At 43.4% G+C, this 132,679-nt stretch overlaps 6 protein-coding genes across 6 annotated transcripts; 3 read left to right on the top strand and 3 right to left on the bottom strand.

The window, feature by feature from the left end:
• Window positions 1-641: 641 nt before the first annotated feature.
• On the bottom strand, window positions 642-9,210 carry GSTK1 (glutathione S-transferase kappa 1). Its single transcript, XM_033173541.1, has 8 exons — window positions 8,956-9,210; window positions 6,961-7,042; window positions 5,934-6,062; window positions 5,506-5,606; window positions 4,479-4,514; window positions 3,333-3,449; window positions 1,712-1,805; window positions 642-1,096 (listed from the first exon to the last, which is right to left on the bottom strand). The coding sequence occupies exons 1-8, from the start codon at window positions 9,124-9,126 to the stop codon at window positions 1,053-1,055; spliced, it is 774 nt and encodes a 257-aa protein (XP_033029432.1). The 5' UTR covers window positions 9,127-9,210; the 3' UTR covers window positions 642-1,052.
• Window positions 9,211-12,193: 2,983 nt separating this feature from the next.
• ATP5ME (ATP synthase membrane subunit e) lies at window positions 12,194-16,384 on the bottom strand. Its single transcript, XM_033173403.1, has 4 exons — window positions 16,258-16,384; window positions 14,347-14,401; window positions 12,964-13,062; window positions 12,194-12,330 (listed from the first exon to the last, which is right to left on the bottom strand). Exons 1-4 carry the CDS (start codon window positions 16,291-16,293, stop codon window positions 12,305-12,307), a joined length of 216 nt encoding a protein of 71 aa, XP_033029294.1. The 5' UTR covers window positions 16,294-16,384; the 3' UTR covers window positions 12,194-12,304.
• A 3,349-nt stretch (window positions 16,385-19,733) lies between these two features.
• Window positions 19,734-23,987, top strand: MYL5 (myosin light chain 5). The gene is made up of 7 exons (XM_033173402.1): window positions 19,734-19,852; window positions 20,456-20,563; window positions 21,304-21,379; window positions 21,800-21,904; window positions 22,455-22,533; window positions 23,528-23,576; window positions 23,806-23,987. Exons 1-7 carry the CDS (start codon window positions 19,850-19,852, stop codon window positions 23,902-23,904), a joined length of 519 nt encoding a protein of 172 aa, XP_033029293.1. The 5' UTR covers window positions 19,734-19,849; the 3' UTR covers window positions 23,905-23,987.
• Window positions 23,988-26,481: 2,494 nt separating this feature from the next.
• Window positions 26,482-38,835, bottom strand: TMEM175 (transmembrane protein 175). The gene is made up of 10 exons (XM_033173504.1): window positions 38,656-38,835; window positions 37,212-37,250; window positions 36,328-36,425; window positions 33,937-33,988; window positions 32,753-32,788; window positions 31,386-31,469; window positions 30,721-30,885; window positions 30,309-30,387; window positions 28,785-28,914; window positions 26,482-27,423 (listed from the first exon to the last, which is right to left on the bottom strand). The coding sequence occupies exons 1-10, from the start codon at window positions 38,809-38,811 to the stop codon at window positions 26,760-26,762; spliced, it is 1,503 nt and encodes a 500-aa protein (XP_033029395.1). The 5' UTR covers window positions 38,812-38,835; the 3' UTR covers window positions 26,482-26,759.
• Window positions 38,836-44,447: 5,612 nt separating this feature from the next.
• On the top strand, window positions 44,448-57,660 carry LOC117061121 (S-adenosylmethionine synthase-like). Its single transcript, XM_033173808.1, has 9 exons — window positions 44,448-44,609; window positions 46,300-46,377; window positions 48,729-48,851; window positions 50,109-50,221; window positions 50,652-50,795; window positions 52,454-52,672; window positions 53,638-53,820; window positions 55,187-55,320; window positions 57,515-57,660. Exons 1-9 carry the CDS (start codon window positions 44,537-44,539, stop codon window positions 57,615-57,617), a joined length of 1,170 nt encoding a protein of 389 aa, XP_033029699.1. The 5' UTR covers window positions 44,448-44,536; the 3' UTR covers window positions 57,618-57,660.
• Window positions 57,661-61,350: 3,690 nt separating this feature from the next.
• Window positions 61,351-130,858, top strand: GAK (cyclin G associated kinase). The gene is made up of 29 exons (XM_033174017.1): window positions 61,351-61,535; window positions 76,050-76,111; window positions 78,439-78,498; window positions 78,984-79,098; window positions 81,832-81,974; window positions 83,482-83,607; window positions 85,310-85,399; window positions 88,199-88,334; window positions 89,072-89,184; window positions 90,282-90,393; window positions 90,642-90,765; window positions 96,018-96,026; window positions 99,999-100,048; window positions 100,153-100,301; window positions 101,485-101,607; window positions 102,193-102,326; window positions 103,509-103,703; window positions 104,414-104,531; window positions 105,077-105,156; window positions 106,491-106,684; window positions 106,889-107,044; window positions 108,128-108,619; window positions 112,008-112,178; window positions 121,600-121,737; window positions 123,125-123,244; window positions 124,020-124,259; window positions 124,740-124,888; window positions 126,546-126,722; window positions 129,989-130,858. The coding sequence occupies exons 1-29, from the start codon at window positions 61,394-61,396 to the stop codon at window positions 130,088-130,090; spliced, it is 4,020 nt and encodes a 1,339-aa protein (XP_033029908.1). The 5' UTR covers window positions 61,351-61,393; the 3' UTR covers window positions 130,091-130,858.
• The last annotated feature ends 1,821 nt before the right edge of the window (window positions 130,859-132,679 follow it).

Here is a 132,679-nt window from a genome sequence, read left to right as displayed (position 1 = left end):
CAAAAACCTGTGTGACCTGAAATCAGGGTGATTTCTTGTTCTAGTTTGTTTGTGAAGCACAACACCACAATGATTCAGCTGCGGCACTTAAGCAGAGAATGTTCACCAAGCACAGGAGAAATCAGTTCCTGCAACTAGCTGCTCTACTTGTAATAAGGCTCACTGTAGACGCTTCTCCCGGGAGTAGAGCGCTCCAAAGCTGGAAATGCAACGGCACTTCTTTCCCCTCTGCACCCACGGTCTCTCATGTATCCTGATCTATGCATATTTATCTTGCCTTGTTTAATAAAAGTACCGAACAGTTGTTTCAAGTTGTGGCTGAATGAAATTAAGATTCACTGATGGTGCGCGCGCACAGCGTATGAAGAAGGTTCTCAACTCCTGGCATTTCTTGTTGAAAGTAGTTGGTAGTGGATGTCGTGACAGACCCTCTGATACCCCAAGAGTTGTTGGCGGTCAGAGTAGACACTACTGGACTACAGAGACCTAGTGCGTGTCAGTTTCCGATGTTTATAACACACCTGAATTTCAGAAAAGAATCAAATGTTGCTATTATGCAACACTTCTGAGAATGGTGCAGGGGAGCTGTGCTGTTGTCCACAGCACTTTTAAAGCCCTCTAATGACCAAGCTGGACAAAGATACACCTCCAGGCCCCTTTTATTATGCTATTACATATCCCCAACAAAGAGCAGTCTCTCATGAAGAGCAATACGCACCTCATTGACTCGCACCATCTGTATCAATTTCTGCAACTGACTAACTATATTGCCAGAAGCAGCAACGAAAAGTGAAGCTTGTCTGTTAATGCATATCTACATCTCTGGTATGCAAGCAACTCACACGGGTCAAATGTACATTAGACATACATACAGTGTGCATGAGGTGCATTGCATGTTGATATCATCGCTGTGTTGCCTTCTCTAGTATCACAAACCGTGTTTATAGGGTCGCCTTCTGCCCGTCAGCCCTCCTGTGTTCATCTTGTAGAAGCAGATGCTCCCAAACCTTTGTTGCTTAGAAGTTCCATTGTTCCTCCATAACTCTTAAGAGCTAAAGCTTAGAAGATGTGGGAACTGGTCCCAACCATTTCTCTCCTGTGAAACAAGTCAGAATCAGAGAGTAAATTCGATTCAGAATGCAGAAGGGGGTCTTAAAGAGGCCACAAGTTAAATCAACACACCAATTCAATAGCAGCAGCGGAAAAATAACGTTAATTCCCTACTTCATATGATAGGTTACTAGATTAAGGCAGCTTGTGTCACTACAACTGCCTCAGAAGTCTGGGCGCTTTGCAGGAAGTCAGACAAGGGGAAGGGATCAAACTCTTCATAGTGATGCCTAAGCTATGCCAATTCAACCTGAAGGCAGATGCTTACAAAACTGAATACTCCTCCATCAATAATTCCCAGCACCGTGAAAACTAGGCTAGGCAAGGACTCTTTTGTCAGCCAAAAAAGATTAACTGAAGGAGCATTCAATCATGCAAAAGGTACCACATTTGTGTCGGGGGGGCTCCTGAATAATCTGAGAATTTCTAGACAGAATGAACGGCATGGACTGGAAAATTCAGTATACAGCCTGAGGTATTTAAAGTTGTTGGGGTTTTTTTAAGTACCTGCAAGTGGCCAGGACTTTCCTTTTGGCATGTTAGTCCAAACTGGAACCTGAAAGGCCATTAAATGATAGGCAACAGCATTAAAAGCACTCACCCAAGAGATTTGCCAGCAGCTCTAAACGATCCGAACCGAAGAAAAGGTGAGGCTCTTCATTAATGTGAGCGACAAAACATGGCAGCCCAAATGCCTGAAGGAAGACATACGACACAAGAGTCACAAAGAGGGCGCTGCTTCATCTACACACTTTGATGCAATGTACACGAACCTGCAAAGCTCAAACGGGTTCAAGTTTGGTGGCTGCAGATTTAACTTACACTTGGGTTCTTAAGAAAGATGGAATATATATTGGAGCTTGAACACTGGGATGTGAATGTGGCCACTTCCGTTCTGTTAGGTTGTCTGAAAGTAGCTTAAAAGCCTGATGGCTCAGCAGGACACAGAGATCCAGGAATTTTATGCTGAATCAGTTTATTGGTACATCTCGCTGAGTACTTGCTGAGTACTGTCTTCACTGACTGCTAGCAGCTCTCCAAGATTTCAGACCAGCCCTACCTGGCTTCAGGGAATCCAATCCCTTCCATGGTGGGCAGCCAAGAATTAGATACGCAAGAGGAGTTCTTACCAAATCTTTTATTCAATATTCACAGCTTTGAAAAGTGCCTCTCCATTGCAGTATTGGCATTGCTCCAAGTAAAGCCCCACTGCCTCCGTCTCTCCTATTATTTGTTGTTGTTGTCATTCAGTCGTGCCCGACTCTTCGTGACCCCATGGACCAGAGCATGCCAGGCACCCCTATCCTCCACTGCCTCCCGCAGTTTGGCCAAACTCATGCCAGTCGCTTCGAGAACACTGTCCAACCATCTCATCCTCTGTCGTCCCCTTTTCCTTGTGCCCTCCATCTTTCCCAACATCAGGGTCTTTTCTAGGGAGTCTTCTCTTCTCATGAAGTGGCCAAAGTACTGGAGCCTCAACTTCAGGATCTGCCCTTCCAGTGAGCACTCAGGGCTGATTTCTTTAAGGATGGATAAGTTTGATCTTTTTGCAGTCCATGGGACTTTCAAGAGTCTCCTCCAGCACCATAATCCAAAAGCATCAGTTATTTGGTGATCAGTCTTCTTTATGGTCCTATTATATGTCATCCCTATGTTGGCAGATCTGTGCTTTCTGCCTCTGAGCTTTCTGTTCTCCTACTTTCCATGCCCACTGGGTTCTGGGAGAAGGGGGGTCTGGAATGCTTTCTAAAGACACCGAGTCTATCAGCTGTCTTCCCTGGTGCTGCTCCCCTCCCAATATTTCCCAGCTTCTCCCCTCTGCAGCCTCTGAACTATGACCTTCTGCAAACCAGTGTTGTAAATCTATACTCCCTCTTCTCTGGGAAGTGCAGGAGAAAGGGGGAGGGGGGACTCCACAGAGCATTGAACCTGTGGCTTTCTGCATCCAAAGCAGATGCCCTGTTCCCCTATTGTTTGGACATCCAGGCACTTGATGCCTCAGGGTACCCTTCAGGGAAAAGGGGCATGGGGTGAAAGCTGCTGATAAAAGTATTTGCAAGGGTGAGGAAGCTGCAGAACTCAAGACATCCGTTGGACTCGAACTCCCATCATTGCTGATCACTGACCCTACTGGCTGGCACTGATGGGAGTTGGGGAGTCCAGCAGCATCTGCAGGACCACAGCTTACCCCACCCTGGCCTGATGCGATTCCAATGTCTCACCCCATATTTTAGTGCTTCCTCTGTTGTAGCTTTCAGGCGATTCTTCACCTCTGGTGAGGAGCTCATTTCCAAAAGTTTCCGGGCTTGGTCCGAGGATAAGCCTGCTCTTTCCGCAGCCTGAAAAGAGACAGATGGAGAAAAGCAGGTGCTGCAGTAGCTATGGCCAAGGTTAATTGGATAACGCTTCAAAAGGTCTTTGGTACTGACACAGGAATTTAACCAGCATGGAGTATTTTAAAGGAGAGCACAGCAAAAACAAACAAACAAACAAAAAATTTGCTTTGCTGGAAAGCAGGTGCAACCAGCAGGCAGGGAAAGTACTGTTTGCAACCTTGCCAGGTTAGATGTGCACACATGAAATGATTTGTTCCCAGATTGTCAATATTAAGCTAGGCTAAATTCTGACCATATGGCCCACACAGCTGAGCATTGCCTCCCTGGACAGGAAATGGCTCTGCAGAGTGCTGGGCAGAGATCTTTGCCAGGCCTGCTTGGCTGAAGCTGCCAGAGACTCACCATGGGGCTTTCAGTACACAAAGCACACAGCCTACCACTTGACCACAGATCCTTCCTATACATACTAAAGAGCACAAAGCACTGCAAGAGAAATAGGATGCAGGTCACGTAGCAGGACATTCTGAATATGTGGGCGCAGAGAATCCTCACCAGGGAGTGCAGAAAGTAGTCTAAAGCTACACTGAATTGCTTTCATTGAAGTCTTAAAAAGGGGGGACAACACCAGGAAAGCCATGCTAGGAGGAAAATCACACAAATCCTCTTCTGCATATTTTCTGTCTGACTAGCTAGAACTACAAAGCTTATCCTTCTGCACTGCAAGGTTACCTGAAAAGCTCTTCCTGCAGGTGCACAATCATGAAGTCAGAGTATAAACTTCTGTCGCAACAGAGTTATGATCACTCAGCAGATCTCCGCAGGCCAGTCTACAGCACCTAGACCAATTCATCAACCTCAGGTCCCCAAATGCTGTTGGACTGAAACTTCCACCATTCCTGACTATTGCCCAAATGGACTATGGATGATAGGAAGCTGCGGTCTAACAGCATCAGGAGATGCAAGGATGAAAAGCGCTCATCTAGACCAGGGAGTACAGGCAGTGCTGCAGAACCGCAAGAGAAAGAAACTTACTGCCAAAATGCTCTCTGGCTGGGTTATGTCTTCATCCTGAAGAGACAAGGAGTAAGGCAACCGATTACAAAACTTTCATGGACAAGAGACTGACTGTGCAAGGGAGAGTGAAGATATCAAAATACCGGTAATTAACTTCCTTCTGCTAAAAGGAACAAAAGCACCAAGACGCACACACGGACAAGGGCGCCACATCACTCACTTCAATCAGGAGTGTAGAAGCTGTGGCACTTTCTGAACTACCAACTTCCTTCACCCCTTGGCCAACTGGAGGACTCCATGTTATGCATCCCTGACCCTAGTGCAGGTGGGTGCCAGGAACAGAAGTTCACTTTGCCGAAGCTATTGCTACAATGATCACACTGAAGTGAAGGGTGACCGGAATGGCGTATGGCTTGGAATTTTGAGGAGCAGTAGCTGTGTCAACTGCAAGCAATTAAAACTCTTCCTGCTTTGCTGCTGCTCCCCTCTGAAGGGAGAAGAGACATGCTGGACCACCCCTGGAGGACTCTGGAGGGAGGGTTTTTATTTGTTTGTTTGCTAATTAGCGGTCAGAGTATTGCTCTGTTTATTATTTGAGCATTGCTAATAATGTTTGCTATTATTCATATGGCTGGTTTTTCCATAAATCTTTTGTTATACGAAATATTAGTGTGCTGCTTGTGATTTGGGGGGTTGAAAACTGTGCAAAACCTGGGCATTTCAACTATCTTGTCTAAGCATCCTGGATAAAAAGTAATTACTTTTTTATATTTAACTTTTTTACTGCATTTTCAAACATGTTGATACAGTGAGAAGCAGCTTGACGTTCCTTACAGAGGAGAGGGTAGAGAAACAGCCGAAATGCACAGGAATATAGAAGTTATAGGGAGGGATTCTGGGCCCTATTATTTTCATCAAAACCGTATATTTTGATCAAGGGGGGGGGGGTTGTGCCCTGCTTTATTTGTGCAATTAATGAACGGAAGAAATCATCACGACAGGCACAGAAGCACCTGGAGAGATGCACGAGTAAAACCATACTCACGCGGGACCAAATGCGCATCCAAAGTTGTCTAGACACGGGCTCCAAAAACTGCGGCTCTGCCATATCCACAGCTGTGACAAAGCGCATGGCATTCAGACTGCCTGCATTTGGGCAGAGACACATGAAAAGCATCAGAGTCGGTGTAAATGTCAAGAGGGGAGGAATCCATTGCTACAAAATACCAAAAAATAAAAAATAAAAATAAAGAGCCCTGCCCATTGTCAAAGAAGTAGGTGCCAACCCCCACATTACAAACCCTAATTAGGAAGGCTTTAGCTTGCATTAAAATTGTGCACTTGCCGAGAGAGTTCCATTTTTGTGGGGCAGTTTCCTTTGGACTTGGAGCTGCCACAGACTCATTGTGCAACGCTTCACAGTTCTTCTCCATTATGCCCATGTATCCCCACCAAACATCTCCCTCTGCTTACCCTTCTCAAGAACAGTCCCCATGAAATCCTTTATGAGATGCACTGGCACCTCGTAGAATTTTGCCATTCGCAGGAGGTCCTTCTTCATGTACTCTCCTTTCTTGGGCACCAATGCTGGGGCTCTGTTACCTGTTGCAGAGGATAAGGAGATTTCAGAGACAGAGGCTACTATGTCCTACGACCTCTCATCCTTACATCATCATCATGGGATGTGGGTGGGGTTGTGGTCTAAACCACTGAGCCTCTTGGGCTTGCTGATCAGAAAGTTGGCGGTTCGAATCCCCATGAAGGAATGAGCTCCCGTTGCTCTGTTCCAGCTCCTACCAACCTAGCTCCCTTGGCCTGAAAGCGAGATGAGCACTGCACCCCATAGTCACTTAATTGGGTATATAAGGGGTGTGACCATTTTTCAGGTGTCCTGGGTCCACGCTGCATAAGACTCTCTACACCAAAAACCAGCACCATAAACGTAGCCCGGTACCTAACTGGCAACTAGTGCCCTTCTTTCAACAGTGGATACATTGCTCCTGCGAGCAGCCAAACAACGGCATTTTGCATCACCTTCCAGACCGACCTCAAGGGTAGTCCGACAAACAGTGCACTGCAGTAATCTAGCCTGGAGGTTACCAGTGCACGGACAACAGCAACCAGGCTCTCCCAGACCAGAAACAGTCATAGCTATATCAACAGCCCGAGGTCTTTTGTCTTCCTTAAATGAACATCATCAAAATTAGCCTTCACAGCCGCTCACTGCAGGATCTGCAATGCATGATGCAGCTACAGTTTCCCTGATGATATTGAAAGCAAGCAATAAAAACAAAACAAAGACAAAAAAACCTCTTGTTTGGGAAGAAACCGAATTTTACAGGCCTTGATGACTTGGGAAATGGTAATTTTATTTTCCCAGGGTAAGAATGCATCTAAGGGGGGTATGTAAGAAAGAGACCTATGGTATATGGAATGTAGTTCTCCTCTACATATTTTATATACATTTCAGCTAAACCCAGTTCTATTAATCAGCACTTACCAGTCGAGTGCATTATGCCTCCGAGGGAAACAGGTCGGAAACGCAGCTCCATGTTCCAGATGGAACGGTAGCGGCAGAGAGCCTACATCAGTGAGGAAAGTTGATCGATGATCAGCAACAGCTTAAAACTCGCATGCGAGGAGAGACAGAGAGAGACGAACAGAGGCAGAGAAATAAAGCTATCGAGAGCCAGCAGGCAGGAAATGGAAGGCAACTTTTGCAAGGCAGACTCAAAACAGCATCTGTGTTAGTCTGCAACAGGGTAAAAGAGGCAGGTCGCAGGTGCTACTTCAGAAACAGGCTCACCATGGCAAGAACTTTTGCAGGGAACAAACTACTTCATCAGATGCAAGATTAAGAATGTATCATGAACAGACAGCTGGGTTGGGGTACGCCCAAAGATAAAACCAAGATAATGCAGGAAAACAGGAGGAATGCAAGGACACCGGTTGGCTAGAGTTCGAAACATGAATCTGCAATCTGAACAGTAGCCTTGACTATTTGTGCAAGCTACAGGGGAAACTCAATTGGGCTAGGGCAAGAGTTGGAAAGGGTAAGAAGGCGGCCATCCAGCCTTGTCAAATAAATGGCAGGATCAAACCAACTCCTGCATTCCTCTGGTGATTAATCATCTAGACCATGTTGGGAGAGACAAACACCTGCCCATACTTCCTGCATCATTGGCACATGCCACTCTACAAGTTGCTAAAGCCAGCCCCCGCGTCACGCTAGCTATGAACGTCATTTCTAAACTTTAAAATTTCTATGCTTAAGGCAAAGGTTGACCCCCTTCTGCATTCAGGACGAATGCTCTATAGGCAGATTGGTTGGAAGCGACCTCTGTACAGCTTGGCAAACTATTTGGCTCAACTCCTAACACCCACAATCGGCACATGGAAGAGAAAAGTAACAGTTGGGAAGTTGCAACACTTTCAGCAGCAGCAGTAAACAAGGCAAAGTCCAGACAAAGGTATTTATATAAAGGTATTTGGAAAGCTGAGATCCCTCTGGGCATTTGCCAGAGTTGCTTCCACTTCAGAGACGTTTCTTTTATTTTATTTATAAAATGCCCTTAAAATTCTCATCCTTTGCTCACTCAATTTTATGCAGCATTCAGATGGCAGTATTATCCTCCCCTAAAAAAAAGCTCAACAACTCTGCTCGCCCCCCCAAAAAAACCTCAACAACTATGGGCAATGACAATGGGTAGATCACTGCCAGTTTTGTTATATTGGGGGAGTAGATCGCAGTCTCTAGAGTTGGACATGCCTTCTAGTCCAACCCCCTGCAATGCAGAAATATGCAGCTGCCCCATACAGGATCGAACTTGCAACCTTGGCATTATCAGGACCAGGCTGTAACCAGCTGAGCTACCTTTGCACCTGGTTCCTGTGCAAGGTGGCAGTACTGTACTTGGAATGGTGCTCCCGGGTGAAATCCCTGCGTGGAACTGCAGCCTTGGATTGCCAGTGTGTGCAGTTTTAGATTTAATTGGTTGTTCTTCCAGAATACAGTATTGTAATCCAAACACCTGTTGGCCTCACTCTGCATTTCGCAGCCCTCCCTCCCTGCTTCCCACACTCAGCCGCCAACGCAGGGACTAAAATGCGTTAACAGCACGGGAAATAGCACCGTCGGCGGGGCGCGTCACGAGCGACCGGGCGATCGCTTATATTTAACTACCGCGCTCGTCCGGAAGCACACCGGCGATCTACCTGCCGATCGCGGTCGACCGGTTAGACATCAGGGTAAGGACACTTCCGACTTTGCAATTCTACTTTTCGTAACCCTCCTAAGTGCGTAAGAAACCCACGGAGAGTGAACTTCTGAGCAAAACAAAGTTGCGCAGGAGTTACTGGAGAGGGGTGGGCCGCTCTTGGTAACTTCCTGGGGCTGCAAGGGCGGCTGTCCCAGCAGGGTGCTGCTGCTGTCTGGGGGGAGAGGGGGGCACTGTCCCGGTTCCCCCTCCATACACCCTTCTTCCACCGCTGTTACCTCGAATCCCAGCCAGGAATACGGAGACAGCACGTCGTAGAAACACTCCACCACTTTCTTGCTGCTGCTGCTACTGCCCAAACCTTGACGCGCTGCCGCCATAGAGATCCCTGGGCTGCCGGCTGAGCCGGAGAGGAGAGGACGGGGCGCTCGCGCGAGGAAGGCCAGCATGAGATGGGGAAACTGAGGCTGCACCCCGACAGAAAAGCACGTCCTCGCTCGGGGCAGTCGAAGGCCTCCGGGGCTCCGCCTTCCTTTGGGCTCAAGGGTCGAATTCACATGAGGCGGAGGGAGAGAGGCTGCTCGCTGCTGGCCCCCAGTGGCAACAACGCGCTCAAGTCCCGTTTCCATTTTTTTAAAATAAAAAATATGGCATTTTAAACATTGGTCCCATCGTTAATGAGAATCATAAATGATTGACCAGCTAATAATTCCTTCCTTCATTAGTTTTATTCGTATGCCACTTTTTGCACAAAAATCAACCACAAAGACGGACTTACTGAAGAATATTGTTGTTCCTGGCAACCAAGAATTCTGGATGAAATTAATATTTTTAAACTGCTTATAGAATGCTTTGAACGGTCGAGAAATGACAAGAAATTACTATCTTCACTTGCGCTACTCTCAGCTGAGCATCAGCTTTTTCAAAAGGAAGAAAGAAATCTTAAGATTTTGTTAACAAACAAACAAAAGGACCACAATGTTGATGCTTGATTTACTGTATGTCTACTTTAGGACATATTACACCTGTAACTTGTTTGCTGAGTAAAATTGAGTTAACAGCTAAACAGTAATAATTGACTTGAATAATAGACCCCAAATGTTTTTGTTTTGGACTAACTGCAGTTTCCAAAAGCTCTTTAAAGGCAGTACTGTATATAATCTGAAGATAACCAGTTTATAGCTCAATATTCCCTGCTCTCTTGGTCCAGAGAGGATCACAGACACTTCCAATGGCAAAGATGCATCCACAAGCAACTCTATAGACCAGGGGTAGGCAACCTAAGGCCTGTGGGCCAGATGCGGCCCAACTGCCTTCTCAATCCGGCCCGCGGATGGTTTGGGAATCAGCATGTTTTTAGATGAGTAGAATGTGTCCTTTTATTTAAAATGCATCTCTGGGTTATTTGTGGGGCATAGGAATTCATTCATTTTCGCCCCCAAAATATAGTCCGGCTCACCACATAGTCTGAGGGATGGTGGACCATCCCACGTCTGAAAAAGGTTGCTGACCCCTGCTATAGACTGCGATCATGTCCCTTCAGAGAAGTGGACCACCACGAACCCATGTAGATGAACCACCCACCAAAAGGACTATCATTGCCTCTGCATTCTATTTCAGTTTACTGGACCTCATCCATTTCACTAGCACGCCCAGGCACTGGTTTACCCAATCTGTCTCACCTGAATTGGATGAAAAGGAGTTGGGTGTCATTTGCATATCGATGACACTTCACTACAAACTCCCAGATGACCTCACTCAGCAGTTTTATATACAGCTCCGAGTGGCCCTCCAGGCATTGTGGGATTCCAACTCTCTTCAATCCCAGTCAGCATTGCCAAAAGTCAGGAATGTGGAGTTGGGGAGTGTTTGGAGGTTGGCAACACTTGGATAGCTAGAGATTTCTCAACCCATCGAGTTTCTCAATCCTATGGAGCTTAGCAATAGTCCCCTTCCACCATAGTGGTCTTGATAATGAGCTACACCAAGACATTGGTGGCATTGCATATTGGTGGAGCTACCATGCATCCCTGTCTTCTCTAGCCAGCTGTTCAGCAGATCTATTATCCCACTTGCCCCCCCAACTCCCTGTCACCTCCACTTCAAACGGTGTGCATATTGCTTCTATTCTTTTGGGTTTATTTCACTGACATTCTCTAGGAGTCTAGGATGAGCACATAAACACAAGCTGTTTTCCCCATTATCTTTTCTCCCAATTCTTGCCTCAGGGAGCTCAGGACGATTCACATGCTCCCTTTATCCTCACAACAGAACATGCCTGGCTCTGAATACAAGATACCCATTTATACCCCAACTAAAGACCAAAGGTAAAATGCAGGCAGTTTGACAGAAGCATCACCAGTTGCCGCGTAATACTTGCACAATGGATATGTTTTTATAAATTGCTTTGAGGGTTGTTTTTTCTTTTAACAATCAAGCAATGTAAAGGTTTTATGGAATAAAAATAAATAAATGAGTGCATGTCTACCCATACAGAGCCAGAAGTCACTGTCCAGTACAAGCTCGAGCAGTTATTAAAATGTGTTGGGGAGGGGGGATTATTGAGTTGCTCTTATTTTTTTATTGTATTTTGTAGTTCGATATTGTGATTTTATATTGTGAACTGCCCTGAGACCTGAGGGTATAGGGCAGTATACCGTACTTACTTACTCACTCACTCACTCACTCACTCAATAAATAAATAATTCGTCTCTGGCTTTCATGCACTTCATCCTACAATGGAGTCCAACTACTAGAATCAGAATCAGTTTCTGATTGCCATAAAATGCCATCGTGCAAACTCCACGAGGCAGCATCTCTACATCAGGCATCCACAAACCCGGCCCTCCAGATGTTTTGAAACTACAATTCCCATCATCCCTGACCAATGGTCCTGTTAGCTAGGGATGATGGGAGTTGTAGTCCCAAAGCATCTGGAGGGCTGAGTTTGGGGGTGCCTGCTTTACAGGAAGCATAACAAAACACTTCAAATAAATCAAGTCTGCTTTTTATTTAACATATCAGTGTGAGAAATTACTGAGTGTCACTTACATGTTTCCAAAGGTATTAGAACTGGCCACACAAAATGTGGTATGAAATATTTGTACATACAGACTTAGTTTGCAAGGCTGACACTGATGAAATTATTGGTGTTTTAACATACATTCCTATGCCACCCTGTCAGTTCATCTTTTGAAGTTGTATACTGAAATCTATTTAGTACACAAGCAAACAGGCCAATTGTATTGCCTAGAAGTACGACAACTGCATCCCCTACAAGTGGCTGACTTGTAGATTACTATCCTATTATCTGTAAAAGTCTACATCCCAGCAGCAGCACAAGGGAACCAAGTGTTCTTTCACACAGACAGCTGAGAATTAGATCCTGCTTTGATTTTCACAAATATTTCCGCATGAAAAGTAATATATGCAAACCTGCCTGCCTGCTAGATAAATATGAAGGAAATGATTTTATGCTATTTGAACTTTGCACATTAGTGAATCTGACAACAGCTCTTCCAGCAACTGTTTATTGATGTAAATAAGGTTGTGTTTGACACTTGAGATCAACTACTTCAAAATATCATACATTGGATATTAAAAGATGAAGATGAAGATCAAGCAGGTTTATTTCAGTATTGAATCTTCGTTAGCTGAAAAGGAAAGAATAAAATGATTAAGATAATTGGTTCAGCATTCAAATAACACCAGAGTATACAGAATAAATATACTTCAGCAAGCTATGTCAGATATACTGTTGGCAGCTGATTTCTGCAATCTTCATTAAATACAAATTTCAATAGCTTCTCTTAGCAAGGAAAGACTTGTGCCGAGATTCATACACAAGAAAGCTGGTACTATTCAGAAATACGTTCCAAATTGTTCTTAGCTTGGAGTTTCTTATAGGTTTACAGGGGGCGGGTGAGGGAATAAATTTCTTTTTAAGGCAGATCATCAAAAGAATGTACAGAAACAATTTTTTTTCTTGCAGAACAAGCTTCTCTTTGAAATAAGCCACGGATGGTACAGAATATCAACTGTGGAATTCTGCTCATAGAAATCCAATCAATCGAGCTGTTTCTGTTATTATGCTCCCCAAAGGTTAAATCCTCAATTCAATCCTTTTTTGTGACTAGAATTTTAAGTGTCACCTATGATCATTTCCATCACATGACCTGATAGACTTGAGACATTGTACTCTAAGATTATACAAACACACACACACACACACATACACACCAACTTGTTTTTAAACTTAAAAGCTGGACTATATTTAGGAAAAATACCTTCTGCCAGTGCTTTTGCAATTCGTTCCATTTCATCACGCTTCTTCTTCTCCTCTGCTTCTATTCTCCTTTCCTCCTCAGCAATAGGCTTCAAATAGTCTATCATCAAAATAATAATAATAATAATAATAATAAAGTATTTTCACCATCACTGTATATTTACAAATGCATTATAATCTTTCTGACCAACGGAAGACTTGCTCAGTAAATATTGAGTGTTCATCGTATACTACATATTGCTTCAACTCATTAGATACATGCAACACTTCAAAGTTTAAGTGAAATACATCTGAAATGCCTCAGGAGAACCATAGTGCTTTAGGTTGACTCAAATTTAAAAACATGCCCCTTTCTGCATTTCTGAACACTGGCAGAAGCAGTGGATTCCCAAGCTGGCCAGAAAGGAGAAAGGTGGCCAGTGGTGGTGTCAGCTGGGCTGGGGATCTGGATCCCAGAGCTGGCAGGCTGAAGAGCCATTGAGGCATGGTGGCTGCTGGGGGCTGATGAAGCCTGTTCTGGATGTCCCTCTGCAGCTCGTCTGAGCCACCTTTGCACTGCTTCTCTCCACACTGTAATTTACAGTGCCACCAGTGAGTGGCGAAGCAAACTGCAGGGTGATGACGCCCTTACATTTTTTTATATGTATAGATAGGTACCAACAGTGAACTTACTACTTGGAATTCTTTCCAGAAGATAGATTCTACAATATAATTTTCCCACTTTATGTAAATTATTTTTGGTTTTATTGTTACAAAGCTTTGTAAAGATAAACACAGATACACTACTAAAACTCATCAGGAATATTTTCTACAATAGCTTTTAAAATACTTTATAGAAAGTGTTTCAGTGAACATGTGTATGCTATTCATATAAAAAAAACAACAACCCACAAATAAACTCAAAAGCCTGGGGATTCTTGACATCTGATTCCAGCCAAAACACAATACTACATTGGACATATATATGTTTGCCACAAGATTCATGTGACCAGGACACTTTTTGCAATTGAGGATCTAGAACATCTTGCAAGGGGTTTATAAGAAAGAGGAACACTTGAATACAAGAAGCAACAGAGGAGAAAAGCAGAAGTATTTGCGTAATGTAAATCCATGGAGAATCGCAAATGTATTGAATGTGGAATCACTGCCTATCTTCATATTTACAATTTAGTTTTCAAGCGCAAATGCAAGAAACTGAATATGGTTAATTGATCAATTCGAAGCTTATATAAGCACAAGGGACCTGGTGCCCTTCAGATCTTGTTGGATTCTCAACTTCCATCAGCCCCATCATAGACAACAGCCAGGGATACTGAGAGTTGTAGAACAACATCTGGAGGACCACAGCCTCCCCAACTCTGGATTAGATAACAATTTTCCTTACCATATCTTTTCTTTCCATAGACTATCCCAATGAGCAGTGCTGAATACCTGCCGAACTGTAAAATAAATTGCATAAGGAAAGAAAGAACATGTCTTAAATACGCACACAAACATTTTACCTTGCAGTTCTCAGATTTTAAGGACGGCAGAATTTAGAGCAGGTGTGGGGAACCTTTGGCTCTCCTTATGTTGCAGAACTACAACTCCCATCAACTCAGCAGCATCTGGTGGTCCAAAGGTTCCCTACCCCTGCTTTAGGACAAGCCTTTTACACTATAGCTAAAATTGAAGGCCAAGCACCTTCAGCTAAAAGTCAAATAGGAGGACATTCCATTCTGGAAATGGTTTCACAAAACAAGGATGCTACTCGGTCAAGTTTTACTCAAAATACTGATTTTTGCTCAATTATGAATATTGAGTGAAGAGCCAAATGCTTGTGTATGTACCTTTACCCATTTTAACATTCTGCCCATGTTTAACAAATTTTACATACCACTTGATTACAACAGAACCTCTAAGCTGCTTACAAGAATAACAAAATTATCAACAGAAAACATTTAAAAGCAAGTAATTAAAAACAATTAAAATTAGCAGTAAACTAAACAGAGATTAAAACACATCAACATATCTGGATAGGCTTGCCCAAATAAAAACAAAAAAATTACGTAGGCACCAAAGAGAATATAATAAAGGCCTGATCTCTAAAGGCAGGGAGTTCCAATGCACAACTGATGCCATGCTAAAACTACAAGCAAAAACAGTTGGCTTCCCAATTAGCTTCCTCTCATTTCAGCTATTACAATTCATGTTCCTACTGTGCATTTGAAAATGCCTTTCAGTATATTTGCATAAGACACACAACATTTATACACACACACACTTTGCATTTTGAGTTGTTAGCCACCTTGCGGGCATTTACTCCAAAAAATCCAGGTTGAAGGTGTTTTCGTAAGTAAACACATTAACAGATTACAGGGTGAATGGCAAGGCTGGAATGGAAGGCTTTCAGGAGGATGGAAAACAACTGGAAAACGTTTATTGAATATATGGGAAATAACCTGAAAACGCTGGCAGCATTAAGGTAAATTCAACAGTGTAAATAAGTTTTGATAGATGTAATAATGGAATACTGAATGGCATAGTTTTTTATTTTTTAAAGAGTTTAATTTGTTCTTGGACAAGTCTTGCGTTCCTAGCCTAATTTTCATGAAGAAAATAATCCACTGTCTTTAGACATATTACTGATTGTAAAAACAGAAGGTACGCGTTTTAAACACTATAGTGATAACAATATTTTAACAAAAATGTGTTTATCTAACTAAAGAAAACATGAACATGCACACCCTGAACTACATAAAACAAGGCTTATTTTAGAATGTTAACATCTGCAAATATGCAGAGTCCAAAGAAGCACTCTTCTGTCACAGGTATGTACATACATAATTCTTAATTACGCTGGATATGAATGGCATAGTTTTTTGTACAATATGCAGGGATTTATGAGCCACGGAGAGAGAAGAAGGGAAGCCATTGATATCTTGAGGATGTAAAAATGAGTACTTTAAATTGGTGGTGGTGGTGGTGATGATGATGGGTCCTTGGCCTGACCCAGCAGGGCTCTAGCTATCTTCGCAGGCTCTTCAAAAGGGGCCTGGGAACCAAAGCCGACCCCGTCTCTCCGCCGCCTGAGGCTTCCAGCAACCGGCATTCGGAAGCCCAGCTGCCTCGGACGCGCAGGCGCTTAAGGCCAAGAGCTTCCCAGCCGCTCTCCTTGACCTCCTCCTCCACGGTCACCTTCCGGCATAGGAGGGGAAGCACCTGACTCGGGTTCCCGCACGAGGCGGGAGGGCGCGCGCGGATGGCTGGCCGCCCAGAGAGAGAGAGAGAGACGCCCGACACGGGGCTCCGTTACCTTGATCAGCGGCGAAACTTCCACCGGCGGGATCATCTTGCCTTCTCCTCGTCCAAACCGCTAAGGAGGAAGTGACGTCAAGGCGCCCAGGAACCGAAGGCCTAAAAGGAAAAGCGTCTCTGAGCAGGTGACGTGACGTCGGTGCGTCGCGCCTGCGCGGAGTTGAGAGGAAGACGATAGAGATAGGAAAAGGTTAGCGTCTTCTTCTAGACTTTAACGACACTACCGTAGAGGTGGCTTTCCCGTCTAAACTTCCGGAGAGACGCGAATACAGTTTTCGCTAAGAGACGCGGGCAAAGAGTCATGGATTATTTCGATTTTTAATGGCTTTGCACGCAAAATAGAAAATAGCTAAGGTTCCAATCTCACTTGTGAGGTCCAGTTACAGGTAGGTAGCCGTGTTGGTCTGCCATAGTCAAAACAAAATTAAAAAAAAAAATTCCTTCCAGTAGCACCTTAGAGACCAACTAAGTTTGTTCTTGGTATGAGCTTTCGTGCTACTTGTGAGGTCCGTTGAGCTTAGTAGCGCTTATTCTAAGTACAGTTGCCACTTCTACTGGGGTTTAGGTTTTTGAGTGCTCACTGGAAGGACAGATTCTGAAGTTGAGGCTCCAGTACTTTGGCCACCTCATGAGAAGAGAAGACTACCAAGAAAAGATCCTGATGTTGGGAAAGATGGAGGGCACAAGGAGAAGGGGAAGACAGAGGACGAGATGGTTGGACAGTGTTCTCGAAGCTACTAACATGAGTTTGGCCAAACTGCGGGAGGCAGTGAAGGATAGGCGTGCCTGGCGTGCTCTGGTCCATCGGGTCACGAAGAGTCGGACACGACTGAACAACAAAAAACGTTCTATATTTTCTTATCTGTAAGAAGGCGCCTGTGAGGGATGAAAGAAGGAACCAGCGCGCGCGCGCAGGATTTGCACGTTCTCCCAAGCGGATCAATTGGCTTGACAAAAAACAAGAACCGGCCCGACCCTCAGCATCTTTGTTTTGATGCTTCTAGCCCTCAGTGCTCTTTTTGCGAGGCTGAAAAACTCATAGTGATGTCGATCTTTTAGTATTAATAAATAATTTTATGTGATGGATTTTTTAATTATTATTTTTTTGGCTCTGCCCCCTACAACTCTGTTATTGTGGGAAACTGCAGCATCCAGTCCTTCTGACCAGGGTTCTTGCTAGGCTGCCATACCTTCTTTCAGATAGATGAGGATGATTATTTTATTAAATTTGTATACCGCCTGCATCTGTAGGTCTCAGGGCAGTTCACAACATTAAAAGTCAAGATAAGAACACAGAATGCGTAATAAAAGTCACACACAAAATACCCAAAACCAAAAAAAACCCCACCCATCCCCTAAACACATTTAAAAGGGTATAAAGGCTGCATGTCCATCCACCCCACTCCCCCAAAAAGGATTCCTGTAAACAAGTTTGTTCAGGGTGATGGGAATTGTAGCTCTCTGAGGGGTAAACTATAGTTCACAAGATCCTGTGTGTGGATGGAAATGCCCTGTTAATGTATGGTGTGTCTGCACCCCATAGCAGTTTAAAGGAGATGGAACAGAAGTCATCTGACACCTCCCCCTGCCTTCTTTAGCAGCTGGTTCCCGTCTGTGCACCCAATCAAAAAAATGAGTGCCATTTGCTCAGCTGGTTCATGCCAGAGTATTGGACCAAAAAAACCCAGGACATTCTGGGGTCCAAACAGAAGGCTTCTGTATTTCTGGGATGTCCTGCTTAAATCCTGGCAGTTGAGCTGTATACTACTGAAATCAATAGTAGGTCTGAAATCCTGCAGTACAATAAAATAGGTGCTATTAGTTGGTAGGGTGGGAATGGCACCTTCAAAACTTTTAGGTATACAGATTGTATGTGGGGGCAATTCATGTAACAGTCTGTGCAAGAAGTTTATTCTGACAACTCATTTAAGAAGAATGTATTGTCTTAATAATCTACCCCTATTGCCTGAAAGCTGTTTCAATAACTATATAATACAGACTTTAAAAGCTGTTTGAACATTGTTTCCTAAATTGGATCCCGAAGAGCAGGGAAATAGCAGGTGCTAAAGATACACACAGAGAGAGCCAACCAAAAGCCCAGAGAGAATATCATAACACAGTATAATTAGTGAATATTATTAGCATGAGCAGCTGCAAGCAAAAGATATGAATAGCAAGAAGCAACTGTGCAAGAGTGTTAAAAGGGTAGAGTTAATGAATATTTCTAACATGGCTCATCATTTTAATTATCAAATCTATGGTGCAGCCAAGTTCCTTTTGGTGTTAATGGTTCATGGAAACTAACATTACCAGATTAATTCCTGCAATGAGGATATTGCTGTCATTGACATCCCAACTGACACACTATTGTAATGTCTTCAGTGAAATCTAATGTAAATGCCATGCAATATTGGGTTCAGTGTTGGTAGCTTATGTAAATTATAAATAAATAAATAAATAAATGAGAGAGGAAAGCTCTACAGATCTTGATTGCCTGCATGCTATTTTTTTTAAAACAATCCTACTGTGTTAACACACACAAAACTATTTAAATATAATATCCCTAGAAGCCTTTTAAAAATCAGGGTGGTGTTTTATGAATCCTAATGCTTTTTGCTTTACTTTGTCCTAAGTAACTGGTGTGATCCACCCCACTACACTTCTCAGTCCCACTTATTTCTAAGGGAAAGCCACACAGCTACTGTTCTGAATTTTTGATCCCCGTTTACTTTTGTACATTGGCAAAGCCAGAGGGTTTGTCATGAAATCTTCCAGAACCCCTTCCCATTCCTAGTCCATTCATGCTTTTAAAATAAAAATGTGTATCAGAGGCAGCCCAAGAGTGAGCAGGTCCTCCCCTCCCTTGCTATAGAGGGAAATATTGTTAAACTCTGCAAAATTTAACATTTTGGATCTTCTTCTTTTTGTAAGTGCACTGAATTACAGTATAGTAGTAATGGTTGAGTAATGGAAGACCCCACATTATTGCCAGGGAGCACAATGAAACATCCCCTCCCTCTTCTCCCGCTTGCAGTCCCACTCTAGCCACTGATCTGTTGCTAAGGGTCCTGCAATCTGATGTTATTCAAGTGGGACTCTGTGCAAGTGGGACTCCACAACTGGATATTATCCTAAAATATATATGTTTTAATTGGTGTTGGATGGTGCATTTAATAGTCAAGGGTGGTGGAACTGCACTACCTAATTAAAAATAAAATAAAAAACACTTGTGTTTTGTCTGCACTATTAACGCTTCTGGCAAGCTGTCTAACAGATAACTGAAACCCAATACATCACAATGATCTGAGTTTTTCACTGTATGTACTCTTAGTTCTCTTGCAGTTAAAGCAAATGACTTACTAGGCAAGTGCATGTATAAGGAACAGTTGCCCGGTCACTGGGGAACAGAAGGTATCTTGCAGTTCTAGCCATGTATGGAATGACTCTTGCGAGCTCAGGGTTCTTAAGACGTTTGAGATCTCCTTTGGGAGATCTGGGCTGTAAAGACAAGATCCTCCCCTTCATATAAGAGGCAATTCATAAAGAAAAATTTGCCAGAGAAAGGCGGGCAGAGTAGCTTTCCACAAAAGATGGTGAGTTTGGCCTGCGTGGCGATACAATCTGTTTTGTTAAAACCTACAGCAGCAACAACATATTCTGATTTATGCTGTTTTAAGCGTACCTAAATTAAAGTGTGCCTTCTGTGACTCACTGCACATTTTGATGGCTGTTAATTGGGAAGAAGTCCAAATATGTATGGGATAGCTCAGTCCATAGAGGGCCTTCCTGGTAGTGGCACCCTCCCATCAGATCTCAGATAAACAACTGAGATATCTGAAGGCAGCCCTGTTTCAGGCAAGTTTTTAATGGCTGATGCTTTATTATGTTTTTAATATTTTGTTGGGGACCATCCAGAGTGGCTGGGGCAACACAGTCAGATGGAGAGCATATTATTATTATTATTATTATTATTATTATTATTATTATTATTATTATTATTATTATTATTACTGTGATTTTGAGTCCCGTGTAGGGTAAAAAGTCCCTGCATTGCAGGGGGTAGGACTAGATGACCCTTGAGGTCCCTTCCAACACTACAATTCTATGATAATGGTTCATGGTTTGCCATTGCTGCTGCTGAATTGTCACGCGGGGTCTACACTGCACCGGCTGAGTTCATTTCCTGCTCTTTTCAGGCCAGCAGAAAAACCAAGAAGAAGGAAGGGGGAGCTAAACGTGCTCAGAGAGCTTCTTCTAATGTTTTCTCCAACTTTGAACAGACACAGATTCAAGAATTTAAGGAAGTAAGAAAATTCCCTGTCTATGGCCTGGAGGCTTTAAATTACAAATAGGCTTGCTGTTCTGTATTTTTCTCTTAATGTTAATCAGGGATAATATTAAGATTCAGCAGCTACCCAAATCTTGAGATGTATGGAAATAGGAAGTGGAAAGGACAGTGCACCAAGTCAGATGGGTGGGGTATTATTATTCATGCAGACCACACCTGTAGAAAGAAAGCAGATATTCTCTCTGATGTCACAGACTTGGGATGCAGTTGGAGATAGAACTTTGTTAATATTTGTTTTGATTTTTTTTCATGTTAGAAAGGGGGGTTATCTAAGGAATGAAGCATGTTTATTCTACAGATGAACTGGTTAAATGCTCAGTCCCTCAGAACCTTTGGGATCTGTAGTTTTTATTGCAGGGTGAGGGAGATTCTCTTGACAACACCAAACTAAAATCCCAGGGAGCTTGTATGGGAAGCCACCACACTTAAACTGGTACAAGTTTTTTCTAATTAAGTGAAATAAATAAATAAATAAATAAATAAATAAATGTGTGCAGTCCTGAACTCTAGTAGTTTGAGGTTATCCCAATTCTCAGGACTTAAATGCAGGAAAAGTTCATTTGGAGACTAACATCCTGCATATTGAAATCACTGGGCTTAAACACAAAATGTTAAATCAGTAATTTCTTCTAATCACAAGAATGTTTTATATCCCAATTCTCTCTCTCACTCTAAATAAACAAGTGCTTTTTATAGGCTTTTACGCTAATTGATCAGAACAGAGATGGCTTCATTGATAAAGAAGACTTGAAAGATACCTATGCTTCTTTAGGCAAGTATTGTGAAATGGTCACATCCTCTTTTAATCTCCGTTTTGTAGTAGTTGTGTTTTTTTTCCATATAATGTAATTTAAATCTGTTCCTTAGAAAGCATATTTAAACTCGTTTCTAAATGCATCCTGTTAACTCAAAGGCAGGACTGGGATCTGAAATTCAGATTCAGATTTTGCTGTTGCTCCTAACTTGAGCTCTCTTGAGTTTTATACTGTATAGATTTTTTTTTAAGCCTGGGAGATTAAATGGGGAACTGTTGAATGTTAAAAAAAAACAATTTATTTATTTATTGCTTGCACTTACAACAACAAATGATGGTTTCAGTGTCTACCATCATCAAGCATATACTGTATAAGTAATTCTGGTACATACATGCTCTGTTGATGCAACAGATCATTTATTTTCCATTTGACTTTAGGTAAAACAAATGTCAAAGATGAAGAGTTAGAATCTATGCTTAAAGAAGCCACAGGACCGATTAATTTTACTATGTTTTTGAACCTGTTTGGGGAAAAGTTAAGTGGTAAGTTTAACACTCTCTTAATAAAACTACATCTTCCCAGAAATTTGCACGCGAGGCTAATCATGACGTTTCAGATGAGCAATTTTCTCTATTGAAGTATTTAGCACTGGACAAAAGTTAAAATTAAAATGAAAGGCTGAAAGTTTTAAAGTAGCTAAACTGATTGCATTTGAGGTTTTTGTCTTCTTCCTGGGGTTTTTGGTGACCTTATGGTAATCCAGAAAGTTACACAAGACAGCTCCCCATAAAACCAAAGCTTAAAGCACTCTTACCTTGGGCTGCACTTACTCTTCATTCCCTCTTTTTATAGGGTATCTGCACAATAACATCATCAAATCATTGTCATCCTGTTATTTTCCCTGTGGCTCTTTCATTTTTTCTGCAGGTTTTTTTTTCCATTTGAAAGGAAGAGTAGGGAAATCCGCACAGATAACAGATTCCCGTTAATACTCCTCTTTCTGGGGTATCCAATTTTAAATGGGCTTTTCTATCGCTCAGTAGCAATAGCATGACCAGCCTAGCTTCAGCTGTACTCCATTATTTTCTGCAGGTACGGACACTGAAGAGACCATAATGAACGCATTTAAAATGTTTGACCCAGAGGGAAAAGGAAACCTTAACAAGGATTAGTAAGTATTAGCTACCTAAGCAGAACCCCTGTTGGCCGGTGGACAGCTCATATTGCCTGCTAAGGACCAAGCTGCAGTGACAGCGGCAGACCCTTGGCTTTAAAACGGCTCTGCTTCAGTCACCTGTGGAGTGCACAAGCGTGCAAAAGGAGTTATGAGTAGGAGGCAACAAACCCTTTCCCCTGCACACCCCTTTCCCCTACCCCAGGCCATCCCCCAAAGGCATTTCGGCCCCCACCCAAGCTTTGAGTTGGAAATGAACCCAGCTGGGAGTAAATGGTTGCGGGGAAGGGCTGCGGGAATAAGTGGCGGGTGGGGTGAAGGTTCAGAATGCCTTGACCATTTTGCAGTTTGAAATGGCACCCTGCTCTCTCACACACACACGGGAGCAGAGCCACAATGAAATGCATGGGTCCATTGTTGTTGCATGTCGTTTAGCCCTACATGTCCACTCCTTAAGCCTGTCAACGCTACACCACATACAATGGCCTGGCTTACGTGTTATGGTTAAGGCAAAATTACCGCGACCATACAAATAGGCTGACGCCCAGAGAGGAGCCTGTGTATTGTCTAAATCAGCGTTGTCCAACTGTGGTCGATCGCGGGTTCCCTTCCGATCACTGGTTTAAATAAGTATTGTGTTAAAAGTCTCTGCCCCCGCCTTCCTCGCTCTGTCCGTATGTTATGTGCAATGGGCAGTCGTTAGTGGCAAGAAACATGCCTGTTTTGCTGTGACCTCCCCCTCCTAAAGAAAGCTCAACAACTTTGGCCTCCCCGCCCCCTCCAATGAAAATGGGTAGATCACTGCCAGTTGTTTTAGATGTGCCTGGTCTTAATCCACGATAGTAGTTAAGGTCTCTCCTCCTTAATCACAACTTGTAACCATAGGGAAAGCCTCGGCTGCAGTTTCTGGTTAAAGAAGTGAGATCTTAACAATGACTCTTATGCCAGCCTTTTCATAAACAAGGTAACTTTCTCTGTGTCTCTTCTACAGTATTAAACGCTTGATGATGTCCCAAGGTGACAGGTTCAATGCTGAAGAGGTTTGTATGTTCTATTTACCCAAAGTCAATAATACTTGGCTTTTTATGATGCCTGTTTTCCAAAATGCAACCAAACTTTTCAAGATGTGGCCAGGTTCACATTAGTTAGATTGGTGGGAGGTGTCTCTGTTGCCCCCAGTTCTAACTATATATATATATATATATATATATATATATATATATATATATATATATATATATATATATTTTTCTCCCTGTTGATGTGCAGATAGATCAGATGTTCCAGAGTTCTCCTATTGACGCAGCAGGAAACCTGGATTACAAAGCTCTCTGCTATACCATCACTCACGGAGATGAAAAAGAATAGCCTGCCTACTTTTGGAAACTGTGTCAACACCTATGCCCATGCAATAAGAATAAAACAAAATAAATGCATTACTTTCTCTATGACTGCAAGCACTGTGTATTTTATTTGAATATCAACCCTACAGGAAAATGTCGAGTTGGAATGTTTCATTCTTCAACAAGCTACTATATAAAATTTTGCTACTTGAAATAATTATTTTCAGAAAGGTATCAGTCTGGGGCATTTGCTGAAGAGCAAACTAGATGGGATCTGTGACTGGAATCTCCTGTGTGCTTTTGTTTCCTCCTAGTTTGCAGCTTCACATGGCTGCTGTAAGGATTGGTGAAATGGTATTCTGGTATTCCAATGTGGAAGAGAGATGTGGAAATGGAATAAAACTCCTGCCAATTTCAATTGCAAATGCAGCATTTTATTCAATAAAAAAATGTTCCAACACATTTTTAAATTAAGAAATGTATAAAATAAGGGACCAAAGAGAATCATTAAGGGGACATATCTTAGATTGTAAGTTGAATCTCAACGTACAATATAGTGCATTTCTCCAAAGCAAGTATTATGATCATCAATCAATCAATCAATCAATCAATCAAGTAAAGGTAATTGTGCATCATAAGCCACTCAAAATATAAATACTATTTTACGTTTATAATAAAGTGCAATTAAGGGAAAAGTACAGAAGCTATTAGCTACCTTGTTTCCCCGAAAATAAGACACTGTCTTATATTTATTTTTCCTCAAGAGGACACACTATGGCTTATTTTCAGGGGATTTCTTATTTTTATTACGCCAGTTGCTGCCTGTGAGGTTTCTGTAGTGGCTTCTCACGAGTAAAGAGTCCTGACTTCGAATCCTCTTATTTACAGGCTTTATTGTACAACTATACATTGCAGAGCTCCAAAGTCCATGACCGTCTTAGTCACTCTCAGATCCCAGAAGTGGCGCTTTTTGAGAGCGCCCCCAACAAAAGAACTTGGGCACCCCAAGTCGTCTCCTCTCATCCCTGCTTTCAACCCCTCTACGCAATTGGGGCAATGGAACTGCTGTTGCCCCCTCCTCCCCTGAGCCGCTTGGTTGGTGTTGGGAACCTGGAGCATCCCACAGTCTCTTCTCCACAGAGCTCTTTTCCTGCCTATTGCTCCCGCAGGATGTCTCCCTGCTGCTCAGGTGGTGTTGGGAGCCGTCTGCCTCGCAGAGCCCTTCCACCACCCCGCTGGGCTCTGACGGTTCCCTGACACTGCCAGTCTTCTTCACCGCTCTGCGTCGGTACGCTGCATAGCCACACCTATCACTATGTCTTATTTTCGGGGTATGGCTTATATCGCGCAAACACTTAGAAATCCTGCTACAGCTTATTTTATGTCTTATTTTCGGGGAAACATGGTAGCCTGCGTAGGTGCATTTCAAGAAAGGAGACTGTTTTTTTTCTGAGTGGCATAACGCCGAGCATTTCATTGAGAAGTTGCATCAAACATTAGGTACAGAAAGTTCTTTCTTCCAGCTAAAGGCAACATTCAAGATAAAAGTGGATTAGCCAAAGCTCAGATGACTTTATACCAGAAGTGTAACGGCTCAGCAGAACAACACTGAAGGAAAGAGACATTAAGCAAAAGATGGAAAAAGACTTAATATCCGTAGGTGCTAGCCTCAACTTTCTGCAGAAACCAGGATGAGCCCTGGTACAATTTTCACATTCCTAGACTCCAGATCCCTGAGAAATCGGAGGTCTTTAGATTTTCCAACCAGAGATGAACCATCTTGTCTATTGTCCATGAAAGCCATATGTTTGGGGGATTCACAGGCAGTTGCCTGACACTCTACATCATGGGTAGGCAAACTAAGGCTTGGGGGCCAGATCCGGCCCAATTGCCTTCTAAATCCGGCCCATGGACAGTCTGGGAATCAGCGTGTTTTTACATGAGTAGAATGTGTCCTTTTATTTAAAATGCATCTCTGGGTTATTTGTGGGGCATAGGAATTCGTTCATCCCCCCAAAAAATATAGTCCGGCCCCCCACAAGGTCTGAGGGACAGTGGACCGGCCCCCTGCTGAAAACGTTTGCTGACCTCTGCTCTACATAATAGTTTTCCAGGCCAAATACATCCTGTATGTATTTTAGGAAGCAGATGTTGATCTACTACAACAGGCGCTCCCTAGAATATGTAAAACTTAACATTCAAATAATGCCCCCTGCTAACATGAACATGACATGTATATGAATCTTACCACTTTTACTAATTACGACAACTGAAACTTGACTTTAGGAACTAGGGAAAGCTACCTTATTCCAAGACCATTGATTGATCTAACTCAGTACTGTATTATTAACACTGACTGAAAACAGCTCTTCAGTTTCAGATGGACTGTCCCAGCTCTACCTGGCAATCCTATGAATTGAACCTGGGACATTTTGCATGCAAAGCATGTGATTTAACACCAAGCCACAGTTCTGTCTCCTTATTCAACGCCTCAAAAACAGACCCAATTGTATAATTCTCCTTTAATCTTTCTGTGCTCCCTCTGTCACCACGCTGGGGAAACCAAGCCAGATGGGCGGCGTATAAATAACAAATTATTATTATTTTTATTATTATGCAACAAAACTGACTACATTGGTGGTTAGATGCCTCATCCTAGCCCTAATCACTGACAAAAACATCCAACCTGCAGCCAAAAATACGGCCAGTGGAATTTGCATGACTCCATTTCTTGGGTTTGCACCTGAAATCTCTCCACTCAAAGCGTTTTATGTTTCATGAAGCAAAGCATCTAAACTGGTAAAATGTTGACTATACCCAGTTGTGGCTTGGACCAGGCACGTTCAAGTCGAAGCAATTCCACAGGAATTCCAAGGAAAACTATGACAAGGTCTCGGCAGGAGACAAACATGCTTCCTCTTCTTCTAATACATCTTTCCGTGGCCTGAACAGACACACCAGGAACTTCAACGCCACCAAACCAACCCTGACAAAGATGCGCAAGACGAGGAAGGCAAACGGGACGACGATCTGCGTTAGGTGGAATATTTCTGTACTCAGCTTGCTTACAATGCAGGTCAGGATGAAGGCTGCGAGGCTCGCACAAGGGTAGAGAGCCAGCTTGGCAAACATAAAGGCATGCTCTTTGCCCCCGTATCGTGCAAAAGGATGCAACGTTTCCCTTTCGTGGAAGAGGGCCGCAGTCCAGATGCCAAACTGAAAGATGCTGGCGAAGAAAATGGTGACGCAGCTCACCTGGATGGCTTCTATTTCGTTGTGAGACTTCTCTGCAAACTCGCTGGTCAGCTGGTAGGCCAGAGGCAGACCTCCAACGAAAGCCAAGGAGAGGGTGTTGAGGAGGCCCATCAGGCGTGTCGCTTTTGTCACGTGAAGGAAGAGTGAATGGTGGACAAACCAGAGAAGGCCGATAGTAACAAAAGACCCAAAGTAGGCAAGGAAATCTGGACCATATTCACTCAAGGCATTGATGAGATTCCCACGGTATTTCTCTCGCACCTCTTTAGCGTCAGGAACGTTATTTTCACTGTTGGGGTGGGAAATGATCTTTCAGTTTGTGATATTCTATCATTTTCTGCATGTCACTTTAACACTTAGAAATATACCTGTATATATATATTTTAAATCCTTTTTACTGAATGATTTTCATAGTTAAACAATGGTACATATAACATCTCTTGTTTTCTGTAAAGGAGGATTATAATGAACTGGTGGTTTTTGGTCAGATAGTGGGATAACAGGAGATTGCAGATCTAGGTGACTTTTCTATTTTGCAGGCAACCGCTGTGGACAAGCGCTATGTGATATGCAGCACTCACGCTGCCATCTATGAACTACCAACATGAAGCAAAGGTGGAAATTTCATCGTTTCACTTCATTAAGCGTTGGTATTTCCCATTGGGATGTGCAAGTACTAATATGATTGCACAAGACACTGGTGGAGGGCCCATGCTCAAGGGAGATCAAAGGAAGGTCCACATTGTAACACACACACACACCCCATCTCTATGCGGGGGTTTCCTTGTGCTTGATGCAGATGGTACAGTTAGTGCAGAATGCTGCAGAGCAATTGCTGACAGGAGTGAGGCTTTGTCAGCATATAGCACTTGTGCTCAGAGATCTGCTCTGGTTGCCAATTTGCTACAGGGCCAAGTTCAAGGCGTTACTATTAGTATATAAAGCCCTTAACAACTTGGGACTACAAGATTGCCTTACCCCATGTGTGGCCACTCGACTGCTTCAATTGGCAGAAGTGGACACTATTACAGGTGCCACATAATACCCGTTTCACATTGGTAAGAATTCAGCCGTTTAGTGTGGCACTTGGGAACTCCCTGCCTATTGAGATCAAGCAGACCCCTTCACTGTACTTCTTTCAGCGCCTGCTAAAAACACTCTTGTTTAGACAAGCCTACCCAGAATCTTAGAAAGCTGAGGCCATTTTAATCTGTTTTAGTATTTTAACTTTTGTATGTTTTAAAGTAGGGCTGTAAATCTTTCCTGGTTTTCTTGTTTTAATCTTTTGTAAATGGCTTTGAGATTTATTTATTTTTACAGTCAAGCAGTGTATAAATTTTATGAAATAAAACTCTAATACAGTGGCACCTTGGTTCCCGAACTTAATCCGTTCTGGGAGTCTGAGTTCCTGCACTCAAGCGGAAGCTGCGTCGGACGTTCGGCTTCTGAAAAACGTTCGCAAACCAGAACACTCACTTCTAGGTTTGCGGCGTTCGGGAGCCGATTTGTTCGGGAGCCAAGCCGTTTGAGAACCAAGGTACCACTGTACACGTTTTTTCCTCCAAGTACTGTATTCTCATATTAAAAACAGTCAAGGGCAATACTGGATAGAACTTTATCCTAAAACATTTAAGATTTCTGAAGACCTACCATATATCCAGAATCAAAAGGGTTGCTACGATTGCATAAACTCCATCACTGAATGCTTCCACTCGTTCCTTACTAAGGGGTTCTGTAAGGTAAGAAGTAAAAGACTCCAGAGGGATTTCGTCTTCTTGACCTGGAAGGCACAATAAGCATGCTGAACGAAAGCGCTAAGCTTTTCTTTTATAAAGTCGACAAGCCTTTATTCATTTTGTCTCATCCTCTAGAAATAAATAAAAATACCTTCACCATGTTATTCCTGCCTACCTCCTCCCATAGTTATGTTGCTTATCCAAATCCTTAGACTCCCAACTGGCCAGCTGTCTATCCTATTCCAAATATAATATTAATTGATCGATAGTCCTCTCTTCTACCAGAAGTGCCCAGCGTGGCATACAACACCATCGTAAAACCGTATCATATAAGCAATAAACACGCGAATAGACACTTTCTAAAAGCAACAGAAACCAGAACATACCCAAAGCAAAACAAGGCACAAAGGTAGCAGCAGCAAGGGTAAAACATATTGTACATTAAAACTATAAACAATAACACTAGGTATTACTTTTTAAATTAAAGGTGTTTTCAGTTTCTGGTGACAGACAAATTAGGAGCCTGATGATTTACAGCTGGCATAGGAATTCCAGAGTTGTGGCACAGCCACCGAGAAGACTCTGTGCGCTCTGCTCATTTTAGAAGACTTGGGGACAGACTTTCTGTCACAATCACTGTCCAACACAAAGCAAGGAGAAAACAATTTCTTTGGCCTGAATTGTCCTTCTATTTTCATGCTGGACCATACTTTCAAAATCTGCCTCCTAGTCAGTCACCCGGGAAGGAGATAAAGCAATCCCATGCAGAAGAATTAAGTCAGCGGTCCTTTTGCCTAGCTGTGTCTGTGGGAGAGGACAGATAGCAAAGCCCTCTCCGTTGTGTTGGCTTCGACCAGCTGCCATTTTGCTGCCTCCTAGGCCATTACAGCTGGTCACTATGCTATCAATTACCATATTTTTCAGTGTATAAGACGCCCCCGTGTATAAGACAACTCCTATTTTTTGAGCCCCAAATTAAAAAATAAATAATTGCAACATTCTGTGTTTAAGACGACCCCCAATTTGAAACTTTAAAAATTGGGTGGGGGGATATAGTCTTACACACGGAAAAATACACTACAGTCATACCTCTGGATACGAACTCTGTGTGTTGCGTTCGTCACGGGTTAAGAATGCGCCGAACCCAGAAGTACCAGAAGGGGTTAGGCGTTTCACGCATGTGCAGAAGCACCAAATCACGCTTTGCACATATGCGCCGAATTGCGTTGCGCACATGCACAGACGCAGGGCTTCAGGATACAGCTGCTCATGTTGCGAACGGGGCTCTTTATATAACTTGGGCCAATGAACTTGCTTACTTTCGGTTCAGTTCCTTTCTCTTTTTGTATAGTGTCAATTAGATTGCCAATTTGGTGGCATGGGCATCTTGGTGTTTTTTTTTAAATCTTTAAATAAATAAACATAAAAGGATACTCACCCAGGACCTTGCTTTTAAACCATTTGGTTAGGTGGCTGACATGTGGGAAAAAAATAACGAGCCCAAGAAACACGTAAGCCTGGAAGGAAATAAGAGCTTGTTTACTGCATGGCAACATGCTCAGAGGAGTTCCAGGGTTTGCAGGAATACAAAAAGGGGGAATAAACCCCCAAACTTAAAAACCAACCCCTCCCCACAACAGCCTAATGAAGACTGAACATGCTCAGCAGACACAAAATACAGGCTGACAGTTGGGAGCGGCAGGGAGAATGAGGAAAAGGAGTGAAATACCCCAAGAAGGGCAAGGTTGGTTGGCACCCTGAAAAGCCCCCCTCCAGCCCCACTTGCAGAACACAATCCTGCTCTTGCACACAGTTTGGTAATCGCTGTTTGAATGTAAAGGACGACTTACCAATGGGATGAAGAAAAAGGAGACAATGGCAGCAAAAAAACTAAGCGTCGGCCCTCTTAGTATAATCTTCAGAATATGATTTTTGTAAAATGCCTGGTTTTCAGACTCCTGTATTTGATGGCTGAGTAAATACGGATGGTGGAAGCCATACACTACGATGATTGCCTGCAGAGTGAAGAAAACACTGCATGAGTACAGGAGACTAACGCCAATCCCAGACATAATGCCAAACCATGGTTTGGTGTTACAAGAACAAGCCTCAAGCTTCTGCTTATTTCTCCAGCTCCCTCTTACCCTTGCACACTGAAGAGTTAGCAATTTCCAATCCCAATTTGCATCAAACCTTTGTTTACTATATTGTCCACAAAATATGATTGTGAATGATTATTGTCCACTGTTGTTTGTGCTTGCCTGCAAATCTGAATAGCAAACCTGTGAGCACAAAGCAATGCAATAATAAACTGGTCCCGTAAGTGCTTGCAGCTTTTGCCGCCTCTACTAGCTGCTGCAAGAAGGGAATCTACTCCTTCCTTTGGGGAATAAACAATTATGTTCTCATATAAGGAGGATAATACGTGCATCATCACCATTTGCTGATTAAAACCTATGGAATCTTTCCTGCTAATAGTCCCTAATTTTAAATACTGAAATGAAAGCAACAAGACCTGGATAGTGCCGATTACAACACTGCAGCTACTAAACATGAAAATGCCAAATGGTACATCTGGAAATGAGGCCATCAAGGAGAACTGCAAGACAAAATGGGAGATCAGTGATGTGCTGCAAAATACACTCATGGAAAGTAAAACCCAATAAATATGTATATATATATTTGCTTGGATCAGCTTTAAAAAAAATATAAAGTTATATATTTGCAAGCTCTGCTTTTCATACCCTTGACACTCAGTTGAATCAATAAACAAACTTGTAAGATCTGCAAGTTATTCTGAGAGAGGTCAAGAGCATATCCAAGCATATTGTATTAACATGAAGAGGAAAGCAGAAAGAAAAGCTCAGTTTCTGAATTTCACTCTTTTAGTGAACAGGTGCTTCAGTACAGAATTCTAGGATGGCCTGAGAAGCTTGTAACTTGGGTTTATGAACCAGCATATTATGCCAAAAAGCTACTGGAAGGCATCGGTGCAAGCGCAGTGAAATTTCTATGCTAACTGGCAGAGCCCAGTTTCAAGTTTGGGTGAGAAAAGTCTTGGACTGTCTGAACAATTCAGACCATTTAGTTAAAATAATTTACCTTCGAATAGGATTAGGTTTAGAGTTGCAAGCCTCACCGCAGTCGCAGAGAAGAAAATGTACTGTGACAAATACATAGTAAGATCGCTCTGCATTTCCCCTTTGTGGTCTCCTTAATCCTTATTCTTAATAAATTCGCTTAAAATCAACTTCTGGGTTTCGACATGCATTTGTGACTGAACGGATTAGCAGCTGGAATCGCTTTGGTTTCATGCTAGCCATCTAGAGGCAAGGAGATCCCAAGGAAAGGAAACAGGTTCTGGTCTTGTGGTGGGAGGGTAGCTTTTACTGCTCACTTACTGTATACTCAAAGTCTGGGGATTTGCTCCTATCCAGCACCAGAGGCAAAAAGGAGCTGGGGACATTTTATGGAGCAATGGTCTGCAAAGGCACACTGACCACTTTGTTCAAATGGCTTTCTATACCTATACAAAGTGTTCCATAATAAGACATGCTTCAGAATAGATAAGAGTACATAAACATTGTTTGCCTTTCACTTTAGGTGTTATTTACTTGTAATAAGTGAAGTTTTGCGATAACTGGTTAAGTGATTAACCTTCAGCTGACCAACTGATATACCATATATAAATTAAAGTGAAAACACAAGAGTTTATTAAGGCTACGCTTAAGCTTTTTAAGCAAATTAGAGTTGTACCCATTTCAGGAAGATGTCAACTCTATTCCAACAGGTAGAGTCTCTTAAGTTTTAAAAGGAGTTTACTCCTCAATAATCAAACAGAGGGGAAACGTTAGGCAGGAAAGAAGCAGACTGCTTACTTACTGTGTATGGCAAAAAGGTAATGAGCATCATACATGCCTAGGAGAGAAAAGAATTCAACATGTGAGAAGAAATGGCTCCTCGGCATGTAAATGCAAGTCAGTGCCCCTTCTCACATTATCTTCATGGTATGGAAGATGCTGCAGTTTGGCTCCTTTCTGCTTAGCAATGAAATGTCAGAAGCCCAGGACTATACTCGGGGGCCTAAGCTGTAGCCTCTTCCCACTCTAACGTTGCCTCAGTTTTAGGGAGGAATGACACTAGCATGGAAAGGGAACCAGATCACGTCCAAGAACTTCATACACAGCAGCAGCTCACATTGAACAAAGATAATGCAGTAAGTGTTGCCTGTGGAACCTCTACGACCCTCAGGCTTTATCCAACCCAGGCATGGTAGTACAAAGAAATGCAGAAGAACTCATTGGAAGACATCAGTGGCTTCCCACAATCATCTGTTTGTAGCCTCAGGCCATTTTCCCAAGTTACGCTCAAATCTGTTTCTTGTGTTAGATCACAACAAATTTAGGGCACAATCAAGCAAGTTGTTCTCTCAGCACAAGACATGCTGAAATGAATGACAGCTTTATAGGGTTGCCATATTTCAAGAAGTAAAAATCCAGACACAAAAAGTTGTTGTCAAAAACCCAGACATTTTGCCAATTTCCCAAAATCCTCCCCAGACGCTAATTCCGTCATTGAAATCCCGGACCTGCCCAGGAAAATCTAGACTTATGGCAACCCGAGAAAGGCAGAAAGACTCCTGGGCAGCTCCCATACATTTGAAGAAGACTTGGACAGAATGTCCCTCAAGATCATACAATTCTGTATGTTATGCACTGGGACAAGTTAAAACCTTCAACTGCTTTGGGTAATTATTAAACTATTCAGATTTTGCACTTCACTGTCAACAAATGAAGCAAAAAGCAACACACATATATCCCGGGTGCAGTTATAATGTCCTGGGTGACTCAGACACTAATATCAAATAGTGGTGCAGTAAAATGGATAAAATGCACCATAGCCCATTGCTGTTCTAGATAATTTTGTTTTTGAAACATAAGGATACTGAAATTTGTAAGCAGGAGATTCAAAATTGTTTCATCTTGGTATTGATAATATTCAAGGCTGGGAATATTTTGATCTTTACACCAGCGTGTCTTTTTTAAACGGACCTTTATTTCACTCACCAAATTTAGAAGGGCAAGCACATCATCTATGAGTTCGATCACTTGAAAAAGTCTGAGAGGGACGGAGAGAGAACAAAAGCCATTAATAATTTGGCCCTGGTAAAATACTCAGAAAGCTTTGACTGACAAGACACGTTCAATGAACAAGTCTTAATTTTGATGAAAAGTTATGCAGTATCTCCACTCTATGATGAGTCTACTCATATTCAGCAGTAAGGGAGAAATGAATGTGAAACTCAGAAACTTCCCTTTCTGAAACACCACTAACACAAAGATCAGGTGACCAGGCCTGATGAACCAGGCAAATCTGCTCACCAGCTTGCTAGGCTCTTTGGTGAAAGTCAGCCAACAGGATACCATATATACTTGAGTATAAGCCTAGTTTTTCAGCACATTTTTTGTGCTGCAAAAGCTGCCCTCGGCTTATACTCGAGTGAGGCGGGTGGTGGGGGTGGCGAGAAAGAAGCCCTTTCTCTCCGCTCGTGCCGCCACCCGCTCTCCCCAGTCAACCATTCCTTAAGAAGCGTACAAGAACGGCGGTTCTTTACTCTCCCCAGGCAGCTTGTTCCATTCCTGAACTGCTCGCATAAATGCAAACTTGGCAAAGGAGTAAGAGGAAGGAGCAGCCCAAAGGGCTGCTTTCGGGCTGCTCGTTCCTCCTCCTCCTCCACAGCGGCAAAGGTGAACCGGCTTATACTCGAGTCAATAAGCTTTCCCAGGTTTTTGTAGGAAAATTAGGTGCCTCGGTTTATATTCGGGTTGGCTTATACTCGGGTATATACGGTAATTCCTTTCCCCATCCCTCAAGCTCTTACACCTACTGTGGCTTAAAGAAACTAAGAGATGGTATCTGAAGAAGTGTGCATGCACACGAAAGCTCATGCCAGGAAAAAACTTAGTTGGTCTCTAAGGTGCTACAGGAGGGATTTTTTTATTTTTATTTTATTAAGAGATGGAAGACTTTCCTGCCATTTCTTATCTTATCAAATAAGCTCCCACCTCTCCCTTGGCACATACAAAGGGCTCAGCTTATTATCTCACTTAGGCTGGTCATAACTCCAGTGTGTTGAGGATTGGATAAGACAGGAAATGAAAGGAGTTTCTCCCACTGTTTCTTATCTTCTTTATACACTAGCAGAAAGGAGAAAGAGCTCTGCCCTCCCTGCAAGCCTCTGTGAAAGTCACAGGACATTTTTTGGGGGGGGGGGGTAGGTAGGGGAAGAGGCTAATACGCCAAACTACTTATTTGTAGATCCCTCACAAACCACCAATCAAATGAGATTTTGAGAACAGCCATCAAATCCAAGCTTGTAAAGAATGAGCACTCCTGAGCCAGTAACAATTGTATCCAGGTAAAACAACAACAACAATTTTATTATTTGTATACCCGGCCCATCTGACTAGGTTGCCTCAGCCATTCTGAGTGGCTTCCAACACATATAAAATCATAATAAAACATTAAGCATTAAAATACTTAAGATGCAGCAGAAGCTTACAAAAGTTGTTTTTTCTCCTAAGGCCACAAATGGCAAACGAATGTATGTGCAGACTGGTCAAAAGAAAGTCTTGTACAGTGGTAACCTAATGAAATTGTCTGGCAGCAGATTCAGGACAAAAAAGAAAAAAGGACCTCTTTTAACCAAATGTAATTCATTTCCCCCTGAAGTAGAAAATAGGGGGCTGGACTTGATTGACTGTTGGTTTGATTAAATAGAGGTCTTCTTATGTCTCTTGAGGATTTATTTTTCTAAGGCTACTTTAATGTGTTCTTTGTTGTTGTTCAGTCGTTCAGTCGTGTCCGACTCTTCGTGACCCCATGGACCAGAGCACACCAGGCACGCCTATCCTCCACTGCCTCCTGCAGTTTGGCCAAACTCATGCTAGTCGCTTCGAGAACACTGTCCAACCATCTCATCCTCTGTTGTCCCCTTCTCCTTGTGCCCTCCATCTTTCCCAACATCAGGGTCTTTTCTAGGGAGTCTTCTCTTCTCATGAGGTGGCTAAAGTACTGGAGCCTCAACTTCGGGATCTGTCCTTCCAGTGAGCACTCAGGGCTGATTTCTTTAAGGATGGATAAGTTTGATCTTTTTGCAGTCCATGGGACTTTCAAGAGTCTCCTCCAGCACCATAATTCAAAAGCATCAATTCTTCGGCGATCAGTCTTCTTTATGGTCCAGCTCTCACTTCCATACATTACTACTGGGAAAACCATAGCTTTAACTATACGGACCTTTGTGTTCTTAGGAGCAGTTAATTTAACTGAAATGGCGGGCTCAGCACAACCTGCAAGCTATGTTACAGGATGCCTTCCCTCCTTGGACAAGCTACATACTGCAATTCGCAAGAAGGGCTGGTGTGTGTACCTTTTCCAACACATTCCTAAATGCATACCTGACATGAGCTGCCCAAGCAACCGTTACTATTAAAAAAGTCATCAGGTAAACGGCAATTTTGGTGGCTAGGAGCTGCTGAACACTTTCACCCAGTTTCTGAAATAAAGCACAACATTTGACAAATAAGTGCCTGTTATTCATTACAGAAGTTAGTGAAACATGACATGGTGTATTTGTTTTTCTCACAAGCAAAAGCAGAAAGAGAAAACACATTGCAAAACAAACCTTAAGGTGCCGACTGTGAATTAAAAACCAGAACAAAAACCAAAATCTAATACATTCTTCCCCCTGCTCTCTGAAGACACAAAACCTGAGAATTAAACTCTCTGAAGAAAGACAAATCTAGCTGGTGGACGCACTGAATTCTTTAAGGTGCCTGGTAGTTAATTAGGAAGCAGTACAGATGTCTTCTACTCTTTCTAACCTGGAAGTGCTGCCCTGTGAACTACTCAGGAAAGCAGTGCTGTTAGGTCAAAAGCAAAATATGGAGACTGTGCTGTTCCTATCCTGGTGGATGCATGCAAAATAACAGGAAACACAAGAGGCCAGTAAAAAGAGACTCACTTGCCACCTGGGTGAGGGAAAGTGGGGTAAGGGAAGCTGAAGACGAGGGGGCTGGATGTGGTCTGTGGGGCACCTATTGACAGAAACTTTAAAATGAACCTGAAACGGATGTTCTAATTTCTTTTAGTAGTCAGCGCTAAATGTCCTCTATACTGGAACAACCATACAGTACTGAAGATGCAAAGTGCAGTCTAAATTAGTAAACCAAAATACAATCAAAAGTACATTTAATATGAAATACATCGCCTTGAGTCCCATCAGGGAAAAAAGAGGGATATAAAATAGAATTATTATTATTATTATTATTATACACAATACCTGATCTGGGTGTATCTTTGTATGGGCCACGGGCAAAATCTGCAAAAGAAGAAGCATTTGTAACCAACAGTGAAGAAAAAACAAAACACCGAAGAGCATAAAAGGGACATTTGGGGAAGGGGGAAATTATCTCTAAGGAGCTTATGGATGCATAAACGAAATGGGTATTTCCCAACATGCTTTCTTTCAAAATGTTTAGGGGTAGTCTCATTTTGACTCAAGAAAACCACCATTTTATAGTTCAAATCAGGAAAAATAAATACAGTAAGTGGACAAAAGTACAAAGATTCACAAAATGTTTAGGGGTATGCGTACCCCTGCCTGCACACCCCCAGAAAAAAGGACTGGTTGTGAGAATAAAATGGGGAGACCCGCATGTTTGAACCTCTTGGAGACAGAGCTGGGTCTCTGCCCCCTGGAGCAGAAGGGGGAAACTGAAACCGAGGTCCTAATCTGATTTAAGGATTGTGAACATAGCATGAATGAAAGGTGACAAGTCCCGTTCCCCCCCAAAAACAGGCAGTTTCCCCAAGTGGTTAGAGCTGACCAAGGCCTAGGGAGCCCACAGTTCAGTCATTCTCTCTCTCGGGGCTCATCCACACTTCGGTTTTGTCCTGCTGCTTTCTCCTTACAGCTGAATCAGAGAAACCCCAACCCGGTTTTCTGCGGGTTGACATTTGCTCTGATTCAGGGGTGTGTGCGTTGTTGGGTTGTTGTTTTTATTTTGATTACATATTTTGTGCTTTTATACAGTACAGTATTCTGATTCTGTCCTGTGAACTATCCTGAGACCTCGGGATATAGGGCGGTATATAAATTCAATAAATAAATAAAATAAACAAACAGTGGATTGTCCTGAGGAAAGCAGCGGGGCAAACGGGGGGAAACTGCTCTCAAGACCCGTGGTTTCTAGGCACAGGTACGAGCGAAGTGCGGTCCAAGAGCCCTCGCAGGGTTGTTGTGTAGTCGAAACAGGAGAGGGGGAAGAATCTCAAGAGGCTTGGGCAACCCAGCCCGATGGAACAATGTTGTTAGTACTACTATTTTCCTTAGGGGAGGGTAGAAACATAACGAATAAAGCAAGATTATTGCCTGTGTATTACAGAGGTGGTTGTGTGATGCTGAAAGAGCTTGTGACCCAGGTTCTAATCCAGCCATGCTGCTTCATCTTCAAAAAGGAAGAGGCGCTGCTGCAGAAACCTCGCCCCTTCCTCGCGAAAGGCCAGCCCCGGGGTTGCGTCTATCTCCACCCGCCTCGTTCCTGCTCCCAGCCTGTCTAGCGCAGCAGGCGGGACTCCAACAGGTGCAGCAGCTCCACCCGCCCTCCGCGCGTGGCGGGGAAAGACCCCCCACTCCCACAGCAAGGGGCGCGCCTGTTTCCCCCTCGCCGCCCTCTGGACGCGCCTGACTCGTCGGCTGCCCTGCCGCCCTCCGAGAGACTCACCATGACGGTGGCGATGATGGAGAGCAGGGCGTCGCTATAGGCCAGCAGGCGCTGCGAGGCCTGGGTGCCGCCGCCCAGCTCCCCGCCGCGAGGCCTGCCCTGGCCCGGGGGCGTCGGCGGAGAGACCACGACGGCGTAGTCCCCGGCTTCGGCCATCCCGCTCCTCGCATGCCGGTCGGGCCTCAAAGCAGAGCCCGCCCTCCTCGTCGCGCAGGGCGGCCGCCAACACCGCCCGCCTCCTCCGGCCAGGCCCGCCCCGCTCTCGGCGGCCTCGGCTTCGGGAGGAGGCGCTGCCCGGTTCCCTCCAGGGGCGGGAAATTGGAAACAAAAAACCCGCTCCTTTGATTCACTTTGTACTGTATTGGGTTTCATAAACGAGGATCCATGGGGATGCAGCTTACTAGACCCGAGTCTTCTCAGGTCGTTTCTTTTAAAACTTTTTTTGGGGGGTACAGTATATAATTTTTATTGAATTTTCTGTTTTACAATTGAAAGCACTCGTTTTTACATCCTTAAGATATCTATGACTTCTTTTCTTTCCATGGTTCATTTTATATATCAGATATCCCTGCATATTTTACCAAAACTATACCATTCGGCATTCCATAAAACAACAGTATAAAAACTATGTAAGAGCAAATAAAAATGGAAGAGATTCAAGCACAGAAGAACTAGGTCCAATCTTAAGGGTCAGGGAAAGGGTACCAGCAACGAAGGGGGAAAAACGCACCTGCATGCACACGAAAGCTCATACCAAGAACAAACTTAGTTGGTCTCTAAGGTGCTACTGGAAAGAATTTTTTTATTTTATTTTGTTAGGCTTAAAAAAGTCTCTCAATGAGGGTTTTTTCTCTTGACGTCCGGTTCCAATTAACAGAACTTAGCGTCCTCCATATGCGGGGGCAGGAGAGCAGGAAGCACCTTTAACCTAGTGAATAAAAAATGGGGTCCTTTCAAACCATGTCTGTGAAATAGCTGCCCATCGTGTCGCGAGGCTTTTAAATGCACAGCAGGTCGGCCGGGTGGGGTGGGGTGGGGGTAATCCTTGGAAAAGCCTTAGGCTCGCTTTCCCCTACTCTCCGTTTACATGTGTGAGTGGAGATTCGTCATGACCCTCATGGTCCCTTCCAGCTCCACAATACTATGAATCCGGCACCACCAGCATAGTTTCGAAGCCTGAAAGGGAACTTCTCTTCATCTCTGCTCGTCCCTCACGAGCTTCTCCCGCTTTCCCCTCATCATGCAACGGTTCCCTGAGGCAAAAAGAAGACGGGGCTCCTGAGAATACGTGAGTACGTATGGATATCGATAACCCTTCCGCAAAGTGAGCTTGGCTTCTGACTTACCCTTCACAGAGTATGTGTCAGTTACAGGTGGGTAGCCGTGTTGGTCTGCCATAGTCAAAACAAAATAAAAAATTCTTTCCAGTAGCACCTTAGAGACCAACTAAGTTTGTTCTCTAAGGTGCTACTGGAAAGAATTTTTTATTTTGTTTAGAGTATGTGTCGACAGGCTGACACATATTATAAGAAAAGGACGTATATGGATGCGTAAAGTAGGATACTTCTTCAAGGTAACCCCTTTTCATCCTGGCGCACAGAAGCTGTTGCCCCTTGCATAATACTTGCCAGCAGATGGTGATCTAGCCAAATAAATTCAAGATCTTCCTCCTCCTGCTCTTGACTTTGGGAGCCCTGACACTCTCATCCATAGCTCAGCATGATCATTTTTCCGTTTATTATGACTACGCAAGAGTAAGCCTTTTCCTTGCACACACAAAGCCACTTTGCTCTATCTGTGAGGTGCAATTCCCACAGAACTTTAACATGACCTACACTCAGCAACACAAGAACAATCTTCGTTCTTTGTAATGTGTCAAAACAAAATTAAAAATTAAAAAATTCTTCCAGTAGCACCTTAGAGATCAACTAAGTTTGTTCTTGGTAATGTGTGTTATTTTTACTTAACACGTAAAATACGTGTACGACTTTTCTGTACAATGGCCATGTGTATTTGTTTATTTCAGTTATTAAATATTTGTCAACCACACTTTCATAGAAAAATAACAAGGTGGTCTGTTTTCGTGCACCCTGTCTTGATCATTGCCTGCAAAAGAAATACACAGTGCACAAGACCTTTAATGCAAATATTTATTACAAACATACTGTATAGGAATATGTTTTTTGTTTTGTTTAATTTATATAAATATATATAAAAATAGGGTTATATTGTAGCAACCAAGAAAAGCAAAAAGCAAATGCACCGCAACCTGGAATGACTGACATTTCTAAGTGCTTAAATTATTTGAAAAATATCCACGGCATTGGTCTTTTCAGGAAGTATAACCTTCCTAGTTCGTCTTAGAATGGGACATTTGGGCTTTTTATTGGAAGAACAATCTTATGATCTGAAGTGCAGCTGTGTGGAAGGATGTCACTCAAATCAGAGGTTTTTCTCTTTTTTTGTTCGTTTGACTCTACTCAACTACAGAGCTGCTCAAGGCAGCACACATACAGGTGAAATTTGAAAAATTAGAATATCGTGGAAAAGTCCATTTATGTAAGCAATTGTTTTCATTAGCTACTGGAGTTTAATATATGAGATAGACTCATGACATGCAAAGCGAGATATGTTAAGCCTTTATTTGTTATAATTGTGATGATTATGGCGTACAGCTGATGAAAACCCCAAAGTTGAAATTGTTAATTTGGGGTTCTCATCAGCTGTACGCCGTAATCATCACAATTATAACAAATAAAGGCTTGACATATCTCGCTTTGCATGTCATGAGTCTATCTCGTATATTAGTTTCATTTTTTAAGTTGAATTCCTGAAAGAAATTAACCTTTCCATGATATTCTAATTTTTCGAGTTTCACCTGTATGTGGTGATATTATCCCATTTGACCTCACAAGAACTCAGTGGACTAGGTTAGGCTAAAAGCATCTGGGCAGACAGAAGCTACTCACTGAGATCATGGCTGAACACAGATCTCCTTCTTTTAGCCTGTTTAGAATTGAATGTGATTTTGTTTTGACTAAGATACTGCAGCTTAGTTGGGTCATTGTGGATCTGATGTCTTTTTATAGAATGCTGGTTGTATGGTGTGTAGGTTAAAACATGTACACACGTACTAGAAACTTACTTTTAAAAGTAACAATTTCCCCCCATGCCTAGGAAAGGCAAGAACACATTCGGAAGGCTGTCCTGGAGGGCACAGAGAGAATGGAAGACCAGGTAAGAATGATGCAAGTGGCGAAACTCTGTGTACATTTCAATATTGACACTTTATGTCCCAACCATTTTTTAGTGGAAGGATTACAAATGTTCTTGCTCCTTTCCCATTCAACCACATCCATCTGTAGAAGCTGCTACTGCGGGTTCCTCTGGGTATCAGGAATATTTTCTATAAGAGAATGGTTTCCATGAAGATGGAATAGAAATGCTGGGCAAACTGAAAAATAAAATAAAATATGCCAACTCCATGCCATTGTGGAGTGAAGTAGAATTCTGAGTGGTATTTTATTTTCTTTGTACACAGGCCATCTAAATGAAGTGGCTTTTTTTTTTATTAAAGTGGTGGCTTCTTCAGTTTACTGTACTATCAACCTCCTGTCATAACAGAAGATCTTACTACATCATTAGTTTATCAGGCAAAAGAACTGGCATTGCATGTGTTTTGGGCTACAGCTGGCTGGGAGAGGGTTTATTATAGAGCAGGGTTGGGGAACATCAAGTCCAGAGACCAGATGTGGTCCTCCAGGCATCTTTGTCTAGCCCTTGGGACTTTCTCCAACCCCCCCCCCCCCGCTCACACTTCTCACTGGCTGTGCTTCACACCCACCTAAAATGTTTTTGCATGGAGGATAGAGGAGGATGTGTGAAATTGTACAGAAATGAGCTTGTCTAAAGGTAACATTTACTGTCACTGTTCCACCCACTTTTGCCTCTGGCCCTACCCACCACTGGGATATGGCCCCCATAAAGTTGCTCAGATGGGAATGTGGCCCACAGGCTGAAAAAGGTTCTCCATCCCTGCATCATTGCATCCATCAAAACTTATTTACCCTGATGAATTCATCTTAATGCTGCCAGCATTTTCAGCTGTACACAGTTATTTCCCATATATTCAATAAATGTTTCCCCATCTACTCTAAAAGTATGTTCAGAATTCTTTTTCTCCTATTCTGTATGTGGTCTGCAAGCTGCGCATATTCTGTCAACTTAAGTTGCCATTCTTCTTTGGTTGGGACCTCACTTGTTTCCCAATTTTGGGATAACAAAACATGGGCCACAGTAGTGGCATACATAAATAACGTTTTTAATTGGTTTTTAAACATATGCAAACAATATTCCTGTGTCATTTGCACACCACAGAAAACAGCATAATGAATCTGCAGTAATGGCTACAACCTAGGGGTAATGCCAAGGCTGCAGGTGCAATCCCCCTATGGGGCAGCTGCATACTCATCATCATTGTTATTGATTTTATATACCACCCTATACCTGGAGGTCTCAGGGCAGTTCACAGAACAAAAGCAAAATATAAAAACAAAAAATATATATAATCAAAATAAAAACAACGACCCAATAACCTCCACCTCCCCCCAAAAAACCCTTCCTGCATTGCCAGGGGTTGGACTAGATGATGCTCAGGGTCCCTTCTAACAATACAATTCTATGATTCTATATAATATACAGTTCCATATTTCGTGGTCAGTGTATTAAGTTCTTGGCTCGTGAATTGGTTTAAAGAAAAACAAAGAGGAAACAGGATAGAACAGGAAAAACCATCATTTTAACTCATTTTCCAATGGCTGCTTTGCCTCCCGTTCTGCTGCTTTGCCAGCATTACATGGCAATGCCTGGTTTGCAGGCAGAGCATTTGATTTCAGTTCCTTAGATATTGGCTGCATATGCACCAAACGTTTAAAGCACACCCCCCAGGAGCTGTAGTTTGTTAAGGGTGCTGGGAATTGTAGCTGTGTGAGGGGTAAACTTCAGTTTCCAGGACTTGCGGTGTGTGTGTGGGGGGGGGTACTGCTTCATATTCATGGTACGTGTGCAGCCATAGACAAACCTCAGAATGCTCAGGAGGGGAAAAATCATATAAATATAAAAGGAAAATCCCCTTTGGCTCAGCTCCACTTCCTAGGCTGACATTGTCTAAAATGCATTGGAACCTATTGACCACTTTTCTCCCATTCAGGACTAATTTGCAGGACTAGTAATAACAGCAGAACCTACACCCTTCAAAATGCAAATGCCCCCCAAAATGGAAAGGTCTTTACTTGCAAGTCATTGCCATTACAAAGGAGAATGTTCCTTTGGACAAGGCTCTGCTGTGAGTGGATATGTGCCTAATTTCAGGTATCCAGGGCAAGGCCTTAACTAGATACCTTAAAGATACAAGCAGCGACATAAGTATACATTGTCTAAAATGCATTGAAACCTATTGTCCACTTTTCTCCCATTCTCTAGAATTTCTGTGCTTAGGGGCAGTATGGTGCACCACATGTCAGTATGGTGTAGCAATTTAATGTAGAAGGTGCGTCAGTATCATTTACAAGGGCTGGAAACGTACAGCCAAGTGGGCATATCAAAACATGGCAGGCGATATTGACCACAGGCTATTAGCTATTGACTATTAATTGGCTTGGAGCCAGATGGGCAAAGATCACAGAGGACTGATTACAAAGAGCTTCTTAATAGCAGTTATAACCCTTTGGACTTTGAGTTATTATGATAAATGGTTAAGGCAGAAGTTCAGGTACAGAGTCACTCTTTATAGTTCCCTTCCATGCATGCGAAGTGAAAACCAGCCCTTGCCGATTTCTTCCTAAGTTATTCTCTTCCTGAAAACAACTTTTTGTCAGGTAACATGTCAAGTAACGTCGCCCTGAAAGAGAAAAGATTCCTCTTCACGTCTGAGTCTGTTGCCGAGGGACATTCAGGTGAGTGAATGTGGGTTTCCTGTCCAGCAGTTTGCTGAATGCAAAATATTACTTTCTAATAGCTTCTTCTGAGGCCTCCAATTTCCGAAGGAATGGAAGAGAGTATGCTTCCAACTATGAATATTTTCAATTCTTGCTCCATCCCCACCTGACGGCTCAGGTGGCTTTCACTATTCTTAATACAGCAAGTTTAGTGCTTGTTATGTTTGCTCAGTGATGGGTACGGTCTTGCTCTGAACTCTTTAAAAGTGCTATTTTCAATTATTTACAAGAGAGCCTGAAAGAGCTGGATGCATAATGCTCTAACAGTCAACTCAGCAAACTAGTGAATGGCTGAACTTCTCAGGAACACCAGAAGCTGCCCTATACAGTGGTACCTCGGAAGTTGAACAGAATCCATTTCGGACGTCTGTTCGACTTCCAACACGTTCAGGAACCAAGGTGCGGCTTCCGATTGGCTGCAGGAAGCTCCTGTAGCCAATCGGAAGCCGCATAAGCCACGTCAGATGTTTGGGTTCCAAAGAATGTTTGCAAACTGGAACACTCACTTCCGGGTTAGCGGCATTCGGGAGCCAAAACGTTAGACTCGCAAGGCATTTGGGATCCAAGGTACGACTGTACTGAGTCAGACAATTGATCCATCTACCTCAGTGTTGTCTACACTGACCGGCAGCAACTCCCCCCCCCCTGATTTCAGGCACAGGTCTGTCCTAACCTACCTGGAGATGCTGGGGATTGAACCTGAAGCATTATGCAAACCAAGTGCTCTACCACTGAGGTATGTCCGTTCTCAAATGTCATCCCAGGGGTTTCTTTATATAACTGCTTTGCGTGGACGGGCAGAGTCCCCCAAACCCCAGGCGACCCCCGAGCGGAATAATGGCTCAATACAACTGACTGAGGTAGGCGGAGACCCCAGGTATCCAGCATGGGGAGGATGAAGCCAGCCCGAACTACCAAGAGCCGCACTGGGATCCAGGGGGCTGCGCGCGACCACGCAAAAGTCGCCCCCCATTTGATGTGGGGAGCAGTCATTCTAGCAAACCCCAGTGGATGTTTGATGTACTTGTGGATGGTATTGTGACCTCTGAAAAGCTCAGAAAAAATGTTTCTTAAAAAAATAATAATAATAATACAGTGGTACCTTGGGTTACAAATGCTTCGGGTTACAAACGCTACAGACTCCGCTAACCCGAAAGTAGTACCTCAGGTTAAGAACTTTACTTCAGGATGAGAACATAAATCGCATGGCGGTGGCGCGGCAGCAGCGGGAAGTCCCATTAGCTAAAGTGGTACCTCAGGGTAAGAACAGTTTCAGGTTAAGAACGGACCTCCGGAATGGATTAAGTTCTTAACCAGAGGTACCAATGTAATACAATGGCAACTCAGCTATACAGCTGCAAATAAAACGTTTTAAGTATGTTTTAAGTGCAGTATACAATGTGATACTAGATGGCGATGGTGAGCCTTATGGAAAATTCAATGTATTTTTAAAAATGCTATAGATAGATAGATAGATAGATAGATAGCAAGCATTTTCAGAACGTTTTTTATATGTGCGTAGATTCCGCCTGGGTTGGCTTCCAGGCCAACTAGTGCAGCCTAGACAGCCTGTTCTTATACAGTTGACAACTAAATGAATTACAGAAACCTGGCTTATTTTTGTTTTTCCCCCTTTCCACCCGTGTAGATAAACTGTGTGACCAGATCAGTGATGCTGTTCTTGATGCTCATATTAAGGTTGATCCAGATGCTAAGGTTGCTTGTGGTAAGTCTCATCTATGGCCTAGCAGAGCAAATTACAGAGGCTTTTTGTTTTGTGTTTTGTTACATCTTTGCAGGGGTTTCTTTTTTAAGTGTGCAGTAAAAATGCAGGTGTTCGTTACTGAGGAAGAAATGGCCTTTCCCCAACGATAAGCTTTATTACTGGGAAAATAAATATTCCCTTTCCCCCTCCCAAGGTGATGCATCCACTGCAGCTTGAAGCACCTGGTGTACTGCAGCTGGGCAACTATTATTGGCATGTATTGGCCACTTCCTGTGTCAGCCACAACTCCTCTTTCCATTTCTGCACTATTTTGAACACCCGTAACATCTATTTTTCTGACTATTTTAGTAGGTGAACAGCCAAAATGCTTATATTTATTTTTTAAACAATAAGGCAGGGGGAAGAAACTGAATATGGAGAACATCAGCAAGACTCCTCACTTCTGTACAGCAAACTACCACTATTATATGTGTGTCCATTTGTGCAACCTTCATTCTAGAGCCTAAGCTATTCAACATTACCCAGAACTATAGTGCATTGTCTGCCTAGTTTAATTATTGGGGGGGGGATCAGCAAAAGGGGGGCCTCCCTGCATTGTAATTGTATCCCAAGTGGTTGCAAAGAGTCATCATAATTTAAACATTTCAAGCCCAGTGTCTGCTAAAGATTCCACAGAGGACAGCAGGAACTTAAAGCTAAGGCCTCCATGCTACTAGGAATCAGGTGTTGGAGACAGTTCACATCAAAGGGCTAATGCTGAAATTGTTTTACCAATTGGCAAACTAAAGCTTTATAGCACAATTCTATAGCCTACATATCCATTAAAACAAAAACAAAATTGTATACTCTTGGGCAGTGCTGTTTTTCTCAAAAAAGAGGTGCTGGAACTCAACATGAACACCTCCCTCATTCTCTTCAAATGGCAATGGTGCCCACTTGAGAGGTGCTAGAACTGAGCTCTGGCAAGTTTTGGCTGAAAAAATAGCCCTGCTCCTGGGTAAGGGGATATAGAATTAGAGCTTTACAGTGCAATTCGAACCATGCCTACTCAGAAGTAAATTCAGTCGGACATACTCCTACGAAACTGGGATTATAGGGTTGCCATATTTCAAAAAGTAAAAAGCAGGAGCCCCCCCCCAAAAAAAAAATTGTTGGAGACTCAGTAGTTCTTGAGCATTTTTTCTTTTAATGCCGCCTTTCGGAAATTCCCCCCGGGCATCAATTCCACCCTTGAAATCCTGTTAATGTCCAGGGAAATCAGGACGCATGACAGCCCTATGAGATTAGAAGTGCAGCCTAAAGTGTTTAATTATTGACCCAATTAAAATTTGCAGGACTAGTAATAACAGCAGAACCTACACCCTTCAAAATGCAAATGCCCCCCAAAATGGAAAGGTCTTTACTTGCAAGTCATTGCCATTACAAAGGAGAATGTTCCATTTGGACAAGGCCCTGCTGTGAGTGGATATGCGCCTAATTTCAGGTATCCAGGGCAAGGCCTTAACTAGATACCTTAAAGATACAAGCAGGGACATAAGTACACATTGTCTAAAATGCATTGAAACCTATTGACCACTTTTCTCCCATTCTCTAGAATTTCTGTGCTTAGGGGCAGTATGGTGCACCACATGTCAGTATGGTGTAGCAATTCAATGTAGAAGGTGTGTCAGTATCATTTACAAGGGCTGGAAACTTACAGCCAAGTGGGCATATCAAAACATGGCAGGCGATACATTGACCACAGGGTATTAGCTATTGACTATTAATTGGCTTGGAGCCAGATGGGCAAAGATCACAGAGGACTGATTACAAAGAGCTTCTTAATAGCAGTTATAACCCTTTGGACTTTGAGTTATTATGATAAATGGTTAAGGCAGCAGTTCAGGTACAGAGTCACTCTTTATAGTTCCCTTCCATGCATGCTAAGTGAAAACCAGTCCTTGCCGATCTCTTCTCAAGTTATTCTCTTCCTGAAAACAACTTTTTCACATAACGTTCCACCTTTGAAAGCCCATTAATGTCCAGGGAATTCAGGATGCATGACAGCCCTGTGAGATTAGAAGGGCAGCCTAAACTGTTTAATTATTGAACCAATTAAAATTTGCAGAACCTACACCCTTCAAAATGCAAATGCCCCCACAAAATGGAAAGGTCTTTACTTGCAAGTCATCACCATTACAATCAGGTATCCAGGGCAAGGCCTTAACTAGATGCCATAAAGATAGAAGCAGGGACATAAGTACACACTGTCTATATTGGGCAAATGAAATATTTGAGATACACACACACACACACTTACACATATAGCAATAGCAGTATATAACTAGCTTTCTTGAATTATGTTTCTGCAGAATGTGTGGCCAAAACTGGGATGATCTTGCTATGTGGTGAAATTACCTCAAAAGCCATCATTGATTACCAGCAAGTAGTGAGAGACACCCTCCAGAAGATTGGTTATGATGACTCTTCCAAAGGTGGGTTGTGGTACTTGAATAAGCCACTGGAGATAGACCAAGTATGGATTCTGTGCAAGAGGAAACAAGTAGGTGCTCATCAGAGTCTCTTGGTGACTATAATACTATTTTACCTAGAACCTACTCATTTAACAAGCTTCACTAACTGCTGTAAAAGGTATTGTGTGAAATGAGAAAATTGAAGCAGCCCCAACATGTTATAAGTAGTATCGTCTCTTTGGAACAGGCATGCATTGGCTTGTTCCTCAAACTTTTTTTTTATTGCATTCAGTGATGTGAAAATAGTGGATGCAATCTAGAGGAAGGTATGCATGTCTGACATTTAAGATAGCAATAAAAAGGTACTGTCTTGTCTAGCAGAAACTTTGGAGAGAACTGAGGACTGTTGAGGTGTTTATGCTTTCTGATGTTTTAATTATATTTTATGTGTTGTTGTAAGATTATTAGTATTAGTAATAGTTGTTTGGAATCCTGCTTTCGGGTTAGAAATAAAGGGCACTTCCGGATGTCCTGTTCATTGAGCATTCAATTTGATTTGTTTGTACAGTATATAGCTTGGATGACACTGGCTATTTAATGAGCATTCATTCCGAATTGTTTCTGGGAAGATTCAACGATGTTGCGTCAAAACAAGTGTTAGCTCACAGTTTCCAGTGCATTAGGTCATCATTTCCCTTGTTGCAAAAAGTCAGATATTTTATGGTAGTAGGTTTGTTGCACAAGACTTTACCATCAGTTTAGATTACACAATCTGAATATATTGGAATTTGATTGAATCCCACACAAAATTAGTGACAGCCTGTGCAGTATAATGTGTCTAAATGGCTAAAAGGAGATTGATTGCAACAATTGCTCCTCCTATGACTAAGTGAGTTTTATTTATTTTCCCAGTAATTATGATGTTTAAGCTTAAACAGCAGCATCACTTTTCAGATAGGTGAAAATGGTAAATGCATTGGTCACCATCAAACACTGAGTTAAGTGTAATGAAATCCAGATGTAAAAGATACAGAGCTGCTGAATTAGAATTAGAACTGAGTTGAAAATCATGCAAAACTCCACCACAAAAGGAATTTAATGTTCAGTTCACCTGAAAATCATATGAACTACTTGCAGGTGTCATTCAGAGATTTTTGGAATTAATTCAGTGATTAGTTAATTTGAATTAATTCATTCCAAGCACTGGTGTGATGTGCCAACCAGGCCATTGCGTCCAAGCCAGTTACCCATTATTGTGGCTTGCTATTCACTTCACAGGGTTGGATTACAAGACTTGCACTGTGCTGGTAGCCCTGGAGCAGCAGTGCCATGAGATCAAACAAGCCATCACCAAGGGAAAGACTGGGGATGATATTGGAGCTGGAGACCAGGTAACGTGTTTTTGTTTGGGTTCTCACCCTCTTCTATGAAGCAATTCGGGCCCCTACAATTTCTGTCTGTGACCCCATCTGCATTACACATTTAAGGCAGTATCATACTACTTTAAGCAGTCATGGCTTCCCCCCAAAAATCTTAGGAACTGTCTTTTGTTCAGGGTGCTGAAAGTTGTTAGGAGAACTCTCTATCCTCCTCACCGACCTCAAATTTCCAGAGTTCCCTGGAAGGGGGATTGATTCTTAAAGCACTCTGGGAATTGTAGCTGTCTCTTGGAAATTGTAGCTCAATTTTAGAGGAAAAGAAGGGGAAGGGATTAGCTGTCTGACTTATGCCTGTGCATGCGTTGCTTTATTGCCGATCTGCACTCGAAGCTGTAGAAGAAGCCAATATGCTTATGGTACAGCCATGTGATTTCTAACGCAGGGCTTGATGTTTGGTTATGCCACCGATGAAACTGAGGAGTGCATGCCCCTAACTATCCTGCTTGCGCACAAACTTAACGCGAAGATTAAATCCCTGGAGAGAAGTGGAGTTCTGCCCTGGCTTCGACCTGATGGGAAAACACAGGTTGGTATATACCTAGGACTCTCAAATATAATGAGCAGAGCTGAAGTCTGAAATAAGTGAGGCATGCTTATGTCCTACTGAAATTATCCATTCAAATGCTCACGTGAACGTGGCCAAAGCTATGTTGAAGCTAGAATATTGTAAACTTCAACATATGGATACAGTTCATCCCTGGCCTGGTGTAGACCAGTGTTTTTCAACCTTTTTTGGGCAAAGGCACACTTGTTTCATGAAAAAAATCACGAGGCACACCACCATTAGAAAATGTTAAAAAAATTAACTCTGTGCCTATATTGACTATATATAAAGTAATTATCTTGAATTTTTCAATTTTTCCCATGGCACACCAGGCAACATCTCGCGGCACACTAGTGTGCCACGGAACAGTGGTTGAAAAACACTGGTGTAGACAACTGGCAGAGCAAAGTGGTGTAAAGCTTTTGCTGGGCTCTACAGCTTCACCCAACAAACTGTTAGTCTGTTTGAATCATACCCTATAAACATAAATCAAGCCCTGCTGGGTCAGGCCAGAGGCCCATCCAGTTCAGCATCCTGTTCTCAAAGGGGCCAAGGCAACTTCCTGTGTCCCAGTCCAGCTAAAGTCGCAGTGATCTGTGTGACTGCTGTTTTCTTTTCTGCAGAATGCTGATCCGATATCCCACCCTGTAGACTGGGTTGAATAAACATTGCTAATCCTTTAGCTACCACAGTCCAGCAATCCTGACTATTATGTTAGTAAGCTAGCTGGTTAGGTAAAGGTAAAGGACCCTTGGACAGTTAAGTCCAGTCAAAGGCTGGTTGCGCTTATCTCGCTTTCAGGCCAAGGGAGCCAGCATTTGTCCACAGACAGCTTCCTGGGTCATGTGACCAGCATGACTAAACTGCTTCTGGCACAACAGAACACTGTGATGGAAACCAGAGCGCACGGAAACGCCGTTTACCTTCCTGCCGCAGTGGTACCTATTTATCTGCTTGCACTAGTGTGCTTTCAAAGTGCTAGGTTGGCAGAAGCTGGGACAGAGCAACAGGAGCTCACCCCATCACAGGAATTTGAACCGCTGACCTTCCAATTGGCAAGCCCAAGAGGCTCAGTGGTTTAGACCACAGCGCCACCTGCATCTCCTTTGCTAGCTGGTTAGCAGCAGGTGGATGAATCTTTCTTGATATACCAGGATAGAGTTCTCTGCACAATATTCAAGTAGTCGGTGGCTACTGACCCTGATGGCTGTGTTCTTCCTTCACTGCTGGAGGCAGTATTCTGAATACCAGTTTCTGGAAACTACAGGAAGGGAGAGTGATCTTGGTGCTCAGATACTGCTTGCAGACTTCCTGCAGGAATTTGGTTAGCGACTGTGAGAACAGGATGCTGGACCAGATGGGTCATTGACTTGATCCAGAAACTCTTACTATGTTCTTATTGTCTATATTGATTCATGTCTGCATTGCAGTAAAAGGAAAATTAAAGTGACTAATTGAAAGGTTCTATTGGGAGTTCGGTGGAACTTAAATTTTAGGATCAGGATGCAAGAAAATAATGTAACATAAGATAGCGGAAGATAAATGAAAAAGAAAACAGTAGCTCAGACTTGTTCAGCAGAGTTGTATAAAGTGGCGGAAGCAAGAAATATAACTGTTTAAACCTACGGCCAATCTTGTAGGTCACGATGGAATACCGGGATGTCGGTGGTGCGCTAGAGCCAATCCGGGTGCACACCTTGGTCATTTCTGTACAACACGCTCCTGGGGTGCCATTGCAGCAAATACAGAAAGAGCTGATGGACAAAGTTGTGAAAGAAGTGGTTCCAGCAAAATATCTGGATGAGAACACAGTCTATCACCTCCTGCCGAGTAAGGCCTTTCTAGCAGGTGGTCCCAAGGTACTGTGCTCCTAACCTCCAAACCTCTAGATATACAATAATGAGAGAGAGAGAGAGAGGGAGAGGGAGAGAGGGAGAGAGAATGCCAAGACTGAGACACTGGGGCTCATGCACACTTCTACTTGTCCTGTGCCTGGAAAGCACGAATCTGACTGGTTTTTCATTTGGCTTGCCTCTTTCTCTGGGGAAACCAATGTTCACCGCTGAATCAGAACAAATGTCAATCTGCACGCGCGTGGGGGGGGGGGACATTTGCCAAAGCCAGTAAATTAGATAGAACACAACCCCAACGCAACAAACAAAGTACCGCAAGGGTAGTAGGCTATTGCTTGATTTAAATATTAAATTTCTACCCTTGTTTGTAGTTTCCTTTTAACCTGAGGCTGCTTAAAAAAAGACATTTGTGCTCCAAAAAGTTTGTGCACGTGTGATACATGTATGCTCTGCAGAAAACTCCTGATTGACCACTGTTCCTTAAACTATATAACCCTTATAGGAATGTGTATATGGCCACCATGAAAACAGGATACTGAATAATAATAATAATAATAATAATAATAATAATAATAATAATAATAAATTTATACCCTGCCTATCTGGCTGAGCCAAATATTATATATTTGTAATATGTCAAGCTGATATAATGGGACGGGCAACAGCCATCTCTGATTAAAGTAGGCATGCACACAAAAGCTCATAACAATAACAAACTTTGTTGGTCTCTAAGGTGCTACTGGAAGGAATTTTATTCTGTAGTGGAATCCTATACATGGCTCCTGTTGATTTATGTTTACACCCAGATAAGTGGGCATGGGATTGTAGTCCCGGTGCCAGCTTTTTTTACACTGTAATGGGATATTGAAGTTGTTATGATCTTGAGAGATGAATTCGATACTCTTTTTGTTAGCAAAGTAAACATCCTAGTGATTTTTTTTTAATTAGAAAGGTATTTATTTTCTTTTTAGGCTGATGCTGGCCTGACTGGCAGAAAGATCATTGTGGATACCTATGGAGGCTGGGGAGCTCATGGAGGGGGTGCTTTTTCGGGGAAAGATCCCTCCAAAGTTGATCGTTCAGGAGCCTATGCAGCTCGCTGGGTGGCAAAGTCCTTGGTGAAAGCAGGCCTTTGCAGGAGAGTATTGGTGCAGGTAAGAGGGGGCGAGTGGAGCCTTGGACCAAACGTGGGGGAATTGCACAATAGAGATGAAACCCAATATGTTTTGAGGAAAGCCTTTATGCTGAGTGCTGCTTGATTAAAAACTGCTTGGGACAACTTTGTACCGTGGGTAACCTTAGGTGGTGTACACACTGCTGTTTACTCTGCATCCAGTGAGCTCTCACCAGTTGTTTGGGAAGTGGTACAGCCATTCATATCTAGCCTGTTGTTTCTTACTAAGTGCTGCTTTTCTGACCTGTTGTTCCCAAAACCAAGTTTGATCTGAGCTGAGAAAAAGCATGACCTAATGGAGGATGAGATGGTTGGACAGTCTTCTCGAAGCGACTGGCATGATTTTGGCCAAACTGTGGGAGGCAGTGGAGGACAGGGGTGCCTGGCGTGCGCTGGTCCATGGGGTCACGAAGAGTCAGACACGACTGAACAACAACAATAGTGTTTTAGGCCAGCAATGTGTGCACAGCCTAAGTCTCATTAGGGGAGATAGTGAAAAACTGTCCTAGGCTGTCTTTATTGAGTAGCACCAAATAGTTCCCTTGATAGTTTGCTTGAAACATTCTAAGAACTCTGTTTGCAACTCCCCCCCTCCTTGAATTTTTCTATAGCTGTTACTGATTCTTTATTTGCGAATCAAGGTTATATTCCAGGCAGCATCCTTAGTCAATGGGAGCCATTGCAATGTTATAAATGCTGCATTTATTGTGGAAATCTTTCCAACTGGGTGATAAACAACAGGGGTTAATTGATTTTATGGGGGTGTGGGTACATAACTAAGTACATAACTGCTGTGCCTCATGTTGGTATTATGAATAGCACAGATTATACCAGTGTTTCCTCAAGTCCCCTAATTACCATGGGGTCCCTTTTCTGAATGAAACGTGGAGAGATGCTTCACACTTGCATCCAAAGTGGTTTAAAAAGAGTCAGTGTGGTGTGGTGGAGAGAAAGTGTTGGACTTAGAAGAAGAAGAAGAGTTTGGATTTGATATCCCGCTTTTCACTACCCGAAGGAGTCTCAAAGCGGCTCACATTCTCCTTTCCCTTCCTCCCCCACAACAAACACTCTGTGAGGTGAGTGGGGCTGAGAGACTTCAGAGAAGTGTGACTAGCCCAAGGTCACCCAGCAGCTGCATGTGGAGGAGCGGAGACACGAACCAGGTTCCCCAGATAACGAGTCTACCGCTCTTAACCACTACACCACACTGGCTCTCCTTAGACAAGGGTGACCCTGGTTCAGGTATCCACTGATAAAGTAACCAGGAATAGATCCCAAGCTGTAATGATATCAGTTCATATGAACTCAAATACTCTTCAGCTACACCAAACTTATATATCCTTCAGCTGTCTTATGCCATTGGATTGAGTCACCCTCTGGCCATCTCGGTGTTCCATTACGGTACTTCAGACAGATCAGAAGATGAGCTGCTTGATATCATTGAGAAGAACTTTGACCTTCGCCTTGGGCCAATCATAAGGTTTGTCTTTTTAAAAATGGATCTTTGGATGCCTATAGTAAAGTTTTCCCTTCACATGAGAGACCAGGAACATGTCCTCGCCTTAAGAGTGCACCCAGTGGATTTCTCACTTTGAAGAGAGGTCAGGATTCAACCCACCACAAGAATTTGCTTGTGGACTCTTTAGATAGCATTTGTTAGTCCCATGCTATACCTGATGGGCTCAGTCCAACTGCACAGGTAGTTGCTTTGGAGAGAAGACCCCTTAGAGCTCTGAACTAATCAGGAAAACCTTCTAAGTTCCATTCTTATCTCAGATGGTTGGAATAAAATGGTCTGAAATGATGGAGCGTTTGTCCCTACCACCACCATCCAGTCCATTTATCTGAATGGAATGGAACTCGCTTCTATTTATTCTAGTCATATGTGAGGAAAAGGTAAAAGAGCCTGCCATCTGAAAAACCCTTAAGGAAGAAGGTTAAAAGTAAAAAACAAAAACAAAAACCTACTTGACCCATTCAAGATATGGAGTTGTCTGCCTTCATTCATCCCATCTCATCCCAATCAGGACATCTGACGCTTCAGCAATGAAACAGTTTAGACAGAGCTTACATAGAAGCTGGGAGTTCCACCCATTCCTGCCTCTCAGACAGCCCTGATCTGAGCAGGTGCTTCCACACTGTTCCCTTTACTTCTGAGTAGCCTCATGTGAATTGTGGTGGCTCTGAAGCTCCTGTCTAGCTCACCATCTCCTCTGCCCCTGAGGGAGAAGGGAAGGGGTGTCTAGGAGCCACAATACATTCAGTGTCACGTGCAGTGCAGAGATCTGTTGGTTGTCCTATAGGTTTTGGAGGGATTGTGGGGCTGAATGACTGGATCTTAATTTTTGTCCTGAATGGCTGGATCTTAATTTTTGCCAGCTGCTTTTATTCCTCTACTTATTTTAAAGGGGTTTTAGGGACTGTTGTGTCCCCAAGGTTGTGTGTCTTTAATTTTTCTCCCCTTTAGTGAGTGAATGTTTCTCACCAGCCACTTTATTACATATTTCTGTAAGAGCAGCCAAGGGCCTCTTTTGTTAATACTGCTGCATTTCAGGCACTGTAGATGGCTCTTAAATCCGCATTTTTTTCCTGTTGCTCAGAGTCTTCTGGTTTGTGATTTTATGTTCCGGGTGTGTGTATGTATGTGGAGTGGTGCAATTAAGTAATTTTAGACTCTGGACTTGATAGTCTAGTCTCTCCCCTGTCCCCCAACTCCCTTTAGATCAGCCTTTGTCAACCTTGGGTCCCCAGATGTTGTTGGACTACAACTCCCATCATCCCTGACCACTAGTCTTGCTAGCTAGGGAGTTGTAGGCAAAAAAAAACATCTGGGGACCCAAGGTTGAGAACCACTGCTTTAGATGATAATTTGTATTACTTCACTTAATTCAAAATGTGGTAAGCTAGTTATGTTGCCTCTGTGCCCCTGCTGCTCAATCTGCTAAGTGCTCCCACTGGACTGAATTAAAAAAATTGCTGACACACCATACCTTCAAAAGCACATTTCCACCCCAACCCCTCACCCCAAAAATACTGGGAACGATAGTTTATTAAGGGTGTTGTAGCTCTGTGAAGAGACTACATTTCCCATGATTCATTTTTTTGGGGGGGTGCTTTGAAGTTGTTTTAAACATACGGTGTGTATGCAGCTGAACTAAGATGGAAATTGTTTGTATCTTTCTAAAGAGTTTATGCCCATAATTTTGTCTTTAAAGATTCTGAAATGTAACGGGGGTTACAGTGTAATAACTTTATAATTGTGTTATTAAGAGTACAGTCATAATCTGTAGTAGAAATATATAGTAATATTGCTCATCTTTGTTTGCTGTTTTTCATTACAATTCTAAACACTCTTACTAGTGAGTAGGTGCCATTGAACTTGAGATGATTCGAGACCAGAGTGTGTTGTGGGATTGGTGCTCCTCATGCATGTCTTCCCCAGCCCATATCTGCTCACCCTCCCAAAATAATTCGGATTTACACTTTCTGTGGATAATCCCAAAAGTTACAAAAAAACCATTGCCAGCTACCCATTGGGGATATCTGAATGGCCTGCTTGCAGTATTAAGCCCTCTACCTGGGAGCATCCTCAGAGAGCATTACTAAAAAGTAAACACACAGGATTTCTCTGCTAGTCTTGTGAGATAACAGAAATGTGTTTTCTTTGCCTACAGAGAACTGAACTTGAAGAGTCCCATTTATCAACAGACCGCATGCTACGGGCATTTTGGAAGAGAAGAATTTACATGGGAACAACCTAAAAAGCTGGTTTACTAGTTATGGGTTGCTTTCAGATTGGCATTTATTGTGGAACACAACAAATTACCGGTACTCACAGTATCCACACAACATTGTTGGCATCAAAATGCAGCCTGTATTCACCCCCGCATTGAATCTGGGTTCACCCTTTTCAGAAAAACCTGATTAAGGGTTTTTAAAAATGTTGCTCATGATGACTCTCAAAAGGAAGGGGGCAAGGTTTGAAAGAAGGCAGTCAAATCTAAACTGTCCAGAGGATTAAAATGTGAAGTTACTGCGAATAAGTCATTTTATAAGCCTTTAAATATAACTTCATTACTTTTCTGTGCCTCATTGATTTTTATTAGGGTAATGGTTTGCAAGTAGAACAGGTCCTGGGGTGCAGTATGAAAGAACAAGAGTTCACCACCTTACTGAAGCTAAGCAGGTCTGGGGGTGGTTTGTGTCTGGGTGAGTGACTGTCTGGGAACTACATGTACATTGCCATGGGTTCCATGATGGAAGAAAGGTGGAATGGGAATGTAAGAAAATAAAATTATGTATGTGTGTTTGTGTGTAAGTAGGTACAATGAGGCAAAGCAGTATGGATGCTTGTTTGAAGTGTATACAGAAAGGAAAAGCAGCTGGGGCAGGGCAAGTTAAATCAGGAAAATTTACATATACCCACTCTTTCACCACCAGTTCTCCAGGCAAATCAACAGGCTTATGAAGAATGGGCAAACACAGTCCATGCATCCCCTCTTTTCTGCAGCTGTAACTAGCGGAAGTATTTTGTCCGGAATTTTTAAAAGATAAGCCAAAACGTTTTTCCGATTCAGCTAACGGGGATAGTTGTAGAACAGGACTAACACGAAGTAGTCCTCTCTTTGGGTTGGGTTCAGGAACCACAGATTCCCTATTAATTTTACACCTGACACCAAGAGATGTTTGCCTTGGAACACAGAATTATAAAACTGTAGAGTTGGGAGGGACCACCAGGGTCATCTAGTCCAACCCCCTGCAACGCAGGAATCTTTTGCCCAATGTGGGGATTGAACCCATGACCCTGGTATTAAAAGTCTTGTATGCATTTCTTTTACCAAGATGGGTGAAGTTTTTGTTTTGTTTAATAACTATGGGTGAAATGGTTTTTGGCCTCTGATCATGTGCAAATATGATTTTCTTTTGCAAAAGGAATTACCGGTATTCCCTGTTCAAAGGGGAATTTGGGCAAGTCTTATAACCTGTAACTCTTTGGAAAGAAAGAAACTACATTGCACTCAAAATGTTTGATCACGACTGCAGTCATGGTATGGGAGCACAAAATGTTACTGAAGTGCACTGTTTGAGTTTATTGGTATTTTATATTAATTTGGAATCACAATATAGCACTAGCTTAGCTGTCTTTTTAGAAGAATTGGAGCCATTCATAAAGGAGAATAGGTCTGACAACGCTTGTTGGCATGATACCCAAATGGATACCCTTTGTTCAGTGGCAGTGTACCTCAGAATACCCCATATCCGGTATACAGGATGTGGCCATGACATTTTGTCCTGCTTGTGAACTTGCAGATATCTAGCTGGCGGTTGGAAACAAATAGATGAAATAGACGGGGCAATTAATCCGAACCACGGAAGCTAATCTTAGGGCTGCTATTCTATGCCCGTTTACTGGGGGGGGGAGGGGCCGGGGGTGTTAACCTATTGAAATCAATAGGACTTCCTTCTGCGAAAAGTAAGCATAGCAGTGAGCTGCAGGTAAGGAAGCTTATTAGGTTTTTAGACGGGTTCCTTGAATATTAGAAAAACCCTCTGAAGGGTATATGCGATTGCATCATCAGAACTGCAGCACTTCGTCAACGGTTGCAGCAACAGCTACAGGATACACCAAGCGTGGGCGCGGCGAATACCAGAGCAAGCCAGCAGCACAGACAGGAGGCTAATACGAACTCTGGAAGGAGGCGGGGCGATGGGCGTGTCTAGGGCGCAAGAAGCCGGCCTGCGTTCTGGCGGAAGAGGCGCTTTCATCATTTCGTGGCATAGGGACCATAGACGCGAAAAGCAAGAATGACACTTCCTTTTTGTGTGCAGACGCGACGGTTTTTATTGTAATGCAACCCCGTAATATAACACCTGGCTTACCAGTACAGTAGTACATATGCAAGTGATCTAGAGCTGGAGTCTTAGTTAGTAGATCACAAGCTTTGCATGAGTCCACAGTGTGATGCAGCAGCAGTAATAATAATAATAATAATAATAATAATAATAATAATAATAATAATAAAAGCTAACGCTGTTTTAGGCTGCATCAATAGAAGTATAGTGTTCAGATCAAAGGAAGAAACAGTCCTGCTTTATTTCACCTTAGCCAGCGCACACCTGGATTACTGTGTCCAGTTCTGGGCACCACAATTTAAGAAGGATATTAACAAGCTGGAACGTGTGCAGAGAAGGGTGGGTGACCAAGATGAAGCGTCTGGAAGCCAAGCCCTATGAGGAATGGTTGAGGGAGTTGGGTACCGGTATGTTTAGCCTGGATAAGAGGAAACTGAGAGGAGATATGATATGATTGTTGTTTAGTCTTTAGTCGTGTCCGACTCTTCGTGACCCCATGGACCAGAGCACGCCAGGCACTCCTGTCTTCCACTGCCTCCCACAGTTTGGTCAGATTCATGCTGGTAGCTTTGAGAACATGATATGATAGCCATCTTCAAATATCTAAAGGGCTGTCACATGGAGGAAACTTTTTTTCTTATGCTCCAGAGGTTAGGACCTGAACCAATGGCCTCAAGAAACAAGAAAAGAGTCTCAAACATCAGGAAGAACTTTCTGACAGTAAGATCTGTTCAGCAGTGGAACAGGCTTCCGCAAGAAGTGGCATACTGTATTCTCTTTCCTTGGAAGTTTCAAAACAGAAGTTGGATAGACACCTGTCAGGGATGCATTAATAGAGATTCCTGCATTGCATGTGATTAGACTAGATGACCCTCGGGGTGCCACCCAACTCTCCAATTCTATGATTATTGGGATTGCAGTGTTCCTCTCCGGTCAGTGTGCATGCAAGGATTGCCGTGTGAACAGGTCAAACTGGGGGTCCCAAGTCAAACCAGTGGCATATCTCCTATTCTTTTCCACTATCAATTTCCAATGCAAAATTATATACAGTATTGGGCACAGGGCCGTCCCACCCAGGAGGCAAGGTGAGGCGACCCCCTCAAGCAGCAGGTTTCATAGGGCTGGCAGATCCCAATGGAGAGCTTTTATTCCCCGCCCCCCTTCCTGTTGTAGATCTTCGCTCCCCCCTTCTTCCCTTGCGGGGAGGGCAGGGTTCGCCTCAGCAGCTCTTGGGCCGGCCCTGTGTGGGGCTTGCTTGGCCACCGAGGAGCCCTGGTAAACGGCGGCGCGGTCCCCGTTGGTGCTGCTTTCAACTCAGTGCCTGGAATCAGGTAGCGCGCCGACCCCTCTTCAATTTTTTCTCTCTATAACCTCTGCCTACGAGCGGAGGCGGGGAAATCGTCCCTCGAGCTGCGGGGCGGAGCTAGGATGCGAAGGTAGGCGGGGCGAGCGCGTTTGCCCCTCCTCCTCCTCCGACGAGCGTCGTTGGCGGAAACGGGTTTCGGCGATGGGCTGAGGGAGAGGAGGGAGGAAGCGGGTGTGTGGCGGCGGCGCGGGTGGTGGGGAGTACGGTGGCCGAGGAGGGTCAGGATTGGTGCTTGTGAAGCGGCAGGAGCGGGAGCGGCCGAAGGAACCGGCCTGGCGATCTGCTTCGTCCTCGGAGCTCCAGTCCCCGGCTACTGCGCCGGGCGGAGTTGGCCATGTCGCTGCTGCAGTCGGCGCTGGAGTTCCTGGCTGGGCCCGGCTCCTTGGGGGCCGCCAGCCGGGACCAGAACGACTTCGTGGGGCAGGTGGTGGAGATGGGCGAGATGAAGCTGCGGATCAAGAAGGTCATCGCCGAAGGTGGGCGGGCGAGACGGCGCGGGGGAGCCCTTCGGGGGCTCAGGGAGGCGACCTTGGGGGCTGGGGGAGCAGAGTGAAGCGGTGACCCCCAGGTTCTTTCTCGGGATCCCCTTTCCCGCCACCCCTTTCCCTCTTCAACAGCCTCTTCCTCTTCTCTCTCTTCCCCACTCCTCATTTCATTAATTGCAGTGAACACCTTAGAAATACCCAACCTAAGGCAGGAAATCGGTGAAAAACAAACAAGCCCATAAAATCAATAGTTTAAGAAGTAAGTCAACTACCACACCTGCTTTGTTACCTTTCTCTTCCTGATTTTTCTTAGTTAATAATAATAATAATAATAATAATAATATCAGGCACTGTACAGCAATGGAGAACAAAACAGGCCCTCTCAGCAGGCTGCGAATCTAAAGTTTGGCAGGAATGGAAAGTAAAAGGGAAGGAGGGTCTTGCAGGTGCAGAAAGGTAGGGCTGGTAATCGCCACTCACAAAAGCTCCAGTGTTTAGTGGCCGAAACTCTTTCCTAGCAGGGACATAAAATGGTGGGCACAGAGTCTCATCCGGCTAGGATCAGGGCCGAGTAAAGAAGGCAGCAATTTTCTATCAGTTGTTTGGTGTCAACATATAACAACTTAATTCCCTTACAACTTAATTATAACAGCTTAATTCATGCCTGGAATTCGCCTTCCCATTTCCTTATTAAGGAGCTGTTACTGTTTTACAGAGCTCCATAAAGGTTTGCCAACTTCTTTTTTCTAGCCGGGACTCCTCTGTTTAACAAGATCTGTATCTGGCGAAGCTTTTGCTGTATGGAGCTAAGCACTGGGGGAAACTTGTCTATTTGTGTGCTTCATGTTGCTGTTGAAGACAGACAGAATCATACCAACCAGGATAGTTATGCGGTAGATCCCCCACCCCTGTTGAACGGTTGTGGGTAAAGTGAAGAGAGGGCCCTAGATACTGGGGTTGGTGTAGCTTAGCTAACATAGAACATCACAGGTGCAATTTGGAGCTACCTTTATTTACAAGTCTCCATGTACAAGTGATGTGTTTGGGTTTGGAAGATACGACATTCAGAACTTCCAAACCCAAATGCATATAGCAGGCATGTCCAACAGGTAGATCGTGATCCACCGGTAGATCACTGGACGTCTGTGGTAGATCAGTGGTAGATCATTGCCTCCCCCCAAAGAAGCAGAACAACTGTAGCTCCCCTTAAAAAAGCTCAACATTTTACCACCTTCCTGAAAAAACTCAACAACTTTAACCCAAACCCCCCAAATGGGCCTTCCTCCTTTCTAAAAAAACAACTTTGACCTGAACCCCCCAAAAGGGGGTAGATCACTGCCAGTTTTTAACTCTGTGAGTGGATCACAGTCTCTTGGTTGTTGACCACCCCTGGCATATAGCACGCACAGCATATGAGTAACTTTGACATGTACGTCAGATGCATGTGTTTCCCTACACCTATAGAGGGGCAAAAGCTGCCTGTAAAACCTTAGAGAACATTATATCTGTGTCACCCTGTAGCATTGCTGTTTCTGTTTCAGCATTTGGTAGTAGCAACTGTGAACCTAGCTCTCTCTGAATTAGAGGTCTCCTGAATAATTAACTCAGTTTTGTGTTTGTCTCTGTGTAAATGTATATACAAGATGGTTAGCTGTGGACTTCTTCCCTGAAGGTAGTGGTTAGGTTGCAGAGATGTCATAGTTTCCCGAAGTGCTTTTATTAATGTTGGGGAAAACTGGATGTTTTGTTTCTTCCCACAAGCATGTTGGTTTTGATAGCGAATGCTGTGCGGCATGTTTGCATTGCAATTTCCTTCTGGATGACTGTGACATCATAAGTGACTCATGATACAACTTTTCCACCTGCCGTGCCATGTTCTGCCAGTTTTGAAGTTAACATTTTGCATTTTAAAGGCTTGGCTCTCGCTACTTAAATATGGCAATGCTCACCCTCTACTAAAAATTACGCAAGCAAGGTTGGCATCTTTCACTGGTTCACGAGTGCTTATTTTTTTTATTAAGTTTTTCAGAAACTCTTTGCTCTTTCTTTCCATAGTGACACATCTACCTCTTTCCTCCTGCCCTCTCCTGCGGCTTTTTTGAAAAAAAAAAATGACAAAGGTGATTCTCACCTCCATTATACCTGGAAGAGAGCCTGTACTGTTACCTTTCTGCCAGCTTGAACAGAACAACCCGGCAAAGGATAATATGTGGTTGGAGCAAGCTTTAAATATCTGGATAAACTCTACGGCATATTCTGCGCTGCTGGTCAGGTTGCCTGCTTGTGTGTTTGGGCATAGATTTGTGAAGATAGCCCTGTAAAAGTGAACTGAGCCAAGTGTCTCGGACTCTTAAGCAGGAGAAGGGTCAGTTAACTATTAATGATGTTGAAGACGGCTGGTGCCACTTTGCAAGCATTATGGCGCAAACCATATATTTTGGCCTTCGCACAGCAGAAGCATTGCCCCTGGTCGAGTTGTAGGCATAGGCAACATGGGATCTCTCTAGCTTTATGTGACTAGATATTTTGTGTCAAAATATATCAAACCTGTTCAACAAGGATCCAGTTAGCATTCCAATGCAGCCAGGGTTATGCCCCCAGAAGTGCTTTTGAACACACATCTGCAGTGTCTGTAGAAGTCGGTTCATTCATGTGACTATCTCTCACTCTGCTGGGGGTGATTTATGTTTCATAAGTTTGGCAGTTTGCAGTTTTGAAAGTCAGTTTTGCTTTTGTTGATAATAGGTATGTTTCCCGCTCCAAATTAGACTGGACTAAAGCAGAAGTGAATAAATAAGAGTGGTGTCCGATTTCTAATCTGACATTGAAGTTCTTGATCTCGTCTTTGATTTTTAACTAGGACGCTAAAAACTGAGATGTCCTTCTAATGTATGTTTAAAGACATAACTGTATATGCCTTTATAATTCACAGAAAGGAAAGCGTGCCTTTATACTGCAGTCAGGCTAGTTCACATGACAGTCATATGTTAAGACATGTACCTTTAGAATATTTAGATTTATTTTGTAGGTATTTGTCCAGCTTTTGGGTCCCTTTTCCCCTTTCTTTTGCTTTTCTTGGAAAAGTTGCATAGCAGTTCTATTAGAAGCTTTAGCCCTGTCCTGAGAAACCAGGCTTTACTACAGAAACAAACATAAATCGGGAAATGCCAGTTTCATGATTCAGTGGCTTTTAGATTGCTGTCCCAGGGAACTCGGGGGTTATCTGGAAGTGTATGAGTAATTCATTGATGGGAAGATTCGTAATGGTGAACTGTGTCTCCCTCCACTATTGATCTTACCTTACAGTGCAAAGCCACAGTTGTGTGTTGGGTGTAGCTTGTGATGCCCTTTCGATTCATGCAGGTTATTATTGAAGTTCCATATGCTTGGCTGATTGCCCCACCAGAACTGTGTATATTCACATTGGAACAAGAATGGACAGATGGCCCCCTGGGGATTACCTGTTCACTTGCTCTGATTTTCACCCAAATTATGATAAAATGTTTGTTTACTGTTTCATTCGTAACTTCTTTTCAGATTGTAAGAGGTAAAGACACAAAAACACAGACTCGGTTTCACAAAAGACAACAGTCAAACAAGATAGCTGCACAAGTTAGTGCGATTCCCAGGGCGTTTAGAAAACTCTTTTTATGATGGAAGGAAATGCCTACATTTCTTAATAAAAAACCGCTTGGAACAAACTGTTGTGTTGCGGCACCCCAAAGCAAATTCAAAAATGTTATTTCAGGATCACCTTGCATTAAGCAGTGTAGACACTTTCCACGAGATAAAGTATTTTTTTGGGAAATGTGTTGGGAATCATGCCACTTTGAACAGTTTTCTTTGTATTTTGTATAGCAGGTAAAGTCTGCATTTAACAATAGCATAACTTTAGGGATTGTAGGCAATTATGCAGATATGTCTGAGCAAGTGCAACAGGTTGGGTGGCCGGCAGATGAGTGAAAAATAGACAATGGAGTGAAATGGTACTATCATCCTACAATATAGCTTATTCATTGTAAAAGTGGGCAGTTGCCACCCTTTCTGTAAGTGAAAAAGAAGGGTGTTAGATGAGAGCTCATTGATTTTCTTTAATAAAGAATTAAATGCAGAATATGGCTGGTGCAGCACAACATTTCTTGCAGTGTTTTGGTCTGTCTTAGTTTTCTGACATGCTGTTTGAATGATCTCCCACATAGAAACTGCACACGAGGCAGAGAGGATTAAGGTAGCTCTACCTCCGATGTAATCATTTATTGAATGTAGGAAGCTTAACATGTGTATTTAGATTCCTCTACCCGTGGTATAAAGTGAAAACGCCCAGGATTCTATGATTTTGTTGTGTGTCAGGTGTAGAGCCGTGCTAAAGTTATCGAAATAATGGTGAGTCATGAGCCTAAAGGTTGGGTGTGAATGTCAGCTTGTCAGTGTCACTCTTCCAGATGTGACGTGACAAGATAAGAAGACTGAAAGACATTATTTCTCCTGACAGAGCTGCTTGAGCTCCTGCTCCCCATCCCAGTATCGCAGCCAGAGGAATGATCATGCTTGCCATTTGGAAAATGGCTTATTTAGAGAAGTAGCTGACATGATCCTCTTAACATTGCAGTTAAAGGTAAAGGTAAAGGGACCCCAGACCATTAGGTCCAGTTGTGTCCGACTCTGGGGTTGCGGCGCTCATCTCGCTCTATAGGCCAAGGGAGCCGGCGTTTGTCCGCAGACAGCGTCCGGGTCATGTGGCCAGCATGACAAAGCCGCTTTCTGGTGAACCAGAGCAGCGCACGGAAACACCGTTTACCTTCCCGCCGGAGAGGTCCCTATTTATCTACTTGCACTTTGACGTGCTTTCGAACTGCTAGGTGGGCAGGAGCTGGGGCCGAACAACGGGAGCTCACCCCGTCGCAGGGATTCGAACCGCCGACCTTCTGATCGGCAAGCCCTAGGCTCTGTGGTTTAACCCACAGCGCCACCTGGGTCCCAACATTCCAGTTAGGAAATTTACAAAAGTAGAATGCAAAATAATGGAGTTTTGTTTTTTTAAAATAAAAAAATACCGCTCCACAAAACTTCTCTAATTCATGCATGCACTCCAACTGAGTTGTCTCTGGTTTGATATGTTGTTGTTGTTGTTGTTGTTGTTGTTGTTGTTAATTAAATTTATGTACTGCTCTATACCTGGGGGTCTCAGGGCGGTTCACAGAATAAAATCAAGACATAAAACCACAAAATACTTAATAAAAACAAAACAACAACCCAATAGGCCCCCCAAATACATTTTAAAAGGGCATAGGATGTAAATCGGATCAACCAAAGGCCTGGTTGAAAAGTAACCTTTTTGCCTGGCGCCTAAAGGTGTATAATGAAGGCGCCAGGCGAACTTCCCTGGGGAGAGCATATGTTAAAATATTCCTTGGAAATAGGGGCTTGCACATTTTATAAAAGGGTGACATTTAAAAAAAATCAGCGAACGAGAATATAAAAATGTCAAACCCCCGCTAACTTTATGGTGAGTTGCTGTGGTAGTTATCATTAGGTTTCATTTTGGAAAGTTCAGATAGGCACAGGGCAGATGTAATGCTTCTGGTCTCCATCCTTTGAGCTGGCCACATGTTTTGTTTCTTTACTTCCCAGGCCCCTCTTACACTTTCAGATTCCCCCCTGCCTTTCTCCACGATGACCATGGCCAGATTCCCTCTTAGCCATGGTTATCATTAACTAGGGTTTGCAAACCACCTTCAAACCCTGGTTACCATGGAATGCTGGTTAATGTTAGTTAACCATTGGTAAGGTTGATGCAGATGTAACTCTTTAACCACAATTAAGACTGTCACAGAAAGGAGAGGAATCAGAAGCGAGAAGGGTGCTTGTGTTCATTTGTCTTTAGATACATCTGCATTGTGGTATTTTAAAACATTCCCTCAAGCTATGTGGGTTCACTGATACCAATGTGTTGGGGTTCCTCAGAAGTATTTGTGGTCTACTGTATCTCTGACTGGCAATTTGTGTCAAGCTGTGTGTCAGGGAACTGTCCCCAGCTCAGCGCAGGGTGGTGGAGGGTCTCTCGGGATGTTACAGAGAGCCCCGACCCCACCTGACCAGCAGCACCTCCCCTCCCAGCGGAGGAAGCAGTGATGTCTCTAGTGGGGAGGGGCATGCTGCTCAGAGGCTGGAGAGCAGAGGCTCTGGAGATGTTGGAGAGACCCTGCACCCCCCTTGTCCAGCGGGCGAGGAGGGAGACACGCCATTTCCGTCACCCCAAGTGCGCAGAGCGGTGAAATGCAAGGAGGGGAGGCGGAGATTTCGCATACCGAAGCTCTTGTGTTGGGGTCCCAGCTGGAAGGGGCCACTCCCGGATTCTGCTAGTGACTGATACAGACATGAACTTGTAGCTCTGCACTGTAAATAGTATGCACAATAAAACTACTAAAAGACAGGTCGGAGTCTTGCCTGTTTACTCACGAGCAACCACCCTGAGAACCTTACAGTGTGTCTTAGTGATGAGTTCTGAGAAGTCATTGCCGCTTTCCATCTCCAGATGTTTTAGGGGAGGCCTATGAAATGTTGATGCTTTCATGTAGCTGTAATTGCCTTCCACTAAGTCTTGGAAAGATATGGACAAAAATTTAGAGGAGGAAATTGGTAGAAAAGGGCATTGAACTGAGTAGGAAGCAAAGGCTGTAACAGAGATTGGAGACCTGTGGCTTTTCAGATGTTCCTGAACTACAAATCTCAACTCCCACCATCCCTGATCATCGGCCATGTTGTCTGGGGCTGATAGGAGCTTGGCACTCTCTCTCTCTCTCTCTCTCTCTCTCTTCCTCCTCCTCCTCCTCCTCCTCCTCCTCCTCCTCCTCCTCCTCCTCCTCCTCCTCCTCCTTCTTCTTCTTCCCTTCATCTGAAGATCATAGGACCAAAAGTTTTCCCTACTCTTGGGCTATAACTTTAAATTTATCTCTTCTTTGAGTCCTCCTTCAAGCATTTCCATCACAAATTCCCAATATTCTTTGGAGAGAAAAAATATTAAAGTGGTGTAACACTCCTCATACACACAGATGAGTCTTTAATGTGGTTATGCTCTTAGAAACTAAGATCTGACTGCTGCTGTCAGAATGTAGTAATTTTTCGAAGTTCTAAGAACTTTTGATGCTCATTATCTCAGCAATCCTGAAGCTTTACCAAGTACCTGGTGTTTACATTGCAACTGGATATTTTTTCCAATCTTAAGAGAAAAGTCAGGACGTTGACTGGTAGAGAATTTTTAAAGGCTCTGTTCAGGAGGAGGGAATTGATTTTTGATATGCAAATGCCATAGTGGGCCAGGCTTCAAAGGATGTGACTGGACAGTAAGGTGTCTCAGGAACATAGCAATTAGTGAAGTATGCCTAAATGATGGGGCATTTCATCCTTCCGGTGATGTATAAGATGTCAAGGAACTACAATGGAAGACACAGCAAAGTGGATTGCAATAGCAAGCCAGTGTGCCATAGAAATCTAGACCTTAATATGCTCTCTGGAATCTTTGGTTTGTTAGCAAGTGCTGGAGAATCCTCCTTTTCTGCCTGTCAAAGTCCATTGAAGCATAAAGTTTGCAGTGGTATGCAGCCAGATGCTTTTGGGAAGATCATAAATGGGGCAATTGCAGTCATGGTGGATATGTCTGTCACAGGCTTGTCTTTGTGAATTTGTATAATTTTTAAAACACATTTTTTAATTTAAAATTTAATTCTTTGCTAATGTTAGTTAGCAAATCTTGTGGCTATAATTTCCACAAGCTAGTTACGAGTTGTGTAAAATAGGTTTAGGATCAACAGGGGCGTTCTTAGCCCCTTGGCTGCTCGGGGCGGGAAGGCAAGAGGCACCCCTGGGGGCGGGGGCATCACGGTGCGTGCGTGCGTCATGACGCACGCGACGCCCCGACCCCGGGGTTGCTGGGCGGTGGCACCCCTTCGTGCCGTGGCTGCTCGAAGGGGTGCCGGGCGACGGATTTGGGAGTCTCTGCGGGCTGCAAAGCCTCCCGAATCCGCCGGCCGGGCTCCCTTGGCGGAGCGCAAGTTGGGGCAGGGAGAGGGGTGGGCCAGCGAGGAGGGGGTGGCACCCCACCTCGCTAGCCCGCCCCTTGCCTCCATGCCGAGCTCCGCCGCTGGAAGGGGGGGGACTATTTTCGGCACTGCCGGGGCTGAGCCGCAGGGGCGGCCAGCAAGGGGTGACACCCCTTCTGGCCGGCCACCCCTGCGGCTCCACCCCGGCAGTGCCGAAAATAGCCTTAATTTTTTAAAAAAATTAATTATTTTTTTAAAAGTCCAGGGGGCGGGGCCACAGCCCGAAGTGTCACACTCAGCGGGGGCGCTGCCCGGGCCCCCCCGCCCCCCCGCCCCCTTGCTTCGCCCCTGAGGATCAACAAATATTCACAACATTTATTTTTTTTAATGAGAGGTCCCAAATTCTAGCATTATATGAAGTAGAGAATTCAGATAGCGCTAACCATCTAGGAGCACTTAAACTTGACAAAAGCCCACAGTCTCTTCAGAATGGGGATAAAGTGTCTTTTTTTGAAACAGCCGTCTTGGATTTGTGTATGTCTCAGACTTTTAAAAATTTGTACACTATTATGGCTTCTTTTCCGTACCCTAGAATCTTTGAGCTGTGGTGCTTTCTCTACAATAGAGAATCTTTACAATAGCAATATGAATTTTTCTGTAACTGCACCCCAGCCCAATAGATACTTGGGAAAGGAATTGGAATTATTAATTGGGGAGGAAGTTGCCGGCACAATAATTTAAATAGCATAGAGCCCACATTGCAGTGTTCTTGGTGTTGGCTTGTTGCATTAAACATAACTTGAACGCTTGCTTGAATAAGAAGTATTAGTTGAAACTGTTTTACCTAAGCCTCTTTATATCTCCACATTCTTCAGTTTTAAGCTTCTTGGCATACCAAAAAATGTTGGAATCTGAAGTGCCTTTGAATAACAGTGGGGAATAATGTAGTTTCTACATTATGAGTTTCTAACACTGTCCTCACAAACCATTGCAATCTGTTTACGCGAACATAACATGGGGGGACCAGAAAATTTGTCTTGCGGTGATGACACAAAACGCAGAGTAGAAGCCATTAAAACAATGCTGTTCGGCGAGTGGATTTAATGATATGTATGAAGTAACCTCCAAGCTGTTCTGAGCCCTGTTCAAGTAGCTTCTTTTTCCCTGTGAGAATAATTTGTATTGTTTTGAAAAAAATAAATAAATTCTCCCACCCACCCACCCACTTCCCCAAATTCCTGGGAAGATACACAATAGTAGTTTAAGTAGCTTCTGATCTAGCTAATTCTTAGCTGCCTGCTTTCCGTTTTGCATGGCAGGTAGTGAAATGGAAGATAAACAAAAACTATTAAGCTGTTCAGCCATTCACGAGGGTGGTTTTTATGGAGGGCGTAGAAAAATACCAAACTGCAAGACAGTCTTAAGCAGAGGAGTCAATTATAAAGCTCACTGTAGTCTTGTCAAATTGGCCGGCTTAAAGCTCTAATAGTGCTTCTGAACACAAGACAACTTTCAGTATCCTTTGGCACACATTGTTTAAGGGCTTTTTATGAGAACGGGAGGGACACTTGCATGTGGTTAACATTTCCACTTAATGATCAGCAGCCTTGGAAGTTCCATGGTGGTAAATAATCCTGTGTTCATTCTCAGGATTTTGACATTTTATTTTAAGGTGTTTAAAGGAGTGAAATTATAATTTCTCAGATACACGGGGGGAAATGCCAACAGTGGGTGTTTAGATTTAAATGCTTAGAGAAGTTTTGTTCCCTGAGAAATAATTTATGCCCAGATCTTAAAAGTGTCTGTATTTTAGCTCGACACAAGGGGACATTTTTAAACTAGAGAGCTTCTTTCTCACATCTGTTTTCAAGTCTTAAGATGGGTAACAGTTTCATCTCATTCATTTTTATAACTCTTCTGAGAGAGAGCTTACATTCTGTTACTTTTTGTAAATGGTGGTGAATTGATTATTGTGACTACGTTTTCCTTGTTTCTGTAACCTTGCAACAATCTAGTTTTCTGTGGTTTTGGCTTGGTGCCTGGATGCTAAACCATAAATGCATACAAATGTACTCATTTTTTTGCTAGGTTCTTGCCCCTGTCCATTGCATTAATAGCGATGTAAAGGTCTTAAGTTTATTCTCAGCTCCAGTTTCCTGTGAATGCCAGGATTGCTCCTGCTTTTTAACTCCTTCCTGTTAACCAATGGGAGCAACAAATTAGGTGTTGCATCCAAACTGGAGAGCATGGTTTGTTTCACTGCAAACAAACCATGATTAGCTGAGAATAAACCCTTAGTTTAACACAGGGGTCAGCAACCCAAGGCCCGTGGGCCACAAGCGGCCCATAGGGGTCGTTTTACCAGCCCCCAAGCCGCCCCCGAACCGAGCTGTCTGCTCGGCAAGTCCCCTTGCGCATAGAAACATATTTGTGATGTGAAAAAACCTGTGAGTTGATGGACACACACGCACACACACAGTCTATTTTTGTTGATGCATGAATTGAGGATGCCCAATTTTTGGTAGGGACTCTCTCCACACCTCTTTTGCATCCTGGTCAGTAATATGAGGAAAAGGTCATATGTTTAGGAATCATGCTAGTCCTGTCTCAGACTGCAAGCTGCCTTACACATTGAGCCAAAATTATGTGTGTATTAAACCTGAAAACCATGTCACTAGAACACCTCATAAACTAAATCCAAAGGTAGTTTGGATTCTTTAGTTTTAAATCTAGAGTTGTTATATTAGCCTGATTAAGGAACAACATTGCTATAGGCTTTCTGTCCTGATTTATTTATTTGACGGCTTTACTACCCCAGCTGTTCAGTACAATTCCCAGAGTGGCTTTGTATGAGAGAGTGATACGGCTCTTCCTCAGTTTTGTGTAGGTGTGAGAATGTCACAGAACTACATTTTTTTGAGGCTATTTGTGCCAGGTTTGTGCACTCTTCTAAATGCAAGTTTTGGCATCGTCTTTGTAAGGCTGTGGTTTAGCTGGTTTAGGCCGAATGGCGTGTTTTTATAAAAGCCAGAAGGCTGAAGTACTGTATTGGTTGGTGATGTTTGTTCTTCTCCTCTCTGCACAGGAAGCCCACAAGCATTATGAAAATTACTAAGGCTGCATAAGCACTATACCCTTTAAAGCACATTCTTTCCCTCAAAGAATTCTGGGAACTGTAGTTTACATCTCACAGAATTAGAATTCCCAGCAACCCTTAAACTGCAGTGCCCAGAATTCTTTGAGGGCAAAATTGTGCTTTGAAGGTGTATTGTGGGCACAGCCTAAGGACAGGGGTGCCCAAACCTTTTTCAAAGGGGGCCAGATTTGATGAAGTGAACATGCGTGAGGGCCGACCAAAGTAGTCTTGTCAAAGTTGTTGTTGAGCTTTTCTTAGGATTGAGCTTTACTTAGAATTGAAGTTGTTGGACCTTGTAAGATTTCAGTCAGTAATAACCCCCTGCAGATTTTCACTAATAATTCAAGCCTTCTTTGCCAATTAATTCAACGTAGGAGTTCTTCTATTCCATTTATGGGAATTTAATGCTTATTAGCAAAACCCCACTCCCGTGTGTGTGTGTGTGTGTGTGTGTGTGTATATATATATATATATATATATATATATATATATATATATATATGGGCGGTTATATTTCTTAAGGCAGTGGAAGTTTCAAGAGAACAGATCTTTCTTCCTTCTTCCGGCCTTAAGTTATTTATTGTTGTGATGTGGCAGGTTTTTGATTTATTTCCAGGCCCGGACTTCCTGTGCTCCTGAGGCATTAGGGACTTCATGCCTTGAATATTTTTGTGGGATTTTTGCCCATGATCTCTTGAAACATCAGCCAAACTGCAAGCAAGCTTTAACAAACAGAGGACATAGATCGTGAGAGGACATATATTCTAATAATATCTGGGTTTCGTCCTAACCAGGGCTGGTATCACCACGAAGCACACATTTCTACAAAATAAATAAATGAACCTTGAGGTACCCTGAGACAGAAAATAGAGAAAAGCAAAATAAATATCTAAAAATTCTTAAGTTATAGAAGATAAAAGAATCAGGCATTAAAACAATACGTTAAGCCAGGCATGGCCAAACTTGGCCCTCCAGATGTTTTGGGACTACAATTCCCACCATCCTGGACCGCTGGTCTTGTTAGCTAGGGATGATGGGTGTTGTAGTCCCAAAACATCTGGAGGGCCAAGTTTGGCCATGCTTGTGTTAAGCAAACATTAAGACAACAGTAAACTAAAAAAAAAAAAAAAAAAATTGGCCACCACAGTTTAAGTTGACTGTGGCAACTTCAGTAATTGCCTAAAAACAATTAACAAAATCTAGTTGAAGACTGTCATCTGTGAGAGTTTGAAGCTTCCTTTATTTGTGTTTTGGGTTGGTGCACAATAAACCAGTCTAAAACATATCAGGATTCCAGGAAGAGACTGCTGGAGTTGCAAATGAAGCAGCACTGTGATTCAGGAATAAGATGCAATTTTGCAAAGAAACTTTTGACTGTGACTGAGTTATACCTATGACTCAGCCAGGGAGTGTTTCCTGTTAACAGGGAACGTATTTTTGTTCAGAGCTCGTGTTTTGCAATCACCCACTCAACAGTCTGAGAGTACAAATCATGTGCTTATGATAGCAAATTACAATACCTGGACCCAGTTAATCATGTTCTTGAATCCTTTCTCAAACCATAGCCTCCTAGGTCTGTGAGTGATGTGCTTTTAAAGGGCAGGTTGTCAGCATTCAGTTTTAAAATAGTCCCACTTAAGGTTTTTGGCAAGCGTGCCACAAATTGAGCTCTAGCTCGAAGAGAAGCTCGACACTCTAGTGTGTGCTGCAGTGCATATGCATTCCCAGGGTCCCTTTAGTATTGCCCAGTGGCATAGTGTGGGTTGCCAGTGTCTGGGGCCATGAGGAGTGGGGTGGGAGGGAAATGGACCGAGTACACATGGCATTCAACTGCCTAACAGTGTCTGCGTCACCCAGGAGATCACAGCCGTAAAGATAAGAAATGAAGAGCCCTTCCGTTATTTGGAGAGGTCACTTCCTGGTTTGCAGGGAGAAGATGTTTTCAGTGGAGCCCAGCGATGGAAGCGCACAGCTGTATTGAGGCAGTGCTGGGTGTTGAAATTTTGTGCCCCTAAGAATATTGTGCTTGGGGCAACTGCCCCTGTAGCTTCCCCACGCTTCTCCACTTGTATTGCCTGCAATGCAAGAGGGAGATGCAGGCAGGAGGTCTTGCTGGTTACCATCTGCAGGGCCAAAGAATCATGGTTCACCAGTAACTTATGTGTTGTTGTTGTTCCAAGACTATAACATATAGTGTAAAAGAAGAGCAGAGCCATACAAGTACTGTTGTACCTTGGAAGTCGAAAGGAATCTGTTCTGGAAGTCAGTTCGACTTCCAAAACGTTTGGAAACCAAAGCGCGGCTTCTGATTGGCTGCAGGAAGGTCCTGCAGCCAATCGGAAGCTGCGGAAGCCCCGTCGGACGTTCAGCTTCCAAAAAAAGTTCGAAAACTGGAACACTCGTTTCTGGGTTTTGATTGTTTGGGAGCTGAAACGTTTGGCAACTAAGCCGTTTGAGATCCAAGGTATGACTATCTTATATCTATTGTAATCTGTAAGCAAATTTGGATCACCTACTTAAACATCAGCCTTAATAAACCACAATTAATATCTCCCTTGGTACAGTTATATAATGAGCCTAAATGAATTCATATTAATTCTGATTTTTCTACTTTCCTGGTCTATAAACTCTGAGATACACTCTCTCGATATACTGTATATATATGTGTGTGTGTGTGTGCGCGTGTGCATACGCACACACACGCACACACCCCTCCACAACTTCTATCCTTAATTTTTTTAATATATGAAATTTCTTCAGCTCTTTAAAATCTTTTGATTCAGGAGGTATCCTGCAGTGTTAATACAAGCAATTCAGCGTTTAGGCTGTTTTTCCTTTCTGACATCCAGTGTGGTGCTGGAGTTAGAGTGTTGGACTAGCACCTTGGGAGACCAGAGTTCAAATCCCCAGTTGGCTATGAAGCTAACTGCCTCTCAGCCTAACCTACCTTGTAGGGTTGTTGTGGGGATTAAATGAGGAGGGTGGGGGGAGAACCATGTACGCTACCTTGAGCTCCTTGAAGAAAAAGGTGGAATGTAAATGCAAAAAACAACAAAAGGAATATAAAGGACTCTGTACTCTCCTGCTGGTTCCTCTAACTCAGTTCCTAGTTATGAACAATACAAGCTTTAATGCTGGTATGTTTGTTTGTGTTGCTTGTCTTGAATTAAAGGTGTCATTTTGCACGTGCACAAGCCTCTTCTGGCACAGTGTACTGTACCCTGCTTCCCGTCCTGGGCGATCACTCCGTGCTTGTGTTAGATTGCCTTAATTTACTGGAAACATTTCAGTTTCACCATCATCTCTCTTTTTTTCTCTCTCTCTCCTTAGGTGGCTTTGCTTTTGTATACGAAGCTCAGGATGTTGGAAGTGGCAAAGATTATGCTTTAAAGGTAAATATCCTCAGTTTCTTGGGACTCAGTGCATGTCTTTACATTGTTGACATGGTTAACAGTAAGGCAGCAAACATGAAAATACCCATAGCTTATAATGAATCCATTCGGAAGCCATGTATGTCCTAGTTGGAAGGAAGCATCTCTCTCTCTCTCTCTCTCTCTCTCTCTCTCTGTGTGTGTGTGTGTTTAATTCTAACGGCATGTACAGAGGTTTGTGGTGATGATTTGTACAATTAGTAAAGTAGGAGGCTAACAGTTGATGGTGCCAGAGCCAGTGATGGGCAGAGCCAATTAATTCTAGTTTGTTCCTCATCCTTCTCCTTGTTAAGTTATACAGGCATTGCCGCCGCCTGGACTGTTCATAACTAATAAGGCAGACAGTGGGGGCTAGCTAAGAGCAGACTGAGGTTTGGGGGCAGTGCATCATTCGCCCTAATTGGCTAACCTTTGCTGCTATTTAGTAGTTTATATACTTTCTTGCTGCACCTGAGAAGTAAATGATTGCTTTGCCAAGTGCCGGCATTCCTGCTTCACGGTGTGTCTGTCGGGCACCTTCCTTTCTAGTGCATCGCTACTGTGGAGAATCATTGGGATCTTGCCATTCGGGGTTTGAATGGTTTTGCAAACTCATCTGAAACAATAGCAGGAGGATAATGGTGTCCCTTTTTTCCCAATTGGCTTTTGTTTCAGAACAACCTAGAATAGCTTTCAGTGTTAAACCTTTGCCTCAGGCTTTTGCTTATTGCTTTTTTGATATATATATAAATTGCAAGCCCTTTAACTTGCACCAGATGCTTCCAGAGCATTGAAACAATGAAATACTTAGAGGTGTGCATTTGGATAGTTCTGGGGTATAGCGTCATCGATGCTACGTAAACACTTAAAAGAATAAATAAGCCATGAAACCTTAGCCTGCACCCTCCCCGGGACTAAAGTTGTCATTAGTGAATGTGTCAGAGCAACTTACGAGTTAGCTATTACCACGAGACTGGTGTTCCTTCTGCCTAGGATACTTCTGCCCCAGAGTAGATTTGTTGAAAACATAATATTTGTTACATTTCTTAAAACATACAAGCCTTTCTTCCTCTGAGTGATATAAGGGGCTCTGAGTGATATTTTGGTTTCATAATGGACCTGTAAGGTAGATCAAACTGAGAAGCAGTGACTTGTCCAAGGGCACCCACTGAATGTCATGGCTGAGTCAGAAATTGAATGTGGGACAAGACACCATATCATGCTGGCATTTGTAGCCATATTTCTCCATAACGGGTAGGTAGCAAACTTCTGGTGGCCTAAAATTGGGGAGGTGTGAAGGAAAGCCCTCTTCTTAACTTGTAAAACAGACTCTGGTGTCATTATAAGAAGGTTGTAGAGACTCTAGAAGGATCTTCAAGACCTTCTTATAATGGTGCTGCACCAGAGGGAGAGAAATGCATGTAAATGTGCGAAGCCTCCAGCCCATGTGTGCTCATGAGTGTACGCGCATATGCACTTTTTTCTCTGTGAAGGAGAAATGATTACGAATAGCACTGAGTGCTTAAGCTTTGCCTTCTGAAACAGCGTGCTTATAGAGGTTACATGTGTTCAACAGTTGGTCATTAACCAGAATAATCTGCAACTTTCCAAGTGAAAAATTAAGATTCCCGGGAATTTGCACTAGGCACTAAGCATGCACAAGGTTTTAAGTCGCAAGCAACACCTCCTGCATGTGGAATTGCAGAAATCTGAAAGGTGTTTCCATGCAAAGCAACATTCCTCAACTGGATGCCGTTGGTATATTGTTGGACTACAACTCCCATTGGCCATGCAGCTGGTGTCTGATGGGAGTCGTGATCCGACAAAATTTGGAGAGCATCATGTTGAGGGGGACTGTTACACTGGGCTAAGATTCTCTCCCCAAAATATGTTGGAACTATTCTTGCAAGTGACTTCATAATGGTAACGTAATTTGAACTTTTTAAGTGATGGGTCTCTGGTGCTGCCATGCTTCTTGTCACCAGTGCTTCACAGTGGATATTGAAGATGGCAAGGCAGGCTGTTCCCTGATATTCACGTGTGGGCTGTGAAATGTCTCATTATATAAATAATAAGAATATATGCTGTCATAAAAAAGACTGATATTAATTCATTGGAAAGATAATGCCATGTCTCTCTATGATCAATGAATAGAAGATATGGCAACTCTAGCAACACAGGAACAGATCGCTTTTTGATTTTTGCAGATTGTGTATGGATAAATGCAACAATATTTGGAATCCATTCCTAAAAAGCATAATGCCTTGTTAACAATTTTACATTTCTATAACATCTTTATTTCCTGACAGAGATTATTATCTAATGAAGAAGAAAAGAACAAAGCCATCATTCAAGAAGTTTGTTTTATGGTATCCTTTTAGAGACAACCTGAAATGCTTTGGGTAAAGCAGTCCTTAATTATACAGTTATGCATATCCGTCTTTGGTTGTCACAGGTTGTCTAAGGGATCATATCAGTGGTAGTTCAGAATTTCCATAGTTTGGTACAAATGATCCTTCTTTTTGTTTGTGACACCTGAATTTCTTCTGACATGTTAAGTGAAGGCATACAGATTAAAATTTTGGCTTGTCTTAATTTTCTCAATTCACAAAGGCACCATAAAAAGAAATGTGCTGTGTGACCTGTTCTTATTTCTTAAAACATAATTGGAAATGTTTCTGTAGTGGTAGATTTGCCTGCACACTCCCTCCCTCCAGAGGAAGCTGGGAATTACAATGGATTTGGGACTGTAATCTCTCAAGGAAACGAGCTGTTCTTTATTGTATAACCTGGCTGCAAAAGATGTGTTCCAAATCTAGCAATCTTTGAAACTTTAACAGATGAAATCCTCTAGAAAAAGCTATCTGGTCACCCGAACGTTGTCCAGTTCTGCTCTGCTGCATCGATTGGAAAAGAGGAATCTGATACTGGGCAAGGGGAGTTTCTTCTGCTAACCGAGCTTTGCAGAGGTAAAACGATAACTTATATGAGATCTTTATTGTTTGGTGGACTAATCTAGCAGTTCAGCCAAGCTGGTCCTCCCATTAGAGATGACTGTGGTGAGGCTGGTCGAAACAGCCTTCCAGCTTTGTAAATAAGCTGACCAATTTTACTTAGCCAGCAAAAACTTCTAGTGGCCAGCTGAGGTCTTGGCATGCCGAGGAGGAACAAGAGACCTCTGCTACTACATTTCTACGCCAGGCACATTTCTATGCCTCCTGGCAGCCCACTTTGGTTTTGATGCTGGATGCTGAGAAGGGATGGAGCCCTCCATTCCTTCATGGAACTCCTTGCTATGGCTACTGGGCTCATGCCCAGTAAAATAAGGCTGTTTTCTTTTTCAATTATATTTTACCAAGTTTCAACATTTTTAACATACACAATCAAAATACAATTTTATCTTTTCTCTTGATTTCCCACCTTGTTTTCCATGGAGTTGTTGCTTCTCCCCTTCTGCTGCACCCTATCTTCTATCTATTAAATCAGGTTAAGGCTGTTTTCTTGTCACAAAGGGGTTGCCACTTACAGCCAGTGTCACAGATCTTGTCCACCAGGTAGGGTGGAGACGCTACGCTAGCTTCCCGGAAGCTGAACTTTCCAGTTGTTGCTTCCTGGGAGGGAGAGGGGCAGGACGGTTGGTGCGGTGCAGATGCACAGGCAGAGCCAATCCAGCACTCTTTCTGGTGCGTTCACACTGCACTGACGTCTGGGCTGCATCACCTCTTGGTAAAGCAACTGTGACCCACCTGCCTGGAAGCTAGCACAGCAGCTCTTCCCAACCCGGCAAGCTACTTCGCAAGTCACTCTCACATCTATGGATATGTTGTTCTATGCTGCGGGTTCTTAGAGTACAGCCTCAGCCCCCCCCCCCCCCAGCCCTGCATTTGCCCTGTGCCTGTGCCTGATGTCAGGTCTTCTTTTTTAACAACCATGTGTTGCATGTGTTTGTCTAAAGCCAAGTTGTGAGCCCCTCCTCATTTACTGGTGCTCCTTTCGAGCCAGGTACCCACACAACCAGGAGTCCCGATTGTGCAGAGCCCCTATACCAGTGTTTCCTAATGTTGGGTCTCCCAACTCCTCACTGCCCTATATACAAAGTGAAGCTTGCTCGTTGGCCTTCTTATGCAGACACTAGCATGCAATACAATGTGGTTTGGATGCAGGTGGCGCTGTGGTCTAAACCACTGAGCCTCTTGGGCTTGCCGATCAGAAGGTCAGCGGTTTGAATCCCCGCGATGGAGTGAGCTCCCGTTGCCCTGTCCCAGCTCCTGCCAACCTAGCAGTTCGAAAGCACGCCAGTCCAAGTAGACAAATAGGTATCGCTGTGGCGGGAAGGGAAACGGCGTTTCCGTGAGCTCTGGCACTCGTCACAGTATCCCGTTGTGCCAGAAGTGGTTTAGTCATGCTGGCCACATGACCTGGAGAGCTGCCTGTGGACAAACGCCGGCTCCCTCAGCCTGAAAGCGGGATGAGCGCCGCAACCCCATAGTCGCCTTTGACTGGACTTAACCGTTGTGGGGTCCTTTACCTTTACAAGGTGGTTGTCCCCCTCCCCTTTTTTAATAAGAAAAGGAATATCCAATGTTTGGTTGTGTGCCTTACACGCAAGCAATCCATGCATCGGTCTCCCCTGACCCCTCTCTCATAACCTTCTTGTTTATCGGAAACCACGTTGGGAAAGGCATTTTAAATTGCCGTAGAAATGATTGGCTCTTCTTTCCTCCCACACAGTTATTCTTTTTTCTTCTTCTCCCCATCCCCTGAAGACGGATATTAATTAGGGCTGTGAGCTTTAATCACAGCTTTAATTGCCGATTAAAATTTGCTCTCTAATTAATTGGTGTGACCGAGACTGAAGGGCACCCTGGCGTGCAGGTCACACAGACACGATGGCTCCTTTGTCCTTGTGCTGAGTTGGAAGAGAAGAAACACTTGGGAGAGTTTTTTTTAATGGCTTTCCCCTTTGGTCTGTATCCAGAGCTAGTAGATGTTTTGCATTTGAAGTTAGTCAGCCTTTTCTTCTTGCAGTGAGAACTGCAGGCAGCTGAGACTGACAGGGCTCAGTATTTGCTTTTGCTCACTCCTCCACACACACACCCCGCACTGCTCTTGGATCTTGGCCATGATTTGAGAATTGAGGGCTGGTGAATTAACATTTCACATACGCTGGAGTTCCTTGTTTTATATGTGCAGGAGCTACTGCTTAGGAACAGGATAGGAAGATCTGCGTAGCAATCTAATATTGTGTAGGAGGGCATGAGAGGTTTGCTGTTTGTGGGCTAATAACGGGGCAAGATGGCCGCCCACCTCATCCTGGTTTGAGGTGGCAGACTTCTGACGGTGGAGACTTGGACCCCCATTTCGTGGTGTGTTCACTCCCGAGAAGGGAAGAACTAAGGAAGGAAATTAATTGGCAAGTAGGGCAGGCTCTACCCTTTCTGGTCTAGGGTGGGGGCCAAGGATTGGGCCAAATTCTCACTCAAATATAGAAGAAGCCATGTTGTTTGCTTCCTTGCTTCCTTGGTGTGCGGCGCCACATCTGCATGTTTAAAGTGTTATTATCCCACTTTAAACAGTCACGGCTTTCCTAAATTGGTAGTGTACAACTCCCCTGGGAATTGTGGTTTGTTAAGGGGTGCTGAGAGTTGTCAGGAGGCCCTCGTATTCCCCTTGCAGAGGTTTATGGATTTTTTTGTCCACAGGGCAAGTGGTGGAATTTTTGAAGAAAGCTGAATCCAAAGGGCCCCTCTCGTGCGATACGGTGTTGAAGATCTTCTATCAGACCTGCCGTGCAGTGCAACACATGCATAAGCAGAAACCTCCTATTATTCATAGAGATTTAAAGGTACAGAATCCGAAACAAGCTGAACGGCTGATTTATGCAAAGGAGGAGTTTTGTTATGAATCTGGATCAGCAGCCAGTAGCAAGTTATTTAATCTTTTCATAAAATTTATATACTGTTGGGGGTAGAAAACGAACGAACCTAAAAGCGGTTTATAATATTTAGACCGATTTTAATTTCAAATTGAAATTTGAAATTAAAATCAGTGGACATATAAGGCTACAGTAATGCCAGAAGTTAGATTAAGATAGGATATAAGAAGTAGATAGAAATATGTTATGTTTATTATTATTAGGATTAAGATTAGTTAAATGATGATTATTGTTTATAAAGATTAAGATTAGATTAGAAGGATGATTTTATAATGTTATAAAGTTACTAAAGAAGATTAGAAATGAACGCAGAAGAGAGGATGCGAGGAGGTCCCAAAACAATGTTAGGAATAAGATAAGGATAGTTAAATAAGTGTTTGTTTGTTAAGATTTTTGTGTTTTGATTTTTATGTTATTTTTTGTAGTTTTGTAGTATTTTTTAGTGTTTTGTTGTATTTTGTATTTTGTGTGTTTTATTGTTAAAATTTAATAAATTCTTTAAAAATATATATATATATATATAATATTTAGACCGAGTGTGTTTTGAATTTGTCATGTAGTAAATGGAAAAGTATTGCATTGGTGAATAATAATAATAATAATAATAATAATAATAATAATAATAATAATAATTATACGCCACCCATCTGGGTGGGTTTTCCCAGCCACTCTTGGTGGCTTACAGCGTATTAAGAACATAGCAAAACTTCAAACATTAAAAACCTCCTGATAAAGGGTTGTTTTCTAAAAGATGTTTTAGAAAACAAAAAGATGTTCAGATGTTTTCTAAAAGTCAGAGAGCTGTCCATTTCCTTAGCATCTGATGGGAGGGTGTTCCACAGGGAGGGTGCCACTACCGAGAAGGCCCTCTGCCTGGTTGGCAAAAACTGCTACTAAAATATATTGGCTGAGAATAAAGAGGTGGGAGGATGTTAAGGATTGGTCGCACATGTATGCAGCCCACACAGAAGCTAGTCGCAAGCTTAGCCGTGGGCAGATACGGAAGTCCAAACCAAATGGTGCATAGAATGCTTTTATAACAGTCACTACATTTTAGATCTCTTGGGGGACTGGTTCATACAGCCAGCCATATGGAAACATTCTTGTAGTGCAATCCCTAATTAAAAGTAGTCTGGGAAATATTGATAGCTGCATGCTGTTTATCGCATCTTTTGTTGTACTTTATTCCATTAGGCTAATCTAAGAAGCAGTGTTCGCTGCTCTCAAGAGCCTCTTCTAAAATAAACACACATATTAGGGAGTGTGAACAGTGCAGCCAGTACAGAATTGATAAATCTTGTGCGCTTTGAGGCCGTGAAATTGGGAGAATATATGCGTGAAAAGCTGCCTTTTTTATAAATGTATGTGTGTCTGCTGAACGTGCACCCTTAAACTCCTCACTTGATTGTCCGTACAGATAGAAAATATGCTGATGAGTAACCAAGGAACAATTAAATTGTGTGACTTTGGCAGTGCAACAACCATAGCACATTACCCTGACTACAACTGGTCCGCACAGAAAAGAGCAGCAGTTGAAGAGGAGGTGAGACACCTGATACTCTGATTTATTTTCAACGTTTTGTAACTCTAGGCTTTTTGGTATCCCTTAAATACATTAGACCAAATTCTGTTGCAGTGGAAATCAGTTGGAAATGTTATGGCGGGGTGGTGGTGGTGGTGGAGGAGGAGGTGGAGAGGCATTCTTTTCCTGGTCCTACACAAGATATTCTTAAACTACTGCTATAACAAAATAGTAGCCTTCAGCTGTGTATGGCTGCAAGCCTGTACCCATTTAACCTGGGAATAAGCCCCACTCAGTGGGACTTACCTCTGAATAGTCATGCATTAGATTGTGCTGTCTGCTAAGAAGCACCACATAAAGTTTCCTTTTCTCTCTGAACCACAACACAAATACTACATTTCCTGGGTACTTCGGTCTTCTCTGTTGGTTAAGGCTGAATGTATTTCATGCAAATAATGTAAAAGTCGCGTCCAAAGGTTCTGCATTCGGTTTCCAATGTGTTGCCCTGTTTTGTATTACATTACTTCTGAGAGCTGCTTTTCAGAGAACGTGGAACGCTTTTGGCAAGGGCTGGTAGAATAGCAACAGGAACCTGAATTTAGGGAGCAGCAGTCACAGGGTGGCGCTGTGGGTTAAACCACAGAGCCTAGGGCTTGCCGATTAGACAGTTGGCAGTTCGAATCCCCGCGACGGGATGAGCTCCCGTTGCTCAGTCCCTGCTCCTGCCCACCTAGCAGTTCGAAAGCACGTCAAAGTGCAAGTAGATAAATAGGTACCGCTCCGGTGGGAAGGTAAATGGCGTTTCCGTGCGCTGCTCTGGTTCGCCAGAAGTGGTTTAGTCATGCTGGCCACATGACCCGGAAGCTGTACCCGGAAGCTCCCTCGGCCAATAAAGCGAGATGAGTGCCGCAACCCCAGAGTCATCCGCGACTGGACCTAATGGTCAGGGGTCACTTTACCTTTACCTTTAGTCTTAGAAGAAAATCAAGGAGCCATGATCTAGGGTGCTGCAGTGCCCTCTCCTAGTCACCAGGGACCACTATATTTTGCTGGAGCTTCATGATAGCTTTTAAGGCAGTGCTACATGAAGGAATTTGCAGTGGTCAGTCAACTGCAATTTTACTGGTCACAGGGTCATCAGGTTGTAAACCATGACTGGTGGTGGCGAACTCTCAAAAGGGTGGCCCATTTGCTACAGGCATCTGAAATCATTCCCGGAATAGCATAATGCTGCTTACAGGTTTTTGGAATATTGAGTGGTATATAAATGCATTTAATAAATGAATAAATAACCAAGAAACAGATCAAAGAAGATCCCCTGGAGAGCTGTCTGTGGACAAACGCCAGTTCCCTTGGCCTGAAAGCGAGATGAGCGCCACAACCCCATAGTCGCCTTTGACTGGACTTACCTTTACACCTAACAGACTACTAATATTGTACTGTACTTAGAAACAAGAATTGACCTTCACATTGATTTCCTGAGTGTTTATCTTGATTTGCATGCCACAAAGGCAAAAAATCATTTTGTTTCTTTTTATTGGTTGCTGCTGCATGAGTTACAGAAACCCAAATTTGGCATACAGGTTGTTTTGATGAAAACCAAAGCATTTTGTGCTCGGGGGGTTCTAGGTTCCTCTTAAAGTTTACTTTGTGTCTGACCCTCTCCTAAGTGCAAAGAAGAAGAAAAACGCTGAGGCTGTCTTTTTATTTTGTGTGTCTGCAGATCACAAGGAACACAACACCAATGTATAGGACTCCTGAAATAATAGATCTATATTCAAACTTTCCAATTGATGAAAAACAAGATATATGGGTAAGCATTTTCTTTATACACGTAGATTAGACCTTGTGTGGTACGTTGTTTCTGAATATTTTCTGGATTTTGTATTTTGTTTAGGGAATTTCTACCCCTCCATTTCATTCCAAGGTGGTTCACAGTAAACCAATAAAGCATACACAATAACACCACTGCAATACAGACATTAAAATTTCAAAAATGTGGCAGCGTCTTAACACATATAATAAATAAATTAAATAAAACAACTTTTGCTCCTGATGCTCTTTCCTTTGGTTAAGTATTATTTATCAGTTATAAAGCACCTAACATTTCCCTAAGCACCGTACAGATTTAAAAACAAGGCAGTCCTTGCCCACAGGTTTTCAATCTAATAAAGCACACAGCACACAAGGAAAAGGGATAGAGAAGGAAGAGGAAAACAGGCAAGCTTACATAGTTCTTAAAATGTGGCCACCTCAAACAAACAATTCAGGAAAAGGAGGAGTCAAAGGCATCTAGAATTTCTCAGGTGTGCCAATGGAGTGTGTGCTGTTATCTCTTTCTCTGTTGGCTAGTGTCGTCGTGAAAACCTCTCACTCCTTTATTAGGAATGGGTGAGTTCACTGTTAACACTTTCGCCAAATCAGACCCAATAGGGTAAAACCCTTGAAATCAATGGACCTAGGTAAGCCTTGTCCATTTAATTTCTTTGGTTGGACTGCCCTGACATTGGAAGCAACCTGAAGTGCTTTAAGCTACCAAACACTGTACATTGAATTAAGAATAGACAAGTCCGTGCAAAATCATCTGGAAATTTACAAGGACAACGCAACACAAGGAACTGGAGGAAAAGAGACATACTGTATATTCTGGCGTATAAGACTACTTTTTAATCCAGGAAAGTCTTCTCAAAAGTCAGGGGTCGTCTTATACGCCGGGTGGAGAATCTGCGGTCGAGTATATATCAAACTCTGTATTTTAACTGGAAAAGTTGGGGGTTGTCTTATACGCCCAGTTGTCTTATACGCCGGAAAATACGGTATACGCGAGCACACAGATTTCAAGAACATTGGGAATGTTAAAGCCAAACAGGGATAGGAGGATTGCATTTTTATGTAACTGGTTGGTGGGAGTGGGGGGAGTCAGTGCAGCTCTAAGGAAGTACAGCTAAAAGAAAAGAGGTATTTGGAAGTTTTTTCTAATTGAAGCTCGGAAGGAAGAGGGAGAGGCGGGAGAGAGAATAATTCTCTTGTTGACGGATTTGATAGAATGTACTGATAGGAATGCCTTAAGCACAATGCAGTGAACAGGAGACAATGTTCCAGTCTTACTGGTGAATACATTGTGAATACATTGTAGGGACACGGGTGGCGCTGTGGTCTAAACCACTGAGCCTCTTGGGCTTGCCGATCAGAAAGTCGGCGGTTTGAATCCCTGTGACGGAATGAGCTCCTGTTGCTCTGTCCCAGCTCCTGCCAAACTAGCAGTTCAAAAGCACGCCAGTGCAAGTAGATAAATGGGTACCACTGTGGCAGGAAGGTAAACGGCGTTTCTGGCTTCCATCACGGTGTCCCGTTGTGCCAGAAGCGCTTTAGTCAAGCTGGCCACAAGACCCAGAAAGCTGTCTGTGGACAAACGCCGGCTCCCTCGGCCTGAAAGTGAGATGAGCGCCGCAACCCCATAGTCGCCCTTGACTGGACCTAACCGTCCAGGGGTCCTTTACCTTTACCTTTTACATTGTGAATATATGGGAGCATGATCAGTACAGATCTTGTCCTGAGGCACTCAGGATCAGTTTGTGGGGAAGGACAGTAGCTCAGTTTGTAGAGCATCTGCCGTGAATGCAATAAAGTCCCAGGTTCAGTACCTAGTGACTCCCAAGTAGGGCTGGGAAAAGGTGTTGTCTGAAAGCCCGGGGAGCCGCTGCCACTCAGTGTAGATGATACTGAGCTAGATGGACCAATGGTTTGACTCTGTATAGGGTGGTGAAATCAGCAGGAGAATGTATAGAACTGATGGGCAGGCAGATTGTTCTGTATTGCTCTGCTGGGTGTCAAGCTTACCAAACTTCTGTACTTGATTAGAAATTGATTCAGTGCTTATATGCACATCTTGCTCAGTTTTGACCTGATCGCCTGCGTTTCCTGTCCTCCTCATCTCTGACAGAGCAGATTAAGATTCCTGGGTTGGAGAGCAGGGTGTGGGAACGGCTGAAGGGTTACGATTATTTATTAAATTTATTAGTTGCTTTTTTTTGCCGTGGCAGCTCAAAGCGACTTTCAATATTTTAAGCAAAAAACAAACACACACATTATAACCAGGTTTTTTTTTTAAATGAACTGCATTAAAACATCTTAGCCACACAAATAGGCCATAGATGGTGAAAGGCCTGATTGAAAAAGGCATGTTTTTGCCTGTCGCCTAAAGATAAGTAAATGGCACCAGGTGTGCCTTCCCATGAGAGCAGGAGCCACCATTGGAAAGGCCGGTTCTCGTGTTGCCACCCTCTGTTGTGTTGTGGTTGAAATACAAACTTGGGGTGGCAACCAAGGCTCATTAGTATCCTTTCATCGGCAGGGATCAATCTGGGAAGCCACACCGTGGTTTCATGTGGGATTTAACTAGGATTAAGGCAATAAACTGCGGTTAGCACTCATCATGGCTGCAGCAGTTCATCCAGGACTGTAGTCTGCTCTGAAGTAATTGAATACCATAGGTTATTGGATGAAACGAAATAATAGCTCCCATAGATGATTCAATTTAAACTTGGAACAACTTAACTATTTAGGAATTTGGGGAGGGTTTTTTTGTAACCTCTGCATTCTTTCCCTGCAGGCATTGGGTTGCATCCTCTATCTGTTGTGCTTCAGGCAACATCCATTTGAAGATGGAGCCAAGCTTCGAATAGTCAATGGAAAATATTCGATTCCACAGAATGACACAAGATACACAGTGTTTCATGATCTCATTCGTAAGTTCAAGACTGTAATGCTAAATTCACTTGGGGCAAATGAAAGGGGAATGAATTGATAGTTCTGTATGGATTTAAGGTTCTTTTTGTTAGTTTCCTTTGCAAAAATGCACCTATATATATATTTTTTAAAAAAAATAGTTTCTGTTCATGTAATTAATGGGAAATGACAGTATACATGCAGGTTGAAGAGAAAATCCATGAATATAAGAAATTAGAAGTGGCAGTGAAGTTAACCGTTCCATCTTTTTATTATTTTATTGTAGTGTTGACTTTATTTCAGTGCACAGGTAGGGGATTTATGGCCCACCAGATGATGTGTACTACAACTTCCATCAGCTCAAGCCAGCATGGCCTGTGATCAGAGATGATGGGAGTTGGGAGTCTTAAACATTTGGAAAGCACCAGCTTAGGGAAGCCTTGTTCTAGCATATGTGGAAGGGATTCACCACTCCTGGGTGACTAAAAGTATTATACAGCCCAACATGTTCTGAGCTTTCCCCTTTTCTTAGAGAATTCTTGGCTATTCACAGTTCGAAGCCCTTGATCACTGAAACAATTAAAGCCATATCTTGTGGTATAACTGAAGTTATGCAAATATTTGTTAGCCATGTCTTTTACCCATGTTGAAAGTCTCTTTGGATGACTGGCAGGATAGAAATCTTAGGGCAGAAATTTGTCTTTGAGATCTGCAGATTAAACCCCTGTTTTAATAATCTATTGTGTCGTTTTATTAGGATCGTGTCTGAAAGTGAATCCAGAAGAGAGGCTGTCCATCACGGAGCTTGTGAATCAATTGCAGGAGATCGCAGCTGCTAGAAATGTGAACCCAAAGTCCCCTATCACAGAGGTAACTGGAGCTATTGAGCAAAGCCTTATGGTTTGGGGTTCTCTGCACTGAAACTCCAAATTGCCAGTTGAAGATGCGCCAATGTTGGAATAAGGCAAATAGATTGGTGTGTTTTGTACAATTCTTCCAAAAGCAATGTTGTTAAATAAATTCTGTTCCCCATCCTCGGGACTCTGATCTCAGAAGTCAGGGAATAAGGGAAATGAGTAGCTGATGTAGAGGAACCCCAACCTGGTGCCCCTCAGCATTTTGGACTACTATTCCCATCATCCATGGCCATTGGCTATGGAGACTGAGGCTAATGGAGGCTGTAGTACACAACAGTTGGTGGGCATGAGTTTGGGGGAGGCTGGTAGGGAGCAATATCTGCTTCAGTTCTAGTCATCTTGGCATTTGCATGTGAATAATCTTTTTTATTATTTCTGGACTGCTTGAAATATAAGCGCTGATCAAACTTTGCAACATTCCCTTCCCACAATCTACCAAACACATTTGGTGCTTCACATACAATGTGACGTTTGCATCCCTCTTGTAAAGTAGATCAGTACAATCTCTCTAGTGCAGAAGAAGCAATATGAGGTTGGGCCGATAGGCAATTGAGAGGGTGATAGTTTGCCTAAAGCTACCTAGCGAGATTGCTTTTGGAGGGCAGAGTTGAAACAAGGACTTTGCTGGTGTAGAGGCTAAGAGCTTGAGCTGCAGTCTTCAGCCTTTTTGGACCTGGACTCTCCTCTAACCTCTGTGCTGTGTTATGGGACACACACACACATGGCTGTGGGAAGTGGTATGTGCTGACATTTCCTCTTCCAGAGTAAAGGAGCATTATCCTCCTTTTTACTTAATTGACCTCCGTATAAATATTTTAGTTTTTTTCACCTCAATTAATTTTTCTGCCAACTTCATTAGATGAAAACCCCAAATGAATAAAATAGGGAATAGTGGCGGGACCCATTTTATGGCCAGGATACAATTCATTTCTGGATCCCACCTGACAAATGGCTTTAAGATGCTCTGTATTGTTTGTACCCTTTGGTGGGGTGGGGTGTTTGAAAGAGATAGAAGTGCTAATTCTGGAAATTGCTGGTTTTTCTTTCCAGCTCCTTGAACAAAATGGAGGCTATGGAAATAATGCTCCGCCTAGGACATCTTCAGCTGTAGTAACACAGAACTCAAAGCCAGCAGGGCAGCTCAACAACATGTACAATGCAGGTATATTCCCAAATATTCCCCCCCCCCCCCATTTATTTTTTTTAATCAGAGCTTCAAAATATGTGAGATCTCCCAGTACCACGTCTGGGCAATTGCTTTTCTGACCATTTGTTTAATAATGGGACTAAGCCTTTCTAAAGAAATGCAGAAATATAGGAGAGAGTTTAAGTGCATCACCAAATTGTTTGACACTGAAGCTAATGGACTGAAATTGTGCTCAGTTACTTTTCTGTGCCCTTGGCTCTTAGGTCTGACGGTAGCCGAATGTGACCAGACTTACAGCGGATTCTTTGATATTCTTAGGGGCGGGACGGAGAGGTTTCTCACAAATATCAAGGACACATCTTCGAAGGTTATTCAGTCTGTGGCCAAGTAAGTAGAACTGTGACTGTGCTGATAAAGGGAATGCAGATCCACAAACATAATTCACCTCTACCTCATTGCATTGGGTATTTTATGTACTGTGTCTCCCCCTCCCCCACATGTGGTTTTAAAAAAGAGATGGCCTTCTCCAAAACTTGTGAAAAAGCAGGAAGGGGGGTGGGTTATGATAGGATCAGCTGATGAATCTGTGCTTATCCTGTTTCAAGATATCGTGGTTATGTGATTTTGGAACTTCCAAAACATTCAGAAACCAAGGCGTGGCTTCCAATTGGCTGCAGGAAGCTCCTGCAGCCAATCGGAAGCCACGTCGGACGTTCAGGTTCCAAAGAACATTCGCAAACCGGAACACTCACTTCCAGGTTTGCGGCGTTCGGGAGCCAAAACTTTCGGCTCGCAAAGTGTTCGGGATCCAAGGTTCGACTGTAAGAGGCATTATATGTGTGCAAAGTTGTGTACATCACTAGAAAAAAGCTGCTTTTAAAAAAAACCAAAAACCCATACCTGGTTTATACTGCAAATGTTACATTGTTGGAGAGGTTCGAGTTCTCATACTGAGAATATTGTACTGACACAACCACACAAGTTCAGGACAGAACTAGATGCAATAGTGAGCATAAGGTCTGCTGCCCCACTCAGCGGCCAGGTTTCTGTTTTGACTCCCACCCTTCTGTTTCATGCAGTGCAACTTGGCACTGTGACACCCTGCATTTCCATGCCATCTGGTCCACAGACCACCTGCTAAAAGCAAGTGGCAACGTGGGATCCTAGCCAAGATAGGTTAAGAAATATGTAATATCCCAGTAGCTGAATGTTTAGAAGGAACACTTGAAGCACAGCAGTTTCTGATTGGCTTGCTTCCCCCACCTGTAAAAATAAACTTGTGAAAGGCACAGAAATCCCCATCTGCCGAGCCTGGCAAGCTCAAAATATTATTGGATGTTCCAATTTAGCTTGTTTATTTAGCTGTTTTTATATTGCCTTTCAGGGCCAAAAAGGGGTGCCTCACAGTTAAAAACGTAACTATTTAAAACCTAAAACAGTAACTCTAGTGCATAAATTAAGTGCAGTAATTAGAATCAGTAAGTTCATTCATTTTAAAAGCAGATTGGAATAGTGAAGTCTTTAAAGACTCAAGTGCACAGCCAGACACACAGCTGGATGGGATGTCTCAGGGACAGGGCTACCACTGAAAAGGCCCTGTCTCTTGTGACTGCCATACTTCAGTTTCTGGTGTAAAAAAAGGAAAAAGATGGTGCTTAACATATGTATGGTTTGTTTGTCTTTTTAAGTAAAGCATGAGCATATTATAAATACAAAGAATAGTACAGCACTAGACCTATAAGGATCAACAGTGAACCTTGCATTTAACATGTAATTTCCAGCTCATTCAAAGACTACCTGGAATAAAAAAGGTAGGAACCGGTCCCTACAAACTAAAATTATGGAACAGATTAGCTACTTTTTGGGGTGTGTGGGGAGAGAGGGAGCACACCATAGGAAAATACTTGCTACTAGAAGCTGCCAGTGTAGCTTCGAGACAGATGAGGCACTCAAGAGTCGTCGTCCCCGAATAGAAGCCAGCCTAACCCATCCTCTGGTGCCCTCCTGTTGATGTCAGACTACAGCTACCCTCAACCTCTGCCAGCATGGCCCATGTTCAGGGATGCTGGGAGTTGTGGTTCCAAATATCTGAAGAGCCCCAAAGTTAGTGGAAGGGATTCTCCAACACCCTGCTTCCCTGCAGTTTTAAATATAAGAATTGGTGTAGTTAATTATGCATGGAAGTTTACCAGTACCCAGTGGAACTCTTTCAACATGGGTGCCCCATGGTGAAGGCTGTGTCTATAATCGCAGTGCAGTTCTGGGTGTCTGCAGTGTGCTTGTGTTCTGGGTTCGCCAGCCTTTATTTACCTTTCCTATTCAGATGATCGGCAGCCACTGCAGCTGAAGGCATCAATGGGGTTTGGGGGCACAATTTCCTAGCTGAATGCAGAGGCATAACATGGGGGGATGGGGGGGCACATTGCCCCAGGCACTGTTTTTGGAGGGGCGCATGAGCTGTTGCGTCCTTCTCATGCCACTCTCCAGCTGGAGGGTGGCTTGAGAAGAACGCAACAGGTATGCGTCCTGCCAGCCCTGCGCTGCTTTTGTGAGTCCCAGAAAGCGGTGCTGGGCTTCCAGGGCGATGTCAGCCCGAATTGTCTGGCTGGGCTCCGCACTGCACAGCTGGGCAGATGGTGCAGTGCAGCCCTGCTTAGCTCCAGTGGGTGGGGGTCGCTCCAGTGGCATGCGCCACCCTCATGGTGCACCACATGCGCCCACCCCACCCCAGGCGCTACCAAAAAATGCTCCGCCATGGCTGAATGGTTATTTATAGCATGGATTCCCCATAGTACTGTACCTGCATGCACTTCTATGGGAGAAGGCAACTTGGGAGAACTGGCAGAAAAAATGTTGATTTTGGGGATAGGGCATTCCTCTTGCCCCTGGCACCCATCAGCCGAGCCTCTGTGGACAGAGACTATGGAGAGGGAAAGCCCTTGTCATAAGGCACGTAGCTAATAAGCACTGTATTTTTTCTGTGTATAAGACACCCCCTATTCTTGGGGACTCCAAATTAAGAAAACACCCCTCACCACCACCCATGTATAAGATGAGCCCCAATTTTATTTTTATGCTTTATTGTTCAAAAGAATTTATTAGATTTTCCAAATTAAACCGAATACAAATACCCACATCCCATACACAACACAATACCCCAACACATAAAAACAACACAAATTTCTTTTAAAAATCCTTATCTTCTTTCAAATCTTACTTAGGACCTCCTCTTGCCCTCTCTTATACGTTCATTTCAATTCTTCTTTCAGTAACTTTATATCATTATAAAAACCAATACCTTATACCTAATCTTAATCTTACATTTATTATAGACAAATCTTGTATCTTAAAACTTATTCCTATCAACTAAAACATCACATTCAAATCTTAACTTCTTATACCTTTTCTTCTCTTCAGTCAATATAGCTAATTTTAAACCTATTTTTTGGTAAAAAAAACAAACCTAGTCTTATACATGGAAAAATATGGTACATTAAACTTGTAGAGAGGCTTGAGGCTTATTACTGTGGAGAGATTATGACCTCAAGGTTAAGGTAACCAATGGTAAGCCGTCTTCCATTCACCTTTTTCATGATGCAGTTTTTGTTGGTTACCCAAGGGCAGAGGCCTCATAGGCCCAAGGGTAGATCAGCTGGCCCTCCTCCCATCTTTCTGCTCTCTCCCAAGTGTGGCGCTTGAATGCTAGCCGCCGTCTTCTGCCAGAGAGAAACCCCTTTGGGATGGACTGGAACCGTCTCTTTCAAGCAGGGCCTTTCCTGGGCAAGGTGAAAAAGCTGACACTTCAGTAAAGGTCTTTTGAGGGCCCAGGTGTGGATGGACTTGACCATGGGGAATTGGTTAGTGACGGTAGGGAGAACTGTATAGCATCCGAGTAAAAAAAAAACCAAACCGAAAGCAAAACCCCACTACAGAATTTGTGCGTGGTTAGTTCTTAATGAGCCAATCCGTATTGCTAGTATCCTGCATGCTGAAATCATGCTGTGCAATAAATCAAGGGCTCTTGTATGTACATATTATGAACGTAAATAGTAAAAAACTACATTTTCCCACTGCAAAATGGTAAGCTATTGTGGTAATCTATAAAACCAAACCAAATGGTTCGCCATGAATTTTATGTTCTCTCTATTAAAGTTCATGCCATATTTAACTTATAGATAGACACCCGCTTGCTCCCCAAAAGAAACAATTTGCACGAGCAGCATAAAGGTTTATTTATGCTTTTATATTGGCTTTCTTAACACACAGCCCTTCACCACAAGGCCCCTGGACAGGTTACGACAACATAGCACATTGCAGCTCATATCTTTTTAGCCAAAATATATTTTATCTCTACTGAGGCCCAGATCCGAAGAACTATGCATGAGCTCCACACTTCGAAAGGGGTCTTGTAGCTGGTGTTTGCTTGTTCCTTTTTCTTTGTAAAGAGCCAGTGCGGTGTAGTGGTTAAGAGCAGTAGACTTGTAATCTGGTGAACAGGGTTCGCGTCTCCGCTCCTCCACATGCAGCTGCTGGGTGACCTTGGGCTAGTCACACTTCTTTGAAGTCTCTCAGCCCCACTACCCTCACCGAGTGTTTACTGTGGGGGAGGAAGGGAAAGGAGAATGTTAGCCGCTTTGAGACTCCTTTGGGTAGTGATAAAGCGGGATATCAAATTCAAACTCTTCTCTTCTTTGTAACATGGCACTGACATGAGTTTTGAATAGCAGACTTGCTTCCACCCTCACTCCAGTATTGCTCTAAAGAGCAGACAGAATGCTTTCCGAGGGAAAACAGAAATGAATAGAAAGCCCAATGCCTTTCAGGTTTGCTAACAATAATTTTTGGCTCCCATCTTAAGTAATCTGGGGCACCGTAGATGATGAAAGGTCTTGTGTCTGAGGTCTGTGATTCTGAAACTGCAGTTTCCATATTGTTAGTACGAAATAATTTCCAAACTGTGAGAATTGCCGCTTGCGCCATAAACACATACGTGTTTACTTGGAAGCAAACCGGTTTGAGACTGATGGTGTGCCAAGTAAACATGATACTGGGGGTAAGTAGGTGGGGAGATCCATTGTCTGCAACTGGCACATATCACTGAAGTGCAACATAACTAACCAGCCTCAGTGGGGTATTAGGAACATTCATGCAGATCACTTTTGGGCTAAATGAAATGCCATTCACTTGACTCCCGATGAGGTTTCTATGTTCTGTGTCAATGTTGCACTTGCTTAACGCTCCTTTCAGTTATGATATGAATTTGTTGGATGTATAGTATCACTTGAAGCTCAAACCTTAAATTGCTTCTTATTTTCTTTATATATCTTGCCATTAAATGCTTTTCAAAGCAATGTAAACAAATGAAACTGCAATGGCTTGTGCTCTTTTTTTATTTTTTTAGGTTACTAGCATTAATGGTTTTCATTACCTATAGTAGTGTTTTCCTAATGTGACTTAAGGCATTCGTTAAGGAGAGAAAGCAAGATTTGTTTTTCAGAGGGTTATGAGATGGTTGTTTTGGAGAGGGCTTTCTCTCGTTTTCTTTTTATTTTGCATCTTGATTTTGCGTGTGATGCTTATTTCCTTGCCCATTTTTCCCCCCTCCTCCAACTTTCATCAATCCATGCCCACGTTCTTAGCAGTCCAAGGTAAATATGCCTCAATTGTCTGTGTTCTCTGTGTTGCATGCTAACAGGATTGTTCTGGTCTTAACCTGCTAACGTTAACTATGTCATACTGAGAAGTTTCTGAACTCTCAAGTTATACATAAGAGATGACATGCTAATTGTGTTCAATGCATTGGCCCCTATACATTGGTAGACCTACAACAATTGAATAAAGGGATTGTCCTGTAGCTGCTGGATTTGATTCTACTTAAGTATCTTTTGATAGTCTTAATACATGTATAACTTCAGAGCTTCTGGTTTCGTTTAAAAAATAACCTGCCAAATTTCTACATCTTTTCTTCTCTTGATGCTCTAGGAGGCTTAGTTTGGTCAGAATTGAGTATGCACTTCCAGAGTTAACACTGAATGCATTACTTCTGGTAAATGAGTCACCATGGCCACTAGAGGGCCGTGGAAATCTGCATCCCGGGCTTTTTAGACTCATCTACCCATCTATGTGGGTGGCGCTGTGGTCTAAACCATTGAGCCTAGGGCTTGCCGATCAGAAGGTCAGCAGTTCGAATCCCCGCGACAGGGTGAGCTCCCGTTGCTCAGTCCCAGCTCCTGTCAACCTAGCAGTTTGAAAGCATGTCAAAGTGCAAGTAGATAAATAGGTACCACTCCGGTGGGAAGGTAAACGGCGTTTCCGTGCACTGCTCTGTTTCGCCAGAAGCGGCTTAGTCATGCCGGCCACATAACCTGGAAGCTGTATGCCGGCTCCCTCGGCCAGTAAAGCGAGATGAGCGCCGCAACCCCAGAGTCGTTTGCGACTGGACCTAATGGTATGGGGTCCCTTTACCTTTACCCATCTGAAACCAAAGGGGCACATTGGTTGCCAGATATGAAATGTATTGGCATTGTTTTCAGCTGTCGTACACCACTACAGAACCAGTTTAGTAGGGGCTGCTCTGGGGGAAAGGGGGAAGTCCCATTGCGCTAGCAGATGTCTTCCCGCAACCGCAACAACTTAGCTGAATCCAGCCCTACCCTACATCTCTTAGTCCAGTTAGTAACTAAGGAGTGATTGGGAGACAAGTTTTAGCTGGTCTTAATATGCAAGGCAGCTTTTGGTGCATGTTGAAGAAATGGAAGCAAAATGTTGCAGGGCAGGGCACACAGAGTGTTAGAACTAAAGAGAATAAAACTTCAACGAAGCTTTTCATATGGACTTGGACCCCAAGTGTGAATGCTTAAAAGAAAGTTGGTGTTCTTTTCTAAAAGCACCTGTGTGATTGACTGACAGTACAGTCAAATCTCCAGTCAAACCATTCGACTTCCGAAACGTTCAACAACCGAGGCACGGCTTCCGATTGGTTGCAAGAGCTTCTTGCACTCAAGCAGAAGCCGCATCGGACGTTCGGGTTCCGAAAAACGTTAAAAAACCAGAGCATGTACTTCTGTTTTTTCAGCATTTGGGAGCCGAAACGTACAATAATGGATGTGTTTGGGAACTGAGCTTTGACTGTACTTAGCTGGCAACACATAAACCCATTCTAGTTTAGGAATATTCTTTCATGTTGAGTAGAGACACACACATCTCATAAAAAGTAGTGAAATAGAAGACTGGACTGACCAGCTGATCTAAACATTCAGCAAAATGGACTCCATCCAGGGACTGTACAACACTGGACTGTAAATGAAGGGGTGAGAAATAATTGTATTTTTTAAAGTGCTCTCTCCGTGTGCACACATATGTGCGAATACAACTTTCTATACACCGTGGAAAGGACTAGACTACAACTGCCACCCCCAATGTGCAAATTTTCTACTTGCTGGGAGTTTTCCTAACATAAACAGGGATATTTTAAAAATGAAACTCGCCCCCAAGCCCCCACCCCGCCCAGCAATCTTCAATGGCTTTTGTTAAAAGAAGGAAACTTGTGCCTTACTGGAATGTTTGGGGGAAGTGTTTGTATCTTAAGGTTATCTGTTTGGAGGGTGAGCATGGGTTGTGCTTGCTCTGTGGTATTTTGCCTCCACAATATTTCTTTAACAGTGCCAATCCTCTATTTCAAATTATAAACCCACTTATCTCTGCTAAGGAGTCTAAAGGATACCTGTGGTGCTGACCTAGGTTAACCTGCTTCTGTTCAATTCTTCTTATTTCTCTTCACTTGTTTGCTTGCGACTGATACACCTGTATGCTGGTTTATTGATAGTATTTTCTGTATTTCCTCTTAAAGTGCTAATCCATCTCCCTTAATTCAGTTCTCTTTTAAGGGAGGCTCTCTCTGTGCACTCATGAATTAGTAACTTCTTTGTTTTTTGTTTAACCATAGAGCAGGGAAAGGGAACCTGGTGCCCTCCAGATGTTGTTGGACTCCAAATCCCAGCAGCCTCGGCCAGACAGGCCAGTGGTGAGGAATGATGGGAGTTGTGTTCCAATATTTTGAGGGCCACAGATTCTAAATCTCTGCTGTAGAGACATTCCTAAATCTTTCCCCCTCTGTGTAAAACCACAGACTTAACTAGTTACTAGTGGCCGAGTGAAGCATAAACTGGGTTAGGTGGGAACCTAGAAAAGCTCTAGAAATCATATTTTGTTTGAACCCTCTCCAAAAGCGGTAGAAGAATGAGAGAAGTCATCAAAATTGTATTGCTTTGTATAGTCTTGATTTTTTTTTAGTAAGGCGTGCACACACTCCTACACCTAACCCCACCAGCTCATTGCCAGATCCTCAAGATGCTACACCGACTCAGCAGATCTGAGAGGTGGGAAGCAGCTTGTCAATTTCGTATTAGTGGTGAACCTTGGCCCCTCAGCATTGGGACATCTGTAGCTGTTGGCTCAGTGGCACCAATAATGTGCCCCTTGGCCTGTGGCTTGCAGAAGGACCAGACAAGGGGCATATTTGAGTCAAGGCTAGCAGAGAGCTGCAATATTGCCCATGAGCCTCCTGCACAACATACTATATGACCTTTCCCTGTTAGCTCTGGAGGTGGGAATGATGATTCAGTCATTTGCCACTATTCATTGCAGTAAGAAGGGGAAGGAGAGCAGGGTGTATCTGCCCACTTCTCCAAGTCAAGGAAGCTTCTACAGCCGCTGTGGCTTGAAGTTAGTGCTGCAGTAGCCATGGGAAGAATGGGATGTTAATCTCACAAACCTTTCGTGCAGATCAGTCTTCCCCATCCGAGTGCCCTCCAGGCATAGGGACTACAACTTCCATCATCTTTGACTATTGGCCATTATTGACCGGTAGCTGAATTGACCTGTAGTCCCATACATCTTGAGGGCATGAAGTTGGGGAAAGCTGATGTAGACCACTGGGAATAGTCTTATCTCTCTCCCCCCCCCCCTAAGAATTTTCGTAAGTCGGTTGCCTTAAGTATTCAAAACATTCAGTTTTGGGATGTTTGATATGTCTCATATTCTGCCCGGGAGACAGAGAGGTTCATGAATGGGATGGTGCCATCTGCTTACTAACTTACGCTGCTGTGCTAGATTCTTTAGATACCTTCTATAATTTGGAAATTTGAGACAGATGTAGGAGAGACTCTCCAAAGGTGGGTGGGAGGTGTTGGTATTCCAGCTTGAAGGGCGAGGAAGCTGGCATAGAGAACCTAGTAATGTACCTCCCACAGTGGCATAGGAAGGGCGGGGCATAGGGGGCGGGCCGCCCCAGGTTCCAGGGGCGGGGGGTGACACTCCCCAGCCCCTCCCGCCACTCCCCCACCGCCTGGCCCCCCGTCCATGCTTCTTTACAGATGTACAGGGAAGCCCGACGAGCCGCTGCTCGCTTCCCGCAGGAGCAACAGTGCCAGCCCGGATGCGCTATGCATACCTGGAAATTCCGGGCATGCGTAGTGCAGCCGACGTGCATCGTGACGCCCCGGGCAGCGGAGAGGCTTCCTGCGCCACTGACCTCCCATCCTGAGAACTCTGTCTCCATTTTTGAACCAGCCTAGAGATTCTGTAGTTTTAACTTGAGTATTCCTCTCTTTATATTTCAGTTATGCCAAGGGGGATCTGGATTTATCATACATCACTTCCAGAATTGCTGGTATGATAAGATCATCCTTTATCAAATTGCACGTTCTAGCTGCTTTTATGAAAACAAAGGCTTGAGCCCCTGCTATCGTTTTTTCCCCCCTTCTTCCTCCCCAGTGATGTCCTTTCCGGCAGAAGGTGTTGAGTCTGCAATAAAAAATAACATAGAAGACGTGCGGTTGTTCTTAGACTCGAAACACCCCGGACGCTATGCTGTCTACAATCTGTCTCCGAGATCGTACAGACCCTCCAGATTTCACAACAGGGTTTGTAAGCCAGTGCTGCTTTGCCACTGTTCCTTTTGCCATTGCAGTGTCTTCTTCTTTTCCAGTAGAAACTTGTAACCTGGTGCTTCCTTGACATGTGGGAAGCTGTAAGAGTTGCTAGGATGTAGGGAGAGGAGTGATATGTCTTATTTCTCATCTCTTCTACCTGCTTGGCGTCCCTGTACAAGTGAGAGAATATTTTTGGAATGGTTTGGACTGTTTACAGAATGCTTTAAAAATGTTTTTGGTACTGATGTGTTTAGTGCCCTGGGCTCCTTCAGAAGGAAGGGCAGGATATAAATTTTATTATTATTATTATTATTATTATTATTATTATTATTATTATTATTCCTGGCCTTTGGCCATGTTGGCTGGAGGCTGGTTGAGACTGATGTAAGTTGTAGTCCAAAACATCTGGAAGCCACCAGGTTAGTGCAATTGTGTGTTTATATTTCACTTCTTTGGGGTTTACTGGTAGCCTCCGGAATTAGATGGGGAAACCTGGGTAGAAAGCATTGCTGTGATAGTTCCTCAGTGGCCTTAGGCGAATCACAAATCCCTCACCCTTCTTGCAGCATTGTAGTAAAATGAAACATTCTGCTTATACCCTGAGCTGATTGGCTGAAATAAATGATAAAACATGTGAGAGATACATATTTTATCACACCCTGCTTTCTTATGACAGGGATGTTATCTCCTTTCAGAAAATTGGGAAAGGGCGATGTGCAGGTTCTGGTTTCCGAAAATGCGTGGAAATGGATTTAGAGCAGCAGTATAAACAGATGCCATGAGACCAAAAGGAGACCTTTAAAAAAAAAAGCCTATACCTATATCACTGCTACACTTTAATCTAAATTGTGTTATGTTGCTAAATCATGAGGACGCTTGGAAATGTGCAGAAATTCAGCAAGGTTAGCCTAGCATCTTTCTGTAGTACATTCTTAACATCATGAAACAGATGGCAGGTCGTCACATGCCTGCTAAGCAGCTGAGCTTCCTTTTGTGAAATTTGCAAAATAAAATCAAGGGTTCAGAGTCTGAAATAGCCTATTTCTGGAGATCTTTTTTTGGGGGGGGTTGAATATTTATTTCATTTGTTATATAGCAGGCTTGAAAGCTATACAAGTTTCTGATTAAAATGAGTTAAATTCATTCACCCCACCCTGTTCTGTCTCTAAAGCAGGTGTCTGAATGTGGCTGGCCAGCAAGGCGTTCGCCAAATCTTCACAACCTTTATAGCATTTGCAAGAACATGCATTTATGGCTGAAGCAAGACCCAAAGAACGTTTGCATTGTGCACTGCCTTGTAAGTCGCAACAGGTCTTGAAATGCTCCTGTAGCTCCCAACAATACAAGGAAGTTGCAAAGAAATGTTGACTCTCTCAAAATCCTCCACGAATGGATAGGTTGAGTGAGTGGGTGGGTGGGTGGGTGGGTGGAGCAAATAAAATGGTTTTAAAAACTAAGCATTGTAGATTGCAAAGAGAAGAGAGATACCATAACTTAGAGTCAACATTTGAAAAGTGATAGGATAGGATTGGAGGAGAAACCACTGAGCAGCTGATCCACTTGGAATCTCAACTCCCCGTCCACAACCCCTTTAAAAGTATACAGAAAATGGGGAATTTGAAGTAATGTGGAAGTTGGGACTTAACCAAACTGTATCAGAATGTCCAAGGAGTATCCGTGCTCTGTTCCTGTCGCTGGAACAAAGAGAGCTTTCTTCCTCCCTCATAGACTAGAGCTTGTGCCTAATTGCTCATGAATTCGGTAGTGGACTTGTGACATTTCTTTGATTGAAAACGTTACCCAAGAGCTGGTATATAATAAATGACATTTCCCCATCAATAGCTACTGTTCCTACCCTTGTATATATATATTTTTTTGGCAGGATGGAAGAGCAGCATCAGCCGTCGTCGTGTGTTCTTTCTTATGTTTCTGCCGTCTGTTCACTACGGCTGAAGCTGCTGTTTATATGTTTAGCATGAAGCGCTGTCCGCCGGGCATTTGGCCATCTCATAAGAGGTGAGCAATTGTTCAGTTGTTCAATGAAGCTGTCTTTTCCTTTCCTTTTTTTTTTTTGCAGAAGCCCTGATATACGTTATGAAAATGGAGATAGAGGGAAGATTTAAAAAAGAAAGACGGGGGGAAATGCATCTCATGCAGACATTACACACTACATTGATTTTTTTTTAATTACATCAAGGGGCTACCTCTCCCATCTCCAGCTAAGCCTAAACATGTTGGGGGCCCTATATAGATCTGAATGGCAGCTTGGGCTCTGAGGATCAGAGTCCAGCTGGCAAGGCCCTCATTTCCCCTTCCATCGATAGGATTTGAATATCTGTGTAGTGCTTACTTGAAAGCACTTCACAGACTAGCTGCATGATCTGGTGTGGTTGAGTCATTCTTTAGTGTGCAGGAAACAAGTGGCATCTGCCAATCACCTGTTTGCCTGGAATAACTGCTGTTTGCCCCAAGCAAGTAGCAAACTATGCAGAAGTTGCAAAATATGGCCCTTTTCTGTAAAGAGTCAATCATTATTTGTGTGTGAGCTCTAACTATGCCCTATTAGATATGCATTCTTGTAAAGAGCCGCTTGTTTGTCTAACTGCGACATGTAAAATCTCAGTCAATCAGTCATTTTATTTGTATGCTGCTTTCCCAAAGTTAAAACCATGCTCAAGGCAGCTTACAATATAAAAAAATTATATAACTGCAAACGTAACAGAAGTAGTCATAAACAAAACACCGAAAAGTACATAAAGTGAATGATTTCCACTTAAATCATAAGAGTAAAAATATAAAGATACACAAAATTAAAATCAACAACAGTACCTCAGCCCAAGAGCCTGTTCAGCTGCCTCAGTTTTTGTGGCTGGAGTTAGCCAGGGCCCCATCCTTCCACGCTAGGTAGGAAAAGGCCTGCAAGGCAGGGAACTGGTCTTCTAGGACTCATTAGCCTGGGCAGGGAAGTGTTAATTTTTTTGAAGAGAACTGCCCTTTTATTCTTTTCAGATAATCTGTGGGCCTCAAATGTTGGCATGTAACACATGTGGCTAGAGGGAGCAGGGAAGTATTCATATGGCGTAGAAACTTTTTGTGGACTTGCAAGGCTGTGAACAACCGACCAGGGTGTTGAGTTCATTGTTTCACCGACTCGAAGCATTACGTTGTTTGACTTCTGCTGCATCCTTGTTTCCACAGGTATATAGAGTACATGTGCGACATGATGGCTGAAGAGCCCATCATCCCTCACAGCAAGCCCATCCTCATCAAGTCTATTGTCATGACTCCAGTCCCGCAGTTCAACAAGCAGCGCAATGGCTGCAGGCCTTTCTGTGAAGTTTATGTCGGGGACGAAAGAGTAGCCACTACCTCACAAGAATATGATAAAATGAAGTAAGTGGGTAGCGAGGCCTGAGTTTCTCAGGGGTCTGTGTCAATGTCATCTGCAGTCCAGGCAGGAACTTCCCACTTAAGCTTTTTCATCCTTAGCTTTCTTGTGTAGCAACTTGTGAGTAGCCCAGATTCCTTTAAAATGTTCCTGCGAGAAGGAATAGGAGCCCCGTGTGCGTAGCTTGATGCAAGTTGGGCATGGCCTCGCTGCCGCAACCCACCGCCTCGCACCCGCCGGGCTCCTTGGGGGTTGAAGAAATCAAATTGTAACCAGTCACAGTGGTACTTCGGTTCTCGGAACATAATCCGTTCCGTAAGACAGTTTCGACTTCCAACACTTTCGAAAACAGAGGTGCAAAGGGCAGTCTGCAAATTGTGTTGAGAAAATTGAAAAACATGCAGTGGAAGACTTTCGACTTTCTGAGGCACATTCGAAAACGGAAGCATTTACTTCTGGGTTTTTGGCGTTCTGGTTCCGAAACACTCATCAACGGAGACGCTCGAGAACTGAGCCTGGCACCCTCCAGATATTGCTGGACTACAGTTCCCATCATCCCTGACCTCTGGCCGTGGTGGCAGGGGATGATCGAAGTTGGAGACTGACAACATCTGAGGGAGCGGGTCTGCGCATTCCCCCACCTGTGCTGTAATGTTTCTAAATTGCACTGCTGCATATTGACGCGCGATGCCTGGTTTTTCTCCCTCTCCCTTAGGGATTTTAAGATGGAAGATGGCAAAGCTTTGATCCCATTAGGCATAACAGTCCAAGGAGATGTTCTCATTGTTATCTATCATGCCAGGTCCACTTTGGGTGGCAGACTCCAAGCCAAGGTAAGCTGAAAAGATAGAACTTCCTTCCTTCCTTCCTTTTTTTCTTTCTTTATTTATTTCTTTCCGGAGCTCCGCTGGAGTTTTTGAGGGATATTTTTACTTGCCGTAGCACCTAATTCCTATTTGGGGCAGTTTATTTGCCCACATGGTTGGACAAGACTGATTATAACTGCCCTACATCTGGAAAAGCAGAAGAGGAGACAACACTTCACATGCTTTTAATAAATTATAGAAGTAACAAAGTGATTTCCCTGGCCAAAGTCACTAATAACACCAGCAGGCAGGGGATACCTCTGATGTAGTGCACAATATTGCCTGACATTAATTGCTTCGTTTCACATTATTTGTCTTATATCTTATTTGTTTAATTAATTTTAGATATTTAGATACCACTCAATGCTGAGAAGTTGTATGTGGTGATCATAAAACATTTTGGTTTAAAAAAAAAAAACATACAGAGAATGAGAACAACTTAAAATTCATCACAAAGACAGAAATCATGTCCTGTCCTTTTCTTTCTTTCTTTCTTTGTATTGCTTTGCAAGATGGCATCAATGAAGATGTTCCAGATCCAGTTTCATACAGGATTTGTCCCGCGGAATGCCACTACTGTGAAATTTGCGAAGTACGTAGATAACCTGTTTGGTGATAACTTTCCCCAGCATAATGGCAACAAGTACTCCCACTTGAACTGCAGAAGTAGTTTTGCGGTCGTGTGTGTGTGTGTGTGTGTGTTTAAACTGTAGCTTTCTCTTTAACACTCTTCCTTAGCTGTGTACAGTAGTACCTCTGGTTACGAACTTAATTTGTTCTGGAGGTCCATTCTTAACCTGAGGTACCACTTTAGCTAATGGGGCCTCCCGCTGCTGCCATGCCAGCAGCGTGCAATTTCTGTTCTCATCCTGAGGTAAAGTTCTTAACCCAAGGTACTACTTCTGGGTTAGCAAACTGTGTAACCCGAAGTGTTTGTAACACAAGGTGTTTATAACCCAAGGTACCATTGTACTTTGTCTCTGAGTTAATTAAGGGTTCAGCCTCAGTCTGCAGATTGCATGGCTCAGCCCCTTTCCATCCTGTGTGCAGAGTCTCCTCACCAGAGCTGTTTGTTGCTTCTGACAACTCCAGGCATGGGTTAAGCGGGTAAACCTGTGGGCACTCTGCATTTGGGGCTCTAAAAATTATTCATGAGCTGCCACAAGTTGGCATTGACCCGTGTTGATGATTGTCGATCATAATAACCAAACACATGGGTGGGTAAGGCGAGTTTGTATCGGTCCACGTGACCTAAGAAATTGGATCTTTGATTAGAACAACCAAGATAGAGTATCCATTATGGCTGCCTGTTATTCTATTTGGTACCCCCAAATCAAGATCAACCACTCAAGGCCCCATTACCTTGAGACACTGACTTCCCTGCAGCTGCGTAGGGCATTTGTTGGACTAAGGTTCCAACAGGTACCCTCAGAGGGGGAGATACTTGGGACTTCACCCTACAGAACGCAGGTGCATTTATGGATGCAGTCAGGTTGAGGATGTCATGCATAACCTACTGCTTTGTCCCTTATATTCAGTGCCCAGAGAATTTTTTTAATCATCTGTTCTTGACTGTCTCTCAGGCCAGTCCCCCCAGGAGGTGACAGTTGAGTTCCTAGCTGATAAAGATCTCCAGATGACACATCTGGTAGCCAAGTTAGCTCTGGCAGCTAAGAAGCTCCGTTCTAGATATGTTAATGCTTCCTAATTTTAAAACCTCATGCTGTAATGTTTTTGTGTTTTTAGCTTTTATAAGTCATGTTGTGTGATTTCAGCTTTGCTGTGCATTGTAAAGGCCTTTGGCTATATACAATTGATTGATTGAATTTGTATCCCCTTGGCTTCACTGTGGCTTGCACAGAATACCTTCCCTGTGGATTGTGGTCTAATTCGTTGCCGTCGTCAACTTTTGTAAAATTGCTGCAGGTACGATCTGGATGCATGTGACATTCAAGAGAAATATCCGGACTTGTTCCAAGTGAATCTGGAAGTTGAAGTAGAGCCTCGGGACAGGCCCAGCACCGAGCGAGCCCCCTGGGATAACTTGAACACCAAGGGTCTAAATCCCAAGATCCTTTTCTCCAGCCGGGAAGAGCAGCAAGAAATATTAACAAAATTTGGTAATGAGAAAAATGTGTCTGGTTTTGTGTTTGAGCGTTTTCAAAGGCTTCTGTTTCATATTGTTGGGGGGGGGGATTTATCTCCCCTCCCCTCCCCACCCCACCCCCGTCGCTTTGTGTTTACCATGAGCTCTCATTTCTTCCGTCTCCCTAACAGGTGGCAGGTTCCTAAATTTCTTGCATTTGAACTTTTTTGCCTGCTAGGTAAGCCCGAGCTACCTAGACAACCGGGGTCAACCGCCCAGTATGAAGCAGAAGCCTCCAAGTCAGAATCATCTCCAGAAGGTGCTCCCATGGAGTCGGACTCCCCACCGAGTGGCAGTGCGGAGGCAGATTTCTTCCACACACTGGACTGGCAAGGTAGGGCAAACCAGTGGCTTCATAGCACTTCTCTGGCTGCTCCTGTCCTGTTTGTTGCTTGACACCAGCCTTGCTCTAGGCCTGCTTGCTACAGTAGTCACCTTGACATCAGTGTGTTCATCTTCTGTGTACTCAAGTCCCACAAAAGTAAAATAAAAAATAAAAAAAATTCTGGGCTGAGAAAAGCTGAAGTCCGCAATGCTGTCTCTGACTAGGCACCAAGTAAGAGGTTGTCCCCAAGGACCCTATGTTGATATAGGGGTCTCAGGGTGGTGTTGTTGTCCACCTGCACTCCTTTCTCCTTTCTGGCCTCAATTCCGCCCCCCCCCCCCCCCCGGAAGGGTCCTTCTGTGTGAAATTGTCCAAATCCCACAAAAAAGCCCTGCTCCTTCAGAATTGCAGCATTCAGGCAGCCCAATTTGTCGGCAGCTCAGTCTTCCATCATTTCTGTGCAAAGGATCTGGAACGATAGTGCTTAAAATCTCTCCATCCCACCCTGAAATTTGAGTGTTTGTAGGAGGGAGGGGGGGAGGGGGTTCAAAGGAATATCCCCCAGCAAATAAAAGTCAGGATTTCTCTTAGCTTCCTTCACTAGAGGAGTAACAATTTCGCTTTCTGGGGTTCTTGTGGGTTTCTGTGGATACGGGCTTCCAGAGCTGCTCTCTTGCCATTAGGCCCGCGTCCTAAAACAATGTGCTCCTGTGCGATAGCTGGCCTCCTCTCCCCATCATGGTTGCCAGTGCAGAAGCAAAAGGAGAGCTATCGAGTGACTGAGGTCTACAGCACTAGGACTTGGCAGCAGTCCCATTTGAGGAATGGGGGTTGGGACCTTGGCTGCCCATGCCGTTGGCACTTGGCTCAATTTCACGTGGTCCTTGGCTTTGTGGCACATTTATGGCGAGGAAGGGAAAAGGGCAGTTGCCTTACCAGATTTTGACTCTTGCTCCTCCCACCACCAGCAAAGGTTTCCCATCCCCATCTTACTCCATTAATCCAATAAAAGTTGTTGCAGACTGGTGGAATAGCACCATTACAGTAAACCTGTTGCAAGAAGGTGTCACGTCCTTGTCTTCCACCCAACAGAAGGCAAAAGTTCCGAAGCGGCGTCTGAGGGACCCTTTCCCAAAGAGAGACCTCGGTTGACGGAGGAAAGGGATGACAGCGAACCTTCCGACGAGGAATTTGCTGCTTTCCCCAGTGAGGTCAGACCAGTTGAGGAAACGGTGAAACACGTCCTGGAAAAAGAGGATGGTGAGCCGCTATTTGAAGCTGATTTTGACACTCCAACTGGTCAGCTGGAAGAGACTCCCTCAGAAGACAGCGTTGACTTGCTTGGGCTGGATTCGGAAGCTTCCCCAGAGCTGCTGCAGCCTCCTTCGGAGATGAAGAGCTCCTCCAGCAACGCAGACTTGCTGAGCGAACTGTTTGTTGGCGGTGCCCCAGAGAGTTCGGAAGACTCTACCGCGGACCTTCTAGGAGGAGGAGCAGAATTCTTCTTTGGTGGCCAACCACAGCCCTCTACGCATCCCCACCAGAGTAGTGCCCCTTTGACGGGAGCCACCTCTTCTTCTGCAGGTATGTTAACTGGGGCTTTCCTTCCATTGGAATTCTGATGAGCAGTTGGATCCGCTGCCATCCTAAAAGTGTACACAATAAGTCCGCAGGCATGGACGGTTGAGAACTGTAGAACACTTCTACTTTAATTTTTAGATAGGTTTCCAGATAGCTCTGGCAGGTTTCCGGCTGGCACTCTTGTCAAAGCCCTGGCTGAGCTCTGGAACATTTGAATGGCTCAGGCTTCCATCAAGTCCTGCTGGTGACCCAGCTGCTCCTCTGTCTCATCAGGGATAGCCTAGCTTGTGTCATCTATGCTGTGCTAATTTCTAGGTTAGGTTACTACAATGCATTCATTATACGTGGGGTTGTGGCCGGGTTGCTCTATGGGTCAAGACAGTTTGGGCATGTTACACTGATCTTGGTCCGACTGCAGTGGCTGCCACTGCAGGCCCAGTTTCCAGGCCCAATTCAAAGTGCTGGTTTTGATCTATAAAGCCTTAGACAGCTGAGAACTGCAAACTGCTTCTCTCCATATGAACCTGCCTGGACCCTGAGATCATCCTCTGAGGCCCTTCTTCATGTGCCTCCTCCACGAGAGGTCCAGGGGGTGGCAGCTTGAGAATGGGCCTTTTCTGTAGTGGCTCCCCGTTTGTGAAATGCTTTCCTCAGGGAGATTCCCCTGGCACCTTCATTATCTATTTTTAGGTGCCAGACAAAAACTTTCCTCTTTAACCAGGCCTTTGGTTGAATAAAATCTTATACTCCTTTTAAATATATTTTTTTGGGGGGGAGGATTATTGGTTTGCGGGCGTTTTTGTTCTTGTTTTTATCATGTCCTTTGTGTTTTTTATATTGTATTTTTATGTTGTGAACTGCCCTGAGATCTATGGATAAAGGGCAGTACAGTGTACACATTTAATCAATAATGATAATAATCTTGCAGATGCCATGATCTGCCTCCAAAGGAGAAGGGCAAATTACAGAATCGAGGCAATCTCACGTGCCAATAAACCACATTGCAGTCTGCTTCAGCTGTTGCCTTCTTCACAGAGTAATGGGCATTGGGGAGGGTGCTTGTGAGCCTCAAAGTTCCTCCCGTAAGAAACATAGAAAGAGCCTTCTGGATCAGGCCAGTCAGAGCCCGCGGTCATCTCAAGCAGTACCCCAAAGGGTGCTGGTCTCCCTGGCCTTACGGAGTTTGCCCTCGCAATGGGAAGCAGCAGAATGTTTTGCTCGGGTGCCAAAACCCCTCAGGAAGCCCCCGAGGCCAGTGGTCAAGTCTCATCCAGCATCCTCTTCTCAAAGTGGCCAACCAGGTGCCTCTGGGAAGCCCACAAAGCAGGACCTGAGAGCAAAAGCAATTTCCAGCGACTAGTATTTAAGAAGCAGATTGCATCAGACAGCAGAGCATACCAATTAGGGGTATTAGCCCCACTTCTTCAATGAAGATTAAAAAGTTACAAATCAGAACTTTGCAGCAGAATGTCTCTTAGCTAGCCATAGTGTAAAATGACTACAAAATCAGCACACACCTTTTGCTAGGCAGTCTCTCCTAGCAGTTAAATAATTTGTTTGGGACTGGCCACACTTCCAGAGGCTCCCAAAACTCACCAGTGAGCTGTGACTTGCAGTTTGTCTGTTGGTCATCTAAGAAGTCAATCTGTTTTCTGGATTCTGAATGATTCCTTGAAACAAGAAGCATCCACTTGGATTAAATGCCTAGAGCAGGCATGAGCCAAACTTGGACCTCCAGATGTTTTGGGACTACAATTCCCATCATCCCTGACCACTGGTCCTGTTAGCTAGGGATGATGGGAGTTGTAGTCCCAAAACATCTGGAGGGCCGAGTTTGGCCATGCCTGGCCTAGAGGTTGTACGCTGGGAGAAAGTGGGCAGAAATGGACCCCCTAGTTTAGAATGGTTTATCCTCATGCGGAATTTAATATGTGGTGTATTCTGTTCCAGAGGCCATTTACTTTTAAAAAAAAGTTTAAGCACATTTGGTAGAGGGTGAGACTCTTAATCTCAGAGTCATGGGTTCGAACCCCATGCTGGGCAAAAAGGTTCCTGCGTTGCAGGCGGGTGGACTAGACGACCCTCATGGTCTCTTCCAGCTCTGTGATTCTGTGATCATCATAAACGTTAATTATTGGGTCTTCCGGTGGCTGGAAATGCAGTTTTAACAGTGAAATATTTCCTTAACACTGGGGTGTGGGGCAGTTTGTGGAAGGCAAGAGCAGCATGGTTTTGTCATATGACCACTCCCAGAAGAGGAGGGGAAAAACCCTGCTTTGGGGGAGTGTCTTGTTCCATTGCTTGTTAATATACATCTTGACGTCGCAGGAGAGAGCGACTGTGCCGTGATTGTTTTGAGTGCTTCTAGATAGGAGTTTGCACGTGGAGCCTCAGCTGGCTCTGAGAATTCGTTTGCTCATTATTGAATTCCTGTTGAAGCGTGATGAAAACTAGCGCTGCCAGGGGCGGTAGCTTTAACAACCTGCTTGCAACGGAAATAAAGAGTTGGTGGGATGGGGAGGTGTTCCCTAAAATGGGCAGATTCCTTTTCCGTGGTTGCATTCGAAATGGACTCAGTTGAGCTTTGGCTTTGATGGGTGGGTGTGTCAGGACCGGCCGGAATCTGAAAGCATCTTGGCCTGTGAATACAGCCCTGTGGCAAGGTAAGAGTGTCAGCCAGGCTCCCTGCTGGCCATTGCTTGCCACTCCCTGCTAACTATAAATACTGTCCTCTGAGCAGCTCCAGTTAGCTGCTGCTTGGCAGTGCTCAGTGAAAGACCTTCTGGCTGGAGGCTGCCCTTTTGGCATCCTTCAGTTTATTTCACAGCATTTGCAGTCACTGCTCTAAAAAAAAAAAAATTGAAAGGGGGAAAAAGATCAGCAATGCCTTCCATTGTGCAGACTGGTACAGTATGGCTTTTAAATATTCCTATTAGGGGTAGCAAGCCCACTTGGGTAACTGTTTCTGCTAGGGGAATCTGCCAGCTTGAAAAACTTTTCCACTAACTTCAGTTTGCAACTTGATTTGCTTGGGTGGAATTGTTACTGGGCTTGGATGGTTGACTTGATGTCGTAGGGTTTGCCGGGTTTTGTTTTTTCTTTATAGGGAGAAAAGGGGGACTTTACAGGCGAATGTCTCAGCAGATCGTCGTTCTTCCTGTTGGTGATTGGCAGAAATCCTTGTGTTGTGCAATAGCGTCTAAACCCCAGTGACAGGGGTGGGTGGTAGAGGGCAGAGTTGTGCTAGTGTGCTTGGAAGCAAGATACCCTAAATAGTTTTGTGTGCCGCATTCTCATATTGCCCACCCTCACGAGAGAATCACTTCTTTTTTTTAATCAGATGTCTTGAAGCATCTCAAGTAACACCAATAATGCTGTGTTTTGTCTCTAGCTGACCCGTTTGACCCATTCACAGTGCCCTCGGGTTCCGACAATCCGACTCTTACTGGCCCCGATCTGTTTGGTGACTTCCTTAGTCCGAATGAACCAACCGCACCTGGTACATTTCCTTCCACACACAGCGCACCACCACCCTCCTCTAGCACAGACTTCCTTAATTTAGGTAAGTGCATGCTTGATGTGGCTTCCTCACTCCCCCTCTTCCCCCGACAGTCACATAGCCTGTTGAGTGACATGCTCCACTCAGATTAGTCAAGGTGGATTAATGTCTAACGGATCAACTTGGTGGTGTTGCTATTTTAACAAGCTTTGTGTCGCAGGTGTATGTTTATCTTTCCCCCTGTAACATAGCTAAAGTTTGGCTAATTTACCTTTTTACAAGCTCCTTTTTGGTGAAGATAGTTGAAATTGGGTTCCCAGCACATCGTATTTCAAAATTATTAAACCCCCGTAAGTATTCCCCCTGCCACTATTCTCCAGCCAACATTCTGGGAGTTAACAGTGTATGTTACGTGCCAATACAAACTGTCACACAACAGTGAAATTGTGGGCAAACTTACACCATGCTTTGAGTTAACATTAAAGCATGAAATTGGTCACTAGCTACAGAAGTTCATTTCAGCTTCTAGAATGATAGAACAAATCGTCTTGTTGACTTAAAACTTTCTATGTGCTGGCATCCTTAACCACTTGTGCCTTGTTACAACATTTTGTACTGCCTGGCACATATATATTGCATATCCTTTTAACTAGGAGCTAATAATTTAAGTATTATCTTCTGTATGGTGTAGGAAGTCTGATACCACTTTTTCAAGTTTAAATAAAGCAAGCTAGACAAAGATTTAACTGATAATGGTTGGGTCCCGACTAACAGCACAGCCCCAACCATATCTACTTAGAAGTAAGGCCTATTGAATTCAGCAAGATTTACTCCGAAGAATTGGGATTATAGCCTAAATTAGTTTACTTCAATGGAACTTAATTTCAGCTAATTTAGATTTGAAATAAAATACTTGAGAACTAGTGGTGGTAACTATTAATTGTTTGGCAAAACAGTTCCTTTAAGGTGGAAAAGGTAAGGGAGGTGGAGATTCATAAATGCAGAGTTTTAGATCTCTGAAATCATAAAGGCAAACATAAATAACTATGCCATAATATTAAAAAGCAAATTGTCTGCAGATTTGTACCTGTTTGTATCACATTTTGAATTCCTCTGGCAGTCTTCTTTTCATTCCGATTGAAAAAACAAACAAACTGAAGAATTGAATGCAGACACCTGTGGCAATTATGGCATAGGCACTTGGCTTTAATCAAATCAGCAAGAATGCTATGAATTCAGTGCGCTGTACACAGATCCGATCAAATTCCCGCTGCACACAGGAGGACTCTCATTTTCTTCTGTGCTAAGAAAATGCTCCTCCCCCCACCCCCGGCGCTCATTTAAGGAGAGTGGAGAAAACTGCAAGTTGGAGCCACTGGGCCGACTTTGCAATTGCTTTTTGACTATACGCATGTGTGTTTCCACCATAGGCACAGGGAAATGAGAGATCAGGTCGCAGCTCTTTCCCCCCTTTTCCTTACTGATTTATTAGAATCCTGCTGTGAGCGAAAATGATGTGGGATAGTGTCTCTGTGTTGGAGCACAACATCAATGCCGCTCAACACATAAAAAGCTCTTGCTGAAGGCTTGCATGTGTGGGTATTAACAGGATGTGTAAAATAACCCTGATCTCCTACTTGTAACAACTCTGAACTCTTAGAAGAAGTACGCACACATTTGTTGTTCAGGCTTCTCTCCTGATTAAACCTAAAAATAGCTGCTTGTGGAATCAGGAAGAGATCTCTCTGCTGACTTAATGGCATACAAATAGCATCCGCTTTGTACCTTAGATAAAGATGCACAGAGTCTTTCTAAAATTATCAGCTGTAGGTCACTTGATAAGATTTGCTGGCATGTTGGGCAGTGACCTCTAGTTGTCGTGAGCATCGTTGGGATCATGCTTAGGTTGACAGGCGCTGACACAGGAAGAGGAAGAAATTGGAGAGGGGGAGGGGTGGGAAACTTGTCTTGGAGGAGGAGGGGATCTTCTCCTTCCTCCTTCTGTCACTTTGCAAGCAGGAGCAGGGATGCCAGCTCTCCTCCCCACAACCTTCTTGTGGAGACGAGGCTTTGATCAACTGAATGAGGAAGCTGGAGACAGCTTTGGTTGAGGGCAGTGCCGGATTTACGTATACAGTAAGCTAAACAAGCTATAGCTTAGGGCCCCACTCTCTTGGGGGCCCCAAAAAAATTTAAAGGGGAAAAAACCTGGATGTACATTTCCAGAATATAAGATAAAAAAAACCTACCGTATATACGCGAGTATAAGCCGACGCAAATATAAGCCGAGGCACCTAATTTGACCACAAAAAAACTGGGAAAACTTATTGACTTGAGCATAAGCCGAGGGTGGGAAATGCAGCAACTACTGGTAAATTTCAAAAATAAAAATAAATAAAATTACATTAATTGAGACATCAGTAGATTAAATGTTTTTGAATATTTATTTCAAAGAAAAACAGGGGCAAGGAGTTCCATAGGCTTGACTCTGCACCACAGGAATAAGCGCTTTCTTTTATTTGCCCCCTCCCCTCTTCCAACAGTTAGGCTTTCCTTTTTATTTCTTTGGTGTATTTTATGTCCAATATTTCCTCTTTTTTTATAAAAAAGATTTTATAAAGATTTTATTAGTTTTTCATAACACAAAACAATATTTCCATCCCCCTACAACCTCTATCAATAAATGGGACTGATTCCTGAGTGTGAGGGGGTTTATTTTCAGGCCCTTTTCTTCCCTCCCCAAAGAACCCTCCCTTCCCAAACAGCCAAGCTGTGAATGGATCCAAAGGAAGATAAGAGTTGCAGAGCTCCTGTGACCTTGCCTCCTCCTGGGCTTTGCAGAGAGGAGGGGGGCAAGAGCCTCTGTTCCTTGACTTGGGGGTCCTCCCTGCACCCTCCCCTTCATCCCAGGGACCCCCCTCTTCTCCCCAATGGACCCTTTGCAAGATGAGCAGAGACTCACTGGATTCAGGAGGCGCCAGGGATGCAGCACATGCAGAAGAGAGAGACAAAGGCCCCCTCCTCCTTTTGTAGGTGGGCTTGGTATTTCCTGACCTCTCTAGGAATCCCACTCAATCCTTTTTAACCCTTGGCAAGCCAGTGCCCCCAGCTTCTCTGATCCTGTCCTGTGCCTTTTGCAGGAAAGAGCTTCTCTCCACTTCTCTCCCCCCCCAACTGACAGAGGGGGAAGCATTGTGCAGTGCTTCTCCGATCCTCCATTCTGTGCCTTTCTGCTGGTGAGTGGAGGCAGAGGCGTCTTTACCCTTCCAGCTTGTGTCTGGAGGCGCTAGGACCTCGCAGACAGCTGCAAACGCAGGGATGGGATCTCAGATCTCCATCCTGCGCATTTCCTGGTGGGGTGGGGGGGAGGGAAGCGGAGAGAAACTCTTTCTCTCCGCTTTTCCTTCCCAACCACCTCGCAGACAGCTGCAAACGCACAGGACTGGATCGGAGAAGATGCCCCGTCCTGCACATTTCCCGGTGGGGTGGGGGGAGGGAGAGGAAAGCGGAGAGAAGCTCTTTCTCTCTGCTTTTCCTTCCCCACCGCCCGCCTCACTTGCGCATAAGCCGAGGGCGACTTTTTCAGCCCAAAAAATGGGCTGAAAAAGTCGGCTTATGCGCAAGTATATACGGTACATACAGCAACAGTGTTTTGTGTTGTGTAGGCTCCCATTTGTTTTGTGCAAATGGCTTTAGATACCTATTAGGTCCATAACTTACTATATAGCATATATTCAACACAAAAAACAGTGACAATTTGTTGTTGACAAAGGACAGCTGGACATGTAAAGGGCCCCATTACCTTCAGTAGCTTAGGGCCTCATCAAACCTAAATCCAGCCCTGGTCCAGGGTGCAGCCTTGTTGCGTAAAACCAGATGTCACCTTTGCAGAGGGGAGAAGACCTACCCATTGCAAAAGAGTGCACATTTGCAACCTCAACATTCCTGCAAGGTGTGAGAAACTTGGGAAGGGGGCGCACCCCTTTTCAACTTTGAAAGCTTGGAGCGGGGACTTGTTGGGACATAGGTTGCTTCTGTCTAGTTCTGAACTCAACAGCAGCAGCAACAACAATAATTTATTATTTGTACCCCACCCATCTGACTGGGTTGCCCTCCACTCTGGGAAGATTCCAACATTTATAAAAACATAGTAAAACATTAAACATTAAAAATCTTCCTTATACAGGGCTGCCTTCAGATGTCTTACCAGCGAGAAGGCCTCAAGGGCAGTCCCTGAGCTAGATGGGCAAATTATTCCATTTGACGTAAGCCGGGTTTCTGTTTCATGGGCCATTCTGACAGGACCAAGGCAATGCATGAATTAAGCAAACTTAAAAAGCAATCACTGAAGCGGTCATCTATTCATACATCAGTGTACCGTCCCAGCACAAGTTATCTGCTTGGCTGGTTGTGAAACCAAGGTTTTCAGAAGTGAATTTACATTGTCAAGTTGCTCTCATGATCCTGTTTCAAGACTTACATGTTTTCCATTACCAGCTTCTGAAAATAACTTACTGTGGTTTTTCTGTGAAATTGTTCTGGTGACTGTTTTTGTTTTGTTTGTTTGGTGTTACTGTATTATGATTTACTAATACTGTTGTCCTTTTTAATCACAAAAGATGTGATTAATAGGAGTTGCAATGTGAAGTGTGGACATTATAATGGAAATTCTCATTGACTGGGCAGTGCATGAAATCCCTAAACCCGATTAGCATTTCTCTGATATCATTTGGAGACTTATTGCCCAGTCTACAAGATTCTCTGCATATGCTGTTAAGTGCATGCACATTCTCCGTTGTGTTGGCCTACATGCATACTGAATGGGTTATGTACAGAATTCTACTTCTGCACATTCCCCATTCATATCTTATTAACTCATATATCTACAGTTGCCTCATGTTGAGACAGACCCTTATTCCATCTACCTCAATATTGTCTTTTCCAAAGTTGGAACAGTCCCAGACTTCTCAGTGCTGCGTTCTCTAGAACGACTGGCCACCAAATTTGTGGTCCTGCGTAAGAGGTCCTAAGGTGGTGAATGCAAGGAGACAAATCTTAAATGGAATCATCATGCCTCTTCTAGATGGCGGTGGCTGGATTGCGAAGTGATAGTATGTGCATCAGTCTTAGACAGGCTTAAATCTTATGTCATGCTGAACCTGTGTCTTCCTCCTCAGGACGTCCTGGTTGTCGTCTTTAATTAGAGAATTAAAAGATCTTCTGAGCACAGTTGTCTTAAGGCTCTGCTGGAGATCTGTTAGTACAGCAGCAACGGAGATTTCTGTTATTGGGGCTTATAGCATAAATGTAATGCTCAGTGTCTTTTCTTAAATAATCTCTGTACACATACCTATTTTAACAGTGAACAGTAGTTGTGATATCCGTGCCCTAAATAAATACTTGACATAATCTGCAAGTTACTAAATGTTTCATCATGAGCAGGAGTAACCTACATGTGGGACTGTGTTCTGTAAAGCCTGATGTTTGCCCACCCTGCCCAGTGTTTAAAATTACCCAGGTGTCAGGCACATTTTGTACCTTGCGACCGACCACTTGTGACAAAGTGAGGATACATGAGTGCCAGGATGGTGCCTGACATCTCTGCCATCTGGAGGTGCATCTTGGGATCATTGGATCTGGACTGTTTTCACACACAAATGCCCCATCCTGTAGGAGTCTATCAGTTTTATTTTATCTGCACAGATGGAATGGATTTCAGGAACCAAAATGCTTTTTCTATGCAGCCTGAGCATTTACTATTAAGAAAAAGAGATTGGAATAGGCCAATATATATGTGGACTGTCCCTAGATAAGGTGACTGTTCTTCTTTAAGTTCTCAAACCTCTTAACCTAGCTCAAGGTTATCATCTGAACTAGCCAGATGTTTAACTGAGAATCAACCACAGTCCGCCCATCATTTGAAAAATAAGACTTTAGAGCCATCTTACCCTAAATGGCAACTAGACATTCCATTTTGGTGACTGCAACCTTGCTTTAAGGAGCCATTTGGCCTTTAGCTTATATACCTGAGTTTCTATAACTGCCCCTGCTATAAAGCAGGTTAAAACTGCTTGAAAGCCTTCTACTTGAGATGCCTCCCTCCTTGGCTTCAGACTCTAACTTTTAGTGGCTAAGTGCTACTCTTGTGATCACTTTAGGACTCAATGTAATCTTTAGTCGCCAGCAGAGAAGGGACTGCAGCATATTGGTGGCGCATCTGCCTTGCATGCTGAAGTTTCCAGGTTCAATCTCTGGTGTCTCCAGTTCCTGCCTGAAACTAGAGCCACCGCCAGTCAGTGTAGACAGTACATGGACCAAAGCTCTGACTAGGTGTAAGGCAGCTTCCTATGTTAAGCACAGTCTCCTGTAGTGGCATTGATAAGCTCCTTGCTTATCAGAGCTATGATACTCTAGCCTGTGTTTTGGTTGTCTTTTAGCTGGGCACACAGAGCAACAAGGCCTCTGGGACACCTGCTTAGCTACACTAATGACCTGTGTTAATAGCTTTCATTTCTTGGAATGATAGAGATGAGCAGGGAAGGGGAAGTTTGTTAGTTATGGGATCTAGATCTATAGCCCTGTAGGCTATGGTTTAGTGCTTCTGTATCAGATGAATGTCCAGTAAATAATTTTAGAACGGAGCCACAATCAACGTACAGATTTGGCTCGTACTGTTTTGAGTGCAGTTATAGACTCAGCTGCAGCTGCAATTTAATTATTTGAAAAGTGCAACAAATTATTTTGATTAGGTGATCACAGATGGGAGCTGAAATTTAGATAAATATTTCGCCTTGCCGAGCAAATCTTCTGTAGGTGAGACTTATTTAAATTTTAAAAGTAAGCATATGTGAACATTAACGACTAGTCTATTTGCAGCTGGGTGCCGGCTACCATAGCTTATAGTTCTGTTTCCATGCTATCAGATTCCGAAGAAGAATCGATATCTTGGTTGTGTGTAATTTCCTTGAGTTATATGACAGAATGTTTGTGCTGGGATGGCCGGTTTACAGTTACTGTTGCATTTCAGAGCGCAATATAAGATCCTTTTGAGCTGGATCAGCTCAAACCTTCATCTAGACCAGTGTTCCCCAACCTTGGGTCTTTAGCTGTTTTTGGACTACAAGTCTCATCATCCCTAGCTAGCAGGACCGGTGGTCAGGGATGACCCCTCCAAAAACAACAGGAGACCCAGGTTTGGGAAACCCTGGTCTAGACAAATGGTGGACAACCACATTTCTTCCAGGTATGAAGGGGGTGGTATCCAGTGGCATATTGCTTCTCTGCAGACAGGGTCTCTTTGGGTTCTATGGCCAACATAGCTGTCAAGTTTTGGATTTGAAAATAAGGGATCAGCAGCCTCACCTATCCCAGGGACAGTCACATGGCAGTGGTGGGCGGAGCCAGAAGCAAAAGTGGGCGGCACTGGTGTGAACGAGCACAGTAGGCTTACTGTATTTTGGAAACGCTGCCCGTGGGCTACGACACCTGTAAGCGCGGGAAATGGCTCCCGCTTGCTTTGAGGCTGCAAGGAGGCGAGGTCTTCCCAGTCCCTGGCCAGCAGGGGGAGGGAGAGGAGCTGCTTCCTTTGAAAAAACGGGAAATTAAAGGGATATAAAAAATAAGGGATAGCAGTGGGAAACTGCTTGAAATAAGGGAGATTCCTGGGGAAAACAGGATACTTGACAGCACTGATGGTCAAATAGCTGTTCAAAGGCAAATTGATGAAGGAGAAGTTTGTTTTTAGTCATCTAAGCTAATGGTTGGGTTCTACACCTTGAAGTATACATGTGAAGAAGAGCTGTGTTTTGTCTGTTCTGAAGCTGTTGCCAATCCATTTGGGTGACCCCAAGTTATTGTTTATAATGTCATAAAAAGAGCTCTGGCACGAAAAATACAATGTGGGTTTGAGCTGCTTTATTAAGCATGATGTCCCACCATCAGTTCATGTTTGAAAAGGGACATTGCTATTGGAAGTAAAGGGAATACTCCCTAGACCTTGAGGAATTCTCAAGGAAAGCCTATTACTTTTTGGTGTGACATTTTCCAGACAATTTTCTTTTCCCCCCAAGGGGGAGCAAATGACCCATTTTACTAGGCTGCCACCTCCTGCGACAGCTCAGAAATGTCTTAGTTGACTTGAAGGGACTCTATCCACTTTCACTTTAGCTTTGTGAATCTTGGGCTGTTTTGTGGCACTGGGTTAAGTTATCTCTATGATCTTCCACTAGTTTGGGTCTCCTAGTCTCAATTATCAAGACGGTAACATCAAAAACGTTTCATCCTGCTTCAGGCTGACAGAGCTAGCAGTATATGCCTGTTACATTCTTATATATTTGACATATTATCCACGTTCAAAAGACTAATTGACATTGAGCCTGGAAGATAGGCTGGGGGGGGGGGTTTCGTACGAGGGAAATGGGAAATTCATGTTCCAACTTGGTCACTGTGTGACCTTTGGAGAATCATGTCTCTTAGCTTACTCCTTCCATCATGTATCCCTTGAACTTTTTCAATGAAAGGTAGGACACAGACACCATAATAAGAATCTTACCATATGCTGTGAGATTATATATATATATATATATATATATATAACACTAACAGATATTACTTGGGTCTGGAAGTAACATTAAACCATAGTTTAGCATTTCAAGAATGAGCTGCAGCAAGCCCCAAGCTTGTGTGTTCCCTCTTCCCTCTCTGTATATTTTATTAACCACAACATCTCTTGTCACCCAAACCCAGACAAATTGAGCTCGGGCCCAGCAATATTGCTCGAGAATTCTTAAGAAATCCAAAACTTTTTTTTAAGTTTTGAAAGGTTCAGTCTTGATTCAAAGTGCCATACTGTTTTATCCAAACACATGGGGCAACTTTCCAAAATAAACAGTAGGAGAACCAGGCTTGTTTTAAGATTAATCAAAGTTTAGGGTTTGGGTGATGCAACAAGCTATGGTTTAATCCAAAAAAGAAACGGAAGCTTCCAACCCCACAGCCATGCCAGACGAGAGGAAAAGTCGTGTGTGTACTTTGGAGAAGGTTAGGCTCAGCCTTACAACGCTAAACCATAGATGGGGAATCTGTGGCCTTCCAGGTGTTGTTTGACTCCTGCAACATCAGCACCTGTCAGGTATGATGCGAGTTGTAGTTCAGCAGCATCTAGACTAGAGGTTCTCCATCGCTGCACTAAACTATGGTGTAGTATTGTGAATGAAAGCACCACAGAACCTTCTAGAGTTCCTATTTCTCAATATGGGTTTCATGTTTCTCAGTATGTGTGGAAATGGATTTAGAGTGATTGTTTATTTGTGTGTGTGTGTGTGTGTGTTTTAACAAACTCTAATTGATTTCTAAGAGAGAAACTTCTTTTTAAAAAAAAATCCAGTATAATTGCTGCATTTGAATCTGTATTCCTTGTTCAGATTACACAGCGTTACTTGCCTGCTTTTACCTTATCCATGAATTTTGGTTTGCATCCCTCTAGGGAATTTGGCACCAGACCCGCCTAAAATGGCTTCCTCCGCAAGCCAGCCTGACCTTTTAGGCGGCTGGGATTCCTGGGCAGATGCCCCAGCAATTAGCACTGCGGCGCCCGCACCACCGAAGAAGTCCACTTTGGAAGGTATTGTGAAAGGGAATCACTTACTTTTATTTGGCAGCTGACGGTATATGCAGAGCTACTGAAACATTGTGTGTATGTGAAACACTTGTTCACATAATAGTCGTGAAACACTTGGTCACATAATAGTCTTGGATTTTTATCAAATAACATAGGAAGCTGCCTTATACCGAGCCCATTACATAGAGTAGCAGCGGCTGTCAGACAGGAGTCTCTCCCAGACCTGAGGCCTTCTGCATACAAGACATAATAATAATAATAATAATAATAATAATAATAATAATAATAATAATAATAATATATTATTATTATTATTATTATTATTATTATTATTATTATTATTATTATTTATACCCCTCCCATCTGGCTGGGTTTCCCCAGCCACTCTGGGCGGCTTCCAAAAGAATGTTAAAATACAATAATCTATTAAACATTAAAAGCATCCCTAAACATGGCTGCTTTCAGATGTCTCCTAAAAGTCTGGTAGTTGGTTTTCTCTTTGACATCTGGTTGGAGGTGTTCCACAGGGCGGGCGCCACTACCGAGAAGGCCCTCTGCCTGGTTCCCTGTAACTTGGCTTCTTGCAGCAAGGGAACCACCAGAAGGATCTCAGCACTGGACCTCAGTGTCCGGGCAGAATGATGGGGGTGGAGACGCTCCTTCAGGTATACTGGACCGAGGCCGTTTAGGGCTTTAAAGGTCAGCACCAACACTTTGAACTGTGCTCGGAAACGTACTTACTAATACTACTATTATTTATTCAATTTATATTCCCCCCTTTATCAAAAGTTCCCAGGGCGGTGTACAACGTTAAAAACACATTGCAGAACATCAATGATAGAAACGTAATATAAGCATATTAAAAAGCATACTGACAGACAGCCTAATAACTATGGTTAGCAATGCAGCTGTTCCTGCCTTATTCTTTCTAAAGCATTAACTGACTGTTGACAGCATACACAAGGCACAGCCTAGCATGCTTTTTTAGTAGTCACATTCACCTGGGACTGGAACAATATAAAAGGAGATTGTTTTAGGTGAGTGTGTGATTCGATGTAAAAAGCACACAGCTAACAATTAACACCAAAATGTAAACTTTCTTAATTTGATAAAGATTAGAGCAGGCAAGATCAAAATTCCCAAGTCCTTGCATTGTTAAACAAAAAGCCCTATAAAATATATGATACACACACACACACACACACACACACACACACACAGAGAGAGAGAGAGAGAGATCATAGCATGTGAAAGTGTCAATCGTAAGGAATGAACAGAAGCATATTTCATCCATTGATTGAGAGGAAATGCTGAATCGTCTGGCATAGCAGTATTTGCAGCCACCCATGTGATATTTTGTAGAGCGTAATAATTGTGTCTTATTACATAGGCCCAGCTTTTACGACAGGAGGACCCACAAATGCCACTTCAGGCCTTTTGTTCAGTCAAGCAAAATCACAGAACTTTGACCCTTTTGCTGACCTTGCTAACCTGAGAACCGGTCTTCCAGGTAAGTGTTTAAGTGACTAATAAAAGGAAGAAAAGAGTTCCAATAGAGTGTGTTTATCCTGTACATTTAGGGTGGATAATTAGTTAAAATGTTGGAGCAGGTCTGTAAAATAAAAATGTATTCATTTGATTACTTTGTTTGGTGTTTGGTTTTTGTTCATTTTACTGGGACACCTCTGCAGGATACCCCTTTGCGCTGTGGGGCTTTCCCTCTCATCACTTCTCAAACCAGCCATGTAGAGAACATGTTCAGATCTGAGTGTTAGCTGTTGCATTTGGTGCTTGTAGGCTTTTTGTACAAGGCCACCAAAGCCTTTTAAACTTGTGAAGGAAGATGTGCCATAGTCTTCTAAATTTTTGGTTCTGCACAAAAGCCAGATTTACAGAAAGGAGAACTGTAAGAGAGATCTAGGCAGAAAGCTGAAACCGAACAGCCTCATGCCATAAGATTTGCATCCTGACGTCTGAATTTGGTTGTTTGTCAAGTTATGACTGCCTTTGGGAAGTAATGCTGGGGAGCAGGGGATGCATTCAGGAACCACTACATGACTAGCTTACAAGGCAAGGTTGGGGAACTTGTGGCCTTCCAAATATTGTTGGGCTTCAGTTTCCATAGTCAATGCTGAGGGATGATGGGAGTTGTAGTCCAATGTTGCGAGGACTACAGGCTCCCCATCCTTGCCACAGAAGATGCTGGCATGTTTGTTTTCATAGGTTTAAACCAAATGGAATATCTTTTTAAATTAAAAAGCAAAACCCTGAACCTTGCTTTCCAGGGGCTTCTAGCGGTGGATTCTCAACCGGCAGTTTTGCTCCAAAGTCCACTCCCTCTCAGAAAGCAGGGAACCAATGGCAGGCAAGCAAAACGCAATCTGCTAGCACATCATGGCAACCCCAGGCACAGCCAAAGGGACCAGAACAAGCAAAGCCGAGCGCGCAGCCGAAAGCCAACTACAGTGTGAATTTCAGTGTCATTGGAGGACGAGAAGAGAGAGGCATCAGGGCACCTGGCTTTGGTATGTTCCTCTACCCGATGATGATTATTTTTTTGCATATATTAGTTGCTTGGCATACAAGAGTCTCCAGGTGACATACAAAATCTGAAACCATAAAGTGTGGCATGAATCATTAAAAAGAACAGTGCATTACAACAGAAGCCAAACAGTAACCTAGATAGCAAACCCAAATTAAACAGCAGCAAAAATATACCACCAGTGTACAGCAAAATCATCATAATCCATGATATACCTTGGAGAAAAGATAATTTTTTTGATCTAGTCATTGCATTGGTCTGTAAAGCCCCCTTGCAGAAGATTACATTTGCTTCTGAGTAACAGTGCGATCCCATGCCACACTTTCTCAGGTGATAGGGTTTGGATGAAATTTAAGCATGATGCATGTGGCTTCTTGTACATATATATACGATTTAAGACTTTTCACTTCTGTGTCACTTACCAGTGAACTGGGAGCTTCATCCTTTTCGTCTCATTTGCTAGGACAAAAACCCAAAGTTTCAGAAAACGATTTTGAGGATCTTTTGTCGAATCAAGGGTTTGCAGCTAAAACCGACAGAAAAGGACCAAAGACCATTGCTGAGATGAGAAAGCAAGAAATGTCTAAAGATATGGACCCTCTGAAACTAAAGGTTGGCTGTTCTTAATACCAAATAGTTCTCATCCTGCAACTTCTGGTGTTTGGAAAAGCAGCGGTGTGCCATCTAAGCGGGGGAAGTTGAAGCATAAATGTGGAGGAGGGCGGTCACTGGATGATGCATGGCCGTTGGTTGAGAGGGGAAAGTGGGGGGCCATGCCCTCTCAGAAGCCCCTAGCCCATGATAAAAATAAATAAATGAGAAAACAAAATAAGGCACCAAGCAAGAGTGGGGTGGTTTATATAGTAAGCTGACCAGAGAGGTTACGGTCTAGCCTTGTGCTGTCAGAACTGGCATACTTTTTATTAATATTTGTGGAAATTGTAAACTCTTTAATGCAACAAAATACATTAACACGTAATGTGCCTTTTACCAAGTCATGCATTCGATGCCTAATTTTGCAGCTGTAAGCCAAGTGTGCGTGTCACATTTTGGTCTGGTGTGCATAAAAACGAGTCGCAAAGTTTATCAAATGCCAAGTGGCTGAAACCTGAGGCCTCTTTTGAGCTTGGGATGCAAGTCAAATGAGCCTCCTGGATTTGGCCCTAAGTGGAGCTGTAGCTCAATGGCAGAGCACATGCTTGGCTTTCAGAAGGTCCCTGGCATCTCCCGTTAAAAAGACCTTTTAAAAAGGTCTTTAAAAAGACCTTAAGGTGCAAAAGACACCTTACGGTGGGAGAGAGCATCTGTACTGAACCTGGTGAAGCAGTGGTCTGGAGGCATGTCACTCGGCTTCCGAAGTTCAGAGTTTTCCACAGCTTGGGTTTGAGTTTGAGGCAACAAGCAAGATGATACAGAGGGGGGATGTACAAAACCTCCTGTGCTTTAGGGAGTAGCAGGACTGATAGAAGATGCATGCATGCGTGCATGTGTACATACATACACACATAATTTCACCCCCATACACACCCAGAGCTGCTGATAGAGAGGGCTTCTTCATTTGTGCTTTATTGAGGGTTTTCTTTTAGGGGAAGGGACAGAAAGTTCTGTGGCTGCATTCCTCTGCACGAATAGACCTCTCTCTTCTGTTGGAAGTGAACAGGTAGAGGAGTTTGGGATTGCCTGTTTGCGCCAAAGACCTATACAGTGGTACCTCGGGTTAAGAACTTAATTCGTTCCAGAGGTCCGTTCTTAACCTGAAGCACCACTTTAGCTGATGGGGTCTCCTGCTGCCGCTGCGCCACAAGGGCACTATTTCTGTTCTTATCCCGAAGCAAAGTTCTTAACCTGAAGTGTTATTTCTGGGTTAGCAGAGTCTGTAACCTGAAGCGTATGTAACCTGAGGTACCACTGTACTTCTTTTTCATTTCATTTCACTTTCAATTTGTACACTGCCTTTCGATTTTACTATACGCAAGGCAGTTTACAAGCCAAAGAAACAACCAAGATCATACACCTTATTGATGCAATACAGAAATGTCATACTAAAAACATAACTAAACAATTTATATAAAATAAAGTAGTATTCAGTAATCCATTAGAATATCGTAGTACACAATAAAACTAAATATCAAATAATAATTAAACTGAAATTCACTCTTAACAGTTAAAATAAATAATTTCTAAACTAGAATCAATCAAAATAACAGCAAGTCACTGTGCATAAAATAACACAATACTTTTGTTTGAACTTCTCTCTCTCTCTCTCTAGATTCTAGATTGGATTGATGGAAAAGAGAGGAATATAAGAGCTTTATTATCTACTCTTCATACTGTGCTTTGGGAAGGCGAGACCAAATGGAAGCAGGTCGGCATGGCTGACCTTGTTACCCCAGATCAAGTCAAGAAGTACTATAGGAAGGCGGTGCTTGTTGTTCATCCAGATAAGGTACGTGCTTCTGGCAGATTTGTCAAGCTGCTAGTGCCAAATTTCTGCTATATTCCTAAGGGTAAATTCCAGATGCTGAGTGCTCCCCGCTCAAGCTGGGTAGCTCAGTTGGCTAGAGCGTGGTGCTGATAATGCCAAGATCACAGGTTCGATCCCCATAAGGTACAGCTGCATATTCCTTCAGTGCAGGGAGTTAGACGAGATGATCCTCAGGGTCCCTTCCAACTCTGATTCTGTGATCCACCCAGTAGGTACTTCTGAAGGACAGCTCAACCAGAGCCTGTAGGAGGCATTGCAGAGGTCCAAAGTAATGCATAATGGAACATGCAGCACAACAAACTTGTCAGGACTTAAGCCAGCCATGGGTCTTAGAACCGGCGTCCAGAGGGATGCTAAATGTGCTGCTGTTGCCATCTTTTAGCCAGAGTGAGGAACTGCGGGGAGATGGGCCATAACAGCAAGGAAGGCTCTTAAGCTTGAGTAAGTTACCAGTAGGTGCTTCCCTCTAAATCTTATAAAGGTATCCGGGTTACTTGCTTTCCACTTGTGGAATGTTACCCTTATCGAGCCTCGTCTGGCACCATAATTACTTGCCTGTAGATGCCAGACAAAAGCATTTCCTTTCTGCCAGGCAAGTGACTGCCTTCAGTGGGTGGGATGTTTTGATCCTGCTTTTTTAAAAAAATACGAATGATTCTTAGATTTTTCTCTGTTTTGATTTGTACCAGTTTTAACATGTATTGTTTATTGTTGTAAGTCATTTTGAGGGACTTCTGTGCTAATAAGTTTAATAAATGGCAGCAACAATAGCTTCCTTAAACGCTGTGATCTAATAATGAGCATCTAACAAGTGCAGTCTTTATAGGAATTGCTTTTACCTTCGGTTTTTTGGGGGGGCACTGTCCATATCCATTTCCTGTTCTCCGTAAACTGCATAGAGGTTTCATTTACCTCACTGCGGTTTATGAAAAGCGGTATATAACATTTTTTTAAATAAATAAACTCAGAAATAGGAATTGGTCTGTGTGTGTGTGTAGCTTTTAGCACACATGAGGTAGCCTTTGCACGGCATCCATTACAGCTGGGCACAATTCCTAATCCGCTCTGTGGCAGCACACTCAGCAGCTTACAGAAGCTTTGTAGATAAGCCCCTAACTTGGTTCCCCAGCTGTTGTTGGACTACAACTCCCATCATCCTTGGCTAGCAGGACCAGTGGTCCCGAGGATGTTGGGAGTTGCAGTCCAGCAACAGCTGGGATGTCATGGAATTCTGCTCATTATTGATCCAGAGCAGATTCTAATGTATAGTAAGTAGAGTAAAAACACATTGCAGGATTCCCAAAAAATAGACCAGAGGCAATTGCATTTCACCCAGCAGAGCTTTACTGCTACTGAAGGCAAATGAGCATAATGGTCACAAATCCAATACATTCAGGATTGGCACTGTCCATGAGAAATCCGGTTGCAGCAGACTTAATTTAAATTTACAATAACTTATAATACGTCTAAACCTTAACACTAAGCATGCTATGTACACCACACCAGAAGGAAAAGAGATAGAAAGAGAAAGTGAAACCCAGACTCCTTCTGACCTTTCTTTTATAGCCGGCATGACCTTGTCAGAAGAGATAAGAGAACCAGTTTAAGCCAGCTGGACTCAGCTTCTCTGAAGGAATAACCCAAACATCATGAACCTTCTGCTTATTTACCTATGTCACGCAGAGAAGCTTCCAGAATCCTCTTAAAGTAATTAGAATAGGAAACATCAGATCAATACTTTCTGCACTAAGAAATGCAAACTGACATGGGAAGCCACGTTTGAGAAAAACTGTCTTGAACATTACCAGCCTGCAAATAAATGAACATAAGCCTGCAAGGGGGCTTGTAGCAGCAGCGAGCTACATTCCTATGCTGGATTTAGAGGAGATTCCCCTCCTCCTGGCAGCCTGGCTTGTTTTTGTGCCGGGCACAAGAGAAGGACTGGAGAGCTCTGTTCCTCCTCCGCCAGCCTCCTCGTGCCTGCCTTGGAACTGCATGGCATTTCTGGTTGCCTATGGCGACAGTGCAAGTGCTTAAACGTGAGGCTGGCATATTGTCTCCACAGCATCTCTACCTCATAGCAGGCAACAGCTTGAGCTGTTTAGATAAGGTGTGTTATTGTTTCCCTCTACCTTGTTGATAAGGTGTGTTATTGTTTCCTTCTATGTTGTTGTTGTTGTTGTTTGTTTGTTGAGTTTATATACTGCCCTATACCCGGAGGTCTCAGGGCAGTTCGCAGAAAAGATCACAACTTATAAAATCAGAATAAAAACAACAACCCAATAACACCCCCCACCCCAGAAAAGAGCCACATTTTAAAAGGGTATAGGATGTCGAAACAGATCAATGAAAGGCTTAGTTTAAAAGGAAGGTTTTTGCCTGGCGCCTAAAGGTGCACAATGAAGGCGCCAGGCGAACTTCCCTGGGGAGAGCATTCCACAGACGGGGGGCCACCGCAGAGAAGGCCCGTTCCTGTGTTGCCACCCTCCAGACCTCTCAAGGAGGCACAGGAAGGAAGGCCTCAGAAGATGATCTCAGGGTCTGGGCAGGTTCATATGGAAAGAGGCGGTCCTTGACGTATTGCGGTCCTGAGCCGTTTAAGGCTTTATAGGTCAAAACCAACACTTTGAATTGGGCCTGGAAACTAATTGGTAGCCAGTGCAGTCGGGCCAGGATTGGTATAATATGCTCAAACCGTCTTGCTCCGATGAGCAACCTGGCCGCTGAATTCTGCACTAGCTGATGTTTCCGAACTGTCTTCAGAGGCAGCCCCTTTCCGGTGGGGGGAGGAGGTCTGCTTTCCTTTAAAGCAGCTGTTACAGGCAACTGTCATTTGACTCGACTCTCGAGAATGTTCAGTTGGAGGTGGAAGGATTACGTGGAGCCTTCCTGTTGGGATAGCTCACTCTGTAGCTCATTCTTAGGGTCGTGGGTTCGAGCCCCATGTTGGGCAACAGATTCCTGCGTTGCAGGGGGTTGGACTAGATGACCCCTGCGGTCCCTTCTTACTCTACAGTTTCATGACTCTATGATTCTAAGCCTAGCTAGTGATGCAGAAGAGGCAGGCAAGGTCAGGGAAGGGGCGGACTGTTCTTACATTTGCATCATGGCTGCAGAATTGCTGTGTTGGCAGCACATATGCACTCAGGGGATTCTTGCTCAGCTCATGTTTGGAGTGAAAACACCCACGTTTCTTGTAACCCCTGCTCTGTTTTGCTTCCTTGCAGGCCACGGGGCAACCTTACGAACAATACGCCAAAATGATCTTCATGGAACTGAGCGACGCGTGGTCAGAATTTGAAAACCAAGGATCAAAATCACTTTTCTAAGATGCTCCCTTTTTGAAAGCGGGGGTGGATTTCAAAATGTATTTGCAGCAAAAACCGAATCTTCTGAGTGCTGTTATAGTGTCACCTCCTTAGATCGAGGAGGGGAGGGGGGCAGGGAACGTTTCCCGGTTCTTGCACACTTTGAATCTATACACTCTCACAAAATGGGGTGTGTCTTGTAGGACACAGTGCACAGATGGCACTTTGGGTCCATCGACACTCAGAAGGTGGTGCCCTGAGAGTGGAAAGTTCCAAGCCATCTGAAAGAGGGTTTGAACACACGTGTAGTTTTAATGATGGCGGCTAGCGTGGGCAAGATTTTCTATGGGAAGCATCATCCATTTCAAATCCCTTTTGTGTGTGTGTGTTTTTTTGTGTTCCCTTCATTTGTGGAAACACCCGACCTCAATTTGCTTTTCTGTTCCCCCCTCTATGTAGTATTTATGATTTGTCTTGGTTGTTTTTTGTTTTTGTTTCCCCCTTTTTAAATTTACATGTTTGCCTTATTCAAAGTGCTTTAGTTTACCTTATCAGCTGTGAGTTTGCTCAGCATCTCTTTTCTGGTTTCTGTGCAAGGTGTACATTTTTCTTTGGTATTTCATGTAATCATTCCGGTAATCATTCTGTAAATAATTAAAAACATTTTTTTTCTGACAACACCTGCGTTCCTTACACTGCATCAACAGTAGCTTAGCCAAAACGGTCCCATTGGTGGGGAAGAAAAGACAAGAATGAATCTTTGATGTGTTTGTGGTTCTCCTCCCCCCCCCAAAAAAATTATATATGTAAAGATGGAAGCACAGTTTGGCTTTAATTTAAGGATTGCATGGTCTTGTCTTATTTATTATGATCTCCTTTGAGGCAAGACTTTAAATATTTATTCCAAAATGTTTGTTTGAAATTATATATATTTGCATTGTCTCCTACTCTCCTCGATGGTATATGTGCCTTCTGTTGGCATAATTCAATTGTTAAATTGGTAGGTTGACGCATATGCTGAGACTTGAATTGTGAGCCCAGCGGTTTACTTTTTTGCTTTTGATAGGCTGAACAGAATATGTGTTGCATCACGTAGCTGCATTTGGAAAGGTGTGTGTGCACTTTTTGCCAACCAGGGACAACTTCCCCTCACGTGTTTGAAAGCCTGTGGATTCTGGAAGTTCATGCGGGTGCATCAAACAACAGGATGATGATCTATGTATTGTCTTGAAGCCTTGACATATCCTTGAATATACTGGCTAGTTCTAGGTAAAGGAAAATACACTGTTTGCCTGGTGATTGGTCTCACCTATAAAATGAAGAATTGAGCACAATATTCTCTACTAAGCATCAAGACCAACTCTGTATTCAATCAGCAATATGTTGTCTAGGTTGTGGTGGCATCTCTTCAATATACAGTGTGGCTTTCAGGTGGATTCCACTTTTAAATCCGTCTGCAAGCCATCAAGGTTTATTCAGTCTGGTTCTGCCACAGTGGAGAATTCTGGTATTGTTAGGGAGTAGTGCTTTTTCTGGCAAGCAGCTTTCTGATCAAATTGGTACAAAGTTAGACCTCTCCTTCTATCCTTCCACCCACGCTGCAGCAAACAGTGATCTGCCAAATTACTTGCTAATTCTATAGTATTCTCAGTCAGTGCTGCTCTATTCTGTAGAGAGTGGACTTAGAGGAGGAGGCAGGGAACAAATGTACTTTGGGATACAACCTGAGCGATCAAACTCGGTCACGCAACGTGGCTGTCAGCCTGGGGAAGATGTCCAAGCCCAAAGAGATAATCTTGAAGCAGAGAATGTGTATGAATTACGACTTTTTGAAAAGAATTTCCTTTTTTCTCAGGTGTGAAACTGCAGGTATTTTTTTCCTTGTACTTTATAAGGCTATGGAAAGGCTGATCAAGTGTGTGGCCATTTCTTGGCTATCTCCAAAATAGCATGCGTAAGCTAAACTACTCTTTATTGACTCATAGTTCACACCTACACACTTAGGTAGGCCTTACTGAAACAAGCCGAAGATTCAGCCTGTAACTCGTAGTCATACGTGATGTAGGTGTGAAAAGTAAATGGGATTGCGCTTCACTTGGGGGCAGTGAGACACTGATTATCTGCTTTGTATACACAAGTGACATCAGGCTCTGGGTTGCTGAATAGGCTCTGAGCTTAGCTATGGGCCTGTGCAGCTTACAGTAAACTGTTGGGATGGAGGGAGAGAGTAGGCCCAGTAGAAGATTCCATGCAACTTCAGTTTTGTGGCCTAAGTACCCCTCAATAGAGTTTCTGTTCTTAACCTTGATCAAACCAAAATTTTATCTTGGGAGGCGTTTGAAACCACACTTCCTAGATTCAGTCAGCAGGGTTGCTAACACAGCTTTTGGATATAAACCTGGATCTTGAGCGATGCAGTTTCTGAAGAAACCGAGCGGCAGAATTGGTCACGTGGCGGAGAGATCATTAAGAACGGGGCAGAAATGTTGTACATCGATGGCGGCCCAGCCCTTTACGTTAGCAGTGGCGGCAGCAGAAAGGAGAATACATGCCAATATCTTATACTTACCCAATTTGGCAGAACAAATTCAGAGGGCACCGCAGTTCATG

The sequence above is a fragment of the Lacerta agilis genome, chromosome 16, assembly GCF_009819535.1.
Source record: "Lacerta agilis isolate rLacAgi1 chromosome 16, rLacAgi1.pri, whole genome shotgun sequence".
Classification (NCBI taxonomy): Eukaryota; Metazoa; Chordata; class Lepidosauria; order Squamata; family Lacertidae; genus Lacerta; species Lacerta agilis.
The sequence above is the reverse complement of the archived record's forward strand: the minus strand, read 5'-3'. Positions and strand labels throughout refer to the sequence as shown.

Excerpts from the sequence above, each read along its gene's own strand:
- TMEM175 (XM_033173504.1), bottom strand. The coding sequence starts at position 38,811 with ATGGCCGAAGCCGGGGACTACGCCGTCGTGGTCTCTCCGCCGACGCCC. Across the intron at positions 31,470-32,752 it reads TTACCTTTTTGCCATACACA|TTCTCCTTGATGGCCTCATT; the intron begins GTAAGTAAGCAG and ends TTTGTCTTGCAG. Across the intron at positions 30,388-30,720 it reads CCTTTTTCTTCATCCCATTG|GCTTACGTGTTTCTTGGGCT; the intron begins GTAAGTCGTCCT and ends ATTTCCTTCCAG.
- MYL5 (XM_033173402.1), top strand. Across the intron at positions 22,534-23,527 it reads GGAAACCTTAACAAGGATTA|TATTAAACGCTTGATGATGT; the intron begins GTAAGTATTAGC and ends TCTCTTCTACAG. Across the intron at positions 23,577-23,805 it reads ACAGGTTCAATGCTGAAGAG|ATAGATCAGATGTTCCAGAG; the intron begins GTTTGTATGTTC and ends GTTGATGTGCAG.
- ATP5ME (XM_033173403.1), bottom strand. The coding sequence starts at position 16,293 with ATGATCCCGCCGGTGGAAGTTTCGCCGCTGATCAAG. Across the intron at positions 13,063-14,346 it reads CTATGGAAAGAAAAGATATG|ACTATTTGAAGCCTATTGCT; the intron begins GTAAGGAAAATT and ends TTTTGATGATAG. Across the intron at positions 12,331-12,963 it reads TGCAAAAGCACTGGCAGAAG|CTAACGAAGATTCAATACTG; the intron begins GTATTTTTCCTA and ends TTTCCTTTTCAG.
- GSTK1 (XM_033173541.1), bottom strand. The coding sequence starts at position 9,126 with ATGCTGGCCTTCCTCGCGCGAGCGCCCCGTCCTCTCCTCTCCGGCTCA. Across the intron at positions 5,607-5,933 it reads GGGGACTGTTCTTGAGAAGG|GCAGTCTGAATGCCATGCGC; the intron begins GTAAGCAGAGGG and ends GCCCAAATGCAG. Across the intron at positions 1,097-1,711 it reads GCTGCTGGCAAATCTCTTGG|GAGAGAAATGGTTGGGACCA; the intron begins GTGAGTGCTTTT and ends CTTGTTTCACAG.
- GAK (XM_033174017.1), top strand. The coding sequence starts at position 61,394 with ATGTCGCTGCTGCAGTCGGCGCTGGAGTTCCTGGCTGGGCCCGGCTCC. Across the intron at positions 76,112-78,438 it reads GCAAAGATTATGCTTTAAAG|AGATTATTATCTAATGAAGA; the intron begins GTAAATATCCTC and ends ATTTCCTGACAG. Across the intron at positions 85,400-88,198 it reads ATGAAAAACAAGATATATGG|GCATTGGGTTGCATCCTCTA; the intron begins GTAAGCATTTTC and ends CTTTCCCTGCAG.
- LOC117061121 (XM_033173808.1), top strand. The coding sequence starts at position 44,537 with ATGTCAAGTAACGTCGCCCTGAAAGAGAAAAGATTCCTCTTCACGTCT. Across the intron at positions 46,378-48,728 it reads AGATGCTAAGGTTGCTTGTG|AATGTGTGGCCAAAACTGGG; the intron begins GTAAGTCTCATC and ends ATGTTTCTGCAG. Across the intron at positions 55,321-57,514 it reads CGCCTTGGGCCAATCATAAG|AGAACTGAACTTGAAGAGTC; the intron begins GTTTGTCTTTTT and ends CTTTGCCTACAG.